Source organism: Agelaius phoeniceus, chromosome Z (assembly GCF_051311805.1).
Source record: "Agelaius phoeniceus isolate bAgePho1 chromosome Z, bAgePho1.hap1, whole genome shotgun sequence".
In the NCBI taxonomy this organism is placed as follows: domain Eukaryota; kingdom Metazoa; phylum Chordata; class Aves; order Passeriformes; family Icteridae; genus Agelaius; species Agelaius phoeniceus.
The window spans coordinates 43,225,540-43,369,718 of record NC_135303.1 but is presented as its reverse complement, the minus strand read 5'-3'; positions in this window follow the sequence as shown (position 1 = coordinate 43,369,718).

Sequence of the window (144,179 nt, the reverse complement as noted above, 5' to 3'; positions counted from 1 at the left end):
ACCAAGTGTCTGTAGTTCTTTTTGAATACTCTAAGCATCTTTTCTGTGTGTTTGCTAAGTGTAAACCTGGTTTTGTTTCATAAAGATCACCTTGCTTATTTCCACCAGCTCTGGTGGTGAGGCTTCTTTAGTGCCAAATCACTCTAGTTTCAGATGGTAGACTATTTCAAGCAGCCAAAAAGAGTTGGAGGGGATAGAAATACCTGTCATAAATCAGTGGAAAACATGATATTTAATTTCTTCATTATACATGGAACTATAATTATTTTTAAAATATAAATACAATTAGAAATGCAAGAAATGACACTGAAATGCAAGATTACTTCATACTTCATTTGTGGTTTGATATGGTCAAGGCCTCTTCTGACACTGAATGAGTACAATGTAACTTTAAGCAGTATAATCCCCATGAGGCTGCTTGTGGCATAGAATAAAGGACACTTGCACTGTTGTCAGATTAGTAGGGTATTCTTGGGAGGTGGTGAGAGCTACTCCTCATCTTAAAATAGTTGTAGAAAATAAGTCAGTTCTGACTGCAGCAAGTGTCTGCTCCAACCTCTCTCTGCCATCCTCCAGGCAAGCAAAAAGCATAGTTGGAAAAGAAGTTTGGCCAGTATTTAATATTTTGTAAAGGCCTCATTTATGGACATGAAGTAGAAAGGATCAGCACAAGTGGAGAAATATCCCAGCTGACATATCCCAGCTGAAATATCCCAGTTTTCTAGTCCTGAAAGACTGGAGTTTCTTTGCTACAAGGCTTTGCTTAAGCAGGGCTCTCTAGCCTAAATGCTAATTCCTTTTCTGTGCAAGAAATTGGGACATTGTGCCTACTTTGCGGCAAAAAAAAAGCTCTGTCAAAAGCAATTTCCCCAACTGATCTCTTGGTCTGACAGAAACCACCTGCAAGAGCCTCCAATCTTGGCTGGTCCTGATTCAAAGAGTTTGCAGAACTTAGAAACATAAGATTTCTCTCTCTAAGACTAATAAAGGCTCAGTGACCTGCTGTGGATTTGTATTTTAAAAAGAAAATCAGTGAGCTTCCCACAGCTACCTGAAAACAGAATTATGTAACAGTACTGTTTATAATACACATTAAGTATAGGCAGAAGGCATCAGCCTTGTTAAACAGCCTCCCAATTTGGCAGAGGGCATGAAAAGCTGCAAAAGCTATGCTTCCTGGTATTTGCCCATAGTGTAACTTTATGTACTTAAGTTACATTATCGGCAAATTTCATACTTGTTGTGGGGGCATTTATTAACAATGCATTTTTTGGCCACAATATTTTTAAAATTTGAGGAGAAATAACCTTGCTGAAATGCAAAGTGTCATGCACTCCAGTCTCACCCACATTTTTTCTTCATGGATCATAATTTCTGCCTTTTAAAGTTCCCACATGAAGCATATTCTGGCCTAAACCTCTGTTATATGCACATCAGATTAAATTACAGGATGCAGCCTGTAACATATGAAAGTAGAATGAAAGAAGCACAAAAACCTAGAGATCAGTATCTTAGGAAATATATCAATTTAAAAACTGAGCAATTAGCATTTTTTCTTATTTGCATATAAACTCTTCAACCTTCAGAAATATTCATAAGTGTTTATGGTTTACAGTATTTATACTGGGGACTTTTTTAACTGATGTACCATAGCTGCATAATAATGGTGAAAGCTTTTGTGCCTCTGCAGATTACTGAGCAGTTGTAAAGGGAAGGATTGCTTGTGTATGATATATACAACACATCTAACAATGAGAATTAATGCTGAAGCTTTTACATTTCACCTCCAAGTCCTTCTCACAGGGCTGCTCTTGATCTATTCATCCCTGGTCCTGCGTTGATACTGGGGTTGCCTTGACCCAGATGCAGCACCTTAAACTTGGTCTTGTTAAACCTCAAGAAATTCCCATGGGATCAGTCCCCCAGTTTGTCCAGGACCCTCTGGATGGCATCCCATCCTTCTGGAGTGTCAGCACCACTCAAATTGGTGTCTTCTGCAAATTTGCAGAGGGTGCCCTCGATGCTGTTATATCATCAATGTGGATCCTAAACAGAAGTGGCCCCAGAATGGACTCCTGAGGGACAACACTCATCTCTGGACACCCAACTCTCTGGATGCAACCATCCAGGCAACTCCCTGTCCACCATGGTCCACCCATCAAATCCTTGTCCCTGCAATATGGAGAGAAGGATGTTGTGGGAGAGCATGTCAAAAGCCCTACAGAAGTCCAGATAAATGGCATCCACAGCCCTTCTCTGTCCAAGGGAGATAAAAGAAGGACGCCTGGTAATTCTCAAACAACCCAATATTTACTGTTTTAGAATCAGAGTATTATGATTTCTCAAGGGAGATGAGTAGTAGAGTTTAATACAGTTTTTATTTCACAAATTGTATGTTTCTAGATTTTTTTTTGATGCAGCTACATATGGACTGAAGTTATGGGTAAAACAGGAAATTTTTTAGAAAAGGGAACTTATGTAACTATTGCAACTGAATTTGTAAAGACAAGTTTGTCAAATCCTGCTTCAGGCAGACCTGCTAAAAGTGTCAATGCTAATAATGACCGTACAAATCCACACATTTATTAACTTCATATGTGTGACTGCACATCACAACAGGCTCACTTTTATAATGAAAATTTATCATCTTCAATCATCTGATTAACCACAATAAAATGTAACCACCTGTTGGCTCCATGACCTGGTAATTCTTCATCCTTGCTGTCAATGATGCATTTTAATTGTTATTAAACAATAGGAATTTGTTGGAGGTTTTTCATGTTTGCCTGTGACAGAAATATAACTGTGTAAATTTATTTTAATATTAATTAATGAAAGCAGTGGATTTATCTAGCCAGTTCTTTTCACCTTTTTTATAATTTCAAAGGAACTCACAGACCCTTTAGAAAGTACATTCTTGTGGGTTGCTAAATGGCGTATACAAACTCATTTTTGTAAATTATGACCCATTTGACACCCTTTAAATTGTATTATGAAAACTCCAGGATTCTGAAAACCACAAACTAAAACCACACAATTGTTAGTCAACTGTTTGCATTAATAACTTTTTCTCCCTTTTCCAAAGTTTCAGTTATTACTAACTGAGGACGTAGCTATCTTAGTTGTTGGTTAAAAGGTATTCAGCTCAGGCACCTGACTAAATTATGAAAAGCACTGTGTTTTGTCAAATGTTGCAGTTGTCAGGGCATTGTCCTTTGGCAATGATTGTCTTCTTTCTCTGCTGCACCCCATGGCACACAAAATGAGAATATTAGCAGTTCTCAAGTGAAAGAGAATAGAGAAAACATGCAGGAGCAAAAAAAAAACCCCTGTATTTAACTCAATCTATATTTTCTTTAAAAGAAGAAAATCTGTTTAGGAAGACAAATAGCAATGGAGATACATTTTTCTACATTGAAAAAAGAAGGAAAAATTTTAAATAAACAGTAATATCTCTCATTCTCAGAGAATGAGCACAAAATGATGAAACCAGAAATACTCAATTGTGTGAAATTAAGAAACTTAGCAGGAAATTATACTTTTAATGATTTTTATGTGTTTAATAATAAAATTTTATAGCTTTAATCCTCTACATTTTTAGACTTTCAGTATCAGGCAAAGAAATTCTGATGCTACTTTCCTTTAAATGGCTTTCTCGAAGACATGATGAACAAATACTTTTTAAATTCTTCCTGATAATTCACATTTTATTCAGAGGACTATAGATGCAAGCAGTTTCAACTATACATCATAAGTAGGGCATTTTCTGGTAGTTTTGTATTGTGCATATATTATTATGTCCATATGAACTTATTTTTAAAGCTAATTATTGTTACTCTTTTTCATCTCTATAGTGTGATTTAAATTTAAAATTAAAAACTAGAAGTTCCCTCTTGATCTTTCTCTGTCCTGTAGAATTTCCTTGCAGTACACAAGATAAAAGTAGAAGACCAAGTAGTTCTCCTACTCACATTACTTTTTCCTAAATATAAAAAGATAGCAACTTGCTAATACATTAGTCATCATATCCCTTTATGGGGTCTCAGAAAAGTAACCTGAGAAAACATTCTTAGATTTTACAGAATACATAAAATCTCAGAAATTTCAGATGTGCTGTGAATAGCAAAAGTCATAAGTCTGATGGAGTCTACATTTTCTTCAGAAAGAGATTTTCATCAGCACAGAACCTCAAATAGAGAATAATGCTTAACCTTGTTCCAATTTTTTGTGTTTTACAAAAACTGTGAATCACAGAAAAATGAATTAGCACAAATTGAGGTTTAAAGAGAGAGAATAATGATATTTTTCTATTCTTTTATGAATATGCACAAAAGTCAGTGGTATTGCACACTTCCAGGTGCTTATCCATATGAGCAAACCTCAGCTGGCTGCAGCCCTAAAGCAGGATTGTGGCCCTTGCTGTCCTGAGACCATCTTTCCTCCATGATGAAGTGCTTTGAAATGAGACAAGAGCAGCAGTTCAAATACTGCTTTTTTTTTGGACTCCATGTGCTATTACAGCACCAGGAAAACTGAAAACAGCTTTTGTTCTCCCTAAGTAGTGAGGGAGCACCTTCTCCTGCTGTTTTTTTTTTTTTTTGAGGGGGACTCACAAGTACAAAATCAGTTTTACTTTCAAGGGATGCTCCATGAATAGTGTGTGGAGTATCTAACATTTAGTGATCTAAATGAAGTTGGAAGGGGAAAAACCTCTGGCAGAAGACAGGTGCATGCCATATTAGAAAGATAAAAATTTCATTTTTAAATGAGAATTCATTCCATTAGACTCAGTGAAAGGGAAGATAACTTTTTTTTTAACATATTCTCTCCCATTTGAATAATTAGTAAGAGTTCGCTCACTTTCAGGGAGTTAATTTTGTATAAAAAGTGTGTTTATTTAATAGCATTGTGATTTTTTATTTAATAATATTGAGATGTTATTTAGTTACTAGTGAGAGGCCTTGAAAGGGCAGGAGAGAATTTTGCTGTTAAAAAGCATAATGTGAACCTGCTTTGTGATATCAGTCTGTATATGGTATTTTTAGTGAATAAAAAATGTTCAAGGTATCCTATAAGAGCAAACAAGATACATTTAAGTGTAGAGAGAAGAGAGAATTGCAAAAACTGCTCAGTAAAATGTAAGATTGTTCCACAATGCATTGATTATATATAAAAATTTGTATATTATGTTTGACTACACAGGAGAGGAAAAAAGCTATTGGATTAATCAGATCTCTAAAACTGATTTCACATATTATGCATCCCATCTTATACCCTGAATGCTATTAATTGAAACAATTGTCTGCATTAGCTCTGCATTACAGCCATACTAATTGACAGCTTCCTAGCATAGATGTGAACTCGGAATAGAAGCCTGTGTCCAAGTATGGTACTTGCACTCAGTGTCTCTTGTTTACTTCTACTGATTTTTTTGTGCTGCATAGGCATGCCCTTAACAATGTCATCATGTTCAGGTTGTTATCTTTGGCCTCTAATGTGCTTTTTCAAGGAAGATAAAAATTTCAAATTCATCATGACCAAAATAATGATTTTTGGACTCCTAGAAGCAGTAAAAAATATTTTCATTTAAATCACTGCGTACACACGCAGAGAGAAGCAGTCACTTACTTATAATTACATCTGTTTTGTTCCTTTCTTAAGATATTTTTAAAAGTAAGAATTTTCACAGTTAGCATGGAAGAAAATTGAAGCCACTGCGTTGCTAATGACAGCACTGCATGCTGGTGGAAAGTTGAATGTGTATCTCTGGTAACTGGATGTCTAGCTGCCTGCATCTGGCAAGGATGCATTACTCATTCATTCATTAGAGGCATGAAGGAGAACCTACAAAAAGACAAAGAAAATCATATTTTTCACATGTAGAAATGGCAGCTGGTCTACAGAGGCTGACTCCAAGCACTCTGTTAAGAGCCTTTCTTGACTACATAGTGACACAAATGAAGTCAAAGCAGAGAACTTATCTAAAAATATTTTATCTACTTATTTATCTGCCCTTTTTATTCTTCAGAAGAAGCTAAAAAGGGTTGATGATGGTAAATGTTTTGATCCCTCCCTGCTAGTAGGATAAACCTTTATCAGGTAAGTCAGTTTTAAGATCTGATTGGAAATACCAGCTTCTCTGTATAGAGCTAGAATATCCAAGGCAAATATGAAGGAGCCTGAATACTTGCTTGACCAACTTACTCCACTGTTGTTTTGTTGGGCTTGAAACACCTGCCTTGTAGACAAAGGCAGTAAATTCCTCAGGAGAGTTTCTTAGCTTCAGATAGTGTGTTTTGGCTAAGGAAAGAGAGAGCTTTAGTGCTGCCAGTTTGACTGGCTTTCACCAACTGTGTTGGCTAACCCTTGGTGCCTTTATGCATCAGAATACTTTCCAGTGGAATTAGGAAGTTTGCAGAGTGCTTTTAGATGTTCTACTGGCTATATAATAGTTCAGTTTTGAAAGAAGCTACTTACCTGACGTTAATAGGAACATACAGACAGCAATGTGTGTTCACAAATACAAGGTTATGCTGTTTTCTGATCACACTGTCCATCATAGCAGCTTCTATGCATGTCTTGACTATCCTTAGAAAGATCTGTGATCTGGTCTATAAGTTCTTTAGGTTCAGATATCTCTTTTAGTATATGTAGCACTTAGTATAAGCAGGCCATTATCTCAAAGTGTCTCTCTAACTACTGCTTTCAAACAAGCAATTAAGAAGGAAACACCAGTTACAGAGTTAAGGAAATTAATGAATAAATGTAGAATTCAATAGATAATTATATGATAGTGGAGCACAGTAGCTGGAGTTAAAGGTATAAACACTATGAGCTGGCGTATGATTCTTTAGTGATAAATGAGAGTTGCAGTTACTTTCATAGGGGTGGCTGGATTTGTGTGTTTTATCAGGAATGCTACACTTTCCACTTCCTCTGAAACACATATTAAAAATAGTCATTAAAATTGAGCATCTGTTAAGGGATCCTTGGAGAGCAGATAAAATTGTATACAGTAGATAAAGTTTAAACATATTAATTTTAACAGTTTAACAAGAACAGATATGTTTACATCCCTTCACAATATGCAATTTACTTGAAGCTCAAGAGTGGCTTTCATGGGTATTTAAGTTAGGCATAACTTAAATAACTCCTCTCTATTAAATTAGAATGAAATTGCCTCCTATGACTAAAATGCTACCCAAGGGTGTAAAATAATATCATTTGTTTGTAAACAGATCAAACAACCTCTATTAGATGGCAATGACTGCGAGAGAAGCAGTATTTTATTAACATTAGAATGTGTACATCTTCCATTCATGATATTTAATCAAAGAATGGATTCAACAGCAACATAGGGATTAGAGTGAAACTTCCCTGCTTTCAGGTGCATTAGCCATTGCAACTTATAAATGCAAAAATTACCTTTCTGTCTTCCTGTTGTGATATGTAACACGAAGGATCTAAAAGAATAAAAAAGTGGAAGAATGTGAAGATCAGGGAAGCTCAGCAGCTGTGTAGTCTCAGGTAGTAAATTCAGAAACTAACTGCTGGTAAGGATTTCCTTGGGGGAATATTTGTGAGCAATGAAGAAGAGGAGCACTGCATGGGAATGCACTGTCAGGAGTATCTAGTGAATTTCTGCAGGGTTTCTTTAAGGTTTTCCTGTTGCATTCATGATTGCAAAGATGTGTGTTTAAGAGCAAGATTTTTGATTCCTACATCCATGACAAACACACATAATACCATTCCCTCCCCGGCAAGTCATAATAGATTATTTTATTAGTTTTCTTCTTGAAACTTTTTGGAAAAAATGTTCTGTACCCTTACACATGAAGCACAAGCCATGACTGCAAAAAGCCCAGCATTTTAATTCTGAGTAAAATTCTGGTAGCAACCCTATGAAGTACTCTCCATCTGACATCTGGATTACATGTATTGCATCTGAACATCCTTGGGCTGAGGATAGAAGTAAGGTGTGATTAGATTTTAGCCTCTTTGACAGATATCTCTCTCCTCCTGTTTCTTGGTTATCTCTATTAAGCACTCTGAGTCAATGCTGAACTGTGAAAATATGGCACCAGCTTAAGCGCAACAGCTGTAACTGCATCAGCCTTGAGGACATTTTGGTGTTCAGAGACATATGCAAATTGAAAGAGGCAACATATAAGATTAATAAGGACTTCATACAATTGTCCTCTAATTTCAGTTTAGAAAAAGAAGAAGTGAGAGCTATAGAAAACTGGTTTTCCTGGCTGATTTCCTTATCCATCGGCAGGATTTTTGGGGTATGATCAGAGATTTTAGAAGGATTGTGTCCTTCTGTGGACTGTTACTCAACCAAAACACATCTGTGTTTCAGTCAGTTGAAATTTTTTTGTCTTGGCCAATCCTGTAGCTTAATGAAGGTAATTTTTGCTCGGACCGTTAATCCCTTTATCTCTTCCCCGGGAGATCCTGGGGAAGGACTTCCCCTGGGAAGTCCTTCTCAGTTCTCCAGTCCTTTCTGTCTGGAGCTGTGAGGGAATAATCCCATCCCTTCTTTCTCTGAAAAAACAGAGACAGGACACCCTTTGCCCAGCTTCCAGTTATTTCTTTCTGTTTTGGTTTAACTCCAGCTTATTGGAATTGGAAAGAAAAGGTAAACCTTATGGGTTGACATAATAAGCATTTAATATTTGAAACAAAAATTAATAGTAATAATAACAACAACAATAATAATAGCCACAACAACAGCAATGAGAAGGAGAGTGTGAGAAGAATAAAACCCAAGAAAGACAAGTGCTGCACAAAGGAACTGTTCACCACATACTGCCTGATGTCCAACCCATCCCCAGGCAGCAGTTGGTAGCACCTGGGCAAATCCCCTCAGTTTATATACTGGACATGATGTTCTGTGGTGTGGAATATCCCTTTGGCCAGCTCACATCAGCTGTCCTGGCTGTTCCCTTACAGCTTCTTGTGCGTGTGCTTGTGGGCAGAGAATGAGACATGGGCCTATCCTTGACTCACAACCAAGGTATCAGTGAATAATCAGCATTATTCTCACACTAAATCCAAAACACAGCACTGTAGCTGGCACCAAGAAGATTTTATTTTCCAGCCACAACCGGGAGACACTTCCTATGACCAGGCTGGCTCTCCAATTAAAGTGTAGTCATGGATTAAGACATCTGTTTGTTACACCCTTCAGAGTCATATGAGGCAGAGGGCAGAAAAAAGATATGATAAGGCAGGAGGATATGCAATTTCATGAGTCAAGTTAGTATTTTTAACTTGAATATAGGTTCACAAGGTTTTCACAACTCCTTAAACTGAAAAAAGGTCTTATCAGTTTAACCAATTTCCATTTGGAAACTGGAATAAAATTTCCAAGGTTGCTATCAGGCCAGCTCCCCTAAATGTCTGACAAGGGAAAGACAGATTGAGCCATATTGTTAACAACAACAAGAGCAGGATAAAAATAGGGTATTTGAGGCAACTGTGCCTAATTACAGAATAAATAGGAGGTTGTTGTTTCGGTACTTCAATTTCCAATCTTCACATTTTCTCAGAGTGAAATTTACTTTTCTTGAGTAATGTTGCATGGGTTGCTGCCTTTTAGTGGTGAATAAACTGGGAGAAGTGAAGGGGGGGGGGGGGGGGGAATACCTGGGGTCCTCTGGCTGCAGTCGTGAGGCCCCAAGGACTCAGGGTTACCAGATGTTGCCAGATCCATGTGGCTTCCAGACCCAAGTAATTCAGTCCCTCTCTGGAGTTGCAAAGGTTTTATTGACAGGTTCATTACATAGTGCTTGCTACAATCAATAATTTTGCCTCTCAATGAAAACTGTACAGCACATCTTTGAAAAAAAAATTTAAAGTAAGAAAATCCAGGTCATAATGGCAGGAAAACACAACCTTGGAGTCTTACTAGAATCTTCACTTGCTCCTTAACTCCACTATCTCATCACACTTTACCCTAAAGAGTACTCAGTCCCACAGTACTCAGAGGCACTAGGATCATAAACAGTGTTGAATAAATATGGTTTCCTGATTTTAATATGAAAGTTTTGAAATTTTAATATGAGGATTTATTGTCGAAATATGTAATCTTTATCAGCTAATATCCAAAACACAAACATACTAAAAAGAAACCCTCACTTTAGCACATAATTCTCTTCAGGCAATTAAAATTAGAAAAACTTAGATTTATATAATTACATGGGTTTATCCTCCTGTTTCAAGCCAGTGGTTCTGAGCTATATTCTGACATTCAAAAAATACTAATAACAAAAACTTAAACAAACAAGACCAAAAACAAGCACCAAACACCAAATTAAACATCCACCCCAGTAAAAGTAAGCTGTTATGCTTATTCAGGTAGATTTTTCTTGTCTGGGAGTGTTATGTACCTGGTTTGTACTGCTTTACACGTCACCTTGAAAAAAAGTATGTTTTTTGAACAACAAAACTTTAGTAATAAAGTAGAAGGCAGCCAACTGAGTTTATCAAAGGGATGTTTAGGTGCTATTTTTGCCTTCAAACTGGTGCATGATTAGTATGGGATTTTCTATTCCTTACACCAATAAGAATAGAAGAATAGCCTAAAAAATACAAAAAGGAAAAAAGGAAAAAAAAGGAAAAAAGCAAGGAAAAAACCCCCACATATGAATAAAAAGAGCAGGATTCTGTGTTGCATGAGAAGGGTTTGTGCAGTTTGTGGTGCTAAATCCTTCATGCACACAATCCAACCATGCAGCAGAGCTGAATGTGGTGTTTCTGTGCAGGGAGGAGGCCAGACAAAGTGGCTCAGGGATGCATGCTGGAGGTGCAGAACTTAGAGCATCTGCTGCTTCATTTCCTCTCGTCCCCAGTGCTTCCAGACATCTATAACCACCTTCACTTTGGTAATTATTGTTTTATTGCAGGCCAAGCCTTGCTGTAAATTGGCAGCTGTAGGAACAGAAACTTTTAGACACCATGGAACTGTTCAGATTGGGAAACAGATACTGCTCTGACCAGATACTGAATGTGAGAAAAGATACATGGAAAAATGCTCTCTTAACAGTGATGTTGCAGTAAATGTGTGAATTGTCAAGACTCTGTCAAGCAACTGATCTTGGTGGCATGTCTCCATCCACACACCATGATTTAGAGTTAGAAAATGCTCCATCTGTCATCTGGAGGGAAACACAGGCATTAGCACTTTAAAATAAATTGAAATCCCATGTATGCCATTCCTTGAAAATTCAAGCAATTTAATGGAAGTTCCTCTGCAACTGTCAGTAACCTAAACTGTCAGTAACCTAAAGTGGCTCATTTTTTAAAGTGAGCTTGCATAAGGGTAAGGAATTTGATTGCCTTTAGTTGGCTGGTGGAATGCCAGCCTCTCTGAGTTCCTCAGAGAGGGAGATAAATGCTCTAAAGCCTTTAGAGAAAGATATTAAAGATATATATTAAGATATATTAAGCCACATAGATATGAAGTAGAAGTGTAGGTTTAAGTCTCAGGTAAATAGAAGTGTAAGTTATAGTTTTAAGTAAGTTTAAGTTTAAGCTTTAGGTTTTAAGTAAGTGGAAATATATTTTAAGTGCCTTAAGAAACTATGCTAGTTAGAAAAGGCCCTAAGTCCTAGTTTAAAGTTCAGCAACTTAGCCCTAGTCATAACAAAAACATAGAATCTTGTCACTAGAACAGTAAAATACATGAGTACATGCGTAAATAGATAGAACTATTCATGTAAATAGATAAACTTGTTCATGTAAATTTTAAGTAAGAAAACAGTACATTTACATAAAAAGATAATATTATAGACATAGTTTTTTAGGTAAGAACTGACTCTACTTTCATACTACTTTTGCACATTAGAATCAAGTTCAGATTGGTTTAGAAAGAATGTTTTGGAATCGTGTTTTTAGCTGATTGGATGTTTTATAAATAAAAAGCCCTGTAGTGGGGTACAAGCTTCATCATCATCCTTGACCATCACAGCATCAACACACCAGCAACCACAAGAAGAAGAAAAGAAGAAAGAAGAAGAAAGGCTGTGGTCCCTACTGCTGAAGTTGCCCAGGACATTGGACTCTGTGCTGAGAACAATTGTTGCTGCTGCTGCTGTTCCTGCACAGAACCTGGGATCCCATACCAGAAAGCAGCCTTGCAGCTGCTGCCCCAGCATAGGACTTTATGCCAGAAAGCTTTTGCATGGACTTTAGCACCTTGAAGTCTTTGCCTTTGAGACTGATGTATTCATGCAATAAACAACTTTATAGCAGCCCACAACTGCTTGTGTCTCTTTGAAGACCCTAGACCCAGTAATACCTCGACATATTTCTAGTTAGTAGGACTGCTTCATACATTATCCCAAAATGAGATAAGTTATAAAATACTGAATAACTTCTTCCATCTCTATTTTTGCCACCAGTCATACCAGAAAATACAGGGGAATTTTACACTGTGTCAGCTTATCCATAGTCTTTGAACTTGGGACTGGTAGAAGCATGTAACCAGAGCCAAGAATCATAGAATCATAGAATTATAGGCTGCCATGTGTTGAAAGGAACCTTAAAGATCATCTATCTCCAAACACTTTGCTGTGGAAAGGGACACCTTTTGCTGGAAAAGATTGCTCAGGGTTCCATCCAACCCGGATTTAAACACTTCCAGGGATACAGCATCCACAAACTCCCTGGACAATCTGTTCCAGTGCCTCACCAGCCTCACAGTCAAATTTTTTTTTCCTAATGTCTTATCTAAACCTATTCTTTTCCAGTTTGAAGCCATTTGCCTTTGTCCTGTTCCTACATGCTCTTGTAAAAAGTTTCTCCATCTTCCTTGTAGGCTCCCTGTAGGTAGGTGAGTAAATGAGAGCTCAAGTTCAGCATTTCCTTGCCCTCTAAAATATGTGTTGCCTAGGATATGTTTTTGGGACACTTTTTTGGCAGATACCGATGTTTTCTGGAGCAGAGGAAACTGGAGATAACTGTGGTAGAAGATAGATCATGAGTTGTTCAAAACTTGAAGGCCTAAAGCTTACCTTTCTCATGTCTAAAGCTCAAGAAAGATGAAGAGCTGCCCCTTCTGTGTGGAAAGGGAGGCTAATTCCTAAGACAACTTAGACTGACAGAATAATAGGACCATTTAGGTGAGAAAAGACCACTCAGATCACTAAATCTAACCTCAGCCTAGAGCTGCCAAGACCACCACTACGCCATGTTCCTAAAACACCATATCTACAGGTTTTTTATGTATCTCCAGGGGAATAGCTCAACCAGTTTCCTGAGCAGGCTGCTTCAAGGCTTGACAACCTGTTTAGTGAAGAAGATAAACAATGCTTCAAAAACATGCAAGAAAATTTAAAAGGTCTATATAAATTTGGCAAGATTTTGCTGGAATGAGAAATATCACTATCAACTAATGTAAAATAAGAGCAATGAACAGCTTTAGAATAGATGAGGACTGTGCTTCAATCTGGAAGCTAAATTATGTTGAAGTTGAACTAGTGAATAAATTTGCTGTTGAAAATGCTGGTACTAAAAGTGATTTTAGATTTTGTTGTAGGTACAGCAGTGCACTGGCTCTCTGAGCTGAGCTTATTCTTGCAGAGTGTAGATGATCAGAATGTCTGAAAATATGGCATGTAGCACCAACAGGGAAAAACTTCCTTCCAAGATTGTATAGGCTGAATATAGTGCAGAACTGTTAATTATTCCAAACTTCCACAATCCTACCTGTAGGAAAAGTCTGTGTAGGAGACACTTGTAGGAAGAGGTGTGTGTTAGCCTAATTGCTTTCAGCATCATAGGTGAAGTACAAAGAGATGTCAACAACTCTTCGGCTGCACTGAGAAGAAAGATTAAACTTTTTTTAACATGTTTTCAAATTCATTAATAGGACATAAATCTCTGCTAAATGGAGAGGAAACCTTGAATTGTCACTTGAGATTCTGGTAGGTATAATAAAAAATGTGTATTTGTGAGCAATCACACTTGTGGGAGACGGCTGTCTTAGGAACATGGAGCAGAATACTGTCTTGGCAAGTTGTTCTGTGCATTTCCAGCCTCTACTTGATATATTTCGGTATGTATGTATCCTTGATACATGAGAGTCCATGTCTTGATGCCAACAGAAGCTTTCTTTGGAAAGCACCAGCCTGATTCACGGACATTACTGCAAAAAGTGTTGAACAAAACATGTCATCAGATGAGAGAAGACTTCAAGGCAGTAAGATTTTATGTTGTTATGAAATGAACAGCAACATTGAGGATGCAACAAGTGCTTGCTGTGTATGCCAAAAAGTCAAACCAAATTAAGGTAAAGTCTCTATGCAGAAATTGGCAGACACTTTTTTCCTAGTAAGAGAAAGCTGTGTACATGTTAGACAATTAGAAACTACTATAGACTATTACTGTAATTTCCCTCTGATTACCTTACTAAACAAAATATTATGGTCAAAAAGGCAAGTGAGTGACCAAATGCCAGAGTTTAATGAGCACAAATTCTAGGACCCTCTTGTGAAAAGCACTTTCAGCTGCACAGTTGCCATTTCCTGTAAGCCCTCGTCCCACAGAAAGGAGAAATGCTGTAATTTAGAGCTGTTAAAGCTGCAGAATGGTGCTGATGAGGATGAATTGTTCGAACAAACACAGGTGCCATTAAAGGCAACTTCAAGAACATTTGCAATAACCAAATAAAAAGAGACAGGAATGCTGTACAAACCAATTTTCCAGGAAAGACACTAGAGTGCCAATTATTGGACTGGTTGGTGTTGTCAGTCCTTTTGTTGTGTACTTTGTTTTGTTCCTCCTACAGACACATAACCTTAATGCTGCTTAATGCAGCATAGAGAATTTGAGATTTCTATACTATTGAAGTATCTTAATTAAGGTGTTCTGGAATTTCAGGACTATATTTGATCATGATGAACATCACAGTTGTGTTTATTGCCCCATTTTTGCAACTAAATAGAGATTCAAGAAGTACATTAAATCACCCATTGGCACAAAACAAATACCCTCATAGCTTATTTATTTTCTTGCAACTTGGCAACAACAAACATATTTTATGTAAAAATAAAGCTCACAGCATGGGAAATTATTTGGAGATTATATTTATTTACAGAATTTTTTGGCTTGAAACATTTTTTGAAGTGTGTTTGATAAACATAATAAGTCAACCACATTCTGTACTTTTAACTTGCACTACATTTCACCCAAACACTGGCTTCTTCTCACTGCAAAAAGAAAAGACAATGAAAAGTCTCACTTTAAATATAATTTCTGGGCCTAGAACTCCTTGATGAAGGAAAGCTACTGTTTTCCGTTGCAGCACCATTTAAAGTAGTTAAGATTCACTTACATTGATTTCCTGGACCTGAATAAACATTATGTAGTAAAGTCTCTAAATCTTGTTATCCTCCCAATCCATTCTATTTTATTTTATTTTATTTTATTTTATTTTATTTTATTGCAATGAAAAGGTTATAGTTTCACTTGCTACCACTCTCTCAGTGATCCTTGTTTTTTCCTTCCATTCCCAACTTTGTGTCACTGTTGTGCAAATAATAGGTAATGAATGGAAAAATGTCTATGTCCTGCAAGCTAAAATACTATTAAAAACCTTTATTCTTCTAGATTGTAGGGATGTAAAGAAGATTCTTAATGTTCAAAAATTAATTCAAACTTCTGGTTTTTGATTGGCTTTTGATTTTATAATAAATTGATATTGGCTTGTTTAACAGTAGAGAACAGAAATCTTTTTGTATGCAGGTAGGTAGGTATTCCAAAAATATGCAAACTTAAACATGTCTTTGCTACCTAGGCTTGCACATCTGTGTTTGCAGATGCAGATTCCACACCCTTGCAGTGGTGTCTGTTTGTGATGCTTCTCTCTCACTGCTATGCAGAACTGAATTGAGAGTTTTCAATAGGAATGTCTTACACACCATGTGGGAAAGAAGGGGTCCCCTCCCCTTGTGAGCAGAGAAACTTCTCCACACCAATATTTTTTTCCTCTGGTTGCCATGGTGTCATGTTTGCCATCTTTTTCCTCTGGTTGCCAATGGCCATGCTGTGAGATGAGGTGGTGCTGGACATTGGTGTCTTCAGTAAGACCATGTAGAGCCCATCTATCGTCTTGGGTGACTTCCCTGCCGAGCTATTTGGGTTTGAAGATGAACACAGTAAGATTGTGCTGGGCTCCAGTAAGCAACCTGTAAGCTGTGATTATTAGTACTGTCACATTTGCAAATATGTTCTCTGTAATACCTATCTGAACTCAGATTTAGACAGTAGAAATGTTTGATTCTTGTGGACATTATATCTTGGATGCTGTAGCACTCCAAGCTTTATCCCACTGCATACCCCTTCTGATCTCTCTTAGGAGGTCCTAACAAATCCAAGACAAATAGTAGTATGGCTGTGCTAAACATGGACATCTCTTCTGTTAGATGGTAGTTTTGTGAGACATTAGATACAAATTGGGATAGCTGCTTTCCTCTTATGTCTTTGCATGGACATGGTATCATACATTGCTTGCCTTATCTAATTGTAACTCTCTAGTGTCCTTGGGTGATGGGTGATACCTTATGCATAAAAGTACTAGAGCTGTGTCCCAATAAGTAGTATTTGATTTTGGAACCAGCATGATGTTTATGATTAGGCACCAAACTTTGGCATGTACAAGACAAGGGCCGCATTGATGGCTGAAGTACAGCTTTAAAGTCCTGTACCTTATTCCTGCACTGCTTGCTGTCTGCTGATTTTTGTTAGATGTGATGTTGTGCATAAAAACTGTATAACAAAGACCAACTGATTAGCTAGAAAACTCCATTGTGATTTTTCTTTGATTGACTTGGTGACTCCTACTGCCTTCAACCAATTACATAGGTGCAAAACAATCTTATTTTTAAAACCAAAAGAAACGTGGAATAATAGCTTGTCTTACAATTCTCTTTTTTCACTCAGCACTAAAAAGTCCTAATCTTGTAGCAGAAAGATGTAAGGTACTTGCTGTAAAATACTGGAGGTAAATCAACACACAGCAGAGAGATGTTAAGTTTATGAAAAGCAGCTGAATAATTATATCTGAGACTTTGAATAACTATTTCTTTATTTAATGGAGAACCAGAGAGTTATCGCTTCTGCTAGCGATATTGGGTTCTCCCAAATGTAAAGAATATTAAGTAATTTGAAAAAGTTTTTCTTTAGACTGTGTTTACGTGCTCACTTATCTACATTTTATATCATATGCTTCAGCAAATAAATGCTTCTACTTGCATACTCAGTATGTTTGGAATTATCATATTAATAGGATATGGGAGGATGAAAATGCTCTGAGATGCAAGCAGTATTCCTGAAGTAAACCTTTGCAAAATAATGATGTTATCACAAAAAAAGACACGGATGAGGCCCTTAAAAACAAAGTAGTATGCCATATATGGAAACCTAATGGATTCTGTATATATTTTAATACTTCTTTCAAATTGAAAATCTATATTTTGAAGAAAAGAATGGGTTCTTCTGAGTAGATCCCATAGTAGTGAAAATGGGAATAGGCCAATAAAAGTAGTAGTTTTATTTTGTCTCATGTTCTTGTGGCGCAAGATCTACAGGTAAGTCAAACAGGTTGTTCTCCTGGGGGAAAAAAAAGTGTTCATGAAATCCCTTGTGGTTTAATCTGAAAAATTATTTTGTAGTTTCCATTCCTAATATTTGGTTGATCCGTTTTCTGCTGGAATTGACAACATAGATTTTGAATTGCTTTCAGATGACTTGGCCTGTGAAATTGGTTCCACTGAGCTATCTTATGTTCATGAGCTAAACTGACCCAGTGAAACTTAAAGAATTAGGTATGGAATTTATAGATCCCAGTTTCATTATCCCAACCAATTTGCCATTGTTTATTTGCAAAGCCACCTTACCTATCTTGTCTATCTTGTCCCACAACTAAAACATTCTGCCCTCCTCCTTCTGGACATTGTGCCACACCATCTGGAAACAGTGGCTCACAGGTGCAGGGTACAGCAGAGCAGCGTTTCAGGGGACTGAAGAGCGACTCCAAAACTGCAGAACACGTCTCATAAACTGGTATTTGTCCATTTCCAGAACATAATTGATGCATGAAGGAAGTCATCAGAAACCTATAACTACAATAATTTCCATCTGCCTTCTGTAAATGCCAATGTTTTTCCTTTCAGCTTGCCAAATTCATGTGTTGTAGAACTGTTGCTTTCCATACACTGTTTTTGACAATAGGAGTCTTCACTTGTTAATAGAAAGTTTAAAAACTTTTCACTTTTTTATTTGTGATCTGGCGACTGAATTAAATTTCAGTACTTTGTATATACCACATTAACCTCATAGTGCTCACTGAAGCTGCATTAGATCTATGGCACCATAACTGAAAGATAGTTTGGTCTCTGGCCACCAAGAACATGATGTGTCATGAAACAAAGCCAGTAAGATGATCTTCTAGAAGCAATCTCTGGTTGAAGAAGAAACTCAGCAGAAATTCAGAAGAAGGCAAATGCCAAGTAAAGCTTGATGTCTTCTATTTTGAATTTGGGTTATATTTGTATATCTAATTTTCAAATAGTATGTTATTGAGAAAATAATATGCACAGAAATTTACAAATAAATTGTTCTGTCCTTTATATGTGGTTATACTTCATGCTAAGTGAGTTGGGCATATGTATTCTCTATCCATTTTCTGGAGAGTGGATACCTGTTTTAGGAGAGATATAGATTACATCTTCAGGAACATTGCTGACATGAAAAAAATAGGCAAGGTATCAGCTGATAATAGTGACACCTTCTTTTTCAAAGTTTATCACAACAACTCTGAAAGTAATTTAGGACTTCCCCTACTTTGCTTTTGAAATAGAAAAAAAACTCACAAGGTGGAACTGCGGCAAATTTTCTTGTAATATAGCCTGGCTATTGAGTTTTCTTACTGAATCTGAAAGCTGTTTTTCTTGGTTTTATGAATCCAGACCTAGAAAAAATTAATTACAACAATGCCTTGTGTCCTGTCAAATGTTCATGCAATGCCTGTGCAAACTTCCTTCTGAAGCAGTGTTGGTAGAGGTAAGCATCCATCCACAAAACCAAAAAGCCATGCATGCCTTCTCCACACCTCTCTAGGTGATGTTTCTTTTATAACATTTTTCTTCAGTGACCTTCTGCTGCCACCTGCCTCTGAAGGATTTTCATAAAATCTGCAATTGAAGAATTAAGCTCAGCATTCCCTGCAGTGTGTGCAGAACTTGCACTGGAGATTGACTAGTAAATCTTTTAATCTACAAAAAAATAAATGTTGCATCTTCAAAGTACTGAATTCCTACCTGTATCAGAGATGGAATATAATATGACAGAAAGACTACCCAACATAAGTATGAGTTTTGCATGGCTATTTTTCTGTGAATTTTTGTAAGCTCTGAAGTGTTCAAAAGCTGAAGTTAATGTTTCCATTGTCATGAAGGCTGCAACATATATGAAAGGCTGATTGATCTAGACTTTCACGTGTGAAGCATGTGTGAAGTACTTTTAACCTAATTTTTCCTTTTATACAGACAGAAAAATTGTGCACAAGTAGTGAAGGAGTAAAACTAGTGAGTTAGCACAGGGCAGCGTGCCATCTGTCTGCCTCAGGTATCCAAGTCCCCTGCTCTGTGGCAGCCAAGGAATTCTTTGTCACCAACTAATTCACTCTTGCCACACTCATTCTGGGCTTGAGTGTGCAAAGAAATGATACAAATATGATTCATTATAGATAAAATTGCAGTTACAGGCATGTTAGTTCAGCAATAAGACAGTTCTACAAAGAGTTAGTGCATTTGAATTCCTTTGTGATAGATGGCTGTGTAGGCACAACAGAGATCATGCAAAAAGGTTTTTGTAGTTATGTCAAAAAATGCAGCAATACAGAAACATTGGGTCAACACTTCTCAAGTGATAGTAAGAATGAGAAAGAATGCACATACACACACACAGACATGCAGCTCTTGGAGGATGAATTGCTGACCTATCTATGGGTTCATATGCATGAGAGGTGCTGCCAAAGCTTCTTCAAGGTCAAGTGGCTACACTGAATAGAAATGCAAGATATAGACTGAGAAAATTTATCTCTTGCAATCTTGATTAGAATGGCAGAATCACTAGATTTGACAAAATATTGAAGTGCCTAGATCTATTTTTCATCAAGCCCTGAAGTTGTTTTACGTGCAGGCACCCTAAATAAGGTACCTAAGAGTTTTCTGGAAGTAGTTTGGTGATGAGTTCTTTCCCTTCAGTTCTGTACATCATCTGGATGAACCTGATTTCACTTTTTTGTTGGTTTGTTGAGTTCTTTTGTGGTTTACTTTTGTTGCTCGTAAGCTATTTGGCAGCAAATAATCTTTGTAGTTTGACAATTTGAATGACTTTACAATTATAACCCAAATGCTTAATGCCTGTCCATAACCTGTCCTGGGTAAGTGTAAGTTCATAAAACATATAATATGTGTGACATATTAATATGTGTGACGTGTATACGAATGTTCTAGGAAAAGTGCCTGTAAACTTTGTTGGAATGAGATTTCAGGACAGGCTAATAAAAAACCAAAAAACCAAAAAAACCCCAAACCAACCAACCAACCAAACAAAACAAACAAAAAACCCCCAAACCAACTACAAAAAGAAACCAAACCAAACCAAACCAAACAAACAAAAAAAAAAAGATTAAAAAATGTAGAAATAAAAATTTATATGAGTGAAGAGCATCACAACAATGACAAATAAAAATGGCTATATTGTGAATAAGGCAATCCCTGCCTTGGCCTAAATTCTAATACTGTGATTTTCCAAATCTACCAAGTGCCTTTTCAAAACAAACTTTCCTATCATTGCTTTTATATTCTCAATTGGCTGAGTTCATCTGCCTGAACCTGATAACACACATGCAAAAGTGCACATTTTAACTCACAGTCAGGTCTTCTTCTGAGTTACATCAAAAAGCAGATAAATGCCTTAGAAGTGTGTCACCTAGCACAGCAAGAAGCTGAGGTGAAATCTTTAAGGCACCCCCACAGTCAGCTTAGCAATTTCAATAACTTTTGGATGACACCACAGCAAAGCCCATTGCTGCAGATCTGCCATTGCATACCCCAATGCACATTATGGTTTACATTTTGCTCTGCATCACATCACTGTGATGAAGATCCATTATTGGTAAGCCTATGTACTGAATTCTTTTCTTACCACAATTTTCTTTGCGTTTTCTAATCATAGTGTAAATATTTTCATTCTGTGTGTTTCTCATCTCAGTTACTGACATACCTTCCTGTCCTGCCTACTTCACTCCAACCACCCTTGAGACCTCTTTAAACCCCTTTAAACTGAAGCATCTTCTGTCACCTTTACCCATTGCCTACTTGTGTTGGCTCCTTCTATGCGAGATTTATTACTTCTCCTTTGCTCTCACTTCACCCTGTTCAGATGGTTGCTCACAGCTCTTTCTCCCCTCATACAAATCCTCTTTCTGTTTTACCATATTTCTCTGCATCTGACAGTTCAGGATGACCCTTACCCTATTGGCCTGAAAAGCCATGTCTTGCTCAGGCATCTTTGTTCTGCATTGTATCTTGATTTCTTCAATGAACAAAAAATCCTTTTTTGCAGGTGTTTTGGTGTGAAAGGGAAATCACATGGTCACATGTGGTGCAAGGTCAGCTGGTTGAAGGGAACACTGGCAGATATTCTTCCTGGACCACTTTTTAGCTGCTGCTACTTCAGATAGAATGGACATGTGCTTTCATATGCGTGCAACAAATGATCAAATAAGTCTAACCTCACTAGGATGATTGAATTGTGGATGACTAAATAAGTCAACCCAGGCCACCAGGTTCATATATTTGCCAGCACTTGGTCTGTTAGCAATTCTTTTCTGGATTTGAGGAAACACATTGCTCTTTGCAGAGCAATGTGTAACTATTTTTCGCCCCACTTTGGAAAAGGGTAAATTCCCACAATAAAACCAGTGTCCTGTTCTTCCATGGATACATTGGACGTCCATTGGCAGTTGGTCCAGAGGATGCTGATTCTTTATTGAAAAAGGGGAATATCAGGAACGCATTGACTTCTTTCCTTTTCTTCCCCTACCTCTCTGTATGTTTCTTTGCTTTTTTAAGCTGTGTGTTATTCGGGTGGCAGGGAAAGGGAAGAATATGAGTTTCAGCCTTTTTTTGGACATTTATCAATCAAGGCGCACCTAGATTTTCACTAGAGACCCTCAGCCTTTGAGTCTGTCAACCTTAACTTTCTTAGCTCCTCTTCTTTTTTTTCATGACAAAACCACTGTACAAGTATCAGTACATCCTCATATTTTAACTGAGGAAGGCTTTACAAAATATTTTCTTACAAGTTTGGTTGAGATGTTTCCCCTAGGGATGTTATTTATATTGTATTAGTGGGGTTTCAATTTGCTCTGTTTAGAGGTTCTGGGATATTTTTGTTGTGTGTGAGTGGCTTTTTGCATCCCAGGAAAGGACACATATATTTAACGTTTCCTCAGAAAAGTATGCTTTTGTCAATTTTATGCCAAAGAAAGCAGTGAATCTTTGAAGTAGTTGAGAATAGGATGAAAATAGTGTATTTCTACCTTTGTAGAAAATCCTTGTAAATATAAATACAAACTGGTAGTTTCAGGGGATGTATATGAGCTTTGATAGCTTAATAGAAAGAAAAGTATCTCTTTCCTCCTTAAAAGCGGTAGAGGATGGAGGCTTACAAATATAAACTAGGTTCTCCTCCATTTAAAATCTCTACTGCCTAAAATATAATATCCAGACACCCCTTCTAGTTTCATTCCCATTGATATTCTACAGGATTTTTTTGTCCTCTCTGCCAATAAAATTCAGACTACCAGTCCAAACCATGAAATACTGAGGAAATAAAAGATTTTCTTATAAAAGCAGTGTGGGAGAGCTCTATGTCTCCTGTGATATCCATTTGTATCAGTCATGCAGAGTGCTATTGAAATTTGTGGGATGAAAGCAAACGTCCTGTTGAGGGAGTATCTGAAAGATTTGTTTTCATGGATAGCCTATTCCCACCAGACACCTTCCATTTACCTGTAATGATATGAACATTGATAGCTCTTTGCCAGAAACCCACAAATCCCTGTCATTTGACCTTCATTAACAGCATTAAATGTTTTCAAGACTGATACAGCCCCTTCTGGGCTATGTCACCAATTTTCTGCATGATAGCTGTATGAGCCAGCAGCAGCAGCCACTAAAACTGATTATTTTCATCCCATTTTCTCCTCTTGCAAATGAGATGAACTGCCTAGGATCTTCTTATAACTACAGGAGTAGCTTTCCTTAGGTTTCTGAGATGTGTCAGGTTTGACATGGAGCTGATATTTTACTACACCTAGATAAGAAAAAATAACGTAGGGAACCAAGTTCCTGTACTGATCCTTGAGAATGCCATTAGTGGGATTAATGCAAACTTTACTTTACACTTTCAGTCTTATTTTATCTTTGAAATATACTGTAACCTAGATAAAAGCATTGTCAAAGCAAATTAATTTCCCAGATATTTTCTGATTTTGAACTTGTACAAAGTATAATTGGTGAGAGAACATAAGTGTATCAAGGAATAATACCTATGTCTGCAGAGCAGGATGGGTGGTTGCCATAGTAGCAACCAGTCCACTAAATAGGGAGTAAGATAAAATGACTCAAAGACAAAGACTGATTTAGGTCAGGGAACAGCACTTCATAAAAGGAGAAACTTCTCTCTGACTAATTGTTATTCTTTTGCAAATTACAATACATCTTGAGAAAATGCCTATTTGCCACAACAGCTGTGTTAGGACTCAAGAACTCTTGAATATAGTGAAGAACCAACTTACAACACACTTGGAAGCTCCAGTGTCAGCTGAAGAAATGTGTAGATGAAGATGTCTTGCTTCTTTTATGTTATTTATGGATTCCTTCCTCTCTAGCTGATAAAAAACATTCCCAAGATGTTACGTGAGTGCTGCCCTCAGCTAGAAGTTGGATGAGCTCACACTGAAATGTTTGTCTGCCCTGAACTGTGGGAGTTCAGCAAGTTCCAAGCTTGCCTCTTGGAAATGTCAATTGCATTTTTGGTAGGTATTCACATACGTATGTGCGTACGTGTGTGCGTGTGTATGAGTGTGTGTACGTGTGTGGACAAATTTTTAAGGAGATTCTAGAGAAATTAAGTTGAATCACATTGAAATAAAAATGTCTCCAAATAAACAACCATCCCTACCTCTTTATGAGGTGAGTACTGAGGAGGTGTTGATTATCTTCAGTCTCACTGTGGTTTGGATGCAGGGATTAGTTCTGGCATCGTGCACTTGTGAATGAGCAGGGAGTTGTTATGTAAAAAAGGCTTCAGATCCTGAGCATTTGGCTGTGATGTTGCAGCCAGTGCATCATAACATTGAGGTCTGGTGCCCAAAGTTTAAAGAAGAAGTACATAAGTGAAATTTGCTGAAGCCTCAGCAGTGAGACATTACTGGTTATAGAATTAGGCATAATGTCCTTAATAGGGAAAAAATATTCTCAATACATTTAGGTTGTGAAAGGGAAGATTAATTAATGTCTTGGTCAGTCTTTTAATTTAGTATTTAAATGAGGAATAAAAACTTAATAAACTATCACTCGCTCACAACAATCACTTCTCACAACTATCACTCACTTCTCACTGCATCACAACTATAGCAGTAATTGAGGGAAGTTGAAGCTAAATAAACTCTGATTAAAACAGTACACATTGTTTGGGCAATGATGAAATCAGTCACAGGAATAATTTGTAAATTCCTGCATCAGATGGTCCATCATGCTATGTTTTACATAAAGACTGTAGACTCCTTTAGAGAACATGCTTTAAGTCAAAAAGAAATTTGCTTTTGAAATTAAGACGATAGGCTTCAAAATCTCAGTATGCCATCTACAGAGACCGATGTATCTATCTCTGCTCAGCCCACATCCCCAAGGTTTGCTCGTTCACACTACTCTACAACCCAAAAGCAGCCAGCTCTGCACAAATGAACCCATCCCTCATCATTCCTGTTGGGTAGAGGTTTCTTGATCTGCTTCAGCTTCCTTGCCAGCTTAACCTCAGCTCAAGGTGAAACACATCCATTGGGGTGATATTTTTCTTTTTATTCAAGCTGAAATCATCGGCCTGTTGTTGATTTGGCAGTTACGGACTTGGGTCACAATGACTCAAGATCTGATGACTATCAGCAGTGATGTTAGGCCTGATTGACCTGGTTTGGTATGAGACCACTGACGTAGTGTGCAAGCTGTGTCTCTCATACCGTATTAACTGCTCCCACCACCATCAGTGCCGCATGCTGCTTGCTCTTAGTCATTTTTGTATGGTGACGTGACTGTGGGGTATTTTTCCATGTGCACACATAACAACAATACAGTAAAGTGAAGACTTATCCCCTAGGTAATATATTTTTACAAAGCAGTGTTCTTTAGTACTATTCGCTTTGATAGCCTGACCCAAAAATTCAGCTTAGGGCAGAGCATGGAATTTGAGAGCACCCCTAGCTCAGTTATTTCCTTGTTCCTATAAACTGCTCTCTATAAAATTTATTTATGAATGCTTTGAAAATGTGGTGAATTCTGTGGTGTGATAAAATTATCTGGGCTTCCAAGTTATTGATATGAGTTTTGCTGGCCACAGACTGAGTTTTCCCTAAGTGCAGGGTTTGTGAAAAATGGTGCCTTCTTCCAGCATCTGTGATGATAGCTAAAATGTGGGATTACCATATGAAATTTCAGCCTGTGCTTTTTATTCAGTGATCAATTCTGGTGCTGAGGTTATTGTATTTTGTTTTTTACTCCCTCATTTATTTTTACTAGCATATGTCTCTATTATTTTTTACTATATCTAGAAAAATAGCCCAGGGAATGTAATCTATTCCTTGGTTGACGCAGTGTTCCTTCCCTATCCCCCTTTAAAAATTATGGAGGGTTTGCAACAACTTGGATTAGAAAAGTTTGGGATTGGTATTCTCTGTCTATGATGGGAAGATTTGTTTAGCCAGAGCTCTCACTGCTCTCATTCCTGTCTCCCATATCCTGGGTTTCAAACATTTTCCTTGCCCTTGCCAACTCAAGTCACTTTCTCAACACTGTTCATTAAAGTTATTAATGTAAGAGGTGACATTGAGCTACTGGCTCAGTGAACACTAGAGACATCCTTTTGGGGGATGATTTTACTAGCATCAGCCTATAGGGATCAAATCTTGCTTGTTCTGGACATTCACAAGCCTTCTTCCTGCCATTGCTGTGTCTACTGCATAGAACAATAATTTATCTCCTTACCTGGGCCTGGTCAGTACTTGTCTCCTTATCCTGCTATTTTGCTGATTATCCATTCCTTTGTTATGATAGGTGACAGAATCAACATTGTAAAAAAAATTGTTTCAGCTCTGTGATCTGAGTTCCTGCAAGGCATTAGGTGTCTATCAGTTGACTGGAGTTATTGTTCTGGTAATTGAAGAGCCATGCTTAATCCCTTAATCCTGACTGAATAATTATGGTCTTCTTTTTTTTAATGTCAGATTTTTTGCCGCTGTCCCTTCCCCATTGCTTTGAAAAGAAAACAAAATCTTGACTAGCTGCTTGTAGAGGAGGAAGAACACAGAGCTGTTTCCTGAAATTCCTGAAGAACTTGTAAGCAAAACCCCTCTTTACGGAAGTTTTTAGTCATGAGGCAGTGAGGGGATGGATTGGAAATCTTCCAGGAAGGTCTTGCAAACCAAGGCAAAAGAAACTCTTTTTTTTTTTTCCCTAATATACAGGTAGGTCATGCAAGCATGAGATTTCCTCACTGTGAAGAAAATTACCTGTCCACAAAAGTAGTATCCTGATATTTGAAATTGAAGAATAGTCAGGGATTTAAAGCTTTATTATGAAGATAATTTGCTCTGTGATGTTAAGCTTGAAAGACACTTAACATAACTCAAGTTTATAAAGCAGTCTTCAGCTGGTGATGTTTTAGGCAATCACATAATTTCATTTCAGATGCAGCGTGTAAATTTATTAGGCAAATTGCATGTGCGTTAGAGTGTTGGCACTCATGACACTCTGTATCTTGTCCCATGTATCCCATGATGTAAAACAACCACACTTAGATGAAAAGCCAAAAACCCCCAATATACACTCCCGTGGGAACAAAACAACCTGCAGTTTCAAGTCTTTCCTAAATTTATGCAAAACTGATACTACTCCAAACCTATGTTTGAATGTTTTCCTTGTTTTCACGTTTTGATGATGTATTTTTCAATATGTTGATACCTGGAAAGTTGAGAAGGACCATTAGTTATAGTTACCAGTGTAGTACGTACCTGCAAGTGGATGGGCAGTTGAGCAGAGGCAAAATGTTTTAGTAATATTAAGCAACATATCATCATTCTTACCTTACGCAGTTTTAGCATTAATTAAGATTTCTTATTGAATAAACAAAATATAGTGAGTTCAGTGTTAACTGGACTAATTGAAAAATTGTTCCTGCCATTACACTTTGGACAAGTGGCAGTGAGATTGACAGTGGGATCAAGGGCACCCTCAGAAGATTTGCTGATGACACCCACCTCTGTGGGCAGTCCACATTGTGGAAGGAAAGGGAGTCATCCAGAGGGACCTGGGCCAATGCAAACCTCATGAAGTACAACAAGAGGAGTGCAAGGTCCTACACCTGAGTCTGGGCAATCCCAAGTACACCTAGAGGCTGTGTGGAGAAATGACTGAAGCAGCCCTCTGGAGAAAGACTTGGTGTTGAGCTTGATAAAAAAGTGGAGTAGGCAGTGTGTGCTTACAGCCCAGAAAGCCAATTAAATCCTCACTGCATGCAAAGCAGCATGGCCAGAAGGTGAGGAGAGGGATTCTGCCCCTTCACTGTGCTTTATAGGACTCCTCCTGGACCATTGTGCACAGTTTAGATGCTCCCAATATAAGAAGGACATGGAACTGTTGGAGCAAGCCCAGAGGAGGCCATGAAGTTGATAAGATGACTGGAGCATGTCCTTGATCAAGAGAGGATAAGAGAGCTGGAACTGCCTGGAGAAGAGAAGGTTGTGTGGGGACCTCATAGCAGCCTCCAAGTATCTGCAAGGACCTGCAAGAAAAGCTGGAGAGGGGATTTTCATCAGGGATTTTAGTGATACGACAAGGACTAATGGGTACAAACTGAAAAAGGTGAACCTTAGGTTTGATACTAAGAAGAGATTCTTTACTGTGAGGGTCGTGAAGCACTAGAACAGGCAGCACAGAAGAGTTGTGGGTGCCTCATGCCTTGAGGTGTTCAAGCCAGGTAGGATGGGATGTTGAGTGACTTGTTTTGCTGAAAGGTGTCCCTGCCCACAGCAGAAGGGTTGAAAACAGAGGGTCTTTAGGTCCCTTGCAACCTAAACCATTCTATGGTTCTATTTTATGATTCTAAGGTGCAGTTTGATAGTCTTGACTTTTTACAGTAATAATGATGCTAATTTAAGAGAAATAAAATTTCAAAATTTGTGATTGTTGCTTTTGTTTCTTCTACAGCTAAGAAAAATTATTTTGGTTATAACTTGGTATAGTTTGGGATAAATTGAGTTAATAGGAACACTTTCTTACTAAGAAACAAAGCCAACATTTCAAGATTCATATTTGTGAACTTGTTTTGTAGGTGGAAGCACAGCAAGTTTTTCTGGACTGTGTTTTGTGATTTCAGATTTATTTAGGCTAAGTTTAATCACTGCATATGACCTTGGACAAATCTGAACCCATAATAATGACCTATGAGAGTTTGAGTAATTTTTTTACTACAATCCAAGACTCCAGTTTTGCATTTCAGATTTTTTAATCTTAGTTCTCCTGTGATACCCAAGGAAAATGACATCTCTCTGGATTTTCTGGCTCCAGCAGGAAAATGAGGAGAACTCTTTATTTTGTAAAGATGTCATAACACTTAGGACTGTAAGATCTGAGGACAAGTCAGGATAATGGGAACTTTGGAAGGTCTTTGGTGCAACCCACTGGATTGCATTGCAGCAAAGCCAGAGTTTTGTGGCTGCAAATGGAACTTTTGCTCTTCCTGAGTGTTCTCCCTTTGCATGCAGTTGTGTGCACATACTGGGATATCCACCTGCAATACCTTTCTTGAGGTCCATTGCTCCTCTTGGCCTCTACCCTATGTTTCCCAAGCAAATTACTCTGTGATTTTTCATGTTCGATGGCCAGACTTTCTCACATGCTGGTTATTTCTCTTAGCCCATAACAGTCTTTTCGGGGAGGTTCAGTTACATTGTTTGCATTGTTGTGTTGGTTAGAGTTGAGGAGAAATTGTGCTTTACTACTGGAAATTGTATCTTCTGTCAGTTCCTGGTGTCTCTGGAGCCTCCTCTGCCCAGTCTTGAGCAGCTCAGCAGTGCTCAGCCCAGCCATTCATGCTTACTCCTATGATATGGCCGACCATGACACAAAACAATTCAAGTTTTGCAACAATTCTCTGCAGTGGAAAAACAGTGAAATTGATATGTTCATGTAATACTTTAGAAGAGAGAAGTTTATCAGTGTCACTGAGTCTCGAGCAAAAATAAACAGGACTGCAGTAGAAGAGGTAGGTAACAGTGAAGTGACAGAATAAATCACAAGCACAGCTCTCTGCACAAGTGCATCTCTTTTGAATGAAAGGGATTGTGCTCCAGGGATTGCTTTCTTCTAGAGGAGCAGCTGATACCAGATATTGCTGCAGCACCTGGCACACCTGGCCCCCAGCTCACACCTGATCTTGGGGCTGCATCACTTGTTCTTGGCAATTTCCTGCACCACACAGCTACGTTAAATTGCCATTCCTTTCTGGAAAAACCAGCTGTGTCAATTCCAGCTCCTTGCACAATACAAGCTAAAAATACCCTAAAACCTAGCACTTGAAGGGACAATGTGCTTAGGGGAAAAAAATGTTTTCAGATTTCTGAAAGTAAAATTGAAATTAGAGAAATGCACATAAAAATAAAAGTGTCTTTAGTAGGTTTGATTTGCTTTTGAGGCTTGCTGAGATGGTTTTTGTTTGGTTTGGGGTCATTTTTGGGAGGATATTGGGTTTTTTAGTAAAGCCACTAAAAGCAGAGCTAACAAGACTGATTTACAATACTTATTTTTAACCCAAAATACAATCTTCCCACTTCAGGTTTTGTGACTGTCACAAAGGACAGAAAGAGACACTCCATTTGATTGCTTTATCTCAGTATGACTAAAAAAAAAACTGGAATAGAAATTAGTAAGACTGTGTGGATGTATGCACACCAGGAAACACTATTCGTCCAGATGAGGGGCTACCTAGGAGAAAAGCTATTTTATTTTTTTATCAGTTATTTCTCTATTTCAGGTAGAAAGACAAATCTTTCTAGGGCAATTTTAACAAAATGATTTTGAAAATTGTTACTACTGATAAATATTTGCTTTTTATTTTATCTTTCATACTATAAAATATATGTAGTTGGCAACATTTGGATTCTTTCCAAGTGGTGAATTTGAAAATGAAAATGAAAATCCCCTTCATTTTGTGGGCCCATTGCTTCATTGTTATTTCTATGATGTGTTTGTACACTGACATGATAGTAATGCACTCAGAGAAGTCTGGAGTGAGGGACTGAATGTTGTAGAGTCAGGGCAGAGAGAAATTATGTCCCATAGAGAAAATGAGCAACCTCACTGCTCTCATCCACACAAAAAATGCAGCTCCCTTGAGTAGAATGAAGATGTTTCCTCAGGTCTGGTTCAGGTCTCATGCTGACAGAAGAAACAAAAACAGACAGAAGATGTTTTACTGTTTCCACACACTGCTCTGTACCTGTTTTGCTCACCATGGAAATTGCAAATCTCTAAGTAATTTATGTTCCCAGTGACACAACATAAATGGTAGGAATCTGTCCCACTAACCAAAAATACTATTACAGCTGCAATGCCATTATTCTGCAAGAAATTAATACAAAAATATTATTTGGTGTGCTTCTGGATTCCTGGTAGTGATAAGCTAATGTATACCTTTCATACCATGACAATAACTATAAATTGCATAAACATAGTTTCCTTTGATATTCATATATTGGGTAAATACTGAATTAAATTAAGATCAGCCACTCTTAGCATTTCAAGAGATTTGTGGCTGAATTAATGTTGTCAGTTGAGGTTTCTGTTCATTTTTCTTTTTTCTTCTTCCACTTTTCTTTTATCACATTGTACCCTGTTCAGTAAAAGAGCCATATGACTTACTGAAGAGTGAAATTTTTCTGTGTTGTGGGTGACCACAGTACACATGGAGCTACTTGCACTGCAGATATTAGTTAAAAGTTATGCTCACAGCCTTTAGTTAATAATGCAGAGACTGCAGCTATGTAAAGAGCTGTACAGTCTTGTTAAAATCCATGTCATCCAAACTACCTGCTCTCTAATATTTTCAATAAAATAAACATTAACTAGTGCATACTATTTCTGATGCATTCTCTTTGATGGCAAAGGACATCCAGTCCTGATTTCCAGTGACTTCAAATAGAGGCTTGTCACATATTGATAATTCAATCACACTGTCATAATTAAGTCCTAGAAAGAAGCTTTGTGGATAGCCACTGGGGTGGGAATTTTTCCTTCTTAGAGCACATTTCAGTTTGTCAGGGTAATGATTTTTCTTCTTGTTTCCTGCTATGAGGTAATAAGATACCTGGTCTGCTATTCAGTCATTTTGGATTTAAGAATACCTGTCAGAGGTCTATTCAAACACATTTTCTGTTTTTCTGGAAAGCATAAATGTGGCCTTTGGTTCTGTCAACAAATAAAAAAAAGTGTCTGGAGCTCTGTTTTACAGATATTTCTCATACTTTTACTCTAGCCTTGTATTTTCAATTTTCTCAGAGGTGTATCAAACTTCCACACTTTGCAGCCTGTGTAACTGAGAAAAACCACTCTTTTTACATTACAAATAGGATGGTGACCAAAAACCTTTGAAAGATCCTACCTGTCCTTTCATTGCTACACGTGTAATATAAGAAATCAGCAGTTTGATTGTTATGGATCAGAAAAGATCACCAGGCAGAAAAAAAAATATTGAAGTTTGTACAGGAATTTTACTAAAACGTATGAGGACAAGGTGCAGAATTTAGCTTTTAGAGATGATTCTAGCTTCCTTCTCCAAGTATGCAATGGGTCATTAGATGCCAAAATTGAACCTATGTTTCACAGTAGATTTTTCATTATTTTAATTTGTAGAAGGATGAAAGCTGGTGATTGGTAAATTATGTTAGCAAGAATGATCACATATAGGGCTAGAAGGGAAGTGGTCTGAAAATCATGAACAGGTTTTGATTACTGCTGTGCTATTTCTATTCTCATTCTGGATATTTAACTTTTTCCTTCTTTTCAACTGATCGGACAGTGCATCACTGCTGATAAGCAAGGCTTTCTTTTATCAGTGTTGTGTCCTTAGAGAGTTTTTGTGGTTTTTAGCTTAAAAAAAAAATCTTTTTTATCTTTTATCCCCTTCTCGGGTATCCATTGTTTCATATCTCTGTTCACAGCATAGCATGCAATCTAATTCACAAGCAATTATTAATTGTAATTCTTTGGCCATCTTAAAAAAAAAAAATAAATCAAAAACCCAAAAAGACACCAAAAAAAAACCAACCAGAAAGTGTGTACAAAAAATCCCTAAACCCAAACTACCACCAACAAAGAAACCAACTAAACAGTCAATGTAAGAATTATCAAAATGTTTTTGTAGATTTCCCAAAATTGTATAAGACCTCAGCTATTTGTCATGTGGTTGAAACTTCTTGTACATTCTATATCCTTCCTCAATTCTCATTTGCTCTCCTTTCACTTTTGTAGTTATGTGTTAGAAAGGTGGGAAATACAATCCAAATGACACCTAGACTAGTTACTGGGCAGAGATGATAGAAGATTTTATTTTTGGACAAAGAATGAATTATTTATGACTAAGGTGAATAATTTTTATGAATGAATGAAAATTAAATGGTATGAAATAGAAATGTGGTCAGTTTTAAAAGATGAAGTAATGGACCCAGTATGAAAGGGAATTTTTTTTTTTTGTCTGTGTTTTATCCACAGCAATTTAATAAGGTAAACTCTCACTTCCTGTGACAGGAAGTGTGAAGTGGATACTCTCTGACTAGTATTCTCAAATCTATGCAATGATTTGAATGTGCAATTCCCATTGGAATTTGATGGGAGTTTTGTTTCAGACAGCTTTTTATATTTTTCCCTTCTGATATCAAAAGAAAGACTATATGCAAAATAAAAATCTCTTTGTTACACTAATTTTTCACCCTGCTCCACCTCTTTAATAGAGGTGCATCTGTAGGCTTTCCAAGAAAACCTGCACAGTTTTAAAGATTTATTTAACTCCTGCTAAGCAGACGACCCAAAGCCATGCAGAAGATTATGAATACTGCTGCAAAAAGGCAGACATTCACTTTTACACAGCCCTAGCCTATATGCAGGCATTGGTTCATGAGATGTGTGCTTCAATTCTTTACTGGCCTGAGCTTGCTTTCCACATCGTGGTTCCTTTTATTTGCAGTATTTGTCTCCCAGATTTTATATGTGAGAAAAGACCTAATAATTTTCTGTGCAGCCTCTCCAGGCAAATGGGCTAGTCAAGGCTTTTCCTGTTATCTATCTATCTATCTATCTATCTATCTATCTGCTATCTTTGGGAGTGCTGGCCAAGGAACTTTACTGCAATTGTCTTCTACTTCATCTCTGACCATATCTCATTTCTTAATTTTTTTAATTGAAAATCAGCAAATCAGGCTCCTACTCTATGCCCTCTGGCTCTGCCTTCCTGTGAGACACAGAATTTCTGTGCCACACCTGTTGCACATCCAGTTTTGCCAGTTTTGCTGTGGCACCACGGTCAGGTCCCCTGTTCCTGACAGTTCCTTCTCCTGGCAGAATAACTGCAGAACTCACTGACTCTGCTGCTGTCAGAGTTTCAAAGCAAACACCTGAGATGTAGCCAGAGGGGATGAGCTGTTTCTGGGATGATGCTTTGTTAGAATAACAACCTCCAAAATTTGCTCTCAGTCATCCATCACCCAGCTGCCCCCTTTTATTTTATCCCTGGCAGAGGTAGCAACTACTGTGTTAGTATAGTAGCATTAGTGTACCCCAAGTATTATTTTATTATTTGTATGTAATATCTCTGCAGATTGGAATGGCTACTACACATAATTCAAATGTACCTGTGCATATTTTACTTGCTGCAGTATAGTGCTGCACTGCAAGTTTGGATTCAGGTCATAATTTCTTGAATTTAAGGAACCTAAAAGCTTGGTTTTTCTTCCTAAAGACGTTTTTTATTCTACTTGGAGAAACATGAAAACACCTTTTTAACATCCAAGTGTATGTGTGGATTATTTGTGTCCATGATAGGGGTATTGGTCACAAACACTTAGTGGAGAGGAATTTAATTGCAGAGATAATCCCAGAACTACTTAAAATGTTGAATCCTGGACCCCATGTAGGCTGAGGTCCAATGAGCATCATTGTTCATGGTCCTGTGTGAAGTGTGGGCAATGTGCATACAGAACTGTTCTGCTAATATTCAGCACTTACAATGAATCATAGTGGTGTGGAGTACAATTTTCAGATTTTAAGTCCGAAAATGATAATATAAATTAGAAATTAAAAATTATATCACTATGGCTTATATGGCATTAGCAAAATGAATATATTTATATATGTATGGTTATAATTAAAAGCCATTTTTCAGTAAACCTTCTGTAAAGCAGCAGCTCCAACTTTTTAAACATAATTTTCTTTACAGCAGTCTGATTCCATCACACCAGAGTAGTCTATACAGAATGTTAAAATTAGGAATATGCTGCTGTCCAACTGAGCAAAGATATCTTGAAATGCTGGAAGCTGTATAATAAGGTGTATTTGGCTCAAATGGAGTTCTTTTCTATTCTCTCATGCTTCACCTCAGCACATTCCTACTCAACAGGATATCTAAACTTACCAGGAAAAGAGGACAAGTTAGTGGCAGTTATAATCTCTTTTCCTGAAAAGTAAATAACCCCCTGCTTTCTCAAAAGGTGATTAATGGAAGCTATTCCTGTAGGAATACTCATCAGCCAGTTCTTTCTCTTTCTTGTGCCTTCTCTGGTAGGATTTAGCCCTGTAATTTTTCTGCTGAGAACCCTTAAGATCTTTATGCTGCTCATCTTGCTGCCAAACCTATTTTGCCAAAAATTTCTCAGAAGTTCATGTTATCTAAAGAGCACTAAACATTGGAACTACCTTTGTAGGACTCCTACTCTATCCCAGAGAAGTCTGTAGCATGCCAATTCACTTCTGATATGCTTAGTCCAATATAATTACCAACCCTTCAATGGAATAATACATCTTATAGAAATTAGGAACTATTAGAGTGGAGTGGTAGTTGAAAATAGCTTTTTGGTAGACCTGTATATATACATCCTCTTTAAACACAGTTTATGAACATTCATTAAAATGAGACAGACCTTGAAGTGAAAATTGAATGAACCCTGTTTATGTCCAGAGGACATTTAGCATCACCTGCACAATATGCATGAAATATGTTTGATTAGACTGTTCACTTTGATAGGAAATTAATATTTATTAAACAAAGCATTAATATAGTTATACCTAGAAGACTTGAAAAATTGAAAAGTCAGACTATTTACAGCCTGTGCTATAGTAATGGGTATCTGCTGTCTTTTTTTTCCTATTTCATCTAATAAATAATATATCAGAACTCTAATAGCTTTCTAAAAGTGCTACATTAACTATGTACTACTTTAAGAGCCATTTCCTGCTAGACTTGAATCAAATCACATTGATTCCAGGAAGATTTGAGTGCTCTTTGTCTCTCACCATTTCTGCAATGGCTACCTTGCCATTTTCTTTGGGATATAGGCATGCAGCCCAACAAAGGCACTCTTTATGACTCTTTGTCCTGTTTAGTCCTGTGTTACCCCAGACAAAGGCAAAACTTACCAGAGGTTGCTCACATCACACAGAAATAAAGGGAAGATGCAAAGTTGAAGATTCCCACTCTGCTCTCCTCTAAGCAGAGTCAGGCATGGGAAAAGTAATGTGTCTTGTGCTAATAGATGCAGAGGGTAACCTGAGGACAAGTGCACCCTGAGCAACTGGAGCCAGGAGCTAAAATAACTCCCACTACAGTGAGTAGCTGAGCAGATCTCTTATTACACATAAAATATGCAAAGTCTTCTAGAAACAGGACTTCATTTATAGTGCAGCTTCTAGGGAGATTTGTCCAATGACCCACTCAAGACATCACTTTGTTTTCTTTGGTTTTGGCGACTTGTTCTCCCTGCCCCACCACAATGTGGTTGGTGTAGTTGAGTCACTCCCTCTCTGATGCCTGCGTAGAGCTCGAGTACCTTGACAGGCCCACCCTAGGAACTGAGTGTGCTACTGTGTGTACCGAGGGCAGAAAAAGGAGTGTGCTCCTTTTTCTGCCCTCAGTACTTTCAGCAGAGCTGCAAGACAGCTGGTAGGATTTCCAAAGGCAGGCCTGCAGTAAAAAATCAACATGCCATTGACTTGGTTGGTCTGTGTAGCACTGGGCTCAGTAGACACTCACTTCCCTTGCAGCAGGGAGGAATCCTGTGTTGGTGATGGAATTTTCTCCCTCCAGTTCTGGATAAAGTTATTAAGAAGTAAACTTAATTTCTTCTTAATTTTTCTCCTTTCAGACTTCAGGCTGCCCTTAAGGGACTCAAATTCAGTGATAGAGAGCTAAATACCTCTGAAGATGGCTGACACATCCTCATTTATCTGCCTAAACAACAAAGGGAATTTGGAGTGGCCTCAGATCTCAGGGGAAAAATATGTTTTTCTGATGTATTTCTGTTAAAACTAGGCTTTCCAGTCTTCGGAGTTACCTGTTTTCATTGGAAGTAGCCATACCTAGATGGTTTAAATTCTTTGATTTTTTTCATAGCATGAAATGAAGCAACAGAGAAATCCCCGTATTTCAGCATCTGCAGACCAAAGACAAGCCATTAACCTGTACAATACCTAATGATTTCTGATCTTTTTCAGCTGATGATCTCTACAAAAAAATAGCTAGTCTCCGTTTTATTTTTTTTCTCTCTGCAATCTGCTCGAAGGCTTGAAGGATCACCTAGTAGCTCCAGTAAAAGCATAATTTTTTATCTCTACATTTGCATTTATAGTGCTGCAAGTTGTTTTTTGCTGTGCTGCAAGACTCTTGCTTCATATTTTAAATCATGAAGCATGTAAACACCAAAAATATTTCTCTTTGCAGTGGTAGATTACTGCAATGGGGTTTTGTGAAGATGGGGGTTTGTGTGTGGTTTTTTTTTTCCTTTGGATTGATAATAACATGCCTAATGAGAACTTTTTGTTTCCTTTAAAGGCATCAGCTGTAAGTGGAGGGTTTTTTTGTGACAGGGTGCTGTTCCTTCATCTCCTATTTATGCTTTATGATGTTTTTAGAGACTGAAATATGTACCCCTGTTTTTTCAGAAACTACTTGACTGCTGATAGTTGTTTGAGAGAACAGACTTTTTTTTGTGCTGCTATGAATTCTGACACACCACTGGAAGCCTAATGGAATAATAATGACACCTTTAGCCCAAAACTCCTGAAGAAGGGGTTAATATGAGATGTCCTGCTTATCAAAATTCTGTGGGGTCAGCTGAAGTTCAAGGCAAATCTACAATAATTTTCAATTGCACCAAAATTTCAGCATTGAATTATTTTTACCTAATCAGAGGTGTTTAGAGACATGTAAGTGTATATTCACAACAAAGAGGTCAAAATATACAAGCTGCTTATCAACACATAATGGCAAATATAATATCAGTTGAGCAATTTTAATTTGGTCCTGTTTCTGTTTTACATAAACATACGGAGAATTCTTTAATCATAGTTTTGCAAAGGCCTTCTCAATTCACAGGGACTGAGAAACGGCTCTTCTGTCCTTAATCTGACCAAACTCTAGCCTTGTTTTCCTGGTTCAAACTTGGTTTCCCAGCCGTTTATCCCAGTCTGTTGTCCTTGGCCCTTTTGCACAAGTCCAGATATCATCTTCTGCTCCTTGCTTAGATGAGGTGAGGCCCACATGTTGTGTAGGGTGGTCATTCCAGTAATAATAGGTTCCCTGCTCTTGTTTTAGGATTGGATGTGGATCCATTGAGGCTCTGCAAGTACAGAACTGTGATCATGAAGAAGGAGTAAAGATTGGGGTATTTGTGAAGGAAATAGCTATACCCAGTGCTGGGCATATCTTCTGGGCTGAACAAGTGGGAAGTGCTATTTTTTCAAAGGTATGGTGGCAATAAAGAACATATTCTTGTCAAAAAAAATAACTCCCTTGCAACATCGTGCATCTTTTCTTCAAAGCATAAGATAATGCTCTCTCTTCAAAGATGAGTCATAGAGAGATTTTTTTTTTTTAATTGGAGGAAGCACTTTTTACCTTTACCTCTTTCTCAGAAGCATATGAAACATTTAAACTTTCCAAAACCATTCAGCCTGAAGGAAGTCCCCATCATGGAAGACCCCAGGCCAAGATATAATTAATAGAAAGAAATCTTAAAATGATAATTTCTGAAGTCAACTGTGTGTAGTTGTGGTCAATACACCAATTCATTATGCGAGCTTCATATATACTCATCTGGTATATGTATACATATATATTTATGTATATGTATATATGTATACATATATGCATAGATATTTGTTCAAGACCAGAAATTCATATTGCAAACAATAATTTTTAGGTCTTTCAGAAAATATAACCCATGGATTCATACTCCTGTAGAAAAACTTACAGAGATGAAGTAGGAATCAAAGTTTAAATGTCTAGCCAAATAGGAACACAAGGAAAACAGTTTCTAGAAGTCTGCTAATTTGTCAATATGAATGATCCTAAAAATTATTCTTATTTATGTGTTACCTATGGAAAGGAAAATTGTGTTGACAGAAAATAGTGTTACAACTCCTCTTGAAAAGAATGACATTTTTATAAAAACCTCCCCTTACTGTTAATTGCTATTACAACTTTTCCCTATATTATCCTCACTCACAGCCCAATACATTCTCTGAAGATAATTTCAAAACTATGATTGTTGAAAATTCAAAAAAAAAGCACAACCCCCACCCCCCCCTGACAAAACCAAAAAAAACCCAACCAAACCAAAAAAACCCAGAAAAATAACAGTTTGTCAGTACTAGAGGAATGTGCTAGAAACCTGCCAGAGAGAAACTAGAAAGGGGCAGTAAGAAGCTGCTTTTATGGCTCTAAAATACACCTAGTGGACATCATGTGGGCTTTCTCTGCATACAGTAATTTTCTTTTCTTAATTGCCCAATCAGGAATTAGCCCTGTACAGGAAGCTTAGGTCACATTGTTCAAATTCATCATCTCCCACAGTGCATTCTTAAAGTATATTAAGTCAGCTCCATAAAAATCCCTCTCTGTCATATTTCAAAGTAGAGAACCTTACTGGTCCTTCATACCTGGAACTGAGGGATTCTCTTTTCTATTCTCCTATCATTTCCACTAGGGAGGAGAGGAAGTACTTCTTTTCCTGTTGACATACACCTCTTCATTTTGCTCAATGTAGAATTGGTAATTACATCTAACATCCTGAAGAAGATTTATGTAGATATGGGTTACATGAGTGAGAGGCTCACAACTTGAGCTACACTGTTCAGCCAAATGAATTGCTAATGCAACAGGAATTTCTGTGCAGATCCTGAGGTCTGACACTCATAAAAGAACTATCATAAAAGGCACTATCAGTGCCTTTATAGACATGAAGGTAGTATCCCCAGCTCAGTTACTTGTGGGTAGGGATACAAATAAATAAAAGGTGAGAAAATATGCTATTCAGCCTACCTTCATGTCTACTAGAAAAGCTAGGGTAAACAGCAGAAAACTTGCTACTCTTCTAGTGCTATGACACTTTGCTGATGATTTGCATGATGATTTAGGATGACCACCTTTGAATTCCTCCTATTAAGTACACAAACATGATGTCACTTTGTTTCGGAGAAGTACAAGTAGGGATGGTAGTAGAACCTCAAAAATGTACCAAACTCTGGATAGTCGAGAGGGGGAGAGAAATTTGGAAGAAAATAGGTGTAATCTGACATCCAGCTTCTGCACCTCTGTCTAGGGAGAAATCAGACCACAGCTCCACCTCAGGTTTTGGGCGGACCAAGCATGGCTCAGCCTGAGGTGGGTTTTTTGTTACCTCTTCCTTATTCCCAGCACAGGATGGATCTCTTCAGCTTTTCAGCTCTCTTTGCACTCTTGAAGGCCTGAACCTTATAGGATATATCCTCATACCCTTGAACCTTGAACCTTATAGTATATCCCTATAAGATATATACTATTTATCTGTCTCAGGTTAGCTGCAGGAAAGAGTGTTATTTCCTTTCCCTCTTGTAACATCTCAGAAGTTCCTTTCTTGATGTCCTCTCAACAGTACAGCTGATTCCTGTAGCACTCTGGGTGGATGAGGTAAGAAACCCTATTTGGGGAAGGCTCATGTCAGGTGGGAGGTAATGTCTTGGCGGAGGAGATAGGTTATGGTGGGCTTTCCATCCTATCTCTTCTGTCTTAGAAAGTACCATTTTTGAGCCTGTTTGCTGTGCCCAGCACAAATTTCTTTGAGGAATGTTTTGCCAAGATTAGTCTCCTTTTGTCATCAACATCAGTGTGGAAATGGTCTTGGTAGACAGGAGCTGTAATACAAAGTGGATAGTTCATTTGGCTGATATGATTTTCTATATTTCATAGGTGTCAGCAAGGTTTCCTGTTTTTCAGATGGTCATGGTTTTAAAACTTCTGTCCAGGACAATTCTTTGAAGGCAGTCTGTGAAGGCTCAGGTAGTGTGGGGCTCAGCTGGGGCTGGTGAGAGGCGAGCTACCTTGAGTGAGCATTACTCCCCTGGGGCGAGTGACCACCCAAACTGCCTTTGCATTACAGGGCAGAAGAAGTAGTGCTTCAGAATAATGGTGTTTGATGAAAATAAGAAAAATCAGCCCCCAAAAAAAGATGAGAGTAGCTGTGTGGAAGAGAAAACAGTGGGAACCTGTAGGCCAGGAGGAAAATGTGTTTAGCAGGGACTGAATAAAACAAGAAACATGACATCAAATTTTTGTAACATGAGAACTCTAGGGGAGCTGGTTGTCTGAAAAGAATTTAATGATAACTCCTCCTCAAAAATTTTTCATGAGAAATATAATTTTAAAATGAAGTGCTGTGTGTTTTATTTTTGACAAATATTAATTTTTATCAAGTGTGGCTTTTGGTGGAGATAATTTTTTTTAACTTGTCCATATATTTTTCTTTTTAAACTCTGAAAAAAAACTCCATCAAATATTTGCTTAAATCTTCATGAGGTATGAAAACTTTTGCTCTGTAAGAATGCAGGAAAAAGGAAGATATCAAAGAAAGAGATGAACTTTAAAGACCATGACATAGAGCTCAGGATTATCAGTTATGATGCTCTGCTTTGAGTTCAACATGTGCTTAATCTTTTCAGGATCAAGAAGGCTTTGCTGAATTGGAATCTGGAAATAAATTTCTATTTTTTCAGGTTTTTATTTCCTAGCAACTCTTCCTATATCTGAATGAAGTCTCTGATGAGTTGAGCTCACATGAGAGATAGAATATTTTATACTGTGACACTAATAAACGTGGTTTTGGTGAACTTTTCTTAGTGAGGTGATATTCCCGTTACAGGACATTGCACAAATACTGCATAAATACAGGATATGTTCTAGCCACCAGGAGGCGAGACTTTTATTGAAAAAAAAAGTGTCAAAAGTGTCAAATGTAGTGATTCTACCTAAGTGTTGACTTTTCCAACCTAGAAATGAAACTCAAGGTGATTTTAGGATAGGAGGTAATATAAAAGTGGATCTTTATTTGGAGGCCTCCAGGAGCTATCATGGAGAATGTCCACAAAGGCCGACCCACACAGGGTGAATACAGTTCTTTTAAGTTTGGCAAATTAGCATAATTGACAAAAAAACACCAATTAGGAGGACGAGTGGTGATGCATTCCCCCCCTTCCCCCCACCCAGGTCAAGCTACTCCTCTGGACCCCCCACCTTGGCACTAGCTGTTCTTTGCAATGAAAATGTGTCTTGAAGGGTTGTTTTTCAACATTGGTAGCCAGGAAGAGCCAAGATAGCACTAGGGCTTTGTACCTCCTGGGGCTTGGAGCTCTGGAATTTGTTTTGTCTTTCTGTTTAGGGAAAGGGCATAGAAAAGCACTAGGAAAACTAGCTAGAATACAGTAATAGGCTACAGAGCTACAAACATATCTGCAAAGAGTAGCGAGAACAAGGAAAAGGAAAAAGGCAAAAAACCAAAACAGCATCACAGAAAAAGAGAAGAAACAGAACAATTTTGACCCATGTCATTCAGCTGCAAAGAGGTGATAAAGTTATTTGAAAGAGTGCAGAATGACAAGCATAAAGATTCTTCCTTTTCTCAAGAAGACCCTCTTCTTGGGTCTATGGCTTGCTTTGATTGATCAGAATAAAGATAGGCATTAAAGGACATTTCAAAATTACTTCCAAATCAAATTTACAGTGATCAGAGGGAAGCCATGATGCTTGGTTCTAGTCTGTCTTCATCATCGTGTCTGTCTTCGCGGGGAGCGTAGGTATCTGTGAAGCTAACATTGAGCTAAGCCCACAGGAACCCTTGGTGTTTGCATTGAATTTTGGCTGAACCACTTGAGACAAGCAGGCATGAGCATATGAGAGTGAGAAAAACTGCCTGTGAGGGATGGAGGTCCATGATACTCCTGAATCTCTACTGTTGGTCCTATCTAATATGTGTGCAATGTTAGGATATTGCAGTCATTTGCTACAGCCAGGGATCTGCTATGTGTGTTTGTTTGTGAATGTGTGGGTTTGTGTAATCAGAGCTAAATAATATTAAATGAAGTTTTCTTGCCCTCCTGAGGACTCTATTAAATACTTCCAGACAGATCAGTGCTGGGGATAGAAAAAAGTGTAACCATAGTGATGGAATGGAAATTATTTCTTTGTTCTTAGGCTGCAGTATCCTACAGACACTGCCGTTTTCAAGGTCAAATATATATTAGAAAGCGATAAAAATTGAAGAAAAATATGCTGGCTTAGCTGCAAAAGCTAATTTATTTTATGCATTATAAATGGTGTTAAAAATTACTAAAATGAGATTTCTCAGCAAGAACTCAATGTGTGGTTTCACAAAAGTAATTTCCGAGGATGAACATGGTTAGAGAATTTAGCCTTAAAAGCTTTTCAGGCCATCAGAGAAAACAGCAAAGCTATCAATTACCAGATTTCAGTGGTGTTTCTGTCAGAAATATAGTGGTAATTTTAGCATTCTCCTCAGCATTTGCTAAATTAAGAATGTCTGCTAACAGATCAATTAATTGGAGCGTTATTTAATTTAATGAAAAGTAATCTGTCAAGAAATTCTAATCAGTCTTTGAAAAAAACAACATTCTGGCATCTCTTTCCAAATGGCAGAAATAGTAGGGCCCTGACATGGTGAGATGACAGCTGTAATTTTGAGGATTTGAGGTTAAGACTGAGCATTCTTCTGAACAAGCAGAACCCCTTCTTGTCAAGGTGTTGACCAATACGGAGCTCTGACACCTAGTATTGCTCTGCTCTCCTGAAAATATCTTGTGGCAGGAAGCCCTGCTAACTCTCTGGTTCCCTGCTCTGTGCCTTTTCCAGAGATGAATGAATACACACAAAATGCTGTTCCCATTATGATGCTCAAAGTCAGTGTTAAAAAAGCAGAAGATCAGAAGTTTTACTTCTGCAGATCTTCAGAGACTCTCCCCTCGGTCCCGGGGGAAGTACACAAAGCAGGCTTTCCATTACTTGTGCTCCATTGTAGTGCAAGGCTTGGCAGCAGGCAATGCAGAATTTCTTATGGAGGGAGCAACACATAAGATGCCTCCTGGCCAACTGATCTTGCAGTGAGTTTGAGGGAGTGCAGATGTGGCAGCTAAAATCAAGCTTTTTTGTTCACAACTGAAGACTGGAGAATTCTTCTTTACGACTCACAATTTTACTCAGAGTGATTCATTGCAGAAAGTCCATTTTGCTCCACCTCCATAGTACAGATGTGGGCCAATGCAGATTTGTCTGCTGTGGTGTGCCAAGACACAGTCAAGTGAAAGGAGCAGAGGCAGCTTGCAGAAGGAGCAAGGAGATCCCAGAATGAGTAATCAATCAAATAAATTTTGTGAGTTTCTTCAGTCAAATATGCCATCTTTCTTTGAACTCCTTACTTCCTTTTTAGCCTTATGATGGGGAAAGCTCCTTTGCATTAACAAGGGTAAAATTACAGGAACAAAATCTAAACAACTAATCCATCTCCCAATGAAAAACAACAGAGTAGGAGGCCATGGTCACAAAGGCGTTGAGGTTTGTTCCCCTGTGACAGCTGTCACTAAAACACTGTTATAAGCATTGCTGTCTGCTCCTAAGCAGATGTAGGAGTCTGGTGCGAGTGCAAATGAGTGAGCTGAACTTGTATTTTGGTAATTCAGGAATCTTAAAGATTCAGTCAGAGCATTGGTTGATTCATTTTCTCTACTACGCTAACATAACTCTAATGTGAACCTGAAGGACCCCAATACCTGCATTAGGAGGGCAAAAACTGCCATAATATCTACAGCGCAGGGTCTGGATTTCTCAGGATACTTTAACTAAAAAAAAAGTTTTGATGTTGCCAAACTTAGTGCTTCTTGTCAGGGAAAGGCACTTGCAAGGTAAGATTTGACCAGTAAAAAAACATTTACCAACAGAGAATGAGGGGAACAAGATTGCTGAGATGACTGAGGCAGGGAGGAAGGGATGGCTTAAGGGAAAAAATAAAAAAGGAAAAACCACCAGCTGATGCTTGTTCTTCCTAGTGTACTCAGGATATGGTCTCCAGCCACAGGAGCTGCTGCCAGGGATGGTACTGCCTCTGTGACTCTGGGAATGGAAACAAACGCATCTGTACCAAAAAAAAGAGTAACCCTTCTCTTTGGAGTGATGGTGATTTTCCCTATTCTGGATCTCTGTCTAGGACATTTAAAGGTCTTTGGAAACAGCAGAGTTTAAGTGGAAAGCACTCACCCTGAGCTGGGTAGCTGAGACCTTATTTGCTTGCTGCAGAGATATTTAGTCAATATTACAACCTGACTCTGTGCTACTGGTTTTTGGGGGGATTTCATGTTTCAGTCTACACCAAGTTTGCCTCATCTCTTAATAAGCTTTCCTCTTCAAATTATTAGTGCCTAAACACTTGTGAGGAGGAAAGGGTAGAGAGGACTGAAAGAGTTGCATTAATATCTACATCTGAAGCAGTTCTCCTTATTATACTTGAGATAATCTGGATAAAATAAAATAATTTTGTGGCATTTTCTCATGTGCAGATGTATCATCTCCCTGCAATGTGTATTCTCTGTTCTGCCAGAAAGACTTCTTTGGTCTTCTTAGTACCTGGAATAATCCTCAACACTTTTCTGATGACTTCTTGTATAGCAGGTGGGATTGGCATCCAGAGAACCAGTTTCCTTTGAAATTCAGAAAATTTGTGTCCTCCTCAGGATAAGTTCCCCCCTTCATATAGTGACTGTTTTAAACAGGTCAGATGAACTGAACTTCCAAAGAACCACTTCACTCCACTGACCACGAAGAACATCTAAACATTGATCAAATATAAGAATTTACTTTCTAAGAGCTGCTGAAATCAATCCCTTTCCGCTGAGTGTCCTGCTGAGACAATCCAGGCTCATTTCCTCATGGCACATTCAGATAACCACAGTTCAGTTCAGAAGGGTTTGATTTGATTTTTTAGTACTGAAATTACCACCTGATCTTGATATTGATTTCCTAAATCAAAGACAGCTTTTCTCCTGTATACTTCACAAAAATTCAACATGCTTTATTTAAAATTATTTTAGAAGTATAAGAAACTGATAGTTTAAATCTTACTTATTTTCAAAAAATGAAATAAATTAATTTTGAAATAGATATGACTCTATTTGCACTCTAAGCAACTTTTACATTGGGAGGTTACACCATTGATGTGCATTTGCTTGGGAGACATTGTGGATGTGGAACATGGTGAGGGCTTCATAAGAGCAGCACAAGAACACACTAGCCATTTTCACAGTTTGGCATTTATCAGACTGATGGGCTTTCTGCTACCTTCCAACCTGACATTTCAAAAGAAAGTAATGGGCACCAGTGCCACACATTTGTGGCTAGCCAATCTGAAACATCATAAAAGTTTTGGGGGTTGAAGTGCAGGAAGTGTGTGAGCAGGCTGAGAACCTGGGTTGGTTCAGCTGTGCAGAAACAAGGGAGCCCAGTTGGTTTTTGCTGTGTTCATGTGCAAAAGGTTGATAACATCTGCCATCTGTAGCAAAGCTGTCTTGAACACCAAGACGCTGAACCTATTCAGTGGCATGTGTGAGTTCCAAGGGTATCTGTGTGCAACTGGTCAGGATGATGCAAACACTCCATGACTTTGTTTCTGTTCCTTATCTGTGATTCACATACTTCTGCTTATTTGAAGGTCCTGAATGGAAGATGCCTGCATGCTATTCTGGGCCTTAGCAGTGTTGATTTTCTGGTGTTTTTTCAGATAAGAGGTTGGAAACTATCATGGGCTTTAATATGATCTAAATACAACTCATTACACTGTTAAAAACTCAGCTCTTTTTCCCCACAAAGAGGTTGAAAACATAAGTACATAATTCCTTCACAATTTGAGTAACTCCTTCATTCAAATAGTTTACCACAGTTATAGTAAATTAATTCTGGAATGAATACAAAAGAGGAAGAGAATGAGAGAAAGAGAGGGGAACAGTGGAATGAAGTCTTTTTTATGGTAAGCGTTCCCATTTCTGCTTCTCTCTCCCATGCTGTGATGTCTGGGGGTCCCCTCGTGGCCCTTGTGTTGCATGGAGACCTTGGTGACACAGAGAGCGTTGCCTTTTCTCAGGGAGGTGGACATAGGTGTGTGAGATGGCAGAGGATCGCTCTGGCAAGAAGGGACAGAAAGAGGAGCAATAGGGCAAGATTCTTTCTGAACCATTGCAATGGATGAGAGGTTTAGGGGCAGAGTCAGAGGCAATATGAGGTATCTTATAAATTCATCAGATATGAGGTAGTACTTGACAGCCCCGCTAGTTTCCTCGGCAAGTTAATTGGTCCATTTGCCACTTAAAAATAATGATTCACTTTGTAAATGTGTTATAAAGACACTGACAGTGTTTGCCAAGGAATAATTAATTTAGTCTTTGCTCAGAGAAATAGCTACTGATGCTTCAACTTCCATGTGATGTCAGCAGATAGAGCAATTGTGTTTACACAGCCTTGGGCCACTGTGCTGCTAAACCCCTCCTTGGTCATGAGCTTCAGCAGCAGAGGAGAGTGCCAATGCCAGCATCAACAGAGTGGAAAAAGATTGAAAGAGTTCAGTTCAGCTACACAAAGTTTAATGTGCTGGTGGGACACTAAGAAAGGTTTGTCATGAAGAGGTGAGGCAGTGGGAATGTCCAGAGATAAGGAAGGGTGCACTTCTTCTGTGGCCTTTGGCGGTTTTTGTGCAGACATTTTGAAGTTATATTGAAGTCAGAATTCCAGTTAAGACTCATTAAAGATATACAGAAGAGTATATAAATCCTACACCTCCAAAATGAAACTGATGAGATTTCAAATCTCCAAGGTCATCTTCTATCTGCAGATTGAAAAAAAGAAGAAAAAAATGTACCAAAAAGAAATTAAATAAAGAGGCTGAGAACCAAAGTGAAATCCTGGGCTGGCAGCAAGTCTTGTGTCTGTAAACAGTTATGATGCAGGTTTTCTCTTGCCCAGTGAGAGGTTTTCTGGCCCAGATGGGCTTTAAGCAATGTGGCAACAAGACTGGGGCATAATTCTGGAAAAACAGTGAAAACAATAATGGAAATTCATCATGCAAATTAACAGAACGTGTCTTTCCCCTCTTGTCATTGATTGAACAGGATTAGCTGGGTAAACTACATTGCAAGTTATTATTAAAAATAAAATGCAGGTTAGTTGAACATGCTTTATTAGGATTGTAGTTGGTCAGATTAATGCAAAATCAGATGGCATTCTAGTAAAACTGAAGCAAGTGGTCAATTGCCCATTTATATGAACTGTAAAATCATTGTTGAGTGTGCTATGTATTTCTCTACCCCTGTCCCCTCACACTCATATACTTCCTTTTGTGCTATGGAGCATTCATAGCTATATCAAAATAAGTTCATTTGAATATACTTTCAGATATCATTTGTCTATGAGATATTTTGTCATCTCAAGAACAGGCCAGAACATTTTTTTCTCTTGAGAACATAGTCATGAAGACTCCAGTCTGTTAGATTGCCCCTGACTGTTGATGGAACTCTGGTTTTAGTTCTGCCTCAGGCTGACAGAGTATAAGATTGTCTCTCCTATTCTCCTAGATTTTGGTACTTCTAGAAAAGACTGAGATCCCATTACGTGACAGTGTTATTGACAGGTCTGAGGATTGGCAAAGGGAGGACCAAGAAGGAATCAGTTCATGGGGACCTTCACGTTCCAGTGGGAGCTCACAGATTCTGTACAGCCATATCTCAAATTTCTGAGAAGGGAGAAGGATGATGAAAAACAGTTCTTATATTGCAACAGAAATAGGACACATATTTTTCATGCTTTGAGGTATACAAAGAGTACTTTTATAGGAATTGAAGAAAGTGAATTTTGTTAGGGGAAGAGTTCTGAATTGGGTGATAACTACTGCATTATTTTACATGAAAAAATTCACAGGTTTCATTTTCAATGACAGCTATACTGCCATGCACCCTGAACACAGCCTCCATGAGACTAACACAGAGAGAAATGTTTTGGTTCTGATGCTGGGACATGCAAGTCAGACACCGCTCTGTGCTGGATTCTCTACAGGGGTTTCTGTCTATTCCACATTCTTTAGGTTTAAAGATAGGGTTTCGAGATTGGGAATGGACTTATTTGAGGCAATGATGCAGTTCATGAACACAGGTATGTTTCTAACTAGTTTTCAAAATGGAAACATAAGTAATTTGGAATATACAAAGCAGAACTAAGTCTTATTTTAAAAAACTGTAGCAATGAAGAGAATTTGAATGGACAGATTTTGTGGGGACTGAAATTATAGGTTTTGTAATGGCATGTATTGACTTTTTCATCTCTCATCTGAATGTAGCTGGTGTTTCATTGACAACTGTCTCAGTAGTGCTTGTCAGACTTTCTGAAATATTAGACTTTCTGTGTTATTAGACTGTGTCTTCAAGTAGAACATCTGCCTAGAACAAATTACTTGGCTAGCGGTGCAGCTGGCCTTTGCTTTTATTCTTTTTAGGCCTGTTCATTGGACCAGAACTAAGCAAGATAGTAGGAGGATGATGTGAGGATTGATGTGCAGCACTGTACAAAAATTCTCCCTATTACCTGCTCAGGTCCTGGCACACTGCATGAGATGTTTTCCTGTTGTGTCCGTCCATGGTTTCATTCACAGGTTCAGCCACGGGTGACATTGTGGCAGATTGCTCATGACACAGACACACTGACACACAGACACACAGACACACAGACACACTGACACACAGACACACTGACACACAGACACACAGACACAGACACACAGAGCAAGGCTGACTTTGCAATGCTTCTCCTCCATACACTGTCTTCTTGTCTCCTTGAATGGAAATGTACACACTCAAGTGTGTCAAGGACCATCAGCTCACACCAAAACACAAAAGCATGTGCTGGTACTGGCAGGGCTGAAAAGAAGCTGTTAAAGGTGTTAAAGGAAAAAAATATATTGAAAAATTTTAGTGTGTTTCAATTATGGTTGAATGAATTATCTCTGCTATCCTCACTTACACATGAATTATTCCAACGAAACATAATCCTTTTTGCTGAAATATTTTGTCAGGAAAAAACCTTGATCTTCCGGACCTGTAAAAGAGGAAGTTTAAACTGCAGCTAGTGTGAGAGGGAAAGGAAATTCTCTTAGGCTGTGCAAACCAGCTCAAAAATGCAGAGAGTCAGTGTATAAATTGCATTGAAATTCCTAAACATCACAGTATGGTTTGTTGTATCCTTTTTCATTACCTTTTATTTTTTAAATTTTGGCCTTCCCACAACATGTTATTTCATAGATCAACAGATATTACTCTCATTGTTGGTATCAGCTTTCAATTTTCTTTCCCAAAATGAATTCTAGTATAATTTCTCATACATATCAAAGAGATCCTTGTTCTGGATGGAATTAAACAATCAGATAAATGCAAAGTATTAGTTAAATGGACAAAAAAGAAGGGGGGAAAAAACCAAAAACAAACAAACAAACAGATAATTTTGTGGTTACTTATCCCTTTAAGAAATTCAATTCTGGCAATTGTCATCATATCTGCAAATTTTCATTCATCATGTGTTTGCTGTCTCTCTCTCTTAAGGCACCCTTAGCTTGCCCTTTAAAATGTCAAAATAATTTGCATGCCAAATTATTTTATTATTATTTTATTATTATATTCATGCCAGCATCCCTTTATTGGTGATAATTCATTTGGTGGTGGGGGGAGGATTTAGGAAAGGGTGCAATGGCTGGATGGTGTTAGGACTGAAGAGCTCATTCATTCTTATTCCCTCCTTCTGGGGAGTACAGGAAGAAATTAGGTGAGGGAAAGACTGAAAGATCCTCAAGAGGCAAAAATTTGAAGGCTCTTCTTCCTGTGTTTTTTTAGCCATCTGTGTTTTACAGGCCTCATCCTGCCTTTAAGTGCTTTTCATAGTGGGAAAATGGCAATTTTTTTCCAGAAACTTTACTGTGTGGAATCTTCCCTGCTGATAAGAAGTTGCTGGAGCCAGGAAACAGAGAAACAGCATGAAAACCTGGGATAATCTGGGTTAACTTGACCTCCATAAGTGTCGCTAAAGGACAACACTGTTATTTTGAAAATTAAATGTTGGTGCAGCTGGAAGTTGTGTTTGGTGGAGATGATGCAGTGCCTTCTGCCAGCAAAGGCAGCAGTGTCCAGCACACGGCCCATGAGAATCCTTGTGAGGGTCCATGCCAGAAGATGAGACAACAGGATTAAGTGTCTGCCAAGGCCCTACAGTCTTGTTCTTAAATTTTCCACAATTTATTTAAAACTTACTTGTTCAACCCTTGGAATAGGGTTAGCACAAAGAAAGGTGTCAAGTCAAACCTTCGGGAAACTTAACAAAGGGCATTCCTCCTCTCCTGGCATTATGTACTGGAAATAGTTGGCTATGGAGCCACCAAATTGTGATTATTGGGATGGGTCTGTGCAGGGTCAGGAGCTGGACTCAGTGATCCATGTGGGTCCCTTCCAATTCAGCATATTCTGTGATCAAAAGCCATTCTAACCTTTGCCCTCCCACTGTAAGTCCTGATTCCTCTGTGAAGCCTTCACTGCCTTACAGACTCTAATCTCTGTCAGGACTGAGGGTGCCAGTTTGTTTTTCTGCTTTGTAAAAATAACCTTGCTCATTTTCACTGCTTTAAAATGAAACAATAATACATTTTAAAATTCTTGTAGAAACACAAATCTTTCCATACATGATGTGCAATCGATCGAAACAACACCAGTGTTTTACATATAAGTATTTAGAACAAAAATAATATTACTTGGAACAGAAAATCTAAAATAACTTTATTTTAAAATACCCTTGTCTTTCCATCACATCATGGATTCTCCACCTGAGAGTCATTCCTGGAGACAGAATTTTCTGGGTACTTGCCTTAAATATGGACCCTGAAGAGGAGTTGCATACCCCTTCAGCAAAGACTGAATCTCTAACAGAGTGGTACCTACTGACCCATTTGTAGAAATTAACTCTTTTAAACTAACAACCTATTTGTGAACCCTCTTTCTTTCAAACTGGGGGAATTCTTTGCCACATCATGTAATACTTCAGACAGGATGCTGTACCACAACAGAATAGCTACAAGAAAGGGAAATGTAAAACCTACTACGTGGTAGGAAACAAAGCTTTATTTTATTTTCCAAATTTAAAACCTCCCTTGCTCCAACTCTGCAATTAAATAGATTCTTATAAGCAGTATGAAAAGAAGTGAATTCACCTCTGAATTTTGCTCTATCAGGAAAAACTAAGAACTATCTGTAAGGAAAGTATATATATTTACTCAGACATCAAGTTTTACCTCTCACTTTCTGGAAAACAAATTAAACCTGATGAGGAATTAGAATAGCTTGAATCATTTGGCTAAACAATAAGATGAACCCATTAGCATTTCTAGAAAACAGCATGTATTTGTATACTTAGTGGTATATAAACACATCTTATATGTATTTATCTACTTTCATCTTCTCTTTGAAATCGAAACAGAGCAAAAGTTGTTTTGTTCTTGTTTATTCCAAGCTGAATGCTTATGTTCCATGTAAAGTAAATCTCTATTGCCTTGTTCTCCTGAATAAGAAATCAGGCAATACTACCAAAAGGTGTCTTTGATTATCCTCAATATTTTATTGTAACTGAAAAAACAAGGTAACTTTCTTGGATTCAAAGATACTTACTATACCTTTTATAAACCCTAGTCTGAAAGAAAAAATAACTGCTTTGTTGCACACTATTTAAGCACTTTATGTGTTTATCTTACTATGCTAATCTGTCAAGATGAAATAGTTTTTTTTTTTTGCATTTATAATTCCTTTGTCACCAAAGTGAGAACTTAAATGGAAAAGGCTCCAAAGTAATCATGCTTCCCAATCTTCACTGGGTTTTGATTGCTTAGTTTTTAAGATCAAGAGTCTTAAAAAGTTTTGTGGAGAGTTTTTGGTGTTGCTTTTGCAACCAAAAATATTCATTACTGTCTGACAGAAGTAAAACCTGAGCAGATCATTCTTATCTCTATCTGTACCATGGCCAACGTTTCAATAAATATGTTTGCTGCTAAGGAAAGAATGTTTATGATTGACCTAAACCTTAAACCAGGACCTTCCTGTGGCATCTCCCCTGGGCTGGGACTGGCTGGAAACTTTGCACCAGGTGTGCATGCAGTGCCAGGTGTTCTTGTTTTAATTCATAGCCAAGGGAATTGTGGACAATGGTCATAATTGGACTGAAAGGGAACCTGCTGTTCCTTTGTTGTTGGCAGTAAAGAAACTCACAACGTTAATAAGTGTTGTGCAAACAACAGTAGTGGGAATGAAAGCCAGAGTTGCTCCAGCTTTCAAGTACTTTCCACATTCTTTTGTCTTTCCTTTTTCAAACACAAGCTAGGTTTGGTACTAACAAGAGTGTCTTTACTCAAACTGATGAAGCAGCTACATTTTAATGTGTAATTTTAAGGTGCATCAATTTTTAAATTTTCTGAGTCATTTCAACTGAAATGAATTCAGGATTTGTTTCTTTCTAGAAGTTCTTGATATGCATGTTGGTGAGAGGTGAGATTTTAAATTCATAAAGCTAGAATAGTTTTGGTTCAGCCCATTGTGGTAGTGTAAAAAAAAAAAAGCATTTCTCCTGCTCTTTTGTCCCAACAGGTATGTATTTTATTATTCCTTTCAAGTGTAGTATTTTAAACCCTTTCTGCTTCAATGGAATAAAAGCACATTCACATGGATTCATGGTGAATGCTCTTTTAAGTAGCAATAATACTTTCAAGCCTGGTCCTCTGTGTGTCACGTACAAATGCCCCCACTGTTTTTGCGTCCATGCAGGATTTTGGTTTGTACCAACAGAGTCTCAATCCTCTCTTAGTGGCCAGCCTCACTCAGTGTTTGTCCTAAAACAGCACTGAGAAACTGAAGATCAAGGAGTCTGGGGTAGGATTATGTTTATTAGGCAGCTAGAGTTACATTTATTTTTTAATGTGTTGAGAAAATAAATCTGTTTTCTTAAGGGTGTGAGGGAAATGTGACATAATTTTTGCTAATGTCAAATTTGAATTTTACTCCCTGCAGTAGTGATTCCTTTCTTCTTAAATGCCTTTCACATCTCCACCAAATGTTAAAGTTGATCAAAATTTTTTCAACTTTTTTGAATAAATATGATTTTGACAAATTAAATCAGATTTCTTTGGCAACTATGCATGTGAACAGAGTCTTCCATGAGCAAGGAAATGTATTTCATTCAAACAGTAAAATGTGTTAACTTTTATCTGGAGCAGGAGGAGATGATCCAGAGCTGCACAACAGGCATGCAGCATTCTTGTGTGCAAAATTCATGGTCTTGTTTAGCTAGAATAGGTGAGGTCAGAAATTTATCTTTCCCACAAATATGAGCTACTTTGTGTTGAAAAAACCTGACTTAAATCATCTGCAGGGAAGGGGAAAAAAAGGTTTCTCTTAGGCTAATTCTTTCCTTTGTTTACTAAGCATTTACATTTATGTCTTGTAAAAATTCTATTACAGAAAACACTTTAAAAAAATCCAGTTTCCCTTAAGTAGGGACAGCTTTCATTTGTCCCTGGACTTTCTCTTACAACTTGGTCTCTGCTAGCTCTAAGCTAAAGAGAATATTTGAATAGTTTTATTTTCATTTTCTACTATAAAAGGTGCTAGAGAAAACAATTACCAAGCATTCTACTGCTGAGGAATAGGGAAATATTTACTTTTTTCCCTTTTTGTACACTTCAGAACTCTCCATATTTGACATATTATGTGTCCTTTTCCACTTGGAATCTGACATTTAAATTGTGCAAATGATAATTTTCTATCCAAAGCCCTTCAACAGATTTCTAAGTGGCTTGGGATATAAGTATTCTCTACTAGGATATAGCATCTCTACTTTCCCCAATCCACTTTATTACCAAGACAGTAGTAAAGAATCCCTACCAGATAAACACAAAAATAGTTGAAGAGCTACTCAGAGCTTCTTAAGATGGTCTGGGTTGGAAGGGAGCTTAAAGATCATCTTGTTTCAGTCCCCTAGAGTGGGCAGGGTGACATTCCTCTATCAGAATGGGACACTAAAGATTTGCCTAACAAGGAGCTAAATGAAGTCAAAGCCTTTTCCAGTCTCATTTGCTGTGGGCTCTGTTTGCAGAACAGGCTGACACACAGTAGATGTGAGGAATTTGGGTGTGTACAGGCTCTCCCTGGGTGGTTCTTTAGCAGATTTCAGAGCTGTCTCTGCCTTTCACATCAATATGACCCAGAAAGGAAAGACAGCCAAGTCAGTTGAGGTCATCATCAGAGCTGTAGCCTTCACCAAGGTCTCCTGTTTCCCCAAGGTTATCCTGAACATAAATTCCACTTTCTTGAGCAAAGTGCATCAGACTTTATTTTCTTCATGTTTTGTCAAAACACATTATTGAAAACTTTGTCTACAATAGTGTCATGAAGTTCATAACAATGAACCAATGAGAAACACAGTCTGGGATCTACTGTATGTAAAGACAATGCAGGAAAGTTGAGTAACTTTCATCAGGCTGCTGCAGAAGAGAATGAATATTTAAACTCTAAATCATTTCATCAAGGATGACAATTGTCAATTATTATTCTTTTCTGAAGATTGTGTGTTTTGCCAAAGGTTTCTGCTTAGCTCTTCCAGACTGACAATTGCTGTGAATAAAACATGGTCTGGAGTGTCCTGGAGTAGTAAGTATTAGTACAATTTTCATATGGCTTTACTAGTCTGGTCTTGCTGTATGAGGGACAATCACACTGTTGTGAAGAACCAGAGACAAAACACAAAATCCTCTAGAGCAATTTCCTTATAGCTTTCTCTATGAGACATTTTAGAAGTTTGATTTTAGAAAAATGTTTCTACTTCTGTCATATTCAGTTAAAATATTTGTAGAAGAAGTTATGTAATATAAGAAACAAGCAAAGTATTTAAATGATTCATCTTTCCATGATGATTAGATTTGAACAACATATATTTTCCTTTTGAATCCTACAGAGACAGAAGTATGCTCACTATTAGTCTTATACCCTTTTCCTGTAGGAATTTAGGGTCCTGCAATGGATTGGATACTGCAATGGCTGGGAATCCTGATGTCTTACAAAACCACAAACATTTACTACTGTATAACTTTTGTCTCCCTCTAAGACTGAGGGAGTACCTGTCAGAAATGTCTCTTGAAATTCCACCATCCAGATATCTTTGTGAATCACCAAATAAAGTAAATTGCAACTGTGGGTACAAAGTTCATAGTTGCTCAGAATTTGGAGCTGTTCCTCATGCAAGAGCATGAGTTATAGGTAATGCTGAGTTCTCAAATGTTTTGCTGGTAGAAACCACCTGCTCAGTCATTTTTACAGTCACCCACCCCTGAGCTACACTTCAAAGCTCATTACACGGTTTAATTGTGGATCCACTGACACAGTATTGTGTATGCCAAAGTACCAAGTCAACTCCAGTGCAGACTTAATGCTTGGACCTTTCTGATAAAGAACAGAATAACCTATGTCACAGAGAGTTTCTGAGGAGTGAGATAAAAACCCTAGATTTCTAGGTAAAAACCTTTAACTTTCTAAAACATTTCTAGACAGAACCATGTTTTATACATCCCATCCATTGCATTGTGAAGACAATGCAATGCCAGAGAGTGCAAATTAATATTGTTAATAGTATCTAAAATAATATGACTAGAATCTAACATCAAACATGCAGAAACACAATTTCTTATAAAATCCTGCCAGCCCTAACTCAGGAAGGAAAATTGTTTTTGTGGATTCGCTGTAAAGTAGAAAATATAGAAGTCTCTGTCCTTGTTACAGCTGAGAACAGAAACTTTATTTCTCTACATATTTCAAGCACAAAGCTGTTAAAAAGAGACTGAAAACAGGTCCTCAAATTATTAGAAAGAGATTAATTAAAAAAATATTTGCTAGATAATTTTTTTTTTATGGGCTTAATCCATATCCACATTCATGTCTGTCCAGACTCTTTCAGCCAGAAGTTTGACAAGAGAATGAGACAATGCTCTGTGATGTTTGCAATATTCCAGGCTGGTATTTTGGCATAACTAAAGTGAACATGAGGCAGGGAATAGATTGCAGGGAAATGAATTGTTAAAAATACCACATAGAAATAGGTCAGTACAAGGAGACAGCCGAAAAGAATAGATACACAAAGGAAGGATGTGAAGATTTAGGATAGGCTTCAAAAGCAGATGGGAGCAAAGCACCAGCACTATTGTCAGAAAAAAGATTTAATGATATCATTCCTAACAGAAGATCCTATTTTCAACTATCTGCTGGCTCCTGCTGACTTAAGTGTCTTGCGTCTACCTTCCATCTAAACTCTCAAAGCACCTACTGCAGGGAGGCTGCCAGTTAGTTATTTTAATAAATGTGCTATCACTGGAATACGTGCTGCCAGAAAGATCCTCCTGCACTCCTACATTTCCTTTTCTTTCCTAAGTGCATCGTTATAATTAAAGAACCTGTTTAGGAGTTTGTATGGTTTTATTTGTGGCCACATTTCAATATTTCTACGTACTATTTCCCAGGCACTTCACCCTCTGAAATTCAATAATTTTGAGAAGTGGAAATATTTAAAGTGAAGTAGTTCTGTTGATCACCTTGAGGCAATTTTAATAATAAATGACATAGAATGCTATGATTCAGATAGTAATTAGAATAAACAAACTAAGTTAATGAAAAGAATTTAGCTGTACAAACTCTCTGAAGTACTTAGGGTAACAGTAAACTCCGATTAAATTTATAAAAAAGTTTTCTTACATACAGTACTAAATAAAGATAAGATGTATTTTAATGAAGAAGGTATAAAACCTCTTCATTAAAAGGCAGAAAAATCTGGAATTACAACAGCATATGTTTGTAATAGAATCCTGAGGACTGGGAAAGAAGTCCAGGGGAACAAGTTACCCCTACTGAATCAAAGGCTGGATGGCCTTTTTCTCCCAGACATATCTAGTTAAAGGTTTCTATAAAACCAGTAAAAATTACTTGAATCTCCCTGTGTTTTATGTGCACAAGATACTGTATTTTAAAGAGACTCTGATAATTACTTTCACAGGTGAAAAGTAAGACAGGTGCAGGGCAGGTGCAGGCCAGTCCAGTTGCATAGTGTGAGCGTCATATTTAAGGATTACAGCAGGCTATTAGCACTATGTTCAAAGTACACTAACTTTTGCTTTTGTAGTTGTTTCTCTTCTTAGTTTTCATGCTAATCAGAGCCTGCACCTCACATGTTGATTTGTACTGCCAGCACCACCTTACTGATCTTCAGATATGGAGGGGGCTGACTCTGTAGACCAGCAGTGCAGGATGATCAAGTTTCAAGTGACTCTGACTAAGAGGTGTGTATGTATGATTGGCCATATGCACTCTTCTGTCAAGGAATAAATTGCTTTTGGAAAAAGAAAAATATTTTTATAAATTAACATACAACTGGTAGTTTTACAAGATGCACATTAGTGACTGAAGTAAATTTATTATGAGAAGTATTTTAAAATATAGCAACTGTAATTCAGATCAAATATTTTTTCCATGTCTTTTTCATTAACCCTGTAAGGTTAAGCAATACAATTTCTAATTATTTTTCTGAAAAAGCTATGCTTCATGGACAGACAAATATTTATGTCCTTAGGTTGTAAACATTTTTAATGCTTTGGTTTATTGCATAATCCCCTGAGTGATTATCAACTCATTTTCCCATCCATTGTTTTTCACTCATCACTCTTTTTCAAATTCATTTTACCTGTCTTTACTACACTTTTTTATTACTGAGGCATTTGGATTGCCATACTTTTATCAGTGAGTTAGTTTGAATGAAAAAGAAAAAAAAAATAAAATAGGTCTTTGTTCTTCATCCAAAATTTAAACAGAATCCATTTATATTTTAAAAATTCAGGTAGCTGGATAATATTGGTTCATTTAACACTTACTGAATTTTCTGGCTTCTTTTGACATAGAAAGCAAAAATATTGAGTTACATTAGGGGAAACTTCAGACTGATTTCTGATTCAGCAATGCAGAAGAAACTGCAAAAAAAAACTTCATACTGTCACTGATAATTCTTTGTCTCTAACTTATCAGTCCTCAGACCTTCTCTCAGACAAACTTGTGAGCTATCCTGTTAAGTCATAGGCATACATCTTTTCATGTTTGCAGTGACTGGTTGATGGTTCAACACCACAGTGAGATAAATAAGTAACTCTATACTCTGCAATAATAATCCAAACCCATTTGTTCTACTTAGCATTGTCTAAGTGGCCAGGCTTGTGTGCTCCCTCTGCTTATTTCCAGTTTGAAGCCAGAATAGAGGGATAGATGGACCCACCACTCTGACCCTACAGGGCAGCAGTTTTTCACCTCTTTTGAGGCATTGTGACTGGAGAGAAGTGAGTCATAGGAATCACTACAGCATGGTTGCTGAAAAAACAGTGGATTAGCTTGTGTTGCATCACCCACAGAAATGAAAGCAGGGCAAATAAGGGAAAATATGGCAATAATCTTGAAATATGTACCTGGCTACAGCCAAGGAAATGAATAATCTCTTCATGATGACTGTATTAGCTAGAAAAGAAATTATGTGCTTATGTTTCTGTGAAAGCAGTGAGGACTTGGTGTCAGGTAAACCATTCTAGTAGAACAGGTTTACTGAGAGCAACTGCATAATATCAGCTGTTGCAGACTAATTTACAACAGGGAATGCAAAAATACAGCACGAACAATACAGGCATAGCTTTAGCTATGTCTAGGGGATTAGAGATGTAGAGTGGTTAGTTGTCCTTAGCTCAGATGTTCCTTTGTGTTCTGTGAATTTAGGAAGATCAAATGCTCCTTCCAAAAACAATGCAAGCTCACAATGTGGTTACTAGGGTAATGCAGAGATTAGGGATGTTGTCCCAGACTTGCACTATGCTGAGATAACAAGTATTAAGAAAACAGATGCTAAAAGAAAAAAGAGTCATTACTCATTAAATGCGTTAATTTCAAATAAGCAACAAGCAAACTATCTCTGGTACTGGAAAGAGTCTCATTTTCCATTAAATGCAAATGCTGTAGCAGTTGTTTCATCTACCATTTTGCTTCAGGTCTCTGGCAATTTCTGCAGCCATTACTGAGGCCACAGTCCAAGCTGAGATGGAGGTTCTGTGTTTTGGCTGCTTTAGCTGCCTGGGTGGACTCAGCAGGTGGGACACCTCCATGTAGGTGATTTCTTCACCACTGAGGTATAGGGGGTGTACTGGATCTGGCAGGGGAGAAGTTAATTTTCTTTTCTGGGTCCTTTACGATGCTGTGGTTTGGGTTTTTGACTGATAACACGCCAGTGCTTTGACTGTTGCTGGACTGTACTTGCACAGCTGTTGCAGTGTGATGCAATATCCTGTTTTAGCTATCCCAGTTCCTTTCCCAGGTGGGCCAATACCCTCTCCCTTCCCCTCCCCTTGCCTCCTGCTGAGAGCTGTCCGTCAATCTTGGCATTCCAGAAAGGGTGTCGTGTGATTGGCGAAGTTCTAAAGATGCCTCTCAGCCCTGGGGACAATTGGGCCATCCAAGTGTCACTTGTCCCCTGAGCCTTCCCCCCTCCTACCTGGTTGGTGGCACACCTACCCCTTCCCTCCTCCTCTCCCCGGGCTTAAAAGACACAGGACCACACGGTTCAGGGTTCTGTTGGAGCTGTTGCGAGATTCAGAGATCTGTGACCCTGGAATAAAGCTCTGGAATAAATCCTCCAGCAGAATCTGTCTCCTTTTCCCTTCACCATTGCCTAAAGTCTTTCCACCAGAGGTAAAACTGAGTTCCTGTGTGCCTGGACCTGTTCCAAGTGCCTAGCTGCAGCATCCAGCCAGCCAAAGGTGTCTCTGAGGTGAAAACCATCTCAGTTGCCGCCTGTGGCCAAGCAGCAAGAGCCAGATGAGCCCAGGCATGTTCCATCTGGTAATATGGGGATCATATCTCAATATTTTGGTGCCCAAACAGGGCTCGAAACCCACGGCCCTGGGATTAACAGTCCCATGCTCAGTCGGTCACAGCATTAAGGCCTTCTCCTTTCTCCCTCTGATCTCCTCAGACAGTAGGCCATGGGTAGGGAAGAGGCTGGGGACAGACACAGACTGACAAGTGACCCAAACTGTCCAAAGGTGTCTCCCATGCTATATAACATCATACTCAGCAAAAGAAGTTGGTGGGAGCAGGCAGAACTTCCCAAGGTAGCTGCTGGCTCAGGGACAGGTTGGACATTGTGTGCTTGTGGGAGGTCGCAGAAGATTTCATCTGCATCACTTGCTTGGTTTTTTTCCTCTTTTTTCCTCAACTCACATATTTATCTTATTTTTACTATTCAGATTCTTTCCCCCATCCTGCTGGGCACGTGGAAGGGTAGTGGAGAGTAAATGAGTGGCTTAGTTTGAGGACAAGGTCAAGCCAGAACAGGAGGGGTGAGCACAGCCCAGCTCAGGGATGATGAGGACCCTGAGCTGGGCTAGTGCTGTGTTTGAGTGATGTGTGGCAGCACAAAATAGAGTCATCTTCTCAGATGAAATTTGGGAGGATAATAGTTTTACTCCCAAGTCTCGGCACTGCAGTAGGCAATGGGGAACTGTCCTTGGACAAGTTCTTCTAATCAAAGTCAAGAGAGAGATTTTTTTCAAAACATTTGATAATACCTATTTTAGTGTAGTAAAACAAGAAAGAAAACAAATCATGCGATCCTCCCCGAGAAACTCAAAGCTATGCCATATAACTCTGGTAAAAATTTTGACTACATATGCTCTTGGAGCAGCCTGTCCAAAATAAAATTTATATAAGACTCTGAGTCAGTTGAGCTAAAGATAGAATGTTGCATTTTGGGGAGAAGACAATTTGTATTCCTGTCTGAGAAGGGCCATGAACATCTGAGGGCTGAAAACACACTCCCATATATTATGAAACACTAATTGCTTGTCTAAGAAGATGTGTTTTATTTCTGTTCCAGCTCTGCACAGCAGAGAGTGTTAAAGTGAACAGTGGAGCCATTCCCACTAGGAACTGTTGATTTGGGTTTGTTATTCTATTTGAAAGCTTATACAATGTCAGAGTGACCCTGAACAGTGTGTACTAGCAGGTGTTTGTGTAAGATTGCATCAAATGAACATAAATGCTGTGAAATTTCTGAATAATTACTGCCTAAATGAATAAAACTGCCTGTCTGAATTGGTTCTCACAGTTAGAGTGGAAAGAAAACTTCAGGGAGCATCAGGATAAAGCAGAAAATCAGCTCTTAACACCACAAAATGTGCACATAAATCTTTCTTGTGTTTTCCAAATATGCTGATGAGTCACTGAAGATATTTTCTTCTCCAAATTTCAGTTTCCTGCATGCAAAGGGCTCCACTCTCAGTTTCTTCCAAGGAGTTAGGATCCCAGAAGATGATTAAAAATTTGGATAGGTGAGACTCTCTATCTGCTGCATGGGTTTCCTGCAAAGAGAGATGAGTAACTATAAGAAGTTCATAATCTCTTTTAGAGAAAGATGCTTTCCTTCTAAGCAGAAAACACAGAACTGCACACTAGATCAGAAGGTTAGGAGAGGAAATAATTAAATTCTTCTTACATCTCCAGCCACATAAGAACATGGCTTTTGGTTAATACATATAATATATATACAATTCTTCATAGCCTGTCTTTGAAACTACAGAAGAACTCAGTAATTTTCAGTGATGAAATAAAAGTCAACTCATACAATTTGTTCATGTGGAGGATGTGGAGCAATAACAGGTGAGGAACTGAAAACAGCTTTTCATTCCAAACAGATGGTGATAAAAATTTGTTTTCTCTAGTAAGGCCAATGTTATCCTGGAGCTTACACTTGTTGCTCCAAACTAACCATGATCATATGCAGAAAAGATTCTGAAATTGGTTATAAACATGTAACTGTTTTACTTCTTCAGACTTTGTTCAGGTTATGGTGACACTGAAGGGTCATCATGACCTGGGTCCATCCCAGCACTCCCAGGCAGGGAGCAGGGTAGGCTGGAGCCAGAATTTTTCAGGATGTTTCTGTGGAGAAGAAAAAGAAAAAAAAAAAAAAGGAAAGGAAAAAAAATTAACATTGTGCAGAGGGAAGGGAGTGCAGTCATAAGATGGAGCACTTGAGGGTGGTCTGCATTCCCCAAATTATAGATGCACTGTTTATCTTTTAACCTCTGTCCTGCTGTCACATAGCCTGTGCTGGTGGAGGAAAATGTGTCCTCCTTCTGCACCTTACTTGTGCTCACCTTGGTCAGCTTAAACCAGCAATTGTCATTGAGAATGCAGTCTGCAGGATACGTGGTCCATAGGGTTTTGCAAAGGCAGAAACCCTACTGTTTGTTGTATACTGCCTGCTTCTTAGCCAACATTTGTGTGGCTTCTTGTTGTTGTTGTTTCATTAGAAATATCTGCTTTCTGTCTTTGTAATTAACTGCTTTCTTTTATATAGCTGCATCAATACATGTTTCTTGTTGGGGTCCTTCCCTTTACTAAAGTGAATTTTTATTCAAAAATATGCTAATAGGAACTAGAGAGGCCATTTGTTCAAAGAGACTACAATATGTTGATGTTTTGGATGGTAAATAAGACCTTTGAAATAAAATATGATCACTTAATCTTTTTATGGAAGTATTTGTTAAAGTCTGTTCTGAAATTAACTCCCATGTGATAACTTCATTATGGATTTCTTATGATTTATAATTTATAATTAAGCTCTGATCTTGAAAAGTACTATATGATTATTTCATTGTCTGTGTGAAATAGTTATCCATCTTTTAGCCAAGCAAAAACACCTGAGTGTAGCAGGTAGGTGGGGTGTTGCAGGAGTGAGATCTCAAAGGGATATATGTAGAAAAGTGCCATTTTTGTGTTGTTGCACATGCTTTACTACAGTGAAAAGCAAAAAAGCTTATCTGTCTTGGTATGTGGTACATTTAAAAACTGGAGATATCCCATAATGGAATCTGGAAGGGGATGTCTGGGGTGTGCTGAACATCCCCTGTGAATGGGTAGCTGCAACAGGGCATTACTGATGCTTCATCACATCACTGATAATTGTGCAAGGCAGGAACAGTGGTCCAGGGGTAAGGAAAGTGGTTGCACCCAGAAATTAATCTGAAATTTCACAGAGACAAGCCAGTGTGTTTCCAAATGATTTTTGCTTAGAAAAGTCCAGCACAGGGACAAAGATTTATGAAACCCATAATATGGACCATAAATAGTTTGGTTGATGGACTTTGACTTACTCAGTCTGCTGGTTCTTATGTAAAACTTCTATAATTCCAAAGGAAAAAGTATCATTGCTTCAGCCTCTTGCTACATAAAAAATACTTTAGTTTGAGCCCGCACATTTCATACACCTTGATTATGACAAATGACATCCAAAGGATTATCTTCCTTTACATACTTAAAAAGGAGCAGGAGACCATTTGCACTATAAAAATCTCCTTCGTCCCAGGTCTCAAAAATACAGGCAAAATAAATACAGGCAAAGCTATTTAAAGCTATATATTTTTTTCCCCACTGCTTTCCCTCTTGTGAAGTTCCTTCTTGTATCTCATGGGAAAGATGGATTTCTCATATGCAGTTTTTGAATCAGTACAATCTTGCTACCAGTAAGTCACCATGTTATCAAGGTTTAAACACCTTAAAATGTAAACAATGCAGCCATCATGTAGGCTTTTAATGTTTTGGAAATTGCAGTAACTTTTTTTTTCTCCCCAGTTGTATTTTCAGTTTCTGGTTACATTGCCTCATTTTGATGTACCTCAGGGTTCTGCAATCATTCAGATTATTAAGTTTTGGCATTTGTATATTGCTTTTATTACCTAGCTGATAGCCATGTGGTTGATTTTTAAAGTGTTTCCTAAACTTTAGGATGATTTAATATTTTTCAAGATATATAATAGAAATATTTAGTCAGCATAACAACAATGAGGAACAGATTTATATTATTAAGGAGTGGCTTAAAATAATAACCACAAACATAAGAGCAAAATAATACTGTTCATCAGGGCTTATAATTTATAATGACGACAGCTGTGACAACATAAGATTTTATGGCTAAGGTAAAGATGAGTCTTTGATGGTGTTATGAGTGTGGAGGTTTGAATGTTCCAGCCTTTTGCATGGAAAACTGCTGTTTGCTAATTAGACGAATACAGAAAGCCAGTGAGCACAGAGTCAAGATGCATAGTAGGCCATATACTAACCTCCATTTTGCTTTATCTGCCATCAGGGTGAGCCCCTGGCAGCCAGGGATAAGAGAAATAGAAGTGACATCTGGGAAATGAGCCTCTGCACAGGGTGCACTCCTTGCCATGTTGCCCAAAGAGTGTGTCCAGAAACTGCCTTGGTCTCATATTGTGAATTGATCTCCCATCCGGGAATCCACTTCTACCCCAAATTAGATGTAAACAGGATTTGGTTAGATCTGAGGGTGTACTGAGAGCAGGGAGACCCTAGGCTGTGACATTTTTCCTCCTTTTTCTTCTCCCAGGTGTGTTTGTTTAACAAGCAATCTGCTCAGCACACTCTCCCCACAGCTGCCTAGCACTGATGGTAAGGTGAATCCAAGGCTGCTGTCTTTTGTTTGCATTCGAGAGCAACCATCACAAATCAGGGGGCTCTTTCTGATGTAATATGATAGTTTTCTAATGAAACCAGCTTCATTTTCCTTTTGTTCTGACACTGCTACCTTTTCTTGGGAAGGGCTAAAGTCTTTGCTTTGCCTCAGTCTTCATAAGTTCTTGCTGTCTTGAAAGATTAGTTATACTTTGGACTGACAGTCACAAAATGCCAGCTTGCAGAAAAACTAGCCAGAAGTAGGTTGGACGTTACCATCACGCCTTCAGTGCATGACTTTTCATTGTGAATGCACTTTTTACTCTGTGTTTCGGAAAAAGAGCAGAAAAAAACCTTTTTCTGTGTCATCCTTTACTTTACATATTGCCCTGATCTCCTTTCATCACCCTCCCACCATACAAACTGCTGCTTGTCTCTAACAGCCCCTCAAGGTAGATCAAATGTGTTGCACTTCCATGAATATAAGTATTTATTTTTTCCATCTTTTTTTAGGTATAACACAGCACATTATGAAATCTGATGTATATAAAGATGATTTATTGTGAGTTTTTCAAATTATATTTACTTTTAATCAATTTGGCTGTGTTTACTACCATAGCCGTCAGATCACAATGTAAATAGAAGAAGAACAGAAACAGAAGTTTCAGGTTCACATCCATAAAAATGGATACACCTAAAACCTTGTTTGGATGTGAAACCTCATAACCCCAGTTTGCATCAAAGTCAGATCACGAAATTAGGTTAGTAATTTGTAACTTTACACTGGGTCACCAGGGACAGGAAGATTGTTTTTCCTTACATTAAAAGGTATGAAAAGGTACAATACTATTGTATGACTGTGTTTCTTTGACAGAACAGTAACAAGTGACATTAATGGGAAGAAAGATGCCTACCTCTTCAGAAAGTAAGGTCTCCTGTGGTTACTTGCCTAAGTTTGGACACAACAGGAAACTTACTCAGATACATAGTACTGCATACTCTTGCCATGTTTACTAGACGTGAGCTGAATAGAGACAATAATCTTGAACTTTTTTTTCAGGCCAAAACTAAGTAAGCTTGCAGTTTACTAAAACAGCCTGTCATATTTTCTTTAGTTGAAGAAGACTAACCATTTTCCATCTCTCCCTGTTGTGACTTGAACTAATGATGGCACCTAAACCATCACTTACAAATGGAGCAGCCCAAGTAGAAACTTGCTGTGGTCCAGACCAGCAAACATCACTGCCATGGTAAGACTCACAAGAGTTGAGGTTCACTTTGTGTCAAGAACTGAAGTTTATGATGGCAGCAAAATGTGCCAGCAGCAGAAGTGCTGCAGAGAAACCATGTTCTCAGAAGGACATTTTGGGTGGCCACCAACAGAAGACAGAGGTTGACAAAGCTCATCTACTCCTCTCCTTCAGGCCAGAGCAGTGTTTCACTTTAGAAAGAGATGTTTTCCTCTGCTGGCTTAATATTCAAAGCATTGGCAGCTTAAGGAGCATGGCCTATTTTACTCAAAACAGCCATTTATTATGGGCTGGCCAGTGGGTGCAGATAAATGGTGTAAGGTGGAATCAGTGAGTCCACTCCAATCCATGTCAGGCATCTAAAGATGAAACAAATTCATCCAAATTGGGCCCTGTGGAAGGTCTGTAGAGAGCAGGGTTAATGTGATTAACGGTATATAATAACTGGAGCAGATGAAGGAGTGAAACATGATTGATCACTACACTGTTCAGAAATAAGGAAGTTCAGCCCAAGGTCAAATGTGAGACAGAAAGATGATTAAGCACCATTTGATACACTTCAACAAAAGGCATTCTGACTTCTTGAAAGCTAGTTCTGTCAATTAGCAGGTACTGTGTTCATCTCTTAGAAAATATGATGGGAAATTACAATAATAGCCTCAAGTGACTTCAGGAAGGCATATCCTGTGGAGAAGCTGGATGAGTTCAAAGGGTGAATAATGTTTCTTATGAAAACAAAATTCCATAGCCATGGTTATAGTTATTGTCCTAACTGATGAGGAGGAAAAAAAAACAAAAAAGAAAGAAATAAAAACTGTAATATAAGAAAACTGGTCTTTTTTTCTATCTGGAACCAAAAATAGGGTTTGAAGGAGAAATCACAGAGCCTATGAATATTACATTATAATGCTACAAAATATAATGCAAGAAAATATATGCTTCCTCTGAGGTTGAAACATTTTGCAGAAGTTGTTTGTTGGACACATTTCCACCTGGAAGATTTTTATGTTGTCTAAGCAATGAAAGCAAGTAAAATTTATACACAGTTGGCATAAATTCCACCAAATTTATTTGGCCAAGTATAGCCATAAAGCACAGAGCAGCAGCCAATAACACTACACAGACTTTAGGACCTTGATCTTATCTCCCATCAAAGATGTATCTTGGACCCTCTTGGGCTCCATGAATAGGGCTAAGCAGCTTTCTGACTGAATGAGTGAAGGAGAACCCTGCATCTTCACTCTAGGCATTCCTGACAGACACATACAGGATATGGTTTTACTTCATGACAAAATGCTCAAAATATTCTATATTAAAAAAACAGGAGTTGTGTTTTCGCATTTTAAAAACTTGTCTCCACACACATTCTTCCTTCTTCATCTTCAGCAAATAAACTCCAGTCATTTGGCATTTTCCCTGTTTAAACTTAATGTCAGACTAATAGCTAGTTTGTGTTTGTCCATGACCTTATATGCTACAATGTAAGAGTACTCTTTTAATGTCAGAATTTTAAGCTTTATGGGTCCTTTTGATCACTGACTCACATAAACACAATGAACTCCACAAAATGGAATAAATGAAAACCTTTATTTTGGATTTGAACTGAAATAAACCTCTGAGTCTTTTGAACTGGCAGTGAAAGTTCTTTTTAGACTTGTACAAGGAACTGTCCTTATGGCTAAAATATTTCCCAGGCAAAACCATCACAAATGTTATCTAGTCACAATAAACAGCTTTATTTTCTGTAGGAAAAGAACAGATTCTGTCAGAATTATTTGATACGCAAGGATTTGATAGTATAGTAGGAAAAATAATGATCATGACATTTAGACTTGTCTTTGTTGGTTGTCAGTGAAATCATGCTCTTCAGTCACTTCTACTTAGGTGCAACATGCACCTAACCAATGCGATGCTGTAACCCCTAAGTCTGTTGGTGATAAGTGACACAATTGGTAGTCTATTAAAGGAGAACCAAAGGCAGACAGCTGCAGAATTTTTATGGAAGAGCAGGGCATTTCCCCTTCCAGGCTGGTTCTTTTTAGGTGACAGAAGGAAGTGTAACTGGGAAAAAGATCAGAAATGCATTCTGCACTGATGGGTGCGGACCTGTGACTAGAGCAACAAACGTATTTGCAGTTAGGATTTCCCACTCTTTTATAGATGTGAGGAGTGAAAATTATAATTGTTTCATATAATTTAGCATTCATGACAGATTTTGCAGAATGATGCTGAAATAATGTGCCAATTTATAAGTTTCTTGCGGGAAAAGTGTCACTTCACAGAGCAATAAAGGCATTTTCCTATTTTTTCTGGCTGCAGTGTGACTATTATAACCCTATCCTTTCCCTGAAACTGTATTCTTTCTTACTTAAGAATGGACTGCTGATCTACAAAAGCACAGAGAATATCAGTGGCAGTGGGAGAGTCTTGGGAATAGCGACCTCTGGGGATAGTTTAAAGACCCAACATTCTAAAAGTACATATGTGTTTTAGGTCTACACGCAACAGAGTTGAGCAAACACCCCCGGCAATGTTTGCCAGCCCATGACTATGTCCCCATTTGGCTCTGCAACATAACTTGCAAACACACACCAAATATTCATGCAACTAGATAAGATGAGAACTTCACAAAGTATGTATTTCTTTAATGGAAGAAAGAGTCACCTTTACACTGACAAAAAAAAGAAAAAAAAGCACCAATAAAAAAGAACTGTTATATAGAACACTTTAAAAAGTATTAGGAAAGGGTGAATAGAGATCCAGATAAGGTTACCACATGGGTGACATGAACAATATGTTCCAACAACCCCCCTGCAAACTTTCTCTTTCTTGGCACAATGAAACCATCTGCAGATAAATTACATGAAAGCAGTATTATAGAAAGTAATTCCTGGTGTGAAAGGAGACAGAAAAATGACCCCTTCCTTCCATTTCTTGTTTACATAACGTATATACTGTGCTTTTCCCCTGTGTAATTCACACAAACTCAGTAATGAAACTTTCTTCCTTTTGTACAGCTGTTGCAGGTCTGCAGAAGAAAATTGCTGCATAAGAGTTAGGTGGTGTGATTTATCAGAGAGAAATTGCTTTTCATGTGGAATTGGTAAATTGTAGGCAGGAGATGGAGGCACTAAGGAGGAAACAGAGACTGAAATGGTAAAAATGAAATAGTCTTAAATAGAAAATTAAAACTACTTCTGAAAGAGCAGAAGTTGGAAAGACTGTCGAGGAGAGGGCTAGATTAATGAAATAATCTCTGGGGTTTTTTTTGTTTGCCTATTCACAGAAATTTGTCTAATTTTTTGTTATGTAGAGTAGATTACAAATTGTCAGAAAAAATGAAGTTCCACATTTCCAAATTATAAGCTTGAATATCAGGCATACTTATTTTTCCTATTCTCTACTGTTTTAGCCTAAACCACTTGCCTAAAGTAAAACTAGTTTGTAATTTTTATTGGAGTTCATTTTACATAGCACTTTGTACTGCGGACAGTGAATTGGGTAATTATCTTGTTTGGAACAGGCTCCAGGTGGTAAATTTAAAAAAATGCTTCAGGTCAGTCACTTTACTAATTTCACGGTGGATGGATGACACCGAACGGTGTGGCGCAGTCAATGTGCTGGAGGGCAGCGATGTTACCCACAGGGAACTTGATTGGCTTCAGAGGCGTGAACATCTGCAAGCCTCCTGGAGCTCAAAAATGGCAAGTGCAAGATGCTGCACCTGGGTGGGGTCAGTCCCAACCATAAACACCACAGACTGGGCAGAAAATGGAATAAAACTGGCCCTGTGAGCAGGACTGGGGGGTGCTGCTGGGTGAGAGGCTGGACATGACCCAGCCATGGGCACTCCCAGCCCAGAAAGCCAAACGTGTCCTGGGCTGCATCCAGAGCAGCGTGGGCAGCAGGGGAGGGAGGGGATTCTGTTCTTCTGCTCTGCTATGGTGAGAGCCCACCTGGAACCCTGCATCCAGCTCTGGGGTCCCAGCACAGGAAGGAGTGAGTCCAGAGGAGGGACACCAAGATGATGAGAGGGATGGAGCTCTTCTCCTGTGTCTGAAAGGCTGGGGGGGTCTTCAGCTTTGCAAAAGAAGACTGGAGAGACCATGTAGCAAACTTTACAATACCTAAAGAGGGCCTGCAGGAAAGCTGGAGTGGGACTTTGGGCAAGGGCCTGTGGTGATAGGAAAAGGGGTAATGGCTTTCAGCTGAAAAAGAACAGGTTTAGATTGGTTATTTGGTAGAAATTCTTCCTAATGAAGAAATTCTTCCTAATTCTTCATTCTGAAGAATGTGAGGATGGGGGAAAACTGGAACAGGTTGACCAGAGACATTTTTCCCATCCCTGGGAGTGTTCAAGGCCAAGTTTGATGGGATTTTGAGCAAGCTGGTCTAGTGGAAGGTTGCATTGAAATTAGATGATCTCTAAGGTTCTTTCTAACCCAAGCCTTTCTATAATTCTATGATTCTGTGATTCTATGATTCTATGACTGTGGTCTGAAAAGGTATGAAGGAGGCCATTATCACCAAAACAGCAATTATCATGACAGGTTTTTTTATGTGGCCACTTCCTTACAGAATTTGCCTTGTTGTTAACAACACAAGCTTTGGTAATGATTCACCTCAGACAGTAAATAAAAATGAAGGACGTCTACCTTCCCTAGTTTGTGATTCCTGGTAACTCCAGAGCCAATTCCAGCCCCTCAGCCTCTATATGTGTTTGCACAGAGAGTGCTTTGTACAGATCTTCTTTCACTAAACTTCCGGTAACCAGAATATCCCCCATTGCAGAGAAACACCTCTAGCAAAAGCAAACAACCATCAATGGAGGTACAGTGCAAGTAGGCCTGTAAATGTACCAACCTCCAAACAAGAATAAACAGGAATTGTTAACATTGCCTTTTTTCCTTGGTTATGTAATCAATGAAAGAACTCAACACAACTCTCCCTTGCAGCTACTTCAGGTTGCAAAAATTTGTTTAACCCAAGGGAGCCAACACAGGAAAGAAAAAAAAAATATTTGCAAGTGAAGGCAAGAGGGGAAAAAGAATTAATTAATTGAGCACATTTTAAATTTATTAATTATGACAGCATGAAGAGACAATGAGAGGGTTTTTTGGTTTTGGTTGTTTGTTTGTTCATTTTTGTTTTTATTTGTCAATAGACTGTTACAGAGTTATGGCAGCATATGAAGTGACAAATGTTTTATTACACTTTCTAAAATGTCCTGCAAATATCCATTGAATAATATTAGTTTCAGCCCTATTCAAACATACAGATTCTAGCATTTTTTTTACATCATTTCAAGTTTTCTGATCTCTGGCTTTCCAAGTGTTTAAAGTGACTTTTATTTTCTGCTTTAACAGTTCTTTAAGTACCAGTAAAAGTTCTTAGATACATTTCACCTGCTAAAATCCTTCTGAGATGAATATTTTAGAGTGAAAATCCTGTCCTCTCGGTCGAAGCTGCTTTTGTGAAAAGTATCAGTGACATACGAAAAAATGAAGTGTGGGACTTGCCAATGTGCAACAGTTGTTATGTACTAGTAACTTTCTTTTCCTTAAACTGAATTTCCTCATATTTTCTTTTTTATGGTTCTCCTTGTGACCTTACTGTCACAGAAGTATGTATCTGATGTACTCAGCTGAGTTACTAAGGAATCTCAAATTCTGACTTGTTTTTATTCTCTGAGTCCAGCTGTTGTTGTTGTTGTTTTGATAATTTGGCATGAATGTGAAGCTCACATTTAATTATGCTATATATCAGCATCATTTTCTGAAACCTAGATTTTTTTTCAAGCTAAATAGTAATGGCAGTAAGGAGTCAATAAAACACCATCAATGACTACTAAACAGAGAGTCAAAAACCTAATTTCAGAAGCCTTGAGCACATATCTAGTAAAGCCTTCGGGCAACAAAAAAATATTTCTGGCTTCCTCATTCCTGTTGAGCTGATACTGTGCCACTCCTGAAGTCTAAGCAGCTACATTAACAGAGTTCATGCTACTTGAGCATTCTGTCACTAAGCAGATGCTAAACCATAATGATTTAATACTGATTATTTCAAAGGGCTTGCATTGAGATCCCTGCTAGAAGAGTTTCAACTGCAGCTTGTTTGAAGAACAAGACCACTCAAAGATCAAGGGTCAGGCATGTGTTCAAATCTGATATAGCTATCTATAGCACAGTTTTTAAGTGTTCTAAATCTGAATGGTCATTTTAATATTACAGTCAATTTTCAGACTTAATTGTTTTAACTTGTTGATTTTCCCAGGGTATTCATAAAATTCCCTCTGTACAGTGATGTCAATATGAAATTCCATTTAGAAACCTAACAATTTTCAAATGGGTAAATATCTCTTTAGCGTGTATCTATGTCTACTTGCCTATATATAAATAAAATTGCTGTATTTTCTAAGTAGGAATAGACTATCTAGTTTGGAAAAGGAAAGATTTCAGTCTGTTCTTTCTACCAAGTAATAGTGGGTGCCAGGAATGGGTGAGTTCGCAGGAAAAAAAGAAGTGTGAGTTTGAGCCAGGTGGACTGGTCTTGGGCAGGACGTATAAGACGAGATGTGCTTGTGTTATAAACCATTTTGCTGTAGGTTTTTGAGGGATCTAGCAGCAGGCCTGGATTTGTTACAGCTGCAGCAGGTCACAGCCCACCTATGACCTTCTGCCTAATTGCTGACTGGTATTTTAATTTGCCACTTAGCAAATGCCACATGGTCTCTTCGTGGGCCATTAAGCACCTGGCTGAAGGCTGAAAAAAGACTTAAGAGGACTTGAGCCCCTTGAGTGCCTCTGTCATAGTCTCAGTCCTTCATGGGACTGCAGAATGGATTTCACACTTTCCAAGCTCTTCCAAAGCGCAGGGGTGACTATGAACGCACTTATTATGTCAATAAGTTATGACATAACTTATATTGAAGGACTCTAGCAAGCAAGGTTTGCAAATACCGTCAAAAAGGGAAGAAAAGTTTGAGAGATATCACCACACAGCAGAGGGATGAGATGTTATCACTTTCTGTCCAGATGTTGTGAATATGAGGAAATCAAATGGCCTTATTTCTTTCTCCTCTTCATTATCAACACTAATTCTTCCCTTTAAGCTATATTTCTTTTGGTTGTGATGGATAACGGGTAAATAATTTGACAATACCTGTAGAGAGATGTAAAGGTTGAAAATATTTGCCCTGATACCCTAGGCTTTAGAAGAGATGTTTAATTTTTTGCACAATAGTACTTTAATTTATGTTCGTCTTGAAAAAGCCTGAAACATAGCAAATACAATAAGAATATAAATTAGTGGAAAAAGCAGGAAATAAAACCTGGAGGCAGTGTAAGAAAGTGCTATGTCAAACACAGAAACAGCAGAGAATTTGCAACATCTCTAAAGAAAGACAGATTATTTTTTTACTTATGTTTTTTCCAGTCAAATGCAAGGTGCTTAGACAACCCAGTAAAAAAACTCAATGAGTTTATGTTCTTATGCTTTTAAAAAAAGGGGAATAGAGAAAAAAAACTACATTGATTCATTAAATTCAGCAGGAAAAATATATAATTTATCAATTAAGAATAAATATGAGACGTATTAACATTTGCATTGCACTGTTTCCTGGAAAAAGACATGTCTAAGCTACATTATTTAATTAATATTTAGGTCTAACTGTATAAAGAATAATTGGCTTACTTAAAAGCTGATTAAATTAATATTATTATGGTAACAATAGAGAAGTTCTAAGCACATCCCATAAAAAAAAAAAAAAAAAAAAAAGAAGTGTTACAGTGCATGGAGATGCTGGCAAAAAGGAAAGCAGGTGGAATTTTATTTCCAATATAGCAAATAGAAAAATATTTGGATCACAGACCTATTATGCTTTCTCCATTATTGCACTTCACCAGTGTGGTGAATGGGTAAAGGACACCTTTTGATGCACCCTGGTGTTGAGTAGGCATGTCTTGCTGCCTTTGTACAAGCAGGAGAAAGATTTCAGTTTCACTTATCCAGCTGGGGAAGGAGCAGAGAGTTCAGGAGCAGTCTGACTGAGTTTATTCTAAGTGTACAAGCCCCATGGAGCAAAAAGTTTACAAACATGGAGATCTGGCAAGTAAGGAGCAAGGATCTAATCCAGGAGTTCATGTTAATCATAACTGAGTGGCTGTTTTCTCTAAATTCAGAATTTAAATGTGTTATTGCAGTATTCATATGTGCAAAAATCATAATGCACATCATCACTACTCCTTCCCAATGATTTTTTGGTTTTAATTTAGCTTCAAGACATGTATCTGAGTTCTCCCAAAACCCTAGTGGAAAAAGACCCCATGTTCTTTCATAGCACCTAAGTAATAAAGAGCAAATTTGTTATTTGGGTATTTTTTCAGATCCTAAGAAAAACAACTACTATTTAAAGAGCTGTGATTAAACTGCAGTGCTGTTGCTGCACTTTATTGTGTCATCTCCTCCTGTGAGGAAGGAGAACATATACCCTAGGAAGCAGCTCTCTGTGCCAGAAGTACCTCTGTGACTAGTTTTGTGTCCTGTGGTTAGACAGTTTTTTGTCTAAAAAAATTGTTAATTTCGTCTGGTGTGAAAACACTAGTCCATACTTTAGTCTTTCCTCTGAAAAGGGGGAATTTACAGCTGCTCAGTTCTCAATGTGGCAGTATTTTTGCAAAACCTGTAGGGGTTTAATGATCTACAACATCTGTGTTAAATGTGATGGAAATGGATGACTGGGGTAAAGAAATTACTGGGAATGTTCATAGACAAAGGATGAATTAATAAATCCTGTTTACATATGAAAACAAACAAAAAAAGCAGAGAGAAACTGAGGAACTTAAGTAAAAATTATGTATTTCTCCACACTACTAATTGCACTGTTCTCTGGAAGCTGGAGAACTGAAGATTTTTTGTGAGTAGTACTAATCCTGAAGACCTGGAGGTATCTTTCTTGTTTTCTAAATGTTTGTATCTCTTCTGCTGAGAAAACAATCAGTCTTAAAGTCAAGGGAAATTCACTAAAATCAGTCCCCTTGAGACTAGAGGGAAAAAAACCCACAGGTATCTGTAGCCAAGATGAACCAGCTTCTGTTATGGCTTGTTTTGTCCACTGAAAATAGAAATTAAGGCCTGTTGCCTTAGCTAGTGCTTCTCTGGAAGTGAAAGTCATGCAGAAAGACCACGGGAGCACCACAAGACATGGGAAATTGCATCTCCAAATGATTTGTCATCAGACACTGCTTGTTCCTGGGGGATCCCTCATGCCCCTCTGCTACCAATTCTGGAATGAAGGTGTGTCTGACTTCAGGAGGAGGCATGTAGGACAGCACAGCTCAGCACTGTTCTGCAATCCCTGAGGATACAGCCCCTTGTCTGGCCACCTCACAGTCACCTCACCAAGAGGACTGCTCACTGAATTTAGAGTGCCTGAGGCTTTGCTCTGCCACCCACATCAAATGCTGACCTCAGACCGGACAGGCATACAGGACACTTGGTTTGAAGGCTGCTCCAGTCTCCCTGCTCTGCTCCAGCAGCTTGCACACAGAGTGGGCATACTCCTTGTGGATTCTGCTGCTTCATTAATATCAGATGCTGGGCCCTAGTTTTGAATTTCTTGTTTAGGGTGTAGCAGGAGAATGCACCCCCACAAGGAGAAGGGTGTTTGTATTCCAGTTGATCAGCTATGTCTGCTGTGGATTGTACTACTTAGCTCAGACATGTCATTTCATGGGTACAACAGAGTGGATGCTCATCATTCTGACACTGCTTTAAAGCAAGAAACTGCACTGATTTTATCTTTTTTGTGCTCTCAGATGGCTATTCTTCAACTCTTTTTTTTCACTAGGCAAAGTCAGGCCTCTTAAGTTGAGGGAACAGACAGGGACAGAATAAAATCAACAATTCTTTGTCTCTATGTGTGCTGCTTTCTCACCTGAATTTATCTTGGCTCACACAATTAGATTTCATTCACACTTTCAATCACTCCAAAAAATGCTATGCCTGGCTTCCTTTTGAATGGTTGGTTTATTTTACAGCTCTGACTAGTGAGGTCTCTTTGTGAAAACCATCAAGTGCAGAAGAAATAAAAAAGAAATAGGAAAAGAAAGTAAATAAATCTGTATATTCCAGCTGATCCTTCATAGGTAACTGACTTATATCTTTCTACACAGGTCTGTTTCCAAGCACAGAAACACTGTGCAACAGGTTGGTGGCGGAAGGGAAAATTAATCTTTTGTTCTCCAGAAAGAGACAGCAGCATGCTATATGCTGTCAGTTATCACTACCAACTGCAAGCCACAATCTTTTCCTCTATTTGTGGCTTTACACATTTGTGAGCTTCATATGCATCTATATGGATACAGGACATGGATTCATTATATTGAGTGGGGTTACATCTGACTGGGGACCTGTCAACTGTGGGCCTCTGCAGGGCTCCATTTTAAGCCCAGTTCTCTTCAACATCTTGACCTTATCACAGGACTTGAAGGGATACTGAGTAAGTTTATTTGACTGACACTGAAGAGCACTGACACTAAACTGGGAGGAGATGTCACCTCCCTTGAAGGAAGACAGGCCCTGCAAAGCCATGTCCACAAATTAAAGGGCTGGGCATTCACCAACCAGATGACATTTAACAGGGACAAGATTCTGCATCTGGGATGGGGGAACCCTGGATGTAGAGACAGACCAGGGAATGAAATGCTGCAAAACAGCACAGTGGGAAGGGCCTTGAGGATCCTGATCAGTGTCAAGTTGAACTTGAGCCAGCAGTGCCCTGGCAGCCAGGAGGGCCAAGCATGTCCTGGGGTACATCAGGCAGAGCATCACAGCCAGGCAAGGGAGGGGATTGTCCTGCTCTGCTCTGCTCTGCTCTGGGGCAGCCTCACCTCCAGTGCTGGGGGCAGTTCTGGGTGCCACAACACAAAAAAGACATTGAGCTATTGGAGAGTGTTCAAAGGAGAGCACGAGGATGGTGAAGGGCCTTGAGGTGAAGCCATATGAGGAGCAGATGAGGTCCCTTGGTCTGTTCAGCCTAGGGGAAACTGAGGGGAGACCTCACTGCAGTTACAAATTCCTTGTGAGGGGAAGAGGAGGGGCAGACACTGATCTCTGCTCTGTGGTGACAGTGACAGGACCTGAGGGGATGCCCTGAGGTTGTGTCAGGGGAGGTTTAGGTTGGCTATTAGGAAAAAGTTCTTCACCCAGAGGGTGGTTGGGCACTGGAAGAGGCTCCTCAGGGAAGCAGTCACAGCACCAAGCCTGACAAAGCTCAAGTGGTGTTTGGATAATGCTTTCAGGCACATATTATAATTCTTGGATTGTCCTCTGCAGGGGCAGGAGTTGGACTCAGTGATCCTGATGGGTCCCTTCCAAATCAGGATATTCTATGATTCTGTGATTCCAGGTTTCACAGTCAAATACACTCATGTATGCACACACAGAATCCACCAACAGGTCAATATCTCACTATTTATAAGAATTATTTCCAGTCTCTGGCTCATATAGTGTAGCATGAATTAGCTAAATGCACTATGTATGTGTTTGTGTTTAGGGAGGAAGAGTCAGTTTTCATCTTCTGATACATAAAAAAAGTAGTTGAATTCCACAATGTACCATTACAGGACACCAGTGCTAAAACTAGTAATAGAAACAACATGCTAAGTATTTCCTTAACCATAAGGAATTGGATAAGACCTAGAGAATTTTATTTGCTCTCATTTAAGAAGACCTTTCATAGAAGGAAAAATAAATCTTTAGGAGAGAAACCAGTCTGAGTGCATACTCTGATACGGTTTATCTTTTTGATTCAAAGAGCAGTTGCTGACTCTGTAGAAACTCAGAATTGGAAACTGAATTACTCTGAACTGGCAAAAAGGATGTGCAATACTTAATCTACACTGCACCAGGCTGCTGACAGGTTCTTGGTAACAAAAAATGTAATTCCCTAGCTATCATTTTCTTCTTGAGGAAGTAGTGCAACTACTGAGAATCTATGTATCCATATTCTTCAACTTTAAGAAAGGGATAATATCTTCTCTTTTGTTTATAGGGTGTGTTGAGGGACAGTTGAACTAAAATAGACAGGTGTTTTAGAATTCAAGGTCCAAAATGAATTTGCATTTGAAGAACTGAGACAGAAAATCTCTATTCTCTAAAAATAACAAACAAAAAAAATTCTGGGTTTTGTAAAGACCTATGCATTTCTCTCTGTTTAGTTAAACTTAAATTATTTGATATTATTTCAAGGACCTGAAAACCAAACATACACAGCTCTGATCTTCATGAGAAAGAGGAGGTCTAAATTGTGTATCAGAAGTAAACACAGCACATTGCCTTGCTTGGAGCCACACCCCTGCCTTTAATGTGTACAAGCAAAAAATACATTGAACATTAAATATAAAAGAGAAAATTTCAAGTCCTTCCAGTCAGATTTACCTCCTTTCTTTTCGTCCTATTACATTGACTCCAAAAAGGCCAATGAATATGACACTTGCTAGCCTGCAGACCTGCAAAGCTTTTAGGCAGCCATAGTCACAATATGTCTTTTGATTCACATTTAAGTAATTTTCACTCTTTTTTACAGCCTCTTCAGAGATACCAACCAATAGGAACACACCTATTCTGAGGTAAGAACAGTCTAAATTATAAAGGCTTATTTTACATCCCATACAGGACAAGAAACTACAAATTCATCCCCTAGTTCTTATAGAATGTGAAGCCACATATTTGATAGAGAGTGTAGATAGAACCAGCACCATTCCCTTAAGTACTAAAGCATTGCAAACTCTTGGTTTTAGTTTCCCCACGGTCATATCTTATTTTATCACACTGCATCTCACTGCCATCATATTTAGGTAAGGACCATTTGGAGCAACTTAGATGCCACTGTGAAATATTGTGACATGGTTTTTACTTCAGCATGGTACAAATGCAAATGGTCACAGCTGCCAAGGTGCAGTGTTTTCCCTGTAAGATGTCAGGATTTTCCTGTGATGCTTTCTTGGTGCCTGCAAGAGCAGACACGATTTCAAAGTGTTGAAGAATAGGAAGGCAGTGATGCCATGATGAGTGCATTAACACAAGTCTGTATTTTCACATGCTGAGTAGAAGGACTGGAAGGTTTAGAATAAATCCCACAACATCCTTCTCTGTGTCTCATGTATCTCACTATGCTTCCATCAGTTCCACTACATTACATTACAGTGTCCTGCAGTGCAACTCCTGCAAACGTTAGTGCGTTAAAGAGCCAAATTCCCAGTTTCAGGAAAACGAAAAGAAGAGCAGGCTGGTAGTTTCTGGCTGACGTGTCTCCATTCTTAAATTAAAAATGTCTATAGAGTGAATGAAAGAACAGGGAGAGACTGCAGTTGGTGAGGGGAAGGGCAGAAAGAACCCGACTGAGAGCGAACCCCTCTCCACGCAGGTGAAGAAGATCCACCACCAGAGGACTCCACCTGCAGGAATTTAATTGCAACTAGGGCCGACTAGGGTTCAGAAATACAGCTCTTTTAGTACATGACCAATTAAATGTGCTCAGTGCTGGAAGAATGAAGACATGAAATATAGTGCAGCAGTGACAGTGGGATACTTGCAAGTAAAGAGCTATAGAAATATTTTATGTTAAGAGTCAGGAAATACCTAGCCAGTGCTTTATTTCTCAACGTCCTGCAGAAAGTTTCCAGATAGAAAGCAGATAGGACATGCATTACCCACTACAGCATGAGTAAAATCTGAACTTCATTCAGTTGAAAGAAAAGGATCAAAAGGCTTTAAAACAGGGCTATGTTTCAAAAGCTGATCTCTTTCAAAAACTTCTGGTATGCAGTTTTTAGGTTGCAGTTTTTCTCAGCCTGAGTACCTGCCTGAACCCTTGTATATATAGCCAAGTGAAAAAAACAGCACTGAAAACAGTGGCATCATGCAGTTATATATTTCTGAGAAATGTATTTAATCTCTTCTCAGAGCTTTTCCACTGACCCAAGCAGGGACATCCCCAGTTTATGCTGGTGAAATTACCCAGTGAAGGTGGTTGTCAGATACATTCATTCTGGTATTGATGACTATTCCTCCCTTACAAGGTGGGGAGAAGGACATGTGGGCAGCTTGGAGGGAATGTGGGCTTTTCATCTTATCAGGGGAACTAACATTTTTGTGGTAATCATAATTTTATTCAGCACAGTGTTCCTGTGAGCAATGCAGATGCTAAACTGTTATTTATCTTTGGTTATCATCCAAGATAGAATTGAAAAATAAAAAAAGAAAAACCTCTTCTGTTATTTTTTTATATCTAATTAGACATTAAGACTACCACGGCATTTTTATGAAAGGATGTATTTAAGATGCAGTTTTGGAATTGCAGTAGTAACAACATTTGTTCTGTGTGGTAAACAGAAGCCTTTTGGCAGTGGGATGCTTTAGTTTTGAAAACTGCCAAAAATTGTTTGTTTATGTACAGAGCTACAGCTCCTCACTGTGCCTGTGAGTCATGTGGAAGGGGGACCAGGGAAAACACAGATCTGTAGTAAAAAGGTAGGTGTGCAGGAAACATGCATTATTATGCTGGCAAACGAAGCTACAGGCAGCACCCTGTCATTAAGAGGGAAGAAAGAGGGTGTGGGGGAGAAGAGTTGAAGTCAAGCCTGGATATTCTAATGTAATTTGGAAAGGACTGCAGAGTAGTCTAAATGGTAATGGTTTTTGACAGTTTGATATGTATTTATAGCTGTTGCCAGCCCTTCCTGAATATTATGTAGGACTATCTGGGATTTTCTGGGTTTATCACCACAGGCATGCAGGATTAACAGCCTGATGAAGTAAAAAAAAAAATTACTCAGCCAATCCAATCCCTATACTTATATAGCGCCCTTCACACAAGGTCCCAGAGAGCTGCACAAGAAATACCATAACTGCCAGACAGGATGGTGAAATAAAAATTAGCCATCTAGGCTTCAAATCCACCATGGAGCTGGGCTACAGATTATCTCCTAATAAAAGCCTCTGAAGAGCCAGTGCCCAGCAGAGCAGAGAGTGGGCATCACTGATCACACTCCCTGTTGGTAGTAGTAAAGACACACAAGACTTTTTTGTGCTCAGCACTTTCACAGTGGAAATATACAGATCGATAAAAATTTCCTGAGGCAGCTAGAAGCTAGGTGAAGGGACTCCAATTAAAAGTAGATACTGGATACACAGGATTTCCTTTGCCACAAAACCAGTGGTCTGGCCTACCTGCGACATTCATCTGGTTTTGTCCCATCTCTTTTTCTTTTTCCCTCTTAAATGTTCCTAAAATTTTTTCTTCAAACTTTGCAGTAGCATCCATGCTGCAGAACAGGAGGTTTCCCTGATTTTGCATGTGTCAGTCTATGCTGAGCTGTGCTTCACCAAAAGATTTACTAACCTTTCAAATCCACTTAATGTCTTCAAACAGAAAAACTCACCCAAACAACAATGAAGCAAATAAATCTGAGCCAAATTACAGATTAAAGGCTCATCACTCACAAAAAAACAGTGGTGGAGACTGTACATTCCCTATCATAGACTGGTGGGGGAGTCCTGTACCCCACACTAGCCTGCTATCAGAGTTTGTCTTAAGATGGAGATTCTAATGCAGTTGCTGATAAATTGCTAATGTTTGAAGGAATGTTAGAAGAGTGCTGAAGCTGCAGCCCAACTGAAAACCAGCAGCTTCTTTCCATGCTTTTCAGCACTTTAGCTCATTGACTTGTTATTGATCAGGATCCTTCTGAGCAGATATCAGCTGTACATAGAACCAGATAAAGCTCCAGGCTGCCTGCAATAAGGAGGAGAAGTCTTTAAGACATAGTGTTGAGCACAGTGTGATTTGGGAAAGGATGTCTTGGAGGTGACCCAAAGGGTAAATGTACCCATAAAACGGGATTAAAACGTAACTTGGCCTAATGCTTGGAGCTTTTCCAGTCACATGGATCTGAGGGTGGGTATGCAAAGTCAGACGTGTTTGCCCTGGGTTTTGCAGGATGGAGTACCTGTGATCCTACTCTTTAATCAGAGTGTGTGTTTTGCAGAAGACCTCTGGGGACTACAGCCTCTTTCCTGAAAAATCATTTTAGAACAATTAATGCTCATCACTATCACTCCTGCCAAAGTAGCTCTTCTTCAGCTTTTGAACTTCTCACCTACACTGAGTTTGAAATGTTTTTTGTTGTTTTTTTTTTTTTAAGATAGTTATAGAAAATATAACAAAATGGGGCCCCATAGGATATGCATATGTTGTGGGATGAAATACAGATGTCACTGCATCTTCAGTGCTTGAGAAAGGGTACCAATTGCAGCATTTGTGCTGATGCAAGGAAACAATCTCTGCATGCAAGGAAACAATCTCTAGTAATTATTATGATGACTGCATTTGTAGTTGAAGGGTGGCTGGTCACCCTCTCCTGTAAAATAAACCCATTTTTCCACATGCAGATTTTGACATATGGTTTGAAGAATAGTTAACTAAATGTTTTCCTTGAAAGCTATTTTTAACTGCTTTCAATAAAGATTTCCCCTTTAGCTATCCTTTAATTATTGTAATAGAGAGCCAACATCATAAGCATACTTATTTACAAAAAGAAGTTCAAGAGCATCTTTTCTCCAGGCTTCCAGGTAATGATATTTTGGGTGTGCAGCAGCTAAAAAGAGCTATGAAGCTGTGTGTTGAGAAATTGTAAAATGAAACAATAAGAGGGGAAAAAATACTTCAGCATAATAAAAATATTTATTTAAATAATATTGGATCATTGTCTTCTAATTCTTTTCAACTTGATAAGGTCACCTGAAACAAAAATCTTCAAAACATCCTGTTCAATCTTATTTAGACTTTTGTATTTTTTCTTGCAAAAGAGAATGGTGTTGCAATTGAAACAGTTCAGCAGGAAGATTTACTTTTTCCAAAGTGCCATTTTTGATAGAAAAATTTTGGTTATACACTGATGAGGTTGTCAGCTGTTTCTGTAACAGGAAACTGGATTGTATTTCAGTTTCTATTTTTATAAAGTTTTTAATGCTTAAAGAACTTCCAGGAAAACTTCCTTAAGTAATAATTTTTTTGCCTTATTTTCAAAACTTTGGTGCACACAAGCCAGGGAAAAACAAAGAAATACCTGTCTTCCATTTCTCTTTTATCTGCTGTTTTCATGAAGGCATTTGTTGGATTTGTTCCCCTACTTATGCTAGAATGAGCAAGGATAACTAGGAGGCTTTTGTGCTTCAAGCAGGATGATCTGGGGCTGAGCTGTTCTTCAGTGCCTGTGTGAAAATGCCAGCCCATGAGAAAACTTGTCTCATATTGGACAGCTTTAGTATTGTGGTCCTTGTTGTGATATAAGTATGAAGTCTTCCATCCACAATGTAGTTTGTTTAAGTACTGTACAGTAGAAATTATTAGAGAGCCTTCATTTTTGATCAAAGTATTCATACACAAGCACACACTGAAATACATGAGCACAAAAGACACAGGCACATGTGCATGCACATGCATGCTGTTCTCCAGTGACTCATGAGAAAGAAAAAATTATTATCCTTATTTTTATGAGGCCAGCAATAGGGTTACCAGGCTAATAAATGAAGCATGAATTATTCATCAGTCTGCATGTCATATGTTCTTTTAAATTACAGCTTAAGAAATGGTAAAAGTGTGTGAGCTTCTACCTTTCTTTCAAATCCAATTTAATTGCAAAGGCACAATAATGTTTCTCCCCCTCTTTTAACCATTTGCTATTTTAATGAAACCAGAGGTAGCAGCTTAGGTAGATTTCCATAATATACAGCTAATGAGATTCAAGGTACATTAATAATTTACAGGTCTGAAGTCTGCTGGACCTTCTACAAAGAAAATCATCACAGAAAAGTGATCACATATTTCACAAACACCTTATTTAACAAAGACATTGGCTGCATTTATGAGTTTTGTGTTTTAGCAGATGAATTTTGTGAATATGCTGGAATGTACTAAGCAGAGCCAAGGATACACTTTTTAATACTTCTACAAAATTAATTTTATCAGGCCTAGCACAGGGAGATAGAAAAATAATATTTAGGTGTATGGGATTGTTTTACAATGAAAGCATTTGAAACTTGTCACATTATGATTCACACACCTCAGCCTTCTCTTTTAGGATATGTGTTTTCCTCTTTTAGGATATGTGGAAATGTTTGTATAATTGTGTAAAATGCTGCACAAATAGTCCTTATAAAACTATATACTAAATTGTTAACAGTATTTCTACCCTTTTTGCCACTCAGCAAACAAATAAATAGGCAAAGCTAAATTGAAAAAGAAAATTAATGTTCCAAATTTCAAATGAGGTAACTAGGTCTTTCATAACAGATAAAAGACTTATATTTTTTTATGCAACAGAGTCTAAGAATTTTTAATGAGAAAAAAATAAAAAATCATGATAAAAGAAATACTCTGTTTTGTTCTTTTTCTTTCTTCTGAAAGCCTATATTAAAGTTTGTATTTATCCTATCAATTTTTCTTCTTAATTGGAAGAAAATAATCTTCACAAGAAAATGTGTTGAGGGGGAATATACAAAAAAAAATAAAAAGCAAAGCACAAAAATATTACATCTATGTGTTATTGTCTATGCTGAAGTTCCATATTTGGACAGAAAACATGCAACATATTCAAAGGTGTGCTTAAACCCACCCTTTACCCAGACCTCAGAGGTACTGAGGGTATCCAGATTCCCACAGGGAAGAGTTTTTGGTATATCTCAGTATCATCAGTCAAATTCAGTCATTCTGGGGACCCTGGGATGACAGCCTAAGTAACTCTTTTGTAGCTTCTGTCCTGGGTTTATTGCTGTGTTTGTTAGACTTCCTTCCTTAGGCTTTAAAGCCCTGGACTACAAGATGATCTCTCCATAAAGAAGGACCAAGCTGCATGTTCTTCCTGAATTAGTCTACTGTAACTCCACATCTACCACATCACAAAATATTCTATTAATGTAACTGATGAAACTCACACATTTTGCCTAGTCTTCCATTTTTAGATCGTTCTCAAGCTCCCAACCATAAAAAATTTCATAGCCATGTCTGAAGTGACAAAAATATAGTAGTATCACAAATGTAGCTTAATGTCAAAAAAATAATGTGCTGTGTTGACCAGAACTGATGGGAATTATATCTCCTTTTATGTTGGACCCGATGCCCCTGCTGGGCACCTTCAGAAGAATTGGAGCTTTCAGCAGACACAGTACCACAACAGGGATGTGAGGTCTGAATGAATGGAAGGTATTCATCTTCAAAAATCCTCTGAGATACCAAAACAGTTCCAGCCCAAGAGATACCATCAATATACCCATGTAATTAGTGCTTCTGCAGTGGTTTGTTGACCTCTAAACAGCAAACCTCCAGTCAGGACAAATTCATTAGGAGGAAGCATTAACAGAACAACTGTCAGTGGAAGTCACTGGTTTAGAAAAAACAGAAGGAAAATTTTATTTCTGTAGCTTCCAATCTCTGCAATACCCTAGTCCAAAAATATCACCAGAAGAACAAACTAATGAGTGGGGTGTCACCCCACTCTACTCACTCATCAACAACCAAATTGTCAGTGGAATTCAATCTGCCAAGTTTCTACCTGCAGATAACTTAAGAAGTAAAAAGATCTCAGCTTGATCTTTCAAGTCCCCAGCTGAGTTTGCTGTCTGACAGCAGGAAAATGCATCTTCTAGCTCTTAAACTGCACAAATTAAATAAGAAAGAACATTGAAATAGAACAAATATAGAAGCTGTCACACATAATCATTTTAGGGTGCTATTTTTGTGACAATTACTGAACTGAAATCAAGGCTGAAAACACCACAAAACCACCACTGTTTAGTTTTATGATTTTTTGAAAATACATGTCTCTAGAAATTCGTAAGCATGGCTGTTGGTGTTCCTATTAAATTGTCTTCATTACCTTTCTGTTTTTCTCCCCAGTCCCAGCTTTGTTGTTGGCTGCAACTAAACCATGATGGACCTCCAAAATCTGTAGGGAACTGTGAAAAACCAGCACAATACATCAAGGAAAGCACCCCATCCTGAAACAGAGCATACTAGAGGTCTAGCATCTGAATTGCTGCCTCATGGAACTAAGAATTAATAGAGCCATCATAAGTGGTATTTTGCTCTTATTTTGGTGTGACACACTTGGGTATTTTTCCCTTCAAATATGTCCTCAGGAGAGGGAAGGAATCAAAAAGCATTTCTTGCTTCACTTTGCATCCCCTTGACTCAAGACCCAACACCGTAATAGTCCATGTGACACTTCAGCAGAATACAGTGCTTTTGTGGTATCATGGACCGTGCTGTTCTCACAGGAAAATTTGTTTTGGCACATTAAACTAATTCTGGTGTTACCTGCATATGCCTGCACAGTAACAGAATAAGTGCGTCTGTACAAATTTTAATCTAGCAGTGGTAATATCAGTAGATGCAGAATAGCAAGGGCTTTCACAGAACTCAGAAACTACAGTATTTTGATACATTTAGAGGTCCTTGGAAATACTGTAAGCATAAAGTTGATACAAAATCCTGTGTTGGTGTTTTCATTTCTTTTGTTATCTCATTTTCTATCTAGGGTGTCTAGGCTTATGCTTGCTGCAGTCTTCACTTTGCTGCGCAGGAGCATGAAACAGTCAACCTGTTTTACATAATGTACTCAACTCTCCTCTGCAGACTGCACATCTGGAGGACCAGTGCCAAAGACAACATGTACAAATGCCAAAAGGGGAAAATGACCAGTGGCATTTTTTTGCAATTCTTTGGTACATACCCCTTTATCCTGAAACCTTGCTCATTGAACACCTTTTTAATAGCCATCAGACTGCTCAGAAAATGTAGCTGAACTGACTTTTAATCAAGAGAGCCAGTTCTGCTCGGTGTGGTCTGTGTGGCAAGTGGAGCACAAACACCCTTTTTTTAGCACTTAATAGTTGAATTCCTCCTTAAAAGGGTACAAAAGAGAAATCTCTGTAGAGCTGATGATGGTGGTTTGGGGAAGGAAAGACTTGTCTTTTAAGAGGAGAAAGTGCAGAAAATTGCGATGAAAATTAATAAAAATTGACTTAGAGAGCACATCAATCTTTTCAATAAAAGCTTTCAGTAAAATAATAACACTCTTCCAAACAAGCAATTCCAACTGTTATTTCACTAGACACTGGAAACTATTAAATAGATCAAAATTCCTGTCTTGTTGCAATATTATTCTTTTTCTTTCCCCTTCCCCTGAATATATGTTTATAGAGTTCTCATACCAATCTAAACTGAAGGACCTAATGCACTGTTTACCACATAAGTATCTTTGAGGTTAATTATCAAGTAAGTGAAGTATTACAGAACTGTTTGGGAAAATAGGTCTGTCATCACTCAGAAACCTTGAGATATTTTTGTCAAAACAGCTGAAGAACATCTGTAAAGGGGAAAAAGCACATACTAACTTAGAAGGTATCTCAAATCTGCTTCTGGGTTTGTTTGTTTACTAGGCATACACATAGAGAGGTAAGTAAAAGTAACTTGGGTTTCCACTTTCCCCAGAGAAGTGTCTGCTTCACACACAGAGTTCTGTTTGTGTCTGAATTTGGTGGGAATTTGAGGTCTGACATGGTGGCTAAGCCTCCTTTGGGCAGGAGGTTGGACTAGAGACTCCCAGAGATTGCCTCTAGAGTGAATTATCTCTGTGAACACTGTGGCCCTACAATAAACTCCCTCCAAAAATATAAGAAATATTGACATCTTGAGATTTTGACATCTTGAGATTTTCCTGCGTGTACATCAATAGTTTCCTCTCCTGGTACTTCCTGTTACCATTGTGGCCTCCCAAATTTTCCTTCATAGCTGTAGCAGTGAACTTCCTCCTCTTCACCCTTTCCTAAGGAAAAAGACAACAGACACTTAACATTGAGTAGATCTGGAGATTTTAAGGCTGTAAAACTGTGTGTCTGTCTGGAAAATTAAAAGTTTGTTTTAAAATGATGTAAATAGAGTAATTTGCTTTCATACTAGGCTATTTTTTCGCAAGTCATATTGTGCTATTTTTCACATCTCTATTAAATAATTTTGTGTTACTGTTTCACTAATTTACTTTCATACCTTTATTTTTTCCCCAGGCATTTCTGCTATTTTTCACATACCTGTGAAATAATTTTGTGTTACTGTTTTTATGTTAGTCTCATTACTAACATAAAGCCATTTTCTCACCACATAGCATCAGTTGATTTATCCAAGATTCCCTTCTGACGCTGGGGAAAAGCAGCTTTGCTCTCTTTCCATGCAATGCAGATAGGAGTGGGCAGGATAGCATTTTTTCTCATTTCTTCTGTGAAGTGCATGCAGGCGATGCTGTCTTACCTTGAATTTTTCCTCAGTGGAGTATTTGCCTGCAGAGCTCTGCATCTGTGCTCCATCTGGGCCAGGAGTTTTGTGCAATCTGACAGGGCATCTGGAGGAAGGGAAACCCTTTCAGCCTGGGTAAGTTATCTGTATATTTTGCTGGCAGAGGACTGTGGAAAGTTGCCATATGTATTCTATCTTCGGGTGTGAGATGCCAGAGGAAGGAATCTGATTGCAATACCTTACTCCCTCAGGTGTCCCCTTTCTCCTGTTTTCAGGTGTTTCTCTGATACAGTCCTTGCCCTTTTATACCTCCCCCCTGCCAGAATGAAGAGTAAGACTACAATTGTGTCTCCAAAGGTATCTCTGCCTTGTTTGTCTGCCCACAGACATCAAAAATGCACAGAGGGGACCTAGCCCTGCAATGTCTGTTGTGATTGCACATCCTGCACCAAAGGCAGCTTTGCTTTGAGGAGCCTCCAGTCAAGGTAAAAACTAAGTTTCTAGCCCACATCCAGCAGTCACATTATTTGTCTTTTGATCCTCTCCTTTTGAATCATAGGAGTGACTTCCCAGGGCCATTACACTTCAGGCAACCCTTTCCTAAATGATTCCCTGCCCCTCTGTCTTCTCAGACCCACCTTCTCCTCACCTTCTTCACCTTACTTGTGGCACTTTATCTCATGTCTGAGAGCTGGAACATTGCATCCTGGCTGAGCTCCAAAACCAGTTTTCCTTCCATTCCCACTTCCCATTAATTTTCTTGTTTGTTTGAACCTTGACCACTGTGAAGATGGTGTTTGGAAAGGACATTTTTTTGAAATTGGTGTTGGTCAAGTAGTAAATCCATTGTTATACACACATGTTATAAAATATTTTGTTATGCAACATATAATGTTTTTACTATAATGTATTTTTTTTATTATGTAAATATACTCACCATCACTTTTATCATTATCCTTATCCTTCAGAGATATTTTTATAACCTTTAAGGTCTACCTCTTTGAGTAACTCCTTTGATCTGTTTGGAAAATAATTGTCCTCAGATATTAATGCCATCCTGTAGCTGATGCACAGCCATTGTGACAAAAAGGTGATGTGAAACTTCAGGGTGACCATTTGCAGCACCAGGAAAGTGTGACATTTTCTGAGTATTGTGATCTCAACACCATTACTGGTATCACTGGCAACCTCCTTCCCTTGCCATTAGGAGTACGTGCAAAATTTGGATGGAGAAGGGAGAATGAAAATGAAGGTGAATACATTGAAGAGTTGGGCAAAACTCCATCCTCAACAGCCTTGGCCTTTGGCCACAAAATATTGCATTTGTAATGTAACTGTACTTGAAAGAAAATGTGTTCTCTTTGTCATTGCAGCAGGCCATCTGCCTCCCCCCACCACAGAAAGCTTATCTGCTCTGTCCATCTGCTGGTGCCTACGGGTGAGATAACCCAGGCCCAGACAGGTGCCTGATGGGGAGCTCATCTCTGGCTCTATGGGGGCAAAACTCCCAGCTGAGAAATAAATATCTTGGCCTTGACAGTGAGATATAGACAGATAAGCCAGGAATCATTGACTGAGAGACACTGGTTTTATCTTTTCTGTCACTTTCATGAGAGATACTCACAAGGAGCCAAGTTAAAACAACTTTGCAAATATTTCAGGCAGTGAGCTGCAGCACTCTCATGTGCTTACCTTTCAAAAGTAGTTGCAGTACTCTTACATATTTTCTCATCTAAAGTGTTCTTTTTTTTAACCTCAGTGGCGATTCATTTTAATTCCACTTGCCTTTTGCCCTATGCACTGTGGCTATGAAAGAGACACGTTTTCCTCCTTTTCCCAAAAACCTCTACTAAAGGCTATGCAGAACATTTTGCAGTGAGCAAAACTGTTGAGAAGGTAGCATATGCATTTTCTAATTTCTTACATTAAAGGGCACACAGAAATTTTAGCAGACACTAAACAGTCCACAAAATTTCATTCATATTCATGCAACTATTTAATTCTTGACACACTGAACATTTAGGAACCTTGAATGTACTTGAACGTGTGAAACACCAAAAATTTTACAACATTGCAAAATAGTTAAGAGGATGTAAATGAAAGATACAGATGTCCTAATGCATCTTTGCAGTTCAATCTCAACATGGAAAGGTAATCTCAACAGGCACTCAGCCAGACACAGGCAGAATAGTTTTTTCTTCCTCCTTCTCTCTGTGGTAATTAAAAAAACACCAGAAATTTTTATTGAGCTGTTATTTATTAGTAGCTGCAAATAGTTGGACTAATAGTCTCCTCAAAATTCACAATTATTATAGATTTAAATAAAATAATAATTGTCAGTTGAGTCTTGGAGGAGGTCCAAAAGTAGTACTCAGCAATTTTAATTTTCCTTTTCTTAATTTCAATTTTCTTTGATGATTTTCTCTTTTTTTTTTCTTTATTGTTGTTGAGAAAAAATACAGAAACTGGAGAAAAAAGATGAAATAAAGACATTTAATTTTATGCTGTGATGTTTTCAATATATTGGACAAAATTTCTGTGAGTCTATCTTTGTAGGAAGAAAATTTATAACACCTCAGTTTGATTTACATGAGAACATTACATCCACAGCTATTACTTATGAAAAATTTTATCCAAAGTTTTATTCTTTTTATTTATAGGTAAAAAATAACCATCTCTGCTTCAGAATTAAGAATTTTTTAGAGATCAGCAAGTGGACAGGGGAGAAAGAGAATAACTGGTCGAATATAAATCGTCTTGATTCACAGCATGTATAGCAGAAAATTTAGACTTTTGAGAAAGACAAGGAAACTGGACACAGAAAGGATTATTCAGGTGAGCAAAGAAAGTTATAATCAGGAGGAAAAAGTGATTGTGAAAAAAAAATTACTAAGTTATTTTATTTTCACAGGCTGATGGAATGAATACTTACTTGTCTTCAGAAGTTCCAAGTCCCTGGTTTTGCTAAAGCAGTTTTTACTGTATGAAAATTAGATCATGGCCCAAGATTGAAAATGTTTGGTTTCATCAAAAATCTGTAATTACTCTCAACTTTTTCTTTCTGACACAGCCTGTCAGTGTTACTTTGGTCTCCAAGATCACACAGGCAATCTTAGTTATGTGAGAACAACAAACCTGTATATGTTGTGAAATTGTCTATTATGAAATGCATGCTTAATATTCTAAGAAAAATTATCAACTGTGCATAAGAATGCAACCTTGAATAGCTTTTTGTGCATTTTTTTTTCTGGTGGACCTAAAACCTCTTCAGATAGCTGGAGGTCAGAGCAGGTGATGATTTGCTAAAAGGAATTGTGTCACATATTTTTGGTGTACCATTTAAAAGCATACACCTTCTAATTTAAATTTTGAAAACTTTCATGACTTTGAGGGCTGAAAAGAGAGTCTTCAGAAATATTTGGCTCATTCCAGAGACAAATTGTTTTTAATATATGCCAATCTGAAAGTCTGAGTGTTTTCTCACTCCAAGAGTTTGATTAAATTCATCAAAAAAAACCACAGAGATCTATGAAGATGTCTTGCAGAGGCACATAATGTTACCAAAAATGTATTCATAACATTATTTATATTATGCTGTGTTAGTTGTCTTTTCTTCAACTCTTTCACATGGGCAGCCAGTCTCAGAGAATATAAAAAAATATTAAATAGTCACTCAGTTTACTTTCATGCTATTGGCAGAACTTTTATGCAGAAGAGTTGAAGGATCCTGCTGATTAATTCAGCAAAATCTCAATATTATTTCCAAGTTCCAACTTTTGGATTTTTTGCACCATTAAAAAAAATTGCAAATATAAGTTTTTGTAATTCCAACTATTTTTGGACTCTTTCATAGAGCAATGAACCATGAGTCCAGACAGCTTTCTCTGGTAGCAAAACTCCATTTGAATTACTAGGAAAAGCTGCTAAAAAGCCAGAAGTCATGCAGTACTATCCATCATAAAGTTATTTACTGGGAAGTCACTGGAAATTTAATATTTTGTGACTCTGTCCTGTGGTTAACATGATCCATGAAATGATTTCTGAACCTATACTCTGTCTTGGGAAAGAGCACAACAGGAACAATGAGTAAATCCTAAAGTGATTGTTAAAACTCAGACATCCTGGTAACATTGTCAAATGCACATTCTGACTGAAGAGGAAAATTATCTACCCCACAGAATGTGAATGTAGCATCCTCTCCACAGATACAAAAAAGAAAGTAGGCAGAAATCTTTCACAAAATATTAGTTCCTATTGTTCCATGGCAGGGGGGGTTTGTGCTTGTCTCTGCAGCCTTCAAATACATTTTGAAACAGTTTATATCTAACAACAAAAAGCTGTTAGATGAGCATTTCTAATTACTATTTTGAGTCAAAGTTGGGAACATATTGGGAATTTATTCACCACAGACACAATCAAAGCAACAACAATTTTCAGCCATTTATACAGACAACAGCATCCAAGATTTTTTATAGACACTCCCTAAAGTCCACCCCTCATAGTATGCATGTTTTCTTCCTTTTAATTACTACCAGAACTTTTAATCCATCTTTGTTTAATGGATAACCCAAGTTTTATCCAGCTAAACAGTGCTTAATTAAATTTACTGTCCCAGTTAGACAATTATTATTGATTAAGATTTCTGGAGTGTACTCAACTATGAAATGGCTCCTTACTGCACCTGCAATGTATTAATCAAGTTTTCTGGGATGTATAGACCTTTGACTCATGTATCTCAAGATATCTTTCCTGTGCTATAACATCTAATTCATCTCTAGTTATGCGATAATTATTGAACAATTCTTTATTGAATTTTGTTCTTTGACTATTGATTAGGTTCTCTAAGAGGTATGGGTGCCTGGAGTTCCTTTCTGCAGGTGCAGTGAGGTAATTTCTCAGGATTTTCTGCTGACAGTTATCTAAACCTAAACCAGCTAAAATCATAGTCAAACATTTTTAACTAATTAAACATAGTTAATTATAAAATGTTTAAAGAATCACAAGACTCCTGGCTAACTAAGATATAACTCACTGTCAATTTATGATGACATTGTTAGTTTTACTGTGATTAACATTATTTAACCAGTGCCTTAGCTCCACCTCTGAAACAAGTTATTCTCTCTCTAGATTTATTTTGAAGGCTGTTCAAAAGGCCTGTTTGTGCTGAAAAAAAAGTGCTGTTCACTCCTTTCCTGTTTGTTTGTTTGTTTATTTTGATTTGGGTTCTTTTGTTTGCTTTGCCTTGAATAAGATTTTCTTCATAATCAAACCCAGCTCAAGGAATTGTGTTGCGTTTGTGAGGGTCCCCAGGATGAGGTGAGAGATAAGAATCTAACTCCATGTTCTCAGAAGGCTGATTTATTATTTTATGTACTTATATTATATTAAAAGAATACTATACTAAAACTATACTAAACAAAGAGAAGAATAGACAGAAGGCTTAACAAGAATGATAATGAAAAACTCATGACTGATTCCTCAGAGTCTGACACAGCTGATGGTGATTGGTGATTAAGTAAAAACAATTCACAAGAAACCAATCAAACATATACCTGTTGGTAGACAATCTCCAGACTACATTCCAAAGCAGCAAACACAGGAGAAGCAATCAGATAATTATTGTTTCCATTCTTTTCTGAGGCTTCTCAGGTTCCCAGGAGAAGAAATCCTGGCGAAGGGATTTTTCAGAAAATATGACAGTGACAGAGTCGTAATGTGCAGGCAGATTGTCGGGTGCTGCTACCACCTCATGGAGAGGCATGCTAGTAAGTCACTTTGTTTCCAGAGATATCCTAAATATGCTGGGTGCCTAATTCTCTGAAGTCATTGAAAATACAGGCTGAATTATTAGTGGCCATTTATGATGTTTCTTTCCACAAAACTGGCCATGTCTCCAGGAGGCAGCCTGGCTCTTGCTCGTGTCACAGTATGTAGCTCTCTACCCCTCTTGAATCACCATTTGGTCATCCCAGTTTAGGGCACTCCAAAAATCCCTTCTGTTTTATTGGGCAACTTTGTTTTCTGTTTAGATGGGGAAGTTTGTGCTGACAGATGTGACACTTGTCTCTTTAACTCAAGGGAAAAACAGAGGAGGCTGTGCCATGCAGGGCTCAGAACCTCCCTGCTTTTTAGTTGAAATCTGCTAGACACGAGGGCACAATGAAAGCTGCCAAGAAGGATGCGATTCACCTGGAAACTGCAGGAAGTAAGTAATCTCAAAATATGAGAAGAAATCCAAATTTCTAGCCTATTCATTATATGTTCTAAGACTTTAGAGAGAAAACCATCAAACACTAAAAAGTAGGAAAACCTGAAACCACAACTCCCAGTATTAACGAAGCAGTACTGTGAAAAAGCATGAATTATAAAGAGATGGCAAAGTAACCTATGTACATTATTTTCTTGTGCAGAGCCTCACAGTAATGAATAACTAAAATGGTCTGACAGTGAATATTGCACAAATATAATTTGCAGATTGTGTTTAAAAAGCTAGGATTCAATTCAGTTGAGTTCTCATTTCTCTTTCCAAGGCTTGTTTATTTGTACTGTTAACCACCTATACTCATCAAAGTTAGACTTGAAAAGTTAAACAAAATTGATTGTTGCAGTATTCTTTTTATTCTCAGTGAATAAAAATATGATGTTACAGAATAAAATGTGTTTTTTTAAATTTTTATTTCTGAATCATAAATAGCATTACTAGACACCTGCTTTACCAGAAAGATCAAATAAATGAGGAAAAAATGCTGTGTGGACAATGAAAGTGCCTGTTACACTTCTAGGCAAAAAATTCCTATGAGAGATCAGGATACACAGTATCCTAAGACACAGTATTTCTGCCACAGTTCCTTGTGTCTTATTTTAATGCATTCCTTGGGTGAGACCTGGTGAGGTTGCATTCCTCTATTTCAGTCCTGGGTCTATTCTTCCCTTTGATATTACCAGTTATGCCAGGGTACAGAGGTTCTCAAAATAGCCAAAATACCAGAAAATAACCCAATCACAGATGCGAGAGGGCTGAAAGGGAGAAAAGAAAAAAAGGAAAGGAACAAATTGAATAGCAGGTAGTGGTTATTTTGTTTTGATCATGCTCATAAACAACTCTCAGGATGTTGTTAGGTATGCTGAACAAAAACCCCTCAGTTTTGTTAAGTAGGCTCTGAAGAAATGAAAGATAAAAGTAGTGGTTTGCATACCCTTATCAGCTTCTACTTCTGCATCTTCCCAAGCTAGTACTGCTCTTTAATCCAGGTTTCATCCAAAACAGCCACAAGAATGACTAAGAAAAAGAATAGGAAGCTCTTATATATAAAATTAGGTTCATTTCAGATATATAAATCTGCAGGTATAAGTGCCACTTTCTTGTTCTCAGAGCATAAATATACCCAAATATATAAATATCTCTCTGTGTGCATACATCTCAAAGAATGATTTCCACAAACTTAAAGACCATTTAAAAATGTACTCTGCTGACTGATTTTCAGACAATCTGTATCTAGTGAAAGCAGACATGGCTCTAAATCAGTCTGCATTTCAGTACTCCAATGCTCTTCACACAAATCTTTGGTTTTAAGTATAATCTGAACTCCTGTTGAGTCCTGAGCTCATGTTAAAATTCACCCATAAGCTTAAGTGTGGTTAAATAGGGAGGAACTTAATCTAAAAAAAAAATAATACTTATGTAATGAAAAAGAAAAACAAAATGAACTGCTGTTAAAAACAAAGATAAAATTATTTGCTCTGTGGAATTTACTGTTGCAGAACACATGAGAAAGGAAGAAAAATCCACAGGCCATTTTTCCAGTTATAATTGGTTACTTTGCAAGTAGCTTAACAATATCAAAAGGCTTGTAATTAAATATTGTACCCAGCTGAGTACTGAAATATCATCAAAACTACTGGAGTAATCAGCAAGCTTACAGTTCATTGGTTACAAGTTTCAACCTGAAAGAGTGAAGTGTGCATAAAGGATATTTTTCAAAAAATACCAATAGCAATAAGGCCCATGGGGAGCAGTCCATTATAAAAAGTGGCTGGTTAAAGATTTTAGGATGATATTCACATTGCTCAGATGATAAATCCCTTGAACACCACCATGTGTGCAAAACACCTGCCAGAGCTAAAAGTCTGTAGTGGGTTGGCTCAGGCTGGATGCCAGACACCTACTAAAGCTGCTCTGTCACTGCCCTTCTCAGCTGGGAGAGAAAAAATCACAAAGGTTCATGAGCTGAAATAAGGACTGGGCAAGAGACCACTCACCAAATACTGTCATGGGTATAAGAAGAAAAATAAATATGAAAAACACCTTCCTCCCACCTCTTCCTTCTCCCCAGCTCTATCTATGTCCTCCCATCAACAGCACAGGGAGATGGGGAATGAGGGTTATGATCAGCTCATCTTGAAAGTTTCTGCTCCTGATCAGGAAGATGAGTGTGCAGTCCCTCTCACAGGAGACAGTTCTCCATGAATTTCTCCAACCTCAGTCCATCTCATTGGCAACAGTTCTCCGTGAACTACTGCAACCCAAGTCACTCTTCCATGGGGTGTATGCCTTCAGGAACAGGCTCTCCAGCATGGTTCCTTCACAGGGTCACAAGTCCTACCAGGAAACCTGTTCCAACAGCATGGGCTCCTCTCTCCATGGGTCTGCAGGTCCCTGTGAAGACCCTACTCCAGCATGGGCTTCCTCCAGGTTCACAGCCTCTCCTAAGTCACCCACCTGCTCTGGCATAGGTGTCCTCCGTGGGTGGATCTCTGCAATCCTGTTGATCCCCACAGACTGCAGGGGCACATCCTCTCCAACCATGGTCTTCACCGTGGGCTGCAGATGAACCTCAGCTCTGGCACCCGGAACCCCCCTCCCACCAGACCTGGGTGACTGCAGAGCTGTTCTTCTCACATATTCTCACTCTGTTCTCTGGACACCATAGCCTCTTTGCAGTAACTTTTCCTTCTGAAATATGTTACCACAGAAGCCTTACCAACATTTACAATCCTTTCACCCTTGATCAGTTGTGGGTATGTCTTGGAGCCAGCTGGCATTGGCTCTGATGGACATGGAAGAAGCTTCCAGCAGCCTCCACAGAAGCCACCCCTTTAGCCCCTCTGCTACCACACATGGACACACAGACCCAACACAAAGCCAGAAAGCAGCAGAGGAAGACTTGGCCTGAGTAAGAATCTGACATTGTGAGTTCTGCAGGACACCTGCCTGCTGCTCCCTGCATGGGCAGGGCCCCCTGTGGAAAGGGATGTATGAAATCTGAGGCCAAAGAACAGGTGCAGCAATGAAGGTACACTGGGGTTTATCTGAGACTCAAACAATTCCTACTTTTCCCACTTCTGTGGACATAGGCAGATCTCACTTTCCTTGTTTCAGAACTGTCATCTGTAAGTTTGTAGTCATAAAATAAAAAAAATTTTTGTTCAACATCCACTTTTCGATATACAAGTGTTTGTTTTAGAAAATGAACGCATTGTGTTCTCTAACTATGTGTACAATGGTGTGCAAACTGAGCAAGGAAAAAGACTTGGAGATTAGCTTAAGCAGGACTTCCTGACCGGTTATCCACAATGGCTTTTCCACATATTACCCCCGGCAATAACTGACCCTGACTCCAACCTCAACCAGCAAGCTGACTGTCAGGATTTTTGATATTCTTTCATTGGCTAATGTATGCTATGGACTGCTAGTTTGTGCTGTGCTCTGTGGAACAGATGACCTTAAAGATGTTTTCTCTTGGATTTGGGTTTTTTTTTTAACTTATTTTACTATTTTGATGCTAAGAGAGCTCAAGAAACTGATTACACGCTAGAAAGTTGATATTAAGCATACAGTTACTGCTACTGAGAAACCACACAGAAGACATCTTCTCTGTCCTCTGAAGTCTAAATGACTATTGAAAGGGAATGAGCCCAAGGAACTTGAAGTATATACTATTTGAAAGATAACTTCAGGCACTGAAGCAGAATGTACATTTCTTTATATTCAATTAAGTTTCAACTATTGAACTGAATGATTTAATGTCCAAAATTTTCAAAATTCAGATATCCTGAATAAAGAGAATATAATAATATTTCTCTATCAAGAGTGCTGATCCTCAAATTTTTAACAGAAATACATTGATTTTAGTATGAGGTTGCAATGAATTTCTGTCCAAAAAAACCAATTAAAACTTTAAAGACTTGCAAGGTTCCATGGGATATGTCTTTTGATTCAGTCACTGCAGTAATTAATAAAGGAGATGTTTCATAAAGCCTTTCACAGAAATGTCAACATTTTGCCTTTATATGTTTATTCAGGAGGAAAGAAAAATATTGAATGTCAAGATTGCAGCATAAGAGAAGTATCATATTTTGAATCTCCTGTTAGTTTGCTATTACTGACATGACTTAAATAGGCCTGATTACAGATATGGGTTCCTCAAAGTCTGGCCTTTTAGTTGCCAAACATGAAAAGCCCTGTTTTTACCTGGAATGATGATATATCCATGAAGAAATGCCCCAGTAAAGAAAACCAAAATAAGCAACCTGATTCTTGAGTTTTACTAGATGACCTTGCAGCCTGGAAGGTTGCACTAGATATCCTTTAAACCCCATCCCAACAAAAATTATTCTATGATTCAATGATCCTGTCTCACCTTCTGTGTCACAGATATGCCTGTGGTCACAGATATAATATATCAAGGTAAGCCAGCCACAGATTGTTTTGTTCCAACTCCTTTTGAATTACTTTGTCTTTGCTGGCCTCTGAAGAGTAAAGAACTGGTGTGATGTCTTCTCTTTTGTCATCTTCAATCAGATTTTAACTCTTCCTTATAGTGGGACCTGCATTCAATTCTTTCTAGTCATGCCTCTGCTGCATTTTCCTATTCTGCTAAGCTACAGATATTTAAAGCTTTCAAACCACAAGAAACCACCTTTTCTGGTTCAAGCCTTTCCTATGCTTTGTGATCAGCAGGTCTCATGTTGAAGACCAAACATCAGTGGTTTGGACCAAAGATGCCTCTTTTAGGAGTTTCCAGAGAGCTACACTTTGATTCAAAATTATGCCAGCAACAGTATTGTATGAGCACTATTTACTGAGAAGAGATACTGCTAAATATTCTGCAAAGGAAGTATATTACATGCAGATAAGTTGTGTTTTCTTCCCAGCTTCCAGCAAGAACAAAGTACATATATCTGGCAGACTTTGTATCTTAGATTGGTTTTGCTTGTGTGTGTACATAGCCATCTTATACTGAAGTGTCTCAGATTTTGATATGCAATATCATATAAAATAATACAAAAATACTATATGAATTCCCTCTTTATCTGATGAAATAGCTGTTTGCAAAATAAACTAAGCAATTAAAAGAAGACATTAAGATCCCAAATTGGCAGTCATCATCTTGCTCACTCTCCTCCAAGTAAGAAAATGAAGCAGGGAAGGAAAACATAAAGTCTGACACCTAAGTGCTGGTTTTGTCTGCTGCCCAATGCAGAGTTCAGGTTTTCCATGACAGCTGAGCAGAAACTTCCTGGGGAGATGCCGTGGACTGATGTTTGTCTTCACAGCATACAGTATGGATCCCATCTCTAGGCAGAGCAGAGCCTGCTCAGCATCTCACACCATAGCTCCAGGTGGCCCAGAAAACTGATTAGAAGGGAAAAATAGAACCTGATAACAGCTTAGGCTCGGGATGGAAACAGCATCTATCTGCCATCAAGGTGGCATGCTTGAACAAAGTCAAGTGATACATTCAAGGACATTTCTTAAAGTATTTCTTGGCAAAAATCTCTCTGCATGTGCCTCTTGAACACTGCACTTTATTTATGTAGCACAGTGGACACCAAGTATCTCAAATATTCCAATATTCATCTTCTCAAGGACAGCAATAAACAGCAATTATTAACCCCCTGTATAGAGCCCACTAGGCTGTAAATAAACAAAACTTTCAGCAGCAAAACACGGTTGTGACTTACTGTCTAATAAAAAAAAGATAACAATGTCTGGGTTTTTCTTTTTTAATTTTACTGCAGCAAAAGCAGAAGCAATTAGTTTGCTGCTTGGTAGTTAGAAAAAATAAAGTTTTAAGCATTCCTCTGCTGCCCACTTTGTTAATTTCTGAAGTTTTTATGTATAATAAATAATGTTCACTGGCAGCACATATTTTAAAAAAGGTAAGATTTTTACATAATTGGAAGCCTGAGCACTACTTGATACAAAAAACCTGCTTAGACTGTCTGAAAATGCTTGAGACTAGACATGAGCAATTTCTTCTTGAAATTCCACTCTTCTTTTTAAACTTTAGTTTTGAGACTCTTTAGTAGGAGAAACACCATCCAGGCTCTAATATGTAGCTTCACTGATCTTCATTATATGATAAAAGATTACAATTTGTACCAGGTTGTTGGTCCAGTTTCAAGGAGATCTTTGCTTTTTCTTTGGTCAAATGTTGAATGCAACTGGCTAACATAACTTGATAAAACTTCAGTTTGGTCATAACTCCTGAAGCCTCCAGCAACAATCAGTGTGTACTCACGTAGGAAAGCCTCAGCCTTTTTATCAACTCTTTTGACAGAAATGCTGTCACATCATATCTGTTCCTTTCTTAATCCTGCGTATTTATTTCAAGAGCCTGGTAGTTATACCTCACATCCATCTACAGTGTGGCATATCAGCCTAAAGGCTCCACATCCTCTTTGCCTTGTCCTTGTTTCTTCACATTGTGTGGGGGATATGTGTCAGTCACCAGGGCAAGTTTCTTCATTTGGAAGAATTAGAATATTTTTATTTATTTATTTCATTCTGCTTTCTTTGGGAAAGTAGCAACAGTAAAATCCTGGACAAAATGAACACCAGAAGAGGCTAATAACCAGCTCCAAATTCCAGAATCCAACATAGGTACCTTTTCTGAAATAGAGTAAGTAATATGTTTTCTGCACATATATGTAAGTTCATTTATTGAAGATGTATTTTCTACCCTGTTTCCTTCTTGCCTTCTTGCATCTCTTAAAAACTTGTAAGAAACTTAGTTCACTATTTTGACTTCTATCTATTGCCTAAAGAACATCACCACAAGTGCTCTGTGGTCCTCCTTGATGCTTGACATGGAAAGTCAGCTTAGAGGGAAATGTGACAACAAGACCAGTTTTGTATGTAGCCTGTGATGAAGAGGATCTGTTTTCTTCTCTATTTTTTTCTGCTTTTTCACTTCAGGAAGAGGAGGTCAGATTGGCTGTGTTTTGCAAGCCTGAATAGTCCTTCTGTTAAGCCTTCTCTGAGGAGAAAATGGGAGGAAAGGGGGGAAAATGGGAGAGAGAGAGGCATAAGAGTTACCATCTACAATGGATGGAGAAGACAGGGGACAGCTGCTGAAGTTTTAAAGAGCTGTGCCTGAGACATGATGGAAGGAGCTCTGCAAGTGGGCAGTGTCTGTTGTAGTCCAGAAAATCATCCAGTTATGTGAAAATTGTCTACTAACAAGAACTTGCCCTGCAAAACAACAGTGAGAAGAGAAAGAGATTTTTCGCAGTTTAACTGTTGATCTGTTAAATTTTCATCTGAGTTACCTTAAGCTTGTAGAAATATTATTTCTAGCCACCTAATTATCATATTTACACAGAGTGAAGGGTTCTTTATGAAGCCTTTTTATCAATAAAATAAGGTACAGTAAATATATTTCCTTTGTCACAGATACAGACTAAGTAATGCATATTTCCTATCAGTATTGTGGGAGTTTATATACTTTTTTGTAAGAATGAAAGGGCAAAAATTAGATTACAGCATTTTCCTATTCCAAATTATTTCTTAATGTGCTAATAATAGTTTCTAGTAGACGCTGGGGTAATACACCATAGTTTTAGGCCATCACTATACCCTTCACTATGCTATTTTTCACTGTGGCTGTCACACTGTCTTTCTCTAGTGTGATAATATATCGATTAAGAAGAAAAACACGTACAGTTTGAAAACTGGGCAGTCTTTGTGTGGTTTTGGCAAAGATCATAGCTCACCCATTATATCTTCCAAAGTTATCATAATATTTTTATATTTTTCTTTGCTACCTTTAGTGCACGCACACCCAAAGATAGCATAGTTGTGTGTGTAGACATCCCCCTCATAATTATTAGACAAAGTATAAAATAATATATTCAAATTTGGGTGATACAGTGGTCAGAAATATAGACCAATTAAAAGTCATATATCTGGGCTATATAAGTCCCATCCTTGCTAGATCTGTATCACCTAGTACACAGATCTTTATACCATCATCCATTGTCACTGAAGCGTTACAATTTCACTAGCAGAAAAACAAGAAAGTATATATCAGATAGAGACTATTTTATTGGAAAGTAGCAAATGTGAGTGTCCTGGGCATCAGGTTAATAATTTAATTAGAGATTCAGTATTCTTTCATGGAAACAGTTTACCATATTTGGAATATAAAAAATTTCTCTCTATTATTGAGTTTTACAGTCACTTTCTCTTGGTTTTGTTGTTGTTCTTGTTCATGTATAATACTAAAAGATGGAAGTTTTATAAAGAGAGCAAAGTCTGTGTAGCATGAATTGTACTGAACTGTCAAGTGAAGAACTACTGTGGCTAAGGAACCAAATTCAATTTCTGATTGCTCAGCAGGCTTTCTGCATCGCTCAATAATAAGTACCTTCAAAAGCTGCAAGCCAACAAGTCAAAAAAAATGTTATTTCTTTTCAGGAGTGAATTTGTCAAAACCTCACTGGGCAATTTACAAGTGTATTCCTACTTCTGCTCAGGATCTCTTGTATGTGCATTATGTTGTTTAGGCATAATTCAGGTATTGCCTATGACTTGGGAAGACACAGGATTGAACAATAACCAGAATGCTGCCATAGTCTCAGATTTTTTGTCTGCAAGGCTTTTATTTTTGCTAGCAAGTTTTCTTGGCTCAGCCCTGTTACCCCTGGGAGATGCAAAGGATATGTGCTGGTCCCACTACTGTATTGTGTGTCACAGAAATCTGCTTTGACCTTGAAACAAAATGCTAAAATCTCATCTCCTTCCATGCAGGAGAAATGGGATCATAAACTGGAGAAGAAAGAAATCAAACATTTTGAAAGTGAGCTCCAGAAAACCAGATCTCTTCATTAATGAGCTGGTATAGCCTGGGTGTTTCCAAGCATAATTTAAGTTGTAAACACACAGCTAGGGGAATGATAGGCAATCCAAGTGAGGATACTACCCCTAATGACATTTTTCTGTCCCTGTAAAAGCTCCAATTTGTGCACCCTGGTGAATTAATTTTCTTGGGATCACCAGATCGACTTTGCCGAGGACATGTCCAGAGGTTTAACAGCAAGAAATGTTTAATTTCTCCCAGCTGGCAAACAACTCTACATAAGGAGAATTCGATTATTTACCTTGTGAGTACACCTAAATGTGAAAATCCAATAGTATTTAGTCTCTGAAAGGAAGAATAACTTTGTTAGTGCTGCTATACTTACTATGCTTTTAGGAACTTAGGCATGTTTTATCTATATATGGATTAATAACTTTCTTCCTTGATCACAGGCATTTGCATACAAGTACAACCAGGAAAATGCCACTCTTTTGCTCACAAGTAAGAGAATAATCACCAGCAAATAAAATAGAAACTGTAGCTTAAACATAGATTTCATTGATTTGGAGTAGATTAGCTTTTCAAAGCTGTAGATATTGGAGTCTGGAAGCAGGGTATGGCAAGCTGGAAGCTAAGCTAAAATATGCCAACACCACTGATGGTTCAAACTCAGGTGGGTTCATTTGCTGGTAAGTGACAGGCTCTTTGTGGTATGCAGGAGGAGGGAGGTGAACTTGTCAGCAAAAATCAGAGAGACTAAATTTTGATTTGGAAGGGAGGTCAGTAGCATATTACAGTAAGGAATTTAGGAGTGGTTAAATCACCTAGTTTCACATTTTTCTTTTGTACCTGGTGCAGCAACTTTTTTCCTAGTTCCAGTGGTTGCAGATAGTACTACATGGGTGAAGAGTGGGAAGGTCACACACATAGGGCTTCACATGGGGAAATCTCAATTAATTCGAACATTTCTTATCTGGCTCAACTAACTCTTGCCAAGGACTAGGTGATGGAGCTACAAGAGGACAGAAACACAAATGGTTACTAAACTTGGTCTTGTGTTTTGGCTATCTTAGGGGGAAAATAAATGCAGAAAGGATGACCAGACACCATGAAGGTTAACTTTCATTATTTTAAATTATTTTTCTCCCAAGCTAGACTCAGTGAAAGATCTGGGAAAGAGTTGACAAGGAATGAATCACAGCATACTATTTCCTGCATCAGTTGTAATGGTGATGCAGCTTGCATCCTTCTTTCACCTATTAATCAGAACGATCCTGTGGGACAATGGAGAAGTCTTGTTTGCGAAAACAAGCCCACGCATATTATTGTATATTATCTGCTTCTCTTTCCAATAAAGGTTGGACAAATAAACTACAAAGTCCTAACAGTTCTGTACTGTATTTAACTTTCCCTCTGCAGGCCTATGCCAGTAGCAACAAAAAGAAGGGAGAAAAAAAGCCGGAAGCAACAATAACACCAAAAAACCAAAACCGAATCAAACAAAAAATCCCCAAAAGCAAAACCCAACAATTATAAAATTGGAAAAGTTATCTGCTATGAAGTCTTTCTCTTGCCTATTGCATGAAAACCAGTTTTGACAGAGGAGAAAAAAGACAATTACCTTTGGAAACAAAATAATCCATAAATCAGTTTTTTTAAGTTGGAAACAAAAATAATCCATAAGTCAGGTTTTTTAAGTAGGTACTTTAAATGAAAACTTTTACAGTACTAAAAAACTGTGACTTAAAAACTTCTTTGTTTCAAACACACTTTTTTTTCAAGAAAGGTGAAAGGTTATTTGTTAGTTTCTTTGTTTAGGGCATTTTTTTCATAACCTCCACTGTTAACCAGGAGCAAAATTTGTCTTTATAGGAGGGGTGAAACCTCAGATCTTTTAGCCTCATTTGTCAATGATGGTAGTTAAATTTGGTTTAAGAATTGCAAGGCAGGGAGATATAGATTTTGAAGAATTAGAACTTTGGCTTGTGTCACTGCTTCCTCATGACTCAGGAAGTCTATTTCCCAGAAATTCCTACAGCAGTGTATACTGCAATTATGGTAATCTTCAGATCTCTGCCAAAAGCAAGATTAGCAAAATCACACAATCACAGAATTGCTAGAGGTTACCAGGCAGATCTGGATACTATCTTTTCAAACCTGCTCAGAGCAGGACAGCTAGACAAGACTGTCATGTCCAGTTGGTATTTTAATACCTTCAGGAATGGAGACTCCCCAGCCTCCCTACAACCCGCTCCACTGCCTGGCCACTCTCACCGTAACAAAAGGCGAGGTTGTCCTTAAGTGGAATTTCATCCTTCCACTGAGTGTCACAGAGAAATTTTTGGTTCTGTCATCTTTACTCCCACTCGCCGGCATCATATATTTATGCACAAGATTCTTCTAAATCTTCTCTTCTCTGTCCCTGGGAACTGACATGAGGTTGACTGACTTACAGACCCCCACATACTCTTTTTCTCTCTTCTCGATTGAATATAAAACTGACACTTGGCTTCTCCCTGTATTCAGGAACCCCTTCCAGTCACTATAGCCTTTCAGAAATAATCAGCAGCAGCCTCACAGAGCCTTCAGCCTGCTACTTCAGCATCTTTGGGTGCAGCTCTCCAGGTCCATGGACTTATGTCCAGATTGTTTAAGGGCTCCCTAACCTGGTTTTCCATTACTAAGGGCAGCTCTTCCTCGATGCAGTCCTTCTCAGCAGTCCCAGCACCTGGGATTGCTAAGGACTGGTATTACTGGTTCAGGTATTACTGGTGAAGACTGAAGGGAAACAGGCAATGAACATATGGTCTTTTCCTTATCTTTTCTCACTATAATTCTCACTATAATTCTTGCCCATTCAGCAGTGGTACCCCATTTTACTTACTCATCCTCCTACTCTTTATATAAATAATCCCTGTTGCCTTTGACATCCCTGCCAAATTCAGCTCCAGATAGGCCTTGGCTTTACTAAATCTATCCCAGCACAATCAATGTCTCCATACTCCTTGTGGGTCAGCTGCCCTGCTGACACCTTGTATACACTCCAGTTTCATATTTGAGCTAGTCAGAACCTATTTATGTCACATTTACTTCACTTCCTGCTCACTGAGACAGATCATGCTTGACCTTGGAGAAGGCGTGTCTTGGGCATCAGACAGTTCTCCTGGATACCTCTTCTTACAAGGACTGCACCTCATGAGGAGCAAAAAGGGTCACCAGACCAAAACATAAGGCACAGCCACCACTAGCTCTTTTGAGGAGCACAACTCTGATTAGACCAGTGATAGACTTTCAAGGCACACACTCTCCTGAACCTGTTGACTCTGGAGCAGGAAAAAAGCAAAGAAAGTTGCTGAATTTAGGTGTTATGTCACTCACATAGTTTTGTAAATCTGTCATAAGATAACTACAGCTGAGGGAGAAATGTTAAAAAAGGATCGATTTAAAATTGATTTTTAGAACGCGTATCACATCTGTGCTCAAAATATACCACATGTAAACGATCAAAATTAGGACACTATTTAGCTGTTAGATGGATTATATTTGTTAAAGCTGGAGTTATACTGTGTAATTGCATACTTCTGATACATATTCATGTGGGCTACCTTGCAATTAAACTTTCCAAATTCAGTATTCAAATGGTAGTTTTTCCAAATTCTTTTTTTTTTTTACTTCTAAAATCTCATATATCCATCAGAAAGGCTTTCAGTTAATAAATGGATTCTACAACCTACCATAAAATATCCTCTGTTCTGCAGAATATGCAAATGAAAAGTATGATCCTTATAGTCTTGATAAGGTCATATCTGTCAGGATAAATTATTACTTTGTGTCAGTCCAGAAAGTTTTCAATATACTTTCAGGTATAAAACAAAAATAGCCCTACATAAACATAAGTATAAATCAAATCAAATAAATATAAATTGTCTTTCTGCTATAAGGAATGATATCTAATTTGAAGTAGAACTAAAAATCACTGCTCCCTGTTTTCTTTTTGAGTTTTATCTAACACATAGTATTTGGCAGACTCATTATTTTTTTTTTTTTTCAGAAGTGGGCTTTCAGAAATTATATTTAAAATAGACAATCTACTGAGAAGAACGTACCTTCTCTTCTATTTTTAAAACCACTCTCAGGGCATTATGTCATTAATGGCAATGGTAAATTAAAAGAATTGCAGTTTAATTAATTTATTTATTTATTGGTTTGGGCTTGCCAATAATCACAAAATAAAATAAGGGAAGTGTCTTACTAAACTATAAATTCTGAAGACAATATATTTTAAAACTTTCTTTTCAAGGATTTAAGGTTCTCTAAAACTTTTGCTTTTAAGGAGATTTAGCTTTTAAGGAGCAAAGGCATGGGATTTGGACATTCTTCTTCCAAATGTGATATGTGCAAGTTCTTCCCCTGCCAACTGCAGTTTTCCAGCTCAGGCTCCCACACAGTGGTGTTAGATTGCAGTAAGAGAAATATGAAAAATAACAAATTCCTGGACTTTAATAAATTGCAGTGGCTGAATATCATTTGGGTAAATTTATCTCCTATCTCCGCACTATTTGATGTATGAATAACATTGGGGTTTTGCTCCATTTAACCAGAAGGGTAGCTGACACTGAAACTATTTAACCTTTGATAAGATAAATGGTTTAAAAAAAGACTAACAGTCATATTTTGAATCCAGACCAATAATCCTTTACTATGTCATACCTTGAGCAGATCTGATTAAATGAGAGTTTTATTGATACTTTTCTCGGGTAACCTGAAAATTCTGGTGCTTTTTTTAATATTTATGTATCATGTGAATTTCTGCAAAGTACTTTGGTAAAATCATTCACCTCCCTGTTACACTGGGCTCTGGAACACGGTATCATTTTTTAATGTAGCAGTAATGAACCTGCCATCATCTGTGGACACAGTACTGTAAAGAATGAAATTATATGGTATTACTAAAGTTCCATTCTATTACCTGAGACTTAACTAAGCATGATGATGCAAGCAGCTGATATGAAATCCAGAGGAAGGGCAAACTGAAAAGTACTGCTCTACTGCTCTGGATACAATTCCAAGAGCCTTGCTGACCTTCCACAGCTCATCAGTGCTGGCTCTAGGAGCTCCCAGGCAGTATCAGGGTAACCCCTGAAGAGGCACAAGGGAAGGAAATGTTTTCCAACATTGAAACAGCCCTCTGCCAGCTTTTCCTTTAACAATTGAGAGCAATTTGAGAGGAGCTGCATCCTCTCTCAAAATTTCCTCCCTGCGTATTTAAGTATGGTAGAAACAAAGAAAAACATCTATGTTCTGTACATTCCCCTTTAAAGCAAAAAACTGATGGATTCATGGCTAGTCCTACTGGACCTGTTTCCTTTGCTCATTTACTTGCTTCTGAAGGAAAACAGATACCACTTTTTTGCAGAGCATATTCTGTTCGCCATTATTCCCTGCATCTCCATACCCTTGTTTTATGTTGCTCGTTCTTGTGAAGCCAAAAGCCTTTATTTTTACCATTTTTATTATTATTCCAGATTGTTGCGGGTTAGATTTCTTTCCTTTTGTTCCTTTTTACTTATTGAATTGTTTTTCCCATGAGTTTCTTGGTAACACAAATGACTGGATACTTAAGAAAAGCAATAGAGGCCAAGCTCAGAGGAGGACGGTATCTGTTTGCACTTCTCGTGTCTGGGAGTTTCGCTCCGAGGGGCAGAGATACCGCGGGAATTGGGCAGAAAAAGGACGGGCTGGGGCAGCTGCTGGCTCTCTCCTCTCTCTGTCTCTCTGTTTCTCTCTCTTTTCTCAGCTTGAGAGGAGGATGGTCGGAGCTGCTGCTTGGGGAAGGGAATTCGCTGCTGCCGCCCGACCCCAGCCCAGAGCTGCTGCTTCTCCTGCCATGGGGTGAGCCTCTGCTGGTGAGAGCAGCCACTGGACTGGGAGCTCATTAACACCGACCTCACTAAAAGAGGGATCTGTCCCCGTCTGCTCCGTGCCGGGGAGCCTGAGCTCGGCTCTCCGTGCCTTGCTCGGCTCTCCCTGCCCTGCTCGGCTCTCCCTGCCCTGCTGCAAGCCGGGCTGCCGCTGCCCCACCCCCGCAGCTTCTTCGGCACTGCTCCGAGCTTTCACTGCACTGTAGCCCCCCACCCCTGCCTGCCGAGACGTCCTGCTGCCCCAGCTTGGTTCTCCCGAGAGTCCCGCTGGGCCCCGGGATCGGTGCCATGGGGTTTGTGGAGCAAGGCCTCTCCCCATCCCTGCCCGTCTGGGCCGAGCCGCCATCGCCACAGCGCCCCCTGCAGGCGCGGGGAAGGCAGCGCCCCCGCCCCGCCCCCGGGAGCAGCGGCGCCCCTGCCGGCCGAGCCCGGAACTGCAGCAGAGGGAAAGCGCCGCGGCCGAGCGGGCCGGGCCCGAGTTCGGGCTCTGTGTGGGGTCAGTGCCGGGGCTGGTGATGTTTGTGTGCTTTATCACACACACTGGTCATGAACTGCTGTTCCTATTGTCCTGTCTTTGCCTGAGAGCCCCTTAGGTTCAAAATGATAATAATTCAGAGGGAGGGCATTTGCATTTTCCATTCCAAGGGAAGCTCCTGCCTTCCTTAGCAAACACCTTTCTTTCAAACCAAGACACAGATATAGAAAAATTGTTTCCTCCTGAAATATAGGAGAGAGGGAGGGATGGAAGAAGGGAGAGAGGCAAGGGAAGGTAGTAAAAGAAAGAGGCCAGTCCCTTCATCTGTCTTCTAGAAAAAGTGCTGAAAAAATCCTCTTAAATGTGGGGTTGGAATGGATTGCAGAGGGTGGGAGAAGACTAGATGGGAACCATTAAAAGCTGGGACAGAGAAGGAAGAGCATGTCAACAAGTTGAGTCAAGGCAAAACTGAGTTAAATCATTCCCAATCCACACAGAAATCTCCACAGAAATGGAGATCCAGAGCAAAACCTCAAATTCCAGTAACATGTAAGTCCCTGAGGAAAAGTCTCAAAAGAATGTCCAAAAAGAACAATAAGCAGCAGCTAAGATGAAGCTTGTTCTAGCAAATATGAAACAGAGTGGTCACAAAGCCAAATTGATTTGTTAGTCCATTTACTGTGAGCATGATGAATCAGGAAAGATGTGGAAAAAAGTGGAAGTGACAAGTCTTTAGGGTGTGCCCTCATTGCATCTGTTTTTGGTGATCATATGACATTGTAAAATAAGCACAAGCCATGTTTCAGTACTCAAAGATCATAATTATTATCAGATATAACAGAGAATATAATAATAAAGGGAATCAGGATGGAGTTTCTAAATGCAATGAATGTGGTTTTAAATTTAGCATTGGTTCAGTTCTCGAGCAGTTCAGTTGTGCAGCCACATGTGTTTAAGATGCCCTACATATATTGCAGGCCTGGGAAAATGTAGAAAAATTTAAAAGTCCAAAGGAAATGCTGTATTTTTATAATAGAGAATGTAAGCAAGAAACTGGGACGCCTTTTATCTCAGAAGTTAGCACCAGGAGCTAGCTGAGAGGATAGAAAGATAAGTCAAAAAAGACAGAACTTGGAGGAGGCTATTGTCTCATTGGCTGTATTCAGCTCTTTATGAACACAAAGTTCCTGAGCTATTTACAGAGCATAACATTAGCAACTGTGAGGGCTACTGTTTTACTAGTCAGCTTTTGAAGGAAAAGATGGATATTCAATTACTCACCCAGTGAGCCAGATTCATGTGTACAGAATTCCCCAGCATAAGTATACATTTCATAGACTAATTTTTTTAACCTACGAAACTCATCAGCCTTCTCCAAGCACTCTGGCAAAGATTATTTTTCTAATTTTCTTCCTGCTACTGAAAACCTGTAAAAATTCTGTATCATCTTCCATTATGAGATGGAGAACATGCTGCTGGAGGAGAAAAATACCTAATGGCATGGAACAGAGGAAAGCAAGTAAGAGCTTTGGAATGCAGAAAGAACCATTATTCCTGCCAACAAAACATGAACATGTTGCACTGGTTACACTGAGCTTATGATGGCTTGTTGATGGACTGAGCTTATGATGGCTTGTTGCGTACTCTATGAGGAAGATGGGAATTAAAATGTGGACATGGATCAGCGTATAGTTCTCTTCCAGACTATTAAATTGGTCCACACGTGCATGGCTGTATGTCTATGTATGTTCTTCAGGTCTAAGTCTACTGGTCTCCTGTCACTAAAAGACTACTATCGAAGAAAAGGATTTAGAATTGCTTTATTCAGTGGGATATTTATCATATTCATTCATCATATGTGTTGTGAAAAAGGAAAATATCCAAATCCATCAAGATTTACTGGGTTCTAGATCTCAGATACTTGGATGATCAATGATCAAACACTTCTCAGAAGACTGTGTAGTGCTTGCCAACATACATACTATTGTGTCCCTTGGGAGGACCTCCCAAATCCTGCAGGGCTATCAATTTAGGACATTTCCAGGGCATCTCTAGACCTAGGTCTTTCTAAACTCCAGTGACATGCCAACACAGAAATTGGTCTCTTCCTAGTCACCTAGAGATGATGCCACTTCTCTCACCATTTTCAAGCGGTGGAGCCTGCTGCAAATGCCCTCCACAGACAGGGATGGTCACAGATCAGCACAGACAGAGCAGTGCCTTTGCAGGCACCCACATAAACATAAACAGTTCTCACGTAACCACAGCCTGGCCTTATTCTTACCAGCAAATCAGACCCAAAATTCACTGGATCTCAGGGGTACACACAGTCACAAGTTCACATGGTTGTCTTCAGCGGCTGGTTCGCAGACCTGTGGTACTGTCGCTGCCTGGGTTCCAGGCTCCTGCTTTCTGAGGCAGTTTGCCCCTAAAACAGCATTTACCCACCATCTCTCAGCCCTACTAACACACAACTCCAGTTCCAAGTTCACTAGCTGATCACGTCTGCACATACACATATTCAGGTGATGCATGCATAAAATAGTAAAAAAGAAAAGGCAAAAAGATAAGAACTGTGGCAATCAAGTGAAGGCCTTGAGTGATTAGTTCCTTTTTGCCTCCATTTTCTGTCTTTTCAGTGATGATCCTTGCTGTTCCATCCCTATTCTTTCTTCCTTGAACTTTAATCTTTCCTCCAAAACTCCCGTAAATGCTCCGTATATTCTCACCCTTAAAACATGGAACAAGTAAGCGTTATACCTCCCCAGAATCTTCCAAAATATTTCCTAAGATTTTTCTTCCTTATGGAACCCACACCAATACCCTAAAATAATCTTGTTTCCTTCTTTCTGTCAATTGAAAAGCGTTGGTTGAAGCCCTTTGAAGTCTTTACATTTCTGCAATGGAGTATTGCTCCATGCATTATGGGCTTCTTACAGTCTTCACCACCCACTCTCACTTAGGATCTGTGTATCTGAGAATTTAAATTACCCATTTTCCTGGGTTTTTTTTAGGGTAGGAGGCAAAATTGTCAATGTAGTACTCCTGTGGCAGATACTGTGTCAAAGATGTTTCCTCTTGTAGGTTTGTGGATTTGTTCAGGGACCAGACTCTGCGTCTGGTTAACCCTCTTTAAATCTGGCCATGCAGAAATCAGCTGGAAGACAGCCACCACTTTCATTGGAGTCAGACTTTCACACCTGCTGCTTTATTGCAAAAGATGATGCATGCATTTAAAAAAAAAAAAATCTCAGTAGTCTCTTGGTCCCTTGGGGACAAATATAAAATAAAGGCTGAGAAAAGCCAACTGTGAGTTGGCCTAAGTCACTGAACCATCCAAGCACAAAGTGCAACGTAACACTAGTCAAGGAATTCTCTTAAAAGTTCTCTGATCTGAAAGGAGAAATGATCAGCCACACTCATTTCATTTTTTTTTTAAATACACATCTAGCTTTACACTTAGGTTTGCCCACTTGAAGCAGATACAGCATTTATTGTGTCTGTCTTTGAGATTTGCTTTGGGCTCCTTTCAAATATGAGAAAGGTGAAAACTCTAGGCTGTGGGTTAATTTTTGAATGTGAGCACAACATGCTGTGAGATGTGTGGCCCTAACTCAGGTGTAGCTAATGCTGCAGCATTTCAGTGCAGGTTACATCCTTCAGAAGCTCTAAATTAAAATGAGAGAGAGACTGCTGATTTTTATCCATCCTGCTGTGGTAAGGGAGAATAAAAGGGTATGGTGTGTATAGCAAGAACATGCACTCTACCCAGCAGCAGACAGTGTATATGACAGAAACTATGTGGGCCTTTAGTGAAATACTGAATCATATGCATTGTAAAAAAAAAAAAAAAAAAAAAAAAAGAAAATGAGGGAAAACAGGCAACCAGTTGAACATAAAATGAAAATGAGTAGACAATATGTTGACAGCGGTTCTGTTAAAGAGACCCTTGTCCTATTCAACAACAAAAACTACAATTTGGCATCCAATCTCAGATCTTTTTGTTGGTTGAGTAAAGCTCTGGTGGAAGCCACAGTCCAGTAATTGCCTTGATTATCTTAATCTGAGTTTTTTCAGATTACGTGACCTGACTGATTTTCAGGCCTCTCTCTGTTTTATTTACTACTAATGCCCACACCCACACACTTCCACCTCCTGCAGATTGACTTGCCAATAAAAATGGAGGAATTAATAACAAGAGTAATCAACAAAGTCAAGCAAGACTGACAAAATCTCCATTGCCTATTAAGAATGGCAGTAAACCCATGATAACATGTGACTGACGAACCATGTGATTATCATGGCCAGGTACTTGTGGTTAAGTTGGAAAGAATAAAATAACTGTATGAGAACATGAGCAGAGGCGGGGTCTCCCTAAGTAACATGCTGACATGCTCCTTATTGTATCCTATGGAAGACTCAATGGCAGTTAGATTCTCACACTATTTGTGCAATTATTTTTAGAAAAGATTAATTTTAAGTTCGAAGGGACCTACAATGACCATGTAATGAAATTTGAGTAAGAGGTCTGCCTGTTTTCAGTGTATACTGTATTGAATTATTCCTCTGACTAAGGAGTTTGGAGGCAAATTGAAAGAGTCACATTAGAGTGTTACAACAGAACTGAAATTGATAGATGCAAATTTAAGAGCCTTTAACACCTGCACGGCTATGTGTCCTGTGAAAAGACTTTGAGGGCTACTCCTTTTTTCATTTTCTTAGAATTACTCCCCAATGCAATTTGTTAGCAATTAATTTTCTGCTAATATTTAAAATTAGAAAACATGGACTACAGCTGCTTTCTGCGAAGGCTAGTTAAGTCTGTTATAGTGGAAAATCTTGTATCTTTTTAACAATTGACTGATAAAAGGAGCAGAAAACTCATGATTTTCAGAGCTGTCAAGTGTTATTTCACTCACCATCAGGTCTCCCATAGCTTTCCCTGGAGTCACCTGGTACTGCAGTGGCAATCAGCTGAGCCTGAGCTCACATCAGCAGACAGAGGTTGATGGCACAGCTGTACATCATGATCTCATCTGTTGTGAGCTATCTGAAAAATATTTCCTAAATCTGGTGTGTTCTATTTCTGGAATTAATGATATAAAAACTTTTTTTTTGTGGGGCAATTTAATTATCTATAACAGACTGTGTATCTATTCTCATATCTTATATGTATTTATGACATATATATTTTCAAGTTATTATAGTGTTCTTCTTTGGGATTTTGGTTGCTAGGATTTTGTTTATTTGTTTATTTGTTTATCTTGTTAAATGAATATTCTCTAGTTTCCTGCAGGTATCCAGCACCAACAATGCTTGAGGTCCTATTCATTTAATTCTAAAGGTTAACAGTGGTAAAAAACCCCAAATGAGTGACTAGAATATGAATGTAGGGAATTCAGTTAAGAAACTGCTGTTTGACTCTAAAATATTCAACTAATATATCCTTTCCAATCCCTCCTAATAAATTCTTCCCAATGTGCTTACATGGTGTCAGGAAGGGAAATATTGTTCCTCTAATTAAGTGGGAGAAAAAAAATGTATTTACACACATAAGTATAAAAATACAAAATATGTTTAGCAAAATGACTTTTCAGTAGATATTATGTAAAGAGAAGCAATGCACTATTGGCAGTACCAATTCAATAAATTAAGTCAGGTGGAATCATGCTCCAGCATTTGATCTCTGGCTGTACTTGCCTGTCTCAAGAATAAATTATAGAATTAACATGCATAAATTCTTCTCATTTTTTGTCATGTAAAGACAGGCTTATTTGAAAACTTAAAGAAATATCTCTGATTATTGCAGGTTTTTCAGTAAAGAAATTGTTATACTGGGCAAAACTGACAACTATAGTCCAAAAGGTGTTATCATGAAAAGAATGTGCCTTTGTTTGCTGCTAGATATAGATAGGACAGACTCTTGCCATCTGTTTTTAGAGGTTTTTTCTCAGTAGCAAAAAAATATATAAAAATAGTTTAAAAATATGACAAAGAAACCTACTCTGAAGAAGAGGTATCCTGTAGTCAGAAACTTCTTGGAGTAAAGACCAACAAATATTGTAAATATTAATATAACACCCATGTCTAATAGGTAATAGCTTCCTTATTAAGGGATGTGCTGTAGAGAACTGTGCTCTTTTGGGTCACAATAGGGCTATCTAGACATTTCTACACCAAAGGATGCCAAAGGATTCCATAAAGCATGTAATATCCAATGAAGGGTGCCTTTGGATACAATGTTTTTTATCAAATTTCTAAGGAAAGAGTTATTTCAACCCTGGTTTTGTTTAGGTTTGGGTGAGGCTCATTAGAGGAGGCATCACCTTTTCTTACATCCTTTCTTTGGGTTCTCTGTGGAACATGTTAAAATCTGCTTTTGGAACTCACAAATGTAAGCTCCTTTTTTTGATATATAATTTAATGTGAGATCAAAGTCCAGATTTTAAACTGGTCCAGTGATGAGCCTAATGGACTTTCTTATCTCCTTTGTCAGTCTCACCACCAGGATAAATGCAATTGTTCTGGTAAGTCTTTGCAAATCATACATTGCTTGAACTAACTTAGGAGGAGCCCTCTTGTTTTCACCACTAGAGAGGAGCAGAGATGCCCTCCTGGCCTTGCTGAGTGCCCCACTGCAGTGTTTCAGTGCTGACCAGCTCTAAGTTTAGGGGCCAAATAAAAGGAAAATCTCAAGTGTGAGGATGACTTTGCAGTGAGCTGGATGTCACTGCAATGGGCTCAGGACCGAGGGCTCTGGGGGCAGTGGCATGTGGCAGGGGAGCCATAGGGAACTGATCATGGCCTTACTGTGGTCACTGAGAACAACAGACTGAAGAAGTGCATCCAGGGAAGAGAAAAGACATCCACAGGGAAAAGGAGTCTTTAAGATACTAATAGGGTGCTCAGACAAAAGATCTAGTTCACATATTTTTGAAGGGATTTTTCACAAAGCTCTGTCCTTTCTGCAGTAAACAAATACCTCTGGATCACTGGTATTGCTGATCCCCTGTTCCAATTTTTAGTCAAGTTGTTCAGTGCCCTCTGAAATTATCTCACAAAACTCTATAAAACTCATTGGGTAGGGTGAATATCTAAATGAGATTTAGCTACTCTTTACAAAGTAGAAAACTTGAGTGTTTGAGTCACTGATGCACTAAGAATATAATGCTGAGCTCCATCATTTCTAGGCCTGAGCCTAGAAATAACTTTTTTATTATTATGGTCTTACCAGATATAAATCACCCAAACTGCTTCAAAAGGAAGCAGCAATCCCTCTATTTATAGGAATGTCAACAATGTGTTTTTCCAAAGCATAAAAGCATGGAAGAGGAGAATTAGAAAATGTCACTTCCAGGGGCTGGTGGGTACCAGGAATGTCAGGGTCTGCCTCTGGAGTGGTGGGCAGGACCTGGAAACCAGAACCAGACCACTGCCCCATCCAGGGAACAGGACAGCCAGGCAGACACCAGAGACTTGTCCAGACAACAAACAACCCCATGCAAGAAAGCAGTTCAATATAAATTCAGGGGCAAGATAGGCCAAACATTCATGAATTTCCATTAAATAATCATCCTGGCATGCTGAGGTTGCTTTAACAAAACTGTAATATTATTTTTGAGTTTTTAATTTTACTTTTGTTTTGATGTGATTGGGATCTCAAAAGTGGTGATCTCATATAGTGTGACTTGAAAATGGTCAAATGAAGAATTTCCCAAAATTGAACAAAACATTTTATCTTGAGTCAACAAAATATTTTATGTTCACACAAATCATTATTATTTTGTTTCAATTTTTTGTTTCAGCTGAAACACTCAAGAAACCCATTATTTATAGTCCCTAACCTTTCTCCTCTGTTTGCCAAACTAAATGATGACATTTTCAAAAGTTTAAATTAAATTCTATAGCACATTCTGACATACTTAGATTTGCCATTTACTTATGCCTTTCTTTCATTAATGATCATGGCCATATTGGAATTACCAACTGGAAGTACTGTGTTTAACATTTCTTGATTTATCCAAGATTCAAATCAGAAGTTTTGAGCTGTGGAAATATCTGAATTACATAGGAAAACTCAAAAGCAAATGAACTTCACTTATGTTTGGTTTGGGGGGTATGGGGAGGATCTTATTGTTTTCATGGGTTTTGCATTTTTAGAAATACTCTAATTTGCATTATGATAGCTCTTAGGCGTCCAAGTAACAAAACAAATAATACCTGGTTCTGGCAGCATAGTCCCTAGAGCTAGTATTTCACACTCAAACCTATGGTCCAGAACTTTTCAAATAATTAACAAAAGAACAGTAGATAATTATTTGGTTATTTGTATGGTTCCTACTATTGCTGCAGAAATTGTACTGAGTGGTTTTGCAATTTGCTGGCCAGACTATTGAACTGAAGAATACTTATCCTGAAAGTCATGTTAGGTTTAGATAATATTTAATTTAAAATATGTACATATAAGTGCCAACCAGTTTTAAAGTTTTCTGAGTTAACAAATCCCAGTGTTTAAATATAATTAATTAGTATTAGTGATTATGAATAATATAATATGTGATATGATTAGTGTAGGATCCAGTATGTGAAGAATACCTACAAGCTCTTTTTCTGCTACACCAGACCAGCTAACCTGGGATCTACTGCACTGCTGTTTTCAATCTATTTTTTTATTGTCCTTTACCAGAGTGGAATAAAGTGTTCCAGAAGCCCTGTCCTGAATTAAGTTTCTTCAGTGCTTGTACATGAGGTTAAATCTGAGACCTTTTTGCCTTCTGATTAGAGGCAGAAGTCTTGAGACTTTGATCTGAACTTCTAATTTCTAAGAACAGGACAAGAAGAGTGGAAAGCTTTCTGCCATTTTAAATAAAGCATGTAACTGATGTCCCTTCTTTGTTTTGGCTATAAACATTTCACCAATATTCAGAGTTCAAGGGAACTCAAAGTCTGCTCTTTGGCAATCTCTGTTTTCACTTGACATTTCAAATGAAACATTCTTTCTGTGGTATGAAAAGGTTTAGAAAGAAAGTTTTGCCTCTAACCTGTACTTAAATGCTTATGAATGATTTTTAAAAGGTGGGAAAATTGTATCTGCAGGTATTCTCACACGCCGCATGAAAATTTTAACAGAACACTCATATTCATATTCCAACATTTCACATTACCATCTCTGTATCATAAGGAGATTGGGAAGCCCCTAAGTGACTGTTTATGACTCTTTTTTTGAGTGTGGTGTATCCTATCCATAACAATTAAATGTGTATCCTATCCTATCCCTAACAATAAAAAAAAATCCTGCATGAAGGTGATAGTACAGTTAGTTTTGCTGCTGATGGGAAAATTGTATGATTTATGATTCCAGTTACACAGGAGCTCATTCTCAGAGATTCGTAAACAAGTTTAAATCCTCCTTTCAAACTGGCTTAAAAGTCAAGAGAAAACCAGTATTGTTTAATATTTCAATAAAATGCCAAATTTTTCTGTGTGGTAAATTAGGTGCAGGAGTTGATTAGAGCAGCTTAGGGACAAGTAACAAGAAGTAATTGCTTAATATTTGAAGTAATTGCTTAACATTCAGTGACAGAAGAATGGAGGATGGATAAAAGAGAAAATGCATAGTTGCCATCAATTAGAACATTAAATCATTTTTGGAGAGAGAGGGAGAATTTGGAGCACAGATCATGTTTCATCATGTTCAACACAGTAGCTGAAGGAGTTTTGTGCAGTATAATTCTGTCTGAATTGGAAGAGGAATCAGCCTGACACAATACTTAAGTTTCGGGCTGGTTTCATGTTTTTGAAGGTTGATTTGCATCAAGGATCAACACAAATTTCAGCAACATTGTCAATCTGTGCGCCTGAGGAGATATTTTTCTTCTAAGTGTTCTGTGTTCACATATACATTGTCACCACTACAGACAAGTCTTTAGTGTTGCCCAAACCGTAGCTTAGGTAAAGTCCTTAACACTAATTGCTCTTTAGTCTTTCAGAATGAAGTTTTAAAAATAGTATGCCCCAGAATTCCATAAGAAATTCTGCTTAAATTCCCAAGACTGTGTTAAAAATCTGTTTTTAAATGGAGGAATGCAGTGGCAAGTGGCACTAGAAAACTGCAAATCTTGGGGTCACCTCCTTCCTCCACTGTACTTGCATGTACTTGCACGTACCCAAAACCTACACTTACCTTTTAATGCTCTTTCCTAGTGTGGTTTAGGAATGTAAACAAATCTCTGAAAAGTTACTTGACATACAGTTTGGTAATGTAGGTGCTGAAAAAACAATTTCCAGGTATATCCTTCTACATCAGCAAATATTGACATGCTGTCCTTATCACTGTAGTGCAATTAACTCATCTTGGCCATTTTATTTTGCAAAAATCTGTAGCAGCCCTTTGGGATCTTCAGTCAATATTGTAAAAATTACCTTAACCCACCTGGTTTGTTGACTCCTCTAGTGTCAGGGCTTGGATTTTTTTTTTTTTTTGCTTTGTTATCAAATACAGAATTCATCAGGAATATTTCTATTCAGCCTGGGACTTGTGAATAAGGCAGATACTTATTTTCATTCTTTGCTGTTGTTTTTCAAGTTTCCAGTGTGGTCCCCAGAGGATGAGTTACAAAGAGGTTTTGTTTGGTTTTGTTCTGTTGTATTTTGTTTCTGAAATATTTACAACATTATAGAAACTTGGTTCTGGCCTTGATTATTACCTCTTAACATGCTCAAAAGTGCTGTCTCTATACAAGGCATTAGAGAAAAGGTACTGTAAATGCTGTAAATGGTGTTTTCAAGCATCAAAAGAGGTTCTCAATTTCTTACTACTCCACTGAACATTCCATACCATCTACATATATTTCAAGATTTTCATGGTAAGGTTCTGCATTGCCACTATATTCATGGCTTAGCAAATCACTTGAGCAGGTATTCTCTGCTCCCAGTGGTGAGTTCTCTGCAACCATATTTGAACATTTACTTTGTTAACCATCATGAAATCTTACAAAAAATAAATCTTAAAATAATAGTTCTTCACTGTTCTTGAAATCCTTGTTTGAGATACTATTTTGCTATAGGTGGAAAAAAAGACACCAACATTCTCAGCCTCACAGTAATGATCAGTGGCTTTTTTTGTCAAATGCCCCAGATTTCTCTCAAGTCTGCTAATCTCAAATAAGTTGTTGGGCAACTCAGTCCACTGAAGGCAGAATCTGTATTTTTTGTCACAGATAGGGCCCCATGGGAAGGCTTCTTACCTGTCCCTTCATTGGACAACATTAAAAATATACTTTCAGCCTTGTGAAATATTTTGTTGATGGTTTTTACAAATCTTCACATAGTTGCTACTAGAAACCAGACTTGCTCTGTAAAGAAGAGCAAAAACCTAATTGATATTTAAATTTAGGAGTACAAATGGAGTTATTTTCTGAATCTTAGTATTGAATTTGTTTGCTTCTCAGATGATGAGCTCTAAGAAAAACTTCTTTTTCTATTCAAAGTCTAATTGTCCTGTCAACTGTTACATACCTCTTTAGTTATTTCACCTTGGTGAATATTTGCTACTTTCTCCCGTGTATAAAATTAGTCTCACATTATTCTCCATGGTAATGAGATAATACTTAATGAAAGGTAAAACCCATTTTGACAGATCCCTGGACATGAAACTGACTCACATGTGAGTCAGAGATATATTCTGGTGGAGGTTTCCAGAGGTAAGAATGAATACTTCAGGTTGGGAACAATTTACTAAAGAGACGCTTGGAATGTTTTAGCTTTCAACTACTAAGGAAGGCACACAAAAGGGTTTATGGACACCCTACTTTTCTTTCTGGCAGGAAACTGTATAATCAGAGAGGCTGTAATGGGACTGTGGGTGTTGAAAATATATTTTGGAGGATTTATTTTATCTGTCTTTGACTTTTGTATGGTACCTTTACTTCATTTCTACTAATAAGACCATTTCCATGGTGCTGCAGATAAAGTGAGCCTGATCCCTCTCTGTTATTCTGTTGTTAATTTTCTGCATTATTATTGTCTGGGGAGAGCAAATGAGGGAACAGTGGTGCCTCTGTCTTCTGCAGCTCACAGAGAACTATGCCAGACAATGTCAGCTTCTGTACCAGTATCAAGCATGCAAAGCACATCCTTCCAGAGAGGTGGAAATGCTGACTTCCACTTCTTTTCCTCCTCAGGATCCACCATATTATGGAGGCCACCCTTCTGAAGGCAAAGAAGGATAAAGGAGAATCACTGCTTCCCTCTCCAGGCTGGTGTTCTGGTGGAACAAAAACCCCTCAGTCTTGCTTTGTTGATGGAGGTGGTATTTGACCCTGGGCAAAGGAAAGCTTCCTTCCATTCGTCTTAATCCATATACCCTGCCATCTCTAGAAAGTGGGATTGCTGTAATGCTCCGGTCATTTCAGGCTCATGGCAGGTACTGCCAAATCTCTCTCAGGTAGAGGAAATGAAAATGCGGAAGCACCACATAAGCAAGCCACACTAACAAATGCCAGAGCCAGGAAGAAGCGAGAGAGAGACAGCAATTACAACAGCAACAAAATGTCAAAGGGAACAAGTTTTGAAACAAAAGAAAAATAGGTTAGGCTCTATCTTTATGGAGCTCTGCAACAATGTAAGTGACATTTGAAAGAAGTTTTATGTGAATTGCTCCAGGCACGGTGTTACTTGGCAATGGATTGCTTTTCCATTCAGATTTTAATTCTGTCCAACCCTTCAAATGACATCCCTTTAGGAGTATATTTAGAAATAGCAGCTGTTGGGTTAAAGTTAAGAACAACCACAACATGTCCTGTCTCCAAATGGATGAGGCTGTATCCCATCCATTTGGATGTCTATCCCTGTAATATTTGATGTTGGAGGAAGTACACTTGTTTCACAGTACCAGTTCTTGAGGACCATTGATAATTCCAATGATGCTCTGTAGATAATGCTTTCTAGTCTGTCTTACAGTGAATATTCTTCCAATGTATGGATAGGCTCAAAAAGCCAGTATCTTCAAAACAATGTTTCTGATGATATTTCTTTTGTATGGCATGCATTCTTTTTTTTTTTATCTGGAGGGAAAAAAGAGGACCAGGGTCTGGATTACACTTTGCGACTAAGCAATTTGTTAATTTCACTTTTAATTCCAGTTTGACTGTATTCAACATACAATCATATATAAAATATACAAAATATAATACAAATTATATACAAAAATATAATATAATATGGAAAACTGAGATAAATCTTCAAGGTTTACGCAGGAGCAGAATTTTACTCCTTTGCCATCTAGTATGTCCATTGTCTTCAGGTTTTCACTTCCACATGTTATATTTGCATTTCTTTTCCAAAGGTGCTGAAGCGGTCAAGCTGGAGAAAGATTGTCCTTCTCGGATGTCCCAGCTAGCTATCCAGCACTGCTAGCAGTAGGGGTGCACTATCCCGATCTCCATGGTTTGGGACAGCACCTAAGGCAAACGCCCTGTGCTATGACAGCAGTGCTACCTTGTGGTAGGACGTGGCTTGGCTTATGGCTACAGTCAGCAGAAAAAGAGAGCGCTCTGCAGCTGTGGTAAATCCAGGTTTGGGGGGGTTCCCAGGCAAACTGACAACCAAAGAGCAAGAGGGGAAGGTTGCAACAGCTTATAAGGAGGGAGGGACACAGGGGAGGAGTCAGTCCTTGGACGAATAGGGTTTCAGAGGGGAGTGGGATACAAAAGATTGACTTAGGGAGAACACCAATGGGGATAACTTGAGGGTGGGGCCCTGGCCCCTGAGACAATCACTCTAGCTGGAAGTTTCTAGAGAGTTCTAGAGAGAAGGGTGGGAGTGCTGAGTGACGGACAGGGCACCGGAGAGGGATTTGAGAAAGGATACATTAATCTCCAAGGCAACTGGGGAGGAGTTGGGATAACTGGCAGCACAAGGGAGGAAGGGGAGAACCAGGGCAGAACCATTGCATGATAGGGGGGAATAGAACAGTCCAACTTATACAGACACAGCACAACAAGGAATCTGTCCTTTTTGACTGGAATATGTAAGATTCTTTTAACTAGATTGCAGTTAAGTACAATGTAGTTTCCTTTATAACATCCCAAATAAAAATATTTTTTACAAGGTTAGCTAACTACTAGCATGTGTCCTCTTTTCTGTCAATGAGGAGTGTGCCTTCCTTGGGAAAGGCTGGGTGGAAAATAATGCTACTAAATTTTATGGCTGTCCCTTTTGTCCTCCAGCCAGCAGCCCACAAACAATTTGTTAGCTTACAATAAAAAGCTAGCTAGAGGGACAGTTTCTCACTTCTGTAATGCAGTAGCAAACTTCCTTTAACTAGTACAGATAAAACAACACAATTTATACCATTGACTGAGGATAAAAAATATAGGTAAGGAAATGCACCAATTGCCTTTTGTGTTTTTTACCTATTTCATATCTTTCTTTCTATAAATACTTTCTAGTACTTTGTCCTGCTCTTGTCTGGGATAGAGTTCATGTCTTCTCAGTATGCAGTACAGCGCTCATGTTTTCGATTCAGTATAATAATATTGTTGATAACTCACTGGTGTTTTAATTATTGATGAGTAGTCTTTATCCTAAATAAAGGAGGATTTTCGTGTCTCATGCTCTGTCAGTGAGGAGGAACTCAAAAAACTCTTTGGGAGCACAGCCTGAACGTGTGACTCAAACTGGCCAAAGGGGTGCTCCACAGCATAGAACACCATTGCCAGTATATAAAACTGGGACTGTAAGGGACACCAATTGCACTTCTGGGACAGGGTCTGGCCTCAATCAACAGGTGGTGAGCAATTGCAAAACTTGCATTTCTTTGGGTTTTACATTTGATTCTCCTCCCCATTCCACCAGGATGGGGTGCCTGAGCAAGCAACTATATGGTTCTTCAGTGCCAGCAGGGTTTAAACTATGACAGACATTTTTGACATCCAATGTGAGGCCCACAATGTTGAGATAATTATACATCTGACCAGATTATGTTAAACCCAAACCATTATAAACATTAATTGTAAATCCATCTGGGCTGCCACACTGTAGCAACATATTCATGCCTGGACGGAGAACCTGGTTGTGAAGGTACATCATGTAGGTGCTTACGTGTCCAAGCACTGGGCCACTGAAGAACATCAGAACAACCAGCAGGTGGGTCTGGCTGCTGATGGCAATTACTGATATTTCAGATATTATGGGCCCTTTGTCAGGAGATAAAACTACTCAGCAGAAGAGCCAAATAATCTGGGCACTTTCTCAGAAACAAAGGAATCTCAGCAGTAAAAAAGGCTCCATTTGCATTTCATTTGTGTGAACCAGCCTTGTCTGCCCTTTAGGGAAGGTAAAAATGTTGTTTTCTAAGGTGAACTAAGAGATGTTTTTTGCATAGAGTCTATGTAGTATGCAACAAATGTTTAAAAAATAATCACCTCTTACATTCACAACTTCAGCCCTCATACCACTATAAGTTTTGTTATGATCTCTGAAGTCAGTTAACATCTTTTTAGATGGTCCTTATTTTATTTTTTCCGTTTTGAAAAGGACATAATGATTTGAAACTTTTGGCCTGTTTAAAAATATTTATCATGTAGAATACTTGTCTGTGCTACTATGGGTACTATATAACCTATGTATGTTATGAAATATTACATATGCAATATGTAGTGCAAATATTACATATTTATTTACAGAATCTCTCTTTTTTTTGACCATACTTCCACAATTACCACTCTCGCAGAAGAAAACTAAACCCAAACCAAATCTAAAACATCCCCAAACCAAACAAATAAACAAACCACAAATAAATGGTCTAATAATATTTTAAGATCTGAAGTAAGAAATCAATCACACAATCACAGCATCTAATAATAATCCTCAAAAAACAATCCTAGTTAGTCTTCTGTCATTTTATATAGTATGATATTCCTTCTGCTGCTCAGAATGTTGCCAGGCTTCTCTTCATAATAGGTTTTGTAGAAGAATGATTGAATTTAAAAAATTATTAACATAATTTTATACCTTGGATACCAGAAGCATTGTTTCCTTTTTTTCTCTCTGACTTGATTTGTTATTTCTTCTGGTGAGTCTTGAATAAGAACATAACTCAGCACCCGAACATTCCTACCTGCAAGACTCCTATGTCTGGTGAAAGACAACATGGTTGTACACCTCTCCCTGATCTGACAAATATTGCCAACCCCAGCCCAAACCTCATTTTAAACCATGAAGGTCTTTATTTTCCTAGAAACTAGGTACGATAGTTTCTTTTTATTGGACATTTTAGCCCTCAGTTTCTCTTTATTGAACATTTTAGCCCTCAAACCTGTGACATATAGTTATTTACTTTGTCATTACAAAACATATTGGTGTGAGCTCACAGGGAATATAGGAACTTGAGCTGACTGCCCCACAGGCTTTCCTAGATGCCTATTTTCAGATAAATGCTGTCTAGGTGCACATAAATTTTGTCCTGTGGATAATTAACTTTCAATGCATGCAGCTTTTACAGAACTGCCCTGCATAACTGATGAATAACTTTCAAAATGAGAACTCAATCTTAGGGACTCTTTTCACTATTTATCTTCCTAAGCCACCATTTGAAAAATTCTTATTTCTAATAAATTCAAGCCTTTTAGTTTTCTCATTCTTCCACCCTTCCTCTTCCCAAAGCATACTTGAAGGAAGAGACTCCTGCAAAGGAAGTAAGCCTGGTACAAAATATTGCAGCCTATTGCTGTGGTAAGTTTATAGGCATGTGCTTGAGATGTTTTCCCCTCGTAACTGGCATCATGTCTGTTCAGTTGGATAGTCAAAATAATGTATTTATCATCTTTTGCTTTGCAGATTAATCTGAATTTAGGAGAATCAAACTGATTTTATTTGCTTTGTTCAACATCAACACTATCAAGATGCAAAATATGCTCAATTTTAGGAGTGTTTGTTGAAGATGTGAGCACTGACAGAAGGCAGCTTGACTTTGACTAAGCTAAATTGCTTGTGTCTGGCTTATATGAGCTGCATAAAAACACCATAGCAGTGGATTCAGGGAGGCTCTGTGCACAGTACATACACAATATGTACAGTTTGCTTATCAAGAGATTAAAATAAAATATATTTCCTGCAAAAATTTTTGAGACTCCAGATTGTTCATATGCTATACAAAATTCAGACTAAACTCATTTATGAAATAAATATCATTAAAGTTTATATTAACTTCCTTTAAAAAAAGAATTTGTAGGAGAAAGCTACATCATTTTCAAGGGCAGGCTTTCTTACTGTTCAAGCTTGCATGCAAAATTGACACTTGGGGCTTCTTTCTCTGAACATTGATAGAAAGGAGGAGGTAGGTATCCAGCCAGGAGGGAAAATTAAAGAGGGAAATGTGTTTATGTACACATTCTTATGAGTAAATTCCTGTCACATCTCCAAATAGAGTTTTGGTTGTTTTTTGTTGTGTGGTGAGGTTTTTTGTTGTTGTTTTTGTTTGGTGTAGTTTTGGGGTTTTTTGTTTTGTTTTTCACTGGAGGGAGGTGGGGTTTTTTATTTGTTTTGTTGGAGCTTTTTTTGTTGTTGCTGCAGGTAGTTTTTTCTGGGTTTTTTTGTTTTGTTGGCTTCTTCATTTTTTTTACATAAACTGTCCACTTTCTGTCATAAATTACAGTGTAGAATGTCTCATATTGTCAATCAGTAATATAAACACAACGCTCAAGTGTTACTGAACTACCTGAAGTAAAAAGACAATCACCTGTGGGATAACAGAGGTTTCAAGGATTTGAATATTTCCCTTTCATCTTGTTTCTGAATGCCATGTTACAGATACCTACCTTGCTATCTGCAAATTGCATTCAAAAATTTATCCCACTAAGACGCAACTCTTTTCAATGTCATTTTGGTACATCATATTAAGACCCTTTGATAGTAAATGAAGAGCATACCAACTCTCAGTATCTTGAGATTGCTTTTATAAAGAATAAAAGAAACATCTGTGAGTGACCCTATCTGAGATATCAAAGGGAATTGTTCCCAACCAGTAGGGGATCACAGGAAAAAGATGAAATAGGGACATAGTTAGCTTCTATTTCCTAAACTGCAGCAGAGAGTTACTTTCAAAGGACTGCTTAATGTATCGCAGTCTTTCACTGAAATACACCAGAGTGAAATGTGCCATAATATGTACGGGTACTCATTTGTTTGTTTGCCTTCTAACTTCCTTTCACTTTCTTAGAGGAATCAAGAGCTGGAATTTTGGAAAACAGACGCCTTGAAGTATCACTAAATGAGTAGCTTTCTGAGAGTTAATATCACAGTTTGCTATTATTTGGCAGCTATGAAAAATGTGACAATGGAATTGTTCTGCAAAACTCAGTCAGTATCAAGTGTCATTTTCCGTCCCTTTAGATTAGAAAGATGTATGCATTTGGGTTTTTTCCTGCACTATTTTCCAGGTAGACAACCCTCTTTTCCTAGCTGTCAACAGTGTCACTTTTCTTATTCTTTGTGGTGGGTTTATACTTCTTATTTTGAAACAGAGGTGCTAATTAATCTTCCCACATTCAAGAATTGCAAACATATTTCAATTTCAAATGAGGCAAGGCCCACGTTTGGAACACCCACACTTACAGTTTTAGATAGCTTTGTACCGTGTATTGGAACTGGCCTGAATTTTCTTCGTGACATTGACATTATCAACAATGAGCTTGTGAAGCTTTGTATCTAACAGGCAGCCTCTACATAAAAGCTCACCAACTCATATTAGAGTTAAGAGAGTTGGAAATATAGAAGAAAGAGTAAATTAAGAAAACCAATTACTGCTAGCCTGTGTACTGGGCTTCTGCTTTTCAATATCCATATATTAGTCTGGTCATATGCATGCCACTCACTTCATTTTCCAAAATCTGCATGACTCTTATGCCTCATTCAATTATTACTTAGTTATTTACTTAGCTCATGTTTAGCTAAAGCCCAAACTGAATTGCAGGAAATTCCATTTAAACAGAAGAAAACACTTTTCTTATTTTGACCTTGATTGACCACTGAAGCTAATTGCCCAGAGAGGTTGTGTATTCTCTATCCTTAGAGATATTCAAAACCCAACTGAGCATCAGTTTGGGCAGCCCTGATCCTCCTCAGAGCAGGGGCTGGGTGATGGTGATCTCTAGATATGTGTGTGACTTGTGAATTATTTTATTTAATGAGTGAGTTGTATGTTGATTTCAGAGTCTTCCTGTTGGTTTGGGGTTTTTAAGCTCCTGAAGTTTTCCTTCAAGAAAGAATTAAATATGTGCCCCAGCATGCCTTACATCATATATCAAGTTTTATTTTTCAGTTGACATGAATATTCATAGCAAGAAAACAACTCAATGTAGGGTCTTAACCAGAGCAACTGAATTTCTGCTGTACTTGCATTTCAATATCTGATTTTCACCTATGCTTAGAAACCCTCTCTTTCTATATTATCATTTAACCTTCTCCTCTGATGACTAAATATTCATAGTCATTTGACCGTGAATATCTCAGGTGACTTCAAGTCTTTGTTGTGCTAGGTACTGTGGCAGTCCCTAAGTTCTTGAGCCTGCAAACTGATTGTACCCCTTTTTCCTTAGGCTGTCCTGTTATACCACATTCTTTATTTCTTCTGAATCACTGTTGATGACGACTGGGTCCCAAAATCTATTACCAGGTATAAGCAGAGTTTCACAATCCGTCCTTACGAACAGGTTTCATGATGGTTCATGCATTTGATCTCAGGGTGCAAAAGAACCGACATGTTACAAGGGGGTTTGCAGTGATAATCAAAACAAGAGCACCTTTAATGAATGACCACAGCAAAATGCGATAGAGGGATTAAGGGAGAGAAAAAGATAGAGAAAGAGAGAGAGAGAGAGAGAGAGAGAGAGGGGTTTATAGCTACCAAACGTAGAGACGAAGTCCTTTGGTCCAGTCCAGTCACAGATCCGCCTGTTACGTTGGGGAGATCTCAAAATCTCTAACTAACTCAGAGGTTTTTATTATTGAAAATTGTTGAGTGGGGGGGGGGGGAACAGATACAATAGGGAATATGTAACAGGTAGTCCATGTTCTCAGCAGTAAACGAGAGCCATTGTTTTCTTGGTCCAGTGGTCACAACCTGCAGGGAAACATCTCTCTTTGGTCAGCTTGCCTCCCCCACACACATCCCCCGGCTTGAGGGTTTCAGTACCAATCCTTGGAAGGAGGAGAGGGGACTTTTCACATGGGGGTTTCATGTCTCAGTCCTTGATGGAAAGGCTTCTTGCATCTCAGTCTGTCTGTCATGGTGGTTGTAAAACAGGTAAGGGTCTTCCGTGGGAGACCACCCAAAACTCAGGAGAAGTCTAGCCAGGCTGAGAGGTGGGACAGCTTCCAAAGGTATTGTTGCAAAAAAGGGCACGGTGCCCCCTTCTTAGCGTACAGCAAACAACACCTGTGAAAACAAATAGCTTAACACTGTGCTTTCAGGTCTCAGGGCCTTTGGCGTGTGACTTTCTCCTTCAGAGCCAGAGATTCTAGACAGGGGGGGTCTTCTCTTCAGTGGTCCCCCAATGACAATCATGAGGCAGATGAGGGAAAATTTGGACAGACTCTCACACAGAGTAAGTAAAAGAAACTGCTAGTCTTTCAAGACATATGCAGAAATGAGGTAGAGACAGAGAACATATTTCTGCAGAAAGCAGGAGGCAGAATCCACTCCAAAGCCATCAGTGGTGACAGGCTTTCCTCTTGCTTTTTTCCTTCACCAGACCTCAGTCCACTGACTGTGTGTTTCCACAGGGCAGGTGAGATATTCTCACTGAACAGCTGTACCAAGGTGCCCTGTACTTTGTCATGAATCCTTTGTCATGTTGAGAGCTAAGCTCAATTACGCTGTGCTCCCAGTTACACTGGTGTAAATATAAATTAATTAATTAAATCATTGTTATTGAAGTCAATGTGATTGTGGCATATTCACATTATGGTCAACCAAAGTAAAATAAAACAGCATGACTTTGCTAGTTTATTAGACTTGAGTTTCTTTTTGCAGCTGTGAAGAAAGAGAAGCAACTTTACCAAGGGAACAGAAATACTCACTACACAAAGCATTTTTATATATAACTCTTTTTGGATTTGGGGGATTTTTTGTCATTCTGAGATCTTTTTTTTGTGCTCTGATTGCCAACTGGCAATGACAGCAATGTGTGTTAGTATGGAAATGCAAAATTGTCGTGTTGTGATGTTCAAATTCAGTAAGAGGTTGTTTCTCTTCACTAGACAGAACACAGAGATAAAATACTGTGATAGCTCTTCAGAATCATACTGTGGTCACTGAGGTTAATTGGGGTGTGTTATTACAAACATTATGGCCTTTGATTCAAGCACCTTAAGATGTATTTTTAAATAAATTTTACAGTCAGGTAAGCTGAGACATGCAGCAGTGACAATTTAGAGGATCATACAAAACTGCAAATAATACATACATTGTAAACAGCTAGAAAGGTTTAGGGCTAGTCAGAAGTGGGAGTACTATTGCCCTCATCTCTCTTTCCCCCTATAGGTTACAAGGACAGATTTGCTTCCCTGTTAATTGTCATGCCTCTGTTTGCTTAAATATTGTTCTGAATAATAATACACCCGAGCATCTGTCCCAAGAGCTCTTCCTTCAAATCAGTTCCCAGCAGGATAGCCTTAGAAATGGAAATGGCTGAAAGAAAACACTAGAGATCTAAAGGTAAACTGGATTTTGAGGGTCTTTTGTTTGGGTGTATAATTCAGAATGAAATTTCCTAAAGTTATGAATCTTAATTTAAAGTGTTTGTTTATCATTCCATAAAAAACAATGAATGTTCACACACCATCTGCTTACATTTTCCCCAAAGGGTTTTGCATATTTTCAGGAAGAAATGACTCTAAATATCCTGCAGTTTTCTCTGAAAGGTTTCATTATTTCACAGCAACCCTGTTGATGAAGTACAGGATGTGCCCTTATAAATAAATCAAAATTATTTAAAATTGCTGACAGAATCCTTCTATGTCATGAAAGCATACCAAAACTTCTGAAAAGGAGAGGACCTTTTTGGCTTTAGTCAAAAGATCGGGGACTGCAAGTGCTTTTCTTACTCTACTGTTTTAGAAAGTACAAGTAAGTGTGATGGGTAACACAAACAATATCAGTCTTGTCTCTGACAAACTGGGGGATAGTACGGAAAAATTAAAAGGGCAGGGTACTTGTGAAGGCCCTGTGAGATGTATCAGCCACACTGGAGCACACCTGCTGTCTTGCAGAGATGTTCCAAGGACTCCTAAATAATAGAAGCCAGCAGGGAAATATTGGATAAACCTCCTGAGTAGCAAATGAAGGGTAAAGAGGGAATACCTTGACGAAGCACAAGGAACCAAACACACAACCACTAGAGAGGACTGTGGGTTGTCCTTTGCACCTCCACAGGGATATTGCGACCATCTATACCTCTATAAAGTGCCTGTACACCAATGCACACAGAATTGTGGGGAACCAACAGGAGGAACTAGAGATCTGTGTGCAGTCTTGGGGCTTTGATCTCACTGCAATTACATGATGGGATTGCTGACAGGATTGGGATATTGTCATGGGGGGCTACACATTGTTTAGGAGAAACAATCCAGGAAGGAGTGGTGGTGGTGTTACACTCTCTGTGAGGAAAAATGGAAAGTATCAAACTCTGTCTTGGTGAGGAGCAAGTCAAGAGCTTATGGATCAGGATAAAAGGGCAGACTTGTAAGGGTGACACTGTTGTGGGTGTGTGCTACAGACTGCTGAAGAGGAGGAAGGGGATGAGGCTTTCTACAGGCAACCAAAAGCAGTCTAGAAATCATGGGCCCTGGTTCATGGGAAGGACTTTAACCACCCTGACGTCTGCTGGAGAATATACACAAGGAAGCACAAACCGTCCAGGAGTTCCTGGAAAGCATTGACAATACTCTTCTATCACAGGTTGTGGGGGATCCCACAAGGATTGTGCTGCTTGACCTTCTACAGATACACAGGGAAGGCCATGTTGGAGATGCCAAGGGGGCAGCCTTGGCTGTAGTGACCATGAGATTATAGAGTCCAGTGTTGAAAAAAGATGTTGCAGGACAAGGAGAAAGATTATAGCCATGGACTTTAGGAGAGCTAACTATTGCCTGTTAAGGAATCTTCTTGGAAAACTCCCTGGAGTTTTCTCTCTCCCTGGAGGAGAGAGACCCTGTAAGGAAGAAAGGTCCAGGTGAGTTGGTTCAAGGTTTACTTCCTCCAGGCTCTACAATAATGTATTCCGATGAAAAAAAAGTCAAGCCAAGAGCACAAGAAACTTTTGTGGATAGATAAAGATCTCCTGTCACTGCTCAAGTTTAAGCAAAACTTTCACAGGAGATGGAAGTGAGGTCAGGCTCTTTGGACTGAATATAGACAGGTGATCAGGATAAGCAGAAATGAGACTGGAAAGGCAAAGACTCATCTAGAATTAAACCTGGCCAACGATGTCAAAGATGGCTTTTTCAAATACATAAATAACAAAATGAAAATAAAGGATAATGTGGGCTCATTATTAAACGTAGGGGAGAGCTTGGTAACAGAGGACACAAAGAAGGCAGAGTTGCTGAACACCCCCTTTGCATTGGTCTTCACGAAGACCAGCCCTCTGACCCAGGATACCAGGATAAAGGAATTCTGGAAAGGAGACTTTCCCTTGGTCAGGGAGGATTGAGGATAAAGGAATGCCGGAAAGGAGACTTTCCCTTGGTCAGAGAACACCTAAACAAGCTTGACATCTGCAAGTCCATGCACCCTGACAGGATGCATCCACCAATGTTAAGAGAGCTGGTGGACACCATTTTTGACTGTCCCTCATGAAATCTTCATAGGCAAACTCAAGAAGTGTGAGTTGGAGGAGTGAACAGAGTGAACAATGAGATTGGGAACTGATTGAGAACTGCCCAAACAGCAGATCTCAGAGGGTCATAATCAGTGATGCAGGGTCCAGTTGGAGGCCTGTCACTCATGGTGACCCCCAAGGTCCAACTGTGGGCCCAGTCTTGTTTAATTTACCCATCAATGGCTTGGATGAAGGGCAGAGGCCTCCTCAGCAATTTCACTGACAACACAAAGCTGGCAGCAGTGGCCGATAGCCCAGAGGGCTGTGCAGCCCTTCAGAAGGACCTCAGAGCCTGGAGAGATGGGCACAGAGGAACCTTCTGAAATTCAGCCAAGGCAAGGGCAGGGTCCTGCAGCTGGGGAGGAACAACCCCACATACCTCATCAATTTCTATAAGTATCTGAGAGGAGGGTGTCAAGAGGGTGGACGAGGTTTCTTTAAGGGGAGCCAAGCAATAGGACAAGAGGTAATGGACAGAAACTGATCCACAGGAAATTCCACTTAAACATGAAGAAAAATTTCCTTACTGTGTATGTTACCACTCACTGGAACAGGCTGTCCAGAGAGGTTGTGGACTCTCCTTCACTGGAGATACTCAAGAACCATCTGGACACAATCCACTACCATGTGCTCTGGGATGACCCTGCTTGAAGAGGGAAGCTGGACTATGGTCCCTTCCAAACTGGGCTGATTTTGTGGTTCTGTGAAAGTAACACATGAGAAAGACACAGGAATACTGATTCAGACTCTACTGTGAGTAGGAAATTGAGGGAAAGTGCTCTACTGATATTTCAACATTTTTAACAGTTTAACAACTACAGTGTCAAGTAATTGCGAGCTCCTAAATGCCTTCTCATGGCAGTATTTAGGTAACTTAGGAGTCCCTTCTTTATGTTTGTACCTAATGCTGGTTTTCTATGCAGCTTTTTTTACGCTGTTTTTAAGCACCTCATTCTTTGTTGCAGGCTCAAATCCTTCCTGGTGTTTATAGAGCTCTCCACACAACACAAAACAGCTCATCTCAAGATGTAGTAAAAAGGCCTCACAGATGAGTAACAGATGAGTAAAGTGCAAAAAATCATGTTGAATTGCAGTTGGATGAACCAGAAGATAGCAGAAGACGCCAGTTAAACTGAGTAGTTTTGAAGATGTGCTTCATTTTAAGCAGGTCTCTTATGTGACATTTCTGGAGCTATTTTGGGTGAGGTAGTAAACACTTCAGAAAAGTGCGTTATTTTCAAAAGGCTTGGCTTGCAGTAATCTCTTGCTTAAGGACTCATTGATGTACTTATTCATATATAGTATAGTTTAAAGTATAGATACAAGGACAGTAGGAACAATTATATAATTTATTTTTATTTGTGAAAAGAAAAACGTGAGGTTTCTTGACACTTGAGGCACCCCAAATCTCCGAAGCACAGTTGCATGCATTTGTTAAAAGGGATGCCAACAGCAGCCCTGGACCTGGAATACCAGGTGCAAAATCAAGGATATATATAATAATCAATGCCAACCCCTGACAATGGAATATCCTTGACTCTGAGTCCTCCAGCTTCTTTTATGCTCCTTTTAGACATGATGAGGGACCACATGGAGTGCTAGATTTGAGTTATTTTGACCCTTGATATGGGTCCCTGCTGAAGTAACAGGATTTGCTGTATTTCCCTAATAGTCACTTATTTATTTTATATCAGATACCAGGAATACCATTCTGCCTTATTCATCCATGAGTATGCATATTAAACAGATTCATTTTCCAAGGTGTGTCCTTAATGCCTGCATTAGGAGACTAGCCTCCTTAAGGTCTTTCTATGGTCTGTGGACAGAGGTTTATTTAAGGAAACTCAGAGCATCTGGAGAACATTTCTGCCCTGGTTCATGTTTATGGGGGAGCATTCTGCTTTGACCACATAAGGAATCAGAGAGACAACTCTTTGAACACACACACCTACTTAGGTGCCTAAAATTAGGTAGTGTAAGTTCAACAGCAGTTAACAGTCAACAGCATTTCATAACTGAATATGATTCTCTGCATTTCTGGAAGAATGGACTGTGGATTTCCAAAGGTCATGGGACTCTGATTGGAAAGAAAAATTCTCATTGTGTTTTGTTCCTAAAAGTCCATCTTTCTACAAATGGTGGGGGGGGGGGGTGGAGGGCTGAAATTTACAAAGCTAGAATCCACAGTGTGGAGTACATTTGTTCCCTGGGAGCAGTGGGTGACTACATTTCTCAAGGACAGAGCTACTGTTCTTTCCTATGCAGCCTGATGGAAGGTTTGTCTATCATTTCTTCTGGTGTCTTCTTCCTGAGACTTGCAGCAAGATAACTCTGCTCTAACAGCTCCTAGATACATGTCTGTACAGGTAGTGTTACAACCTGACCCTGAACGGGAGGTTAATAGATCCCTTGGAGCAGATTAGAGTGAAACTGAATGACCAGTGTTTATACATATGCATATAAATAACAGTCACTCAGCGTGAATGTACACCTAGGGTTTATTTTAGAACTCTTTGGTTGCAACACTATACATCTGAGTTATTATCTGTACAAATTTAACAATATAAAAGTATATAAAGAAAATAAAGAAAAAAAGAAAAAAAAGAAACTATAAGGGTTAAAAGATGTCACCATCCATAGACCCAGTGACAAGACTTGATTTTTGCAATTTCAGTGTCTGCTGGTTGAAGTGATGGTCACAGTCTGGGTCTGTCATGGGTGGGGGAAAAACACAAAACACAGAGTTCATTGGGTTAATATACCTTCAGGTTTATGGGAACATCCAGGCACCTCCTCTGGGGGTGTGGGAGTCTTACACCCTCTAATACAGCACTGTGGGTCATGTGCAGGCCTCTGGTGGAAGGCTCCAGTTTTGAGACTGGAAGTATTCTGGGGATCACTGGTGTCGTGTCTTAGAGAGTCAGACACCTTCAGACATGACACGGCCTCTCACATCACAGCAGTGGAGCCAGTTATGGCCCACCAGAAGGGCCAGATACCTTCAGGTTCTTATGTGAATATCCTGCTACTTCCCCAGAGGAGAGTTTTCACACCTGATCCAGTTGTGCATGGAGGACCTTGGCATGATAAAAAGCATTATCCCACTTAGTAGGATCTGCCTCTTATCTGGCTCAAACTCCAGTTGCTGCTAAAACAATGGTCCATTTGCACAGTCATTCTGCAGTGATGGGCGCACACTCCCTCTGCACCTGAATTGTTCTTACACAGATCAGAGGCTTCACTGTCACCCACCCAAAACCTCTCCTCATCCCTTTTGGCTGAGGGGTGCAAACCTGGCCTCAGCAAAGCACCCACTACTTTCACACATGGCCAGCTGTTTGAGTCATTAACCAATATTATTTCAATCCCTCACAGATTGTTGTTACCTGAAGGTGGGAACATACAGTCTTTTTTCTTGTCCCTTCAGCCCCCAACATTGCTCATGATCCAGCCTTAAGATCTAACTGCATTTAATGCTGACATATTTCAGAGGTAACTATTGTTGTTGCATTTGGGAATTGACTAAAAAGCCATGAGGTTGACTGGTACATAATTCCTCTCAAATAATATATGGGAAAGAAAGTTCATTATTGAACTGCTGCTGTCCTCTGACAATAATATCAAGGGTGAGGCTTGAGCTACTTTTCATAATGCACATTTCTATGGCTGTCATTCTGCAAAGGCATTGTAGGGAGAAAAGGGAGTGGCTGATGCCTGGTTTAAATTTTGTTAATCACAGTGAAGTGAAATGTGTTAAGAGCTCTGTAATGCCTATATGCTCCATGTAGTACGCCTCCCATCAAGGTGCTAATTTCCTTTCTGGTAGTGACAGCAAATAAAAGAGGCACTTTCTTAAACCCAGCTGTTACGTTATCAAAGGAAGTAAAATGAAAGGGAGAAATGAAGTGAATGCAGTATATAAAAAGAAAACACATAGAGCGATAATGACATGAAAAATTACACCAGAAAATGGAAATTAGTATATGAATGGAGATGGTAAGGTGAAAATTTTGAGTCACTATTTAAAATTCCTGCAAAAATGCAACTTACGTACATGTCAATCCATGTGAAGTCTTGACTTCCACTCTGTCACCAGGAGAGAATTATATTATATAGCTATACTACTTTCACATGGTTTTAGTGTTTGCAGCCTATCTTTGAAGAATTTATTTTTTGTGAGAATATTTTCAATTGATAGTGAAGAAAACTGTCTTTCCATTCTATCCAGCCCATATTTTAAGTTTTGTATCAATGTTGCTTCCACCAAACACACCTGCAAAGTCAGGGGTTATTTACCCTGTATGTGTGGGGAAACATCACTGGTTTTGTGGTTTTGATTATGATAAGGAATCTTAAAGAAGCAAGAAGAACTGGCACATTTGTTTCCCAAGAACATTTCCAGTAATTCAGATAAATAGGCTCTTGTTCCTTCTCCAGACTTAGAAAAGACTTATCCCTCTTAGGGACAGCCTGTGATTCAGCAAGAGAATTTTTGTGGTCCTGCAGAAGGGGAAGATACCAGATGATAAGAGGATGTTACGAGAAGGATGGTGTGGTAAAAGGCATCTAGGAGAATTAAGTTTTGGTTGTGAGCAGAGGTTGGGCGTATCTGCTGTGTACTCCCTTAGCAAGATGAGAGAAAAAAGGAATGCACTTTGCTCCTATCATCAGCTGTAGGTTCTGGAAAGAACCATTTCACACTCTGTGTTTTGTTGCAATGAATGGGGGTAAAAAACATTATATGAACTCTTCAATTTTGCCTTTACTGCAGGGTAGATTCCAAATTAACACGATTTTGCCTGACCCTGTGGCTGTCAGATGTTCTGTCTCCTTAAGTGCTAGACCCATGTGACAGTGCATCTCAAAATTCCCTTCCTCTGCTGTTCTCACCAAGGTTTAGTGGGCAGCCCCTGTTTTGTCCTTCTCAGAAGAAGACACTGAAACTAGCAGCCAGTCTACTGGCTGCAAGATCCTCAAGGCAGACTGCCAGAATTCACTTCTTAGTTGAACAAAGGAGTCCTGAAAATGAGGGAATCTGGGAGCTGTGATCTGTGTTTAAAGGCAGAAGGAAGGCAAGGGATCTTTTGTTTCAATCATAGCTGCCATATAATTCCTTTTCATAGATTTCCTATTCATATTTTGTCTTCATATACCAATACGAAGGTCCAGGGATATTTTTAAAATCTTGGTCCTAGCCTCCAGCAGCCATTGTAATATCAGGTAAAAAACAGTCTATGCAACAATCTATATTATAATTTGTAACAAATTTGTAATTAATTTGTAATAATTTGTAATTAATTAACTCTTTCTTGACATGCACACTCTCCTTCTCTCACTTCATCTCCATTGGGGAATTATTTCAGACACTTTCCTAGGAGGCAGCCATGCTTCTTCCCAGCTGAAAGATGTTTTATTCGCTAGATAGAGAAGAGTAGAGAGCAAGCACCTGGACCTTGGAAAGGGATACTTCCTCTTTAAAAAGTGAGCAAAATCAATGCACCTCTGCAAAAAACCTTAGTTGAAGTGTTCCACTTAGTTCCACATGTGGCAACCAAGGGAAATGGGAAAGCTGTGAACAAAATGTGTCAGGACTGAATATCGTACAGATGAACTTTCTTCTCAGCTTTCCCCATTTCCAACATTATCTTTGAAGTGTCAAAATTTGGACCATAGATATCATGTGCAGAAAGCACTAATAAAATATAAAAGAAAAAACAGAATTTTAACTCCCACAATGGTTTAGAGACTTCAGGCTTCCTCTTAGACACACGATTGAAACTCAAATGTCATAAGCTACTGGCTCTCCTCCTTATCAAGGATTGGTCCTTAATTAAAATTAGAGTTCTCTTTTATACTGTGATGATTTTAGCTATCTTTTTTTTTGTTTGTTTGAGCGGTATTATTTAATGAAGTGAATAGAATTAAAACCTTTCTGTATTAGAAGCCAGAACATCAGTCTCTTGAAACATAGAACAGATAGACACAAGTAATCTGATCAGTGATGGGACTAGGAGTATGCAAAAGTAAGAAGATTATTTATCTCGTCTTAATATTTCTCATTGCTATTGTTATTGAGGCCAAATCGGAAAGTACTTAATCTAAAATACCACTGAAGATAATTGGATTATACTTGTCAAGATCAAAGCATAAGAAGGTTCCACAATTTTACCCAATATAATTTATTTTCATTTAAATAGCTTCTCAGAACTCCCTAAAACTCATTCTTCCACAAAACAGAAATACATGGTAATGGCTTCAAGGAGCCAACACTCTGAGACCTGCTAACATACTATATTCTTATACATATTCTTATTTTAAGCATATCAACAATCCCACAAGTTTTTGTTGGGTGGTTTTCTGCACTTTGGAAAACCTTGCTTTTTATATGGGGAGGTAAAAGTAATATTGTGTAGGAATTTATCTGTGAGGGTCATGTCTGAGCAAAAAGATTAGGGTAATTTTCATTGGTTTGGTTGCTACCCTTGATGAGCTGTCATCTATTACTACATTAGGAAACAAGTAGAAAAAGTGTCCAAGCTGGAATTGAAGAAAAGGTTCATCTCTTTCTTAAGACAGTGTTTTGTTTTATTCACTGAAGTTGGAAAAAATATATGGGACACTGAAAATATTTGGATTTTAGCTGTAGCACATGGGAGATGTAATCAAGTCTGTCAAAAAAAGAAGAGAAAGTAAGTTGATGAAGTGACAGTTCAGGAAAAAAAGGTGTGATATCAATATTAGGGCACTCTTGGATGGCTGTAAGAGAAAAAATATCATCATTAACAGGTTTTGCTCTCTTTTTTTTTTCTTTTTCTTTTTAAGTATTTGTTATGCCTATGAATAATTTAATGCTTTGGACTGACTTGTGTGCTGTGAATTATGACTGCATAAATATGGAAGTGGGAGTAAGAGTTTCCATCTCACTCTGTTGCTTAAAGACTCTAGCTGTGAGTACAAAGTACAAAGATTCACAATACAGTATCTACACTGCCCTGTAAGAGCATCCCTACCTAAGCATCCTCAAGCAGGTTTTCCTTACCACCACCAATGTCTTTACAGTGAATGGCATGGGGAAGCAGCTCAGCTCACACCAGGAGGTTGCCTGGGCTTTTCATGACCCCCTCACCTCCCTCCATGCAGTGTGGATGTCACCCAGGGAGAGCTATAGCAACATGCCCACTTGTGTGAGAACACACTGTTGGACATGTATTCTGGCACTTCACGGGATGTAGAGAGCTGTGGCCAGGAGGACCAACTGCCCTGGGACAGTGTCAAGGGGACATCCCTCCCTTCTCGGGTGTAAGCTGTGTTTGTCCTGACAGACTTGAATCATCACTGATGTACTCTAGAATTGATCCAGATTGCTTGTGACCCCCACTTTAAGGAAGCTGGATGAATTTTGGACTGAGGGCTGTCATGCAACACAACTTTACCTAGAAACTAGTTTCCTGCAGTTTGAGTGAGAAGCATAGAGGAAGATGTCCGTGGAAGTGGACATCTGCTGCTTTTCCACACCTCTGTAGGTCCTGCATACCTACTCTGTTTCCCTTACTTCCCTGTCAGCTCAATCTAGCTTGCTGTCATATTTCTGGATGACCATTACTTCTGTCCCACAGACTTTTACACAGACATAGAGAAAATCCAAGGGGGAAGGTGTGTTATTTGTTTTCAGGACACCTCCCAGGCTGTACATTTCCCACCACTCCTGGCTCACACGCATCCCTTTTTCCTGCCCTCATTCGATCCCCACATTCCATCCCATGTGCTGCAGAGGAAAGAGCACACACAGTTCTGTGTGAGTGACACAAAGCTGCTGCCTTCAACACAAGGTCAGTCAGCTCAGGCATCACAGTGCACATCAAAACATTCTTCAGAGCAGCTTGCTGTTCAAGTCACACAGGGAAGCCTACTCTTATCTTCCTCTTTGTGCTTTCAGTTGTCTCTCAATCCTTTCCAAGTCCCACAAGCAATGCCCATGACTTCTTGTCCACCTTTCATATGGACATATTTCCAAACCCTCTGGCTTTCCAGGAAGAACCAGACACAAAATCTAATGCCTCCCTTGTAGGGGACCTTGTGTTTTTCATACCAGGGAACAGTGTGAGGAACTTTCTTTTTGCACTAAACTGGTTTGGCCTCTCCATATCTTGACATGAGAGTTGATAGGAGTAAGAAGGGACCACCAGGCCTCAGACACTATATGTAGGTAGACTTTCCATGGTCCAGGATGCTGGAACAGACATGTAGCCTTGCAGCTAGAAACAGCAAAGCAAGAAAATATTACAGGGTGGGCATGTGGGAAGTTAGGTTCGAACTATATATTTCTGGACTATCTAATCTAATCTAATCTAATCTAATCTAATCTAATCTAATCTAATTTTAGATTAGTTTATATTTTTAGTCATTCCTTTGTCCAAAAAAACTCAGATCACTATTAGAAATTGTGAGTCTTTGGATTCTAAGAGTAATGATGTTTTGATAATGCTTACTAGAGGAAGCAGGTTCAAACTTTTTATTTATGTGGGGTTCAACTGCACTATACTATATACTTCCTTGCAACAGTAATTATTACTAGCTAAATTTCAGTTTCACATGCACTTAAGATAATGAAAACATTTTTGATGTGTCTTCTGTCTGTCTATTTTTGACTCATGTCTCCATGAAAGCATTGACTGGTAGATCATGATAGTATAAACTCTAATTCATTGGCATTTCTACTCAGATTAATTTGCCAAGTTACCATGCTCTCACAGAATGGGTCACATTGAAAGGAACAACAGTGGATCATCTGGTCCAGCCTCCTTGCTCAAACAGGGTCATGCCAGAGCACATGGCACAGAATTGAGTCGAGACAGTTCTGGAATATCTCCAGTGAGAGGAACTCCACACCCTCTCTGGGCAATCTTCTCCAGTGTGTGGGCACCTGCATGGAAAGTTCTTTAATTGGAACTTCCTGTGGATCAGTCTCTGGCCATCACCTCTTTTTCTATTGCTTGGAAAACAATATGCATCCACTAAAAAGAACCTGGGCTTCTTGACACTGTCCCTTCAGATATTTACAGAAATTGATGAGGTACCACATCAGTAGTCTCTTAACAAGGCTGAACAGGCCCAACTCAGCCTTTCCTCATAAGACAGAGGCTCCCTTAATCATCTTTGCTGGCTTCCACTGGACCCGCTCCCAGAGTTCCATGCCTTTCTTGTACTGAGGAGCCCAGAGCTGGACACAGCATTCCAGGTGAGGCCTCTCCAGGGCTGAGTAGAGGGGCCGGGTCACTTGCCTCAGCCTGCTGGCACTGCTCTTCATGATGCAGCCCAGGATGTCACCGCCTTCTTGGCCACCAGGGCACTGCTGGCTCACGGAGAGCTTGTTGTCCACAGGACCCCCAGCTCCTTCTCCACAGAGCTGCTTCCCAGCAGGTCACCCCCAGCCTGTGCTGGTGCCTGGGGTTGTTCCTCCCCAGCTGCAGGACCCTGCCCTTGCCTTGGCTGAATTTCAGAAGGTTCCTCTGTGCCCATCTCTCCAGGCTCTGAGGTCCTTCTGAAGGGCTGCACAGCCCTCTGGGCTATCGGCCACTGCTGCCAGCTTTGTGTTGTCAGTGAAATTGCTGAGGAGGCCTCTG